Source organism: Camellia sinensis, chromosome 4 (genome assembly GCF_055761805.1).
Source record: "Camellia sinensis isolate YWXY chromosome 4, ASM5576180v1, whole genome shotgun sequence".
NCBI lineage: Eukaryota > Viridiplantae > Streptophyta > Magnoliopsida > Ericales > Theaceae > Camellia > Camellia sinensis.
In genome coordinates, this window is record NC_138964.1 from 137,505,193 (window position 1) to 137,649,371 (window position 144,179).

At 38.0% G+C, this 144,179-nt stretch overlaps 4 protein-coding genes across 9 annotated transcripts; 2 read left to right on the forward strand and 2 right to left on the reverse strand.

Annotated features, from left to right (window-relative positions):
- Nucleotides 1-37,044: 37,044 nt before the first annotated feature.
- On the forward strand, nt 37,045-51,999 carry LOC114261868 (uncharacterized). The gene is made up of 28 exons (XM_028202488.2): nt 37,045-37,296; nt 37,430-37,619; nt 37,727-37,851; nt 38,009-38,125; nt 38,286-38,432; nt 38,582-38,974; nt 39,070-39,227; nt 42,129-42,250; nt 42,386-42,477; nt 42,693-42,939; nt 43,110-43,173; nt 43,747-43,895; nt 43,980-44,050; nt 44,149-44,322; nt 45,126-45,197; nt 46,780-46,881; nt 46,961-47,050; nt 47,154-47,229; nt 47,335-47,428; nt 47,569-47,638; nt 48,007-48,186; nt 49,117-49,239; nt 49,344-49,427; nt 49,521-49,705; nt 49,810-49,948; nt 50,067-50,126; nt 51,237-51,341; nt 51,467-51,999. Exons 1-28 carry the CDS (start codon nt 37,201-37,203, stop codon nt 51,578-51,580), a joined length of 3,639 nt encoding a protein of 1,212 aa, XP_028058289.1. The 5' UTR covers nt 37,045-37,200; the 3' UTR covers nt 51,581-51,999.
- A 2,802-nt stretch (nt 52,000-54,801) lies between these two features.
- Nucleotides 54,802-65,897, forward strand: LOC114261070 (conserved oligomeric Golgi complex subunit 2). Its single transcript, XM_028201583.2, has 12 exons — nt 54,802-55,706; nt 57,456-57,662; nt 58,735-59,071; nt 59,714-59,875; nt 60,045-60,144; nt 60,310-60,525; nt 60,618-60,726; nt 63,037-63,237; nt 63,634-63,738; nt 64,945-65,070; nt 65,190-65,324; nt 65,479-65,897. Exons 1-12 carry the CDS (start codon nt 55,248-55,250, stop codon nt 65,590-65,592), a joined length of 2,271 nt encoding a protein of 756 aa, XP_028057384.2. The 5' UTR covers nt 54,802-55,247; the 3' UTR covers nt 65,593-65,897.
- Nucleotides 65,898-66,361: 464 nt separating this feature from the next.
- Nucleotides 66,362-93,348, reverse strand: LOC114258109 (ribonuclease J). 6 transcript variants are annotated; one of them, XM_028199479.2, is made up of 17 exons: nt 92,591-93,348; nt 90,154-90,382; nt 87,669-87,792; nt 82,190-82,246; nt 81,259-81,450; nt 81,095-81,172; nt 80,177-80,359; nt 79,977-80,057; nt 74,946-75,011; nt 74,768-74,860; nt 70,721-70,846; nt 70,173-70,286; nt 69,414-69,509; nt 69,213-69,310; nt 68,686-69,137; nt 67,933-68,390; nt 66,362-66,675 (listed from the first exon to the last, which is right to left on the reverse strand). In XM_028199479.2, exons 1-17 carry the CDS (start codon nt 92,694-92,696, stop codon nt 66,604-66,606), a joined length of 2,625 nt encoding a protein of 874 aa, XP_028055280.2. In that variant the 5' UTR covers nt 92,697-93,348; the 3' UTR covers nt 66,362-66,603. The 6 variants fall into 6 exon arrangements, with proteins under 6 accessions (XP_028055280.2, XP_028055850.2, XP_082778654.1 ...); XM_028200049.2 differs by having other exon boundaries at nt 87,683-87,792; nt 92,591-92,893; XM_082922526.1 differs by having other exon boundaries at nt 66,494-66,694; nt 92,591-92,998.
- A 491-nt stretch (nt 93,349-93,839) lies between these two features.
- CPI1 (cyclopropyl isomerase) lies at nt 93,840-103,611 on the reverse strand. The gene is made up of 8 exons (XM_082922529.1): nt 103,364-103,611; nt 103,124-103,266; nt 101,242-101,325; nt 100,886-100,927; nt 99,014-99,124; nt 98,721-98,912; nt 95,567-95,664; nt 93,840-94,332 (listed from the first exon to the last, which is right to left on the reverse strand). Exons 1-8 carry the CDS (start codon nt 103,371-103,373, stop codon nt 94,143-94,145), a joined length of 870 nt encoding a protein of 289 aa, XP_082778655.1. The 5' UTR covers nt 103,374-103,611; the 3' UTR covers nt 93,840-94,142.
- Nucleotides 103,612-144,179: the final 40,568 nt, after the last annotated feature.

The window sequence follows — 144,179 nt, forward strand, 5'->3', positions numbered from 1 at the left end:
CTTCTTTCAATATTACCTCGGCTTAACTTTAACTTGTAAATTTTTTTGAAAATTTTAACAAGTGTTATGCCAACTCTAGCTTGTAAATTTTTTTATAAAATTTCAACTCCCAAGTACTTTAAACTTTTAGTTATCATTCTCTAGCTCCTTGCCCCCTAATATGAACTTAAGTTTCACTTATGTCCATATTAAGTACGTATAGTTTTTGCCGAAGTCAGATTCAAACAAAGACTAGCCAAGGTTCTCAACCTTGGTTTCTATGTTAATCTAATTGAAATGCATTTAGTTTCATTCGAAGCTTAAATCTGCCGACATAGAAAGGCTATGTTAAACCAACTTAGTTCAACTCCATTATATGTAAGTCTAATTTCATCTCTGCCATATAATAAGTCTAAGTTATTCGTCATGTTTCAATCAGAAACATCACCAACTTAGTTCAACTCTATTATATGCAAATATAATTCAACTCTGCCATATAATAAGTCTAAGTTATTCATTATGTTTCAATCAGAAACATCGCCAACTTAGTTCAACTCTATTATATGCAAGTATAATTCAACTCTGTCATATAATAAGTCTAAGTTATTTGTCATGTTTCAATCAAAAATATCGCCAACTTAGTTCAACTCTATTATATACAAGTATAATTCAACTCTGCTATATAATAAGTCTAAGTTATTCATCATGTTTCAATCAAAAACATCGCTAACTTAGTTCAACTCTATTATATGCAAGTATAATTCAACTCTGCAATATAATAAGTCTAAGTTATTTATCATGTTTCAATCAGAAACATCTCCAAAGGACTGGTTAGTCCAATCACACAGATTTTCAAATTCTTAAAAAAAAAATTAGACTAAAAAATTTTATTACTACCTCGGCTAATAAAATTATGACATAAATTTTGAAAAATCTAATGATAGAAAAACTTCAAGTTGCAAGTGTTCCAGGATCTTAGCAACCCTTTGCCTTCACTGTCCTTAAACCAATATGATCCATTGCCGGCGACCGAGATGATTCTATAAGGCCCCTCCCAATTTGGGCCTAGTTTGCCCTCCCTAGGATCCTTCTTGTTGCCAACCACTTTCCTTAGCACTGGGTCCCCTACTTTAAACTTCCATGGGTTGACCTTCTTGTTGTAAGCCCTAGCAAGTTATTTATGGCATGCCCCCAACTGAATTGTTGCTCTCTCTCTTCTCTCCTCAAGTAGGTCTAGATCTCGGGCCAAGAATGCCTTGTTAGTCCCATACTCTACTCCTTGAGTTCTGATCCCTGGAATGCCGACTTCCAATGGGATGACTGCTTCTGTGCCATAAGCCATGGCAAATGGGGATTTCCCAGTTGATCTTCTCGGTGTAGTTCGATATGCCCAGAGTACATTGGGCAACTCTTCCACCTACTTTCCTTTTGCTACTTCCAGCCTCTTTTTGATCCCATCCAAGATAGTTTTGTTGGATGCTTCTGCCTGACCATTACTCTGAGGGAAACTTGGAGTGGAGTAATAATTCTTGATTTTGTACTTTGCACAGAAGCTTTTGATTAGCTTACTGTCAAATTGTGTACCATTGTCTGCTATTATTGCCCTCAGGATCCCAAACCTGGTGATGATGTTCTTCCATATGAAGTTCTTCACATCAATGTCCTGAATCTTCGCAAGGGGTTCAGCTTCTACCCACTTTGTGAAATAGGCAGTTGCTACTAGCAGGAACTTCCTTTGTCCAGTTGCTTGGGATAGTTGTCTAACAAGATGCATGCCCCACTGAGCAAATGGCCAAGGGCTAGATACTGGGTTCAAATCTGCTTCTGGTTGATGTATTAAAGGCGCGAAACTCTGACACTTCTCACACTTTCTAACATAGGCTTCAACATCTTTTTGCATGTAAGGCCACCAGCACCCCTGAGTAATGGCCCTATGAGCAAGTGATCTGCCCCTAGCGTGGCTTCCACATACTCCTTCATGTATTTCATACAAGAAGTCTTCAACTTGTGAAGGATGCACACATCTTAAAGGGGACCAGTAAAAGACCTTCTGTAAAGATGTCCTTTTGCTGTCAGACTAAACCTAGCTGACTTCAGTCTGGTCTTGTGTGCTTCTTTATGATCATCTGGCAGCTTCCCATCTCTAAGGAATATTACTATTGCATCTATCCAACTTGGTCCCATCTCCACACACATTGCTTCGTACATTGTGATCAGTGGTTCCATACTTGGGCCTGACAAATAATCAACCATTATTGTCCTTGCCTCTCCTGATTTCATTGCACTAGCCAGGTTAGCCAAGGCATCGGCATGGCTGTTGTCATTTCGGCTAACCTGCTGTAGTCGGCAGTCCTGAAACAAGGCTAATAGTCTAACAAGCTCTTTGACATAGGCTATCATTCTTTCATCTCGGGCTGCATACTCGCCTACTGCTTGGTTCACAATAAGCTGGGAATCACAGAAGACTACCACCTTGTTAGCTTTCATTGTTGCTGCCAACTTCAATCCCGCGATCAGTGCTTCATATTCTGCTTCATTGTTTGAGGCTTTAAACCCTAGTCGAATAGATTGTTCTAGCATTCTCCCATTTGGCTATACTAGCACTACTCCTGTCACGATCCAAACCCGCCCCTATGGGTTTAGCACCGTAACCGCCCAATAATCCATGATTACCGAAGGCCTGCTTAACAGTCAAACAATAATACAGAGTACAGGGGCATGGCGGAAGCCAAAACAGTAAATAGACGATGTTCAATGAGCTATGACAATCTATATCCAAAAAGACTTTTCATACATATATACCATCAGTGCAAAACAGTATGTACAACATTTACAATCATTCAGGATAGAGACTTAATTCCTATTGAAACAGTACAGTACAGTGCTATCAGTCTATACAATGTCACAAAACAGATACAGAGACAGACGGGGGAAATTAAAACACCCTTAAGCCATAGCTTGAACAGATCAGGAACCTCAAAGTGAGGCACATAGGTTGGCTTGACAAAACTGGAGTTTACTCCGACGCTTCTAGCAACGGTCCAGTGCCTGTACACCTACATATATAAATAAGCAGTGAGCTAAAGCCCAGTGAACAACATAATACGTAAAGAGGTTAAGAATGAATGTCCTTACAGTATTGAAAACAATCATTTCAATCAGTATGTCAGTTATTCAGTCATATGTGGTATATCTAGTAGCAAAACAGTACAATATGTCTTATCAGACCGAACAGTCAGTTGATGCCCATCATATCAGTAAACAGTAGTGGTTCCAACATGGGAACCAACAAAGATCTCAGTAACAGTAGCAGTAACAGTAACAGTAACGGTAGTTGCTAAGGATGTCACAATACTGTTCACAATTAGGACATTATTCATTTAGTAACAGTATCATTTCAGAAAACAGTACAGTTCAATTGTTCAGAAGATAATCATATTTGAACATATCTTTACACAGTTGTTACTCACAAAGTTTTGGGCTACAGTTAAGCTAGAGCGTGTCCTCAGATGCCAACCCTACACATTTACAAAGTGAACGCACACTAAGCTACACAGTTGGGAAAATAATAATTTAATCACTATCTTGATTCGGTGTGGTTCTACATCTATATCCTCATTAAGATGCCTTAAACTAGGCCTAAGAATGCTTAGGATGAAATGAGGATGCAAAGATGCACTTTAAAAGCATTTTCAGAATTTTCAGAAAACAGGGTTCACGCTCGAGCGTAGGTTACTCCGCTCGAGCGGACATGCAGACAAAGGTTTCCGCTCGAGCGTATACTTACACGCTCAAGCGTAATGCAAAACAGTCAAAAGTGCTGGATGTGTGAAAATTACGCTCGATTGGACGCTCGACATCCGCTCAAGCGTAAGACACAATGTCCCGCTCGAGCGTAAATTACCCCGCTCGAGCGGATTGCAAAACAGAACAAAATGCTGGGAGCACGATTTCCACGCACGAGCGCTAGTAACCCCGCTCAAGCGTGATTTCAAAATCTAGAATTCCTAGATTTGAACCTCAAGCTCAAATTCAACTACAAATGTAACAAATTCGATTCCTTTGGGCCCATTTCCTAGAAAACACTTGTAAATACATAGTATGACATGATTCAAAGCTCAATTTGTAAAATCAAGGCCCAAATGTGAGGGAATTAAACCCAATTTTCAACCAACATTTAAAGAACATGATGAATGTGTAACATGCATGAATTCAACAACTTCAAAGCTTCAAAATCTAGCTCAATTGATCCAATTCTTTCCAAAACATGATGAAACCATGGGCTATACCAATAATATGAATATGCATGTTCCAAATTCCATGTCTTCAACCTCAAAATGCTAGGATATAAGCATGCATGCATGATTCAAGCTTTAACTCACCAAATTAAGCTAATTCATGACCTTAATCTCTAGACTTCCATGAACCATGCAACATAAGACTTAATTTAGCAATCAAGAAGATGAGTTCTTACCTTAGGTCTAGGATGCAAGATATACAAGCTCAAATATGCACTCAATCCTTCAATTCCTTCAAATTTCCAAGCAAAATTCAAGATAAAGCTAAGTTCCTCTACCTCTCTCTCTCAGTCGGTTTTGTGTCTCTTAAATGGCTGATGAAATGTGTAAAGGCTCACATATGTGAATCAACTAAAGGCTTGAGACTTGGCCCACTAAGTGGTAGTTTGGTAATTAGAGCCAACTATGCAACTTAGCTTATTTTAATCTAATTTAATCATACTAAATCACATTTCAGATAAATATGCCATAAAATCTTATAAATTCTAATGATCATAAAATATCAATCGATTTCAGATTCGGCTGCCGATAAGGCCTTCAATTTGCAGTTTAAACATAAAACATGAACAAATAATTAAACAGTCAAACAAATAGACATGCATTTAAACTAGCACATTTAATCAGTCAGTTCAGTATTTCAGTCGATTCAATTACTTATCATAATCAGTCTCAATTTAGCAGTAATCAGTGGTTAATCAGTAAACAGTGGTGAAGGTTGTTACAACTCCTATCCCCGCTCCTTGACGGTTTGAACTCCCATCAACAAATAGGCGGAAGGAGTCACCGATATAAATGTCACAGGGCTTGAGTCTCTCTTCTTTCTTGTACTCTGCTGTGGGGTTTTTCATTCCCAGCTAGGTCTCTTCTTGTTCTCCTGGACATCCTAAGTCGCGGCTCACCGGAGCCCAACGTAGGATAGCACAAGGTGTGAACTCGGCCACGAAGTCGGCCAGAACCTAGCCTTTGATTGTTGTTCTGGGTCTAAACTCTCAATCGTATTGGCCCAATACCACTGCCCATCTGGCCACCCTGCCTATTAGATCTATTTGCTGTAGTAGGGACTTCAAAAGGTGCTCAGTCAATACCACAATCTTGTGGGCTTGGAAATAATGGTTCAACTATTTGGAGGCCATCATTAAGGCCAATATTAATTTCTCAAGGGGTGAATACCTGGTCTCTTGTGACAACCCTCACCACTGATTACTGCTAAACTGTGACTGAACATGATAAGTAACTGATTAGGATGAAATCCTAAACTGATTGCATGAATGTGTTATGTTAAATGCATTTCTATCTGTTCGCCATTGATTTATCTGTTCATGTTTTAAGTTTCGAACTGTAAATTGAAGGCCTTATCGGCGGCCGAATCCGGAACTGATTGGTGTTTTGTGTTAATTAGAATTAATGTGATTTTATGGTATGTTTAGTTGAAATTTGATTTGGTATGATTAAATTGGATTAAATAATGTTAAATTACATTAGTTGGCTTATTTACCAAAATGCCATTAGGTGGGCTTTGCTAGACCAAATGTTTAGTCTTGATTTACATGCGTTGGCATCACTTTTGTTCATCTCTGAGAGACCAAACCGACTAGAGAGAGAGAGTTAGGAGAGCTTTGGTTTCATCAAGAATTGCTTGGAAAAATAGAAGAATTGAAGACTAGATTGCATAATTGAGCTTCTAGACTTGAAATTGAAGACCTAAGGTAGGAGAATCATCTTCATGAACTTGTATTTAAGTTGTATCTTGCATGTTTCATGGAAGTTTGGTGATTAGAGTCTAGAATTGGTTCAAAATGTTGAATTGAAGCTTAAATCATGCATGCATGTATACATTGTTGAGTTTTGAGGTTGTTTTCATAGAATCCTCATATGCATGTCCATATTCTAGCTTTGGTCCATGAATTCAGCATGTTTTTGGAAGGATTGGCTCATTTGTTCTTGTACTAGAAGCTTTGAAGTTGATTAAATTCATGCATGTTGCATGTACATCATGTTCTTGAAGTTTTGTTTGTAAATGGGTTCAATTGAACTACCTTTGGGCTTTGATTTTGCAAATTGATCTTTGAAACATGTCATATTATGAGTTTTAAAGTGTTTTCCAGAAAATTAGCCCAAAAGGATCGAATTTGATGCTTTAAATGTTGAGTTTCATGCTTGGAGACAAATCTGGAAATTCCAGATTTTGGATCTACACTCGAGCGAGAAACTTCATGCTCGAGCGTACACTCTGAGTTCATGCAGTCTGCCCGAGCGGGAAAAGTAACGCTCGAGCTTGAAATGCGTGTATCCAGTACTTTGCATGTGTTTACAGTCCGCTTAAGCGAGGGGATGCACGCTCGAGCGAGGGCTTGTGTCTCACGCTCGAGCGGGGGTCGAACGCCCGTCGAGCGTGAATTTCGTGCATCCAGTACTTTTGCAGTCCGTTCGAGCAAGGAAAGTCACGCTCAAGCAGAGCTCCTTTGTCTGCATGTCTGCTCGAGCGTAGAAAGCCACGCTCAAGCGAGACCCCTGTTTTCTGAAAATTTTGAAAAGTGTTTTAAAGTACATCTTTGCATCCTCATTCCATCATAGGCATTCCAAGGCCTAGTTTAAGGCATCTTAATGAGGTTATTGATGTAGAACCACACCGAGTCAAGATAGGAACTAAGTTATTGTTTCCCAAACGTGCAACTTAGTGTGTGTTCATCTTGTAACTGTGTAGGGTTGGCATCCGAGGACGCTCACTAGCCTATCTATAGCCCAGAACTCTGTGAGTTACAATGTTGTAAAGATATATTCAATCATGAATATTTTCTAAATGATCAACTGTACTGCTTTCTGAAATGATATTTCTTATTGAATGAATGCTTGTCCTATTTGCGAACTGTACTCGTGGCATCCATAGCAATTTACTGTTACTGTACTGTACTGCTACTGTCACAGAGATCTTTGTCGGTTCCCATGTTTGGAACCACTACTGTTTACTGATATGATGGCCATCAACTGACTGTTCGGTCTGTTAAGACCTACTGTACTGTTTTGCTATGGGATGTACCAAATATGACTGCTATGACTGAATGACTGATATACTGTTATAACTGACTGTGTTAAATATTGAAAAGACATTCATTCTTAACCTCTTTACGCATATGTTATTCACTGGACTTTAGCTCACTGTTTATATATATATAGGTGTCCAGGCACCGGATCGGAGCTAGGAACGTTGGGTCTAACTCCCTTTTTGTCAAGCCAACCACTGTGCCTCACTGAGAGGTTCCAAGTCTTTCAAGCTAGGGCTGCTTCGGGGTGTTTTAGATTCCCCCTTTCTGTCTCTGTTTTGCATAGACTATATAGACTTGTACTATACTGTTATGGTAGGGATTTGGTCCCTAACCTGAATGCTTGTATATATATATGAATATACTGTTTTGGTTCTGAATGTGAATATGTATGAAAAGTCTTTTTGCATACAGACTGTCACAGTTCATTGGACGTTTTTTTATTACTGTTTTGGCTTCCGCCAGCCCCTGTACTCTATATTACTGTCTTTACTATTAAGCAGGCCTTCGGTAATCACGAATTACCGGCCGGTTATGGTGCTAAACCCATAGGGGCGGGTTTGGGTCATGACATCTCTGCACATAGTATACTACCCTTTGTTCTCCCTTCTCTTCTCTAATTATCACTGCACGCACTGCATGCTTTGAAACCGCCAAGTACAAGAATAACTCCTCTCCATGTACTGGATTTAAGAGAATTAGAGTTGTGGTCAGGTATCTTTTCAAGTCAGCCAAGGCGACTTCGCATTCCTTTGTCCACAAGAAGTCGGTGGCCTTTTTCAACAGACTGAAAAACGGTTTACACTTATCCGAACTTCTGCTTATGAATCTGTTCAGGGATGCGGTCCTTCCAGTCAACATCTGTACTTGTTTTGCTGACTCTGGGCTTTTCAAATCCAGGATGGCTTTGATTTGATCTGGGCTTGCCTCAATGTCCCTTCTAGTAATCAAGTACCCCAAGAACTAACCAGACCCAACTGTAAATGCACATTTTGAAGCATTGAGTCAGAGCCGATATGTTCTTAGGATGTCAAGTATTACTTTCAAGTCGCCTAAATGATCCTCAGGGTCCTTGGTCTTCACGACCACGTCGTCGATGTATACTTCTACTGTTTTGCCAATCTGATGTCTGAACATCTTGGTCACTAACCTCTAGTACGTTGCTCCTACATTTTTTAACCTGAAAGGCATCACTCTGTAGCAATACAACCCTTTTGGGGTGATAAATGTAGTCTTCTCTTCACCATGGGGGTACATTGCTATCTGGTGGTACCCCCTATAAGCGTCTAAGAAGTTTATCCTTCTATGTCCTGAAGTGGCATCCACTAATTGATTGTAACAACCTTGACTCATGATTAACATTAATCCATGATTAATTATGCCTAACAGTAATTAAGGAGAAATTCTGAATTAAATTGCATGTGTGTTGCATTATCTGTGTTTATATCTGTTTTGCATAAGAAGATTTGTTCGTGTTTTAGTTTCGATTTGCGAATTGAAGGCCTTATTAGCATCCGACACGAAAATTGATCTGAATTACGTGTTAATTAGAATTTATAGGATTTTATGATAGGTTTAATTGAATTTTGTTTCGGAACGATTAAATAAGATTAATTTAATCCCACTTAGTTGCCTATGACTTAAACTAATTAGGCACAATTTCTTTTATGAACCCACTTATCTCTTTTCATCTATTTTGATTACACCTTTGAGCCTACAATACACACACGTGAGAAAGGGAGAGAGAGAGAGAGGGGAAAGGGAAAGGAGAATTGAAATCAAAAGCAAGAGGAAAAGAGGATTGCTAGAATTGTTGGCAAATTAAAGAGAATTTGGGAGCTACAACTTTCATACTTGTAAATTTAAGCCTTTAGGTAAGAATTTTGTCTTATAGCCTTGAAGTCTAGACTCTAATGCATAAAAACAATAGATTTAAGTTGATTAATGCAAGAATTGAACTAAAGAGTGGAATTGAGAATAAATTTGTGTTTGCATGTGGATTTCATGAAGTTTTAAATGTGTTTTCAAAGAATTCCCTCATGCATGTCTTGTATTCACTTTAATTTTGGGAAAACAATGAGTTTTATGTTGTTTGGTAATACTTGATCATGTTTTGAGAAGCTTTGGTTCAAAGAATTGCATGCACGTCATGTTCTTAAGTTATTCTTGAGTTTCAAGTTGAATTTTGTACAATTGGCATGTCATTGGGCCATGATTTCTTGAAATGGTCCTTTAAACATATTGATTTATGAGTTTCTAAGTGTTTCCTTAAGTTTTGGCCCAGAAAAATGAAGTTTGATGCTTTAATGTTTGATTTTGAACTTGAAGATCAAATCTGGAAATTCCAGAAATTTGATCCACGCTCGAGCGGGGGACTTTACGCTCGAGCGAGCACTCTGAGTACGTACACTTCCGCTTGAGCGACGTAAGACGTGCTCAAGTGTGAAATGCATAAACCCAGAAGTTCATATGTTTTACAGTCCGCTCGAGCGAGGGACTTTACGCTCGAGCGAAGGTCTGAGTTTTACGCTCGAGCGGAGGTCGAGCATTCGTTGAGCGTGAAATTCATGCATCCAGTACTCTTGTTAAAATTTACAGTCCGCTTGAGCGAGGGAATTCACGCTGGAGTGAAACCTTCACTTCTTGCATGTCCGCTCGAGCGAGGAAAGCCACGCTCGAGCGTGGACCCTGTTTTCAGCAAGTTTTGAAAAATATTTTTGAGTGCATTTTTGCATCTCCATTCCATCATAGGCATTCCTATGCCATGATTAAGACTCCATAATGAGGTTAAAGGCTCAAAACACGCTAAGAGCAAAGAAAGAAAGTTATGTGTAATTCGAATCGGTGTTTCAAGCGTGTTTTTGTTATGTGTTCGTATAGGTCACGTGCCATAAACCATTTGGTCAGTCTGCTCTATCTGTCTGCACCCGAAGCCAACTGTGAGTAATAACATAGTAAAGCTATGTTTAACTTTATTTATTTTCTGTATGATGAAATAAGATTTGTTTTCTGAAATGCTATGGTTCTGTACAATGAATAATTGTCCAATTTCTAATATTCATTCATGGCATCCTTAGCATTATGTGATATATGTTAGCGGTTACTCGGTATCGGAGGTTCCATTATGGAACTTAATATGTCTGCACTCTGTTACCCGTACCGGAGGTTCCATCATAGGGCTCAGCATATTTATTCTCTGTTACCCGGATCCGAAGGTTCCTTTATGGAACTGGTTATTAATAACCACCACATGTTCTGCATCTGTTCTGTATCTGCTCTGTTAGCGCTAATGGATGTACCACGTATGATTAAGTATGAACTCTGATTGCCGTATTTATTTTGGATAAGAATATGAACATGAATCTGTTTATGAATCCGAATTATGATTTCTGAATCCGTATGGACTTCATTCATTAAAACCCTTTACTCCGTTATTATTCACTAGGCTTTCGCTCACTGTTTATATTATGTGTGTAAGTGAGCCGGCACGTGATCAGGGCCAGAGTTGACAGCCTACGTTTCAGTTTTGTCAGCCAACCTTTGCCCCCTCCGAGGAGGTTCCTGATGAAATTTGGTTTTGGGGTTGTTTTTGTAATTTGTATTAGACTATGTTTGTTTGTTAAGTTGTGGGCGAGATTTTTGTCATGTACGCCTATGTGTGTTGTGTAAATATTATGTCTGATAACTTCACTCGTATTTTATAAAAGTTTCAAGCTATTCTGTCCCATGTAAGTTATTACAGCTCATTGGACCTTGTCTATTTTGTATATTTGTTTCCGCAGCCCCTATCTAGATGTTAATATGTCATAAGGCCTTTGGTAATCCAAGGATTACTAGTTGGTTGCGATGCTAAATCTATAGGGGCGGGTTTGGGTCGTGACATTGATCGATCTTGGAGAGCGGAAAACTATCTTTGGGACAAGCCTTATTCAGGCTAGTAAAGTCCACGCAGATCCTCTATTTCCCATTTTTCTTTTTCACAACCACAATGTTGGACAGCCAGGTAGGATAGTTTACCTCTCGGATGGCTCTAGCCTCTAATAATTTGTCCATTTCCTCCTCGATTGCCTTCACATAAACCAACGTCGGCCTCCTCACTCGCTGAATGATGGGTTTTGCCGACCTGTCTATATTCAGTTTGTGACATGTAACCTCGGGGTCAATGCTAGGCATCTCGTATGGTGTCCAGGCGAACACCTCTATGTTTGCTCATAAGAACGCTTCTAACTTCATTTCCTCTTTCTCAGCCAAGCTTGAGTGGAGGAGGAAGAAGCGCTCTTCATCCCCTTATTGGACCAGAATTTTCTTTAAGACTTCCTTGCTTTTTTTGGCCGACTCTTTGCCGACGTCATCCAGGACCTCCATGTCTTCATCCTCAGTCTTTACTTTCTTTGCCTCTCGCACGTTGTAGGTGGATTTCATTGCTGCCATGGAACAATTCTTTGCTTGCACCTGAGCTCCTTTGATCTCCTTAATTCCATGCTCTGTTAGAAATCGCAACAGTTGGTGCAGCGTTGAGGGAATAGCCCTTATTGCGTGCAACCATGGCCTTCCCAAGATAACATTGTAAGGAAAGGGGGTGTCAATTATTGTAAACTCTGTGCTTACCTCCTTGGTGCCTACTTACACCTCCAAACTTATTGCTCCGAGGGGCTATGTCGGCGTTTCATTGAACCTGACCATTGGACTGTTGGACTGCTCCAGATCATTTTGGTGAAGGCCGAGCTCCTTGTAACATCTGATATACATGATGTCATAAGAGCTACCTTGGTCAACCTGAATACACCTTACCTGACACTCTCCAATCTTCAGGGATATCACCAAAGTATCGTTGTGTGGATGTTGCACCATGTCTAGGTCGGCTTCAGTAAAAGACACCATTGGTCTCTGGTACTCTTCTGCCCTAGGCCTCTTTTGATGGACCTGATACACATACTGTAAGTGTTTCACCCTCTGAGTCTCCCCACGTGCCTCATTCTCATTGACTTTCGAGTGAATCATATTGATCACTCGAGGTCCGTCTGCTTATGGCGCTGGTGGAGGTGGTGCAGCCGGTGCTTGGGGCAGCTTTACTTGCTCTTCCCTTGTTCTGGCCTCATCTACCAGGTCCCTTAAGTGATCTTGCCTTACCAGGTCTTCTAGATATGTCTTTAGGGCTCTGCATCCCTAAGCCAGGTGCTCTTCCTCATTATGGTAGGCACAGTGCTTCCCCATGCTTCTTCCCATAAATTCGCCAGGGATCTTCTCTAGTGCTCTCTAGTAAGGCTGATTCCTGATCCTTTTCAGGACTTTGTAAACCGAGATCCGGAACACTGTAGTGACTGTCTGTACAGCCCTTAATCATGTTTCTTGTCTATTAAAATTTGTATTACCTCGGCCTCGCTCAGACGAGCCGTTCCTCTTCTCTTGTTTTGATGCCTTTGTCTCTGGTGTGTCTTCCTCTACTCTCACATATTTCTCGATTCTGGCCATAAGTTCCTCCATACTTTTTGTCAGTGTCTTTGCCAGTGATTTTCGTAGCAGACAGTCATCGTTCAGGCCGTTCTTAAAAGATACGACTGTCACCTTTTAGTTGCACCCTGGTATTTTGTTAAACACCTCATAATACCTTTTACCATAAGTCCTAAGGCATTCGTCCTCGCCAATTGTCAAAGCCATCAAGGAGTCTACCCTCAATGGCTATTGTTTGTTTGTAACAAACCTAGCTACGAACGTCTCGGCCAGGCCTTTCCAACTTCTCACAGTTCCTTTCGGCAACTTGTGAAACCAATCTGATGCGATTTCCCCAAAGAATAAGAGGAACACCTTGCAGAGCAATGACTCGTTCCCGGTATATAGTGCCATTGAGTTCAAATATAAATCGACATGAAAGTTGGGATCGGACTTGCCGTCGTATATCTGAAATCTCGGCATGTGGAACCTTTTTGGGGCATCAAACATGTCCAATTCTATTGAGAACAGCGTTCTCGGCTTGACCAGAGATGTTACCTCGGCATCTAGTCATTTCCTCTGGAGATAATCCTTCAAATCCTCCTTAGTCCGTCTAGGAGCTCGGCTGTCACCAGATTTTAGCCTTTTTGGTGCATTGCTCCCGGTGTCGTTATGAGTCTTCTTGGACCTCCCTTCATTCATCGTGTCAAAACAAAACTTATTCCCTTGAACATGCCAATGTTCTTTTACATAGGTTTCTTTGGCATGATGTATCTTCCGAGACTTTCCTCTCATCGATTCTCCTCGCCCGACCTCTCGTGAAAGCTGATGAGAATGCTCCATTGTCTTGTCATGCTGAGGGACTATGGGCATTGCTTTCTGCCCTCTTTTCTGGGCATCATCCTTAGCCGCTGGAATCGGCATGTCCTTTAATGCGAATAGTGGTTGCATGACGTTGTTTTGTATCATGAAATTGACAACCGATTATAGGTCTGCCAATTTGTTTGCCATCCCCTTCATCTCGCTATCCCTCCTTAAGCATCTATCTTTCCATACTTGGAGGTCGCTTTCATTGTAATATCTGTCCTGACATGTTTTCTTCGGTACGTCTCCCTCTTGGCAGATGTATTTTTCTTTGGAATTCTTATCCCGAGGTTCTTCGTTGTAATTGTCCTTCTCTACGTTTGGATCGACGTTTTTACCACTCCCACTAGGGATGTCGCCCTCAATCTTTTTCTTTCTGCTCGTTGTTGGTTATCTATTCTCCTTACGTTTCCCACAGATGGCGCCAAATTATAGGTGTTGATTTTTGACCACATAACCAAACAAAGAAACTCAGCAGGAGAGCACCGGCAGAATAGATTAAGCCCGAACAACCTGGCACAAAAAGATAAGAATCTGGCGGTGGTTCGTCCACTCGGGGGCACTCCGACAATCAAGTCATTACTCAGTTATCTCTAAAAAATAACAAATAGTGCTTAACTCATAAGTCAGAATACAAAAAACGTACCTTAGACCCACGAGGGTGCCTTACTTTTATAGCCAGCACTAACCTGATCCTTGTAGAAGCCTAGCTTCAATGAATTTTGGCTCAATGCTCATCTTGGACTCCGAGTTAGATAGGGATAAACTCCCTAAGAGCTTTATCTTTATCCATACTAAGGTCCTCTCCAGTTCTAGGACCCTTGTCCCTTTTCCGCTCATCTCGGATTTCGGTATTTCCGCAGATAACCTCGGCCTAGCCGAGATCATCTTAACACACGACCAAGCCACGTGGCACTCTGGCTGACACGTCGGCATCACCTCGGCCACGTGCTATCATTCACAAAAGATGTCCCCACATTACGGTAACTCAAGTTCTATCTAAGATTTTTTTAACCAATAAGTCCTATTTAATAAAACTGAGAATTTTATCTGTTTCTGCTAATTTTTAAAGCTAATAACATTATCAATTTTGCATAATAATGTTCTAGATAATTATTTCACTAACTAATGAAAAAAACAGAGCATGAGATTAAACGTTGTTGTCTTTCTACTTATTAGTTTGATTTAACTATCCAATAAAATCGAAAATATTGTTTAGTTTTTTCTAACTTTAAAACTGAGAACATTATCAATTTTTTCATTTTTTAAGTTTTTTTTTTAAAAAAAATTGCACATCAATGTTTCATCATCATGCTCCTTTATAGATATAAAACTTTTAGTTTTGCACATTTTTTTTTTTAGTTTTTTAATTTTTTTTTCAATTTGAAGTTGACATTTTAAAGTTTTAAAAATCAAAATAAATATCAAATTATCATATTCCTTTATATATAATCATAAATGATAAACAATTATTGTTTGAAGGGTAATTCAGATTATTAAAAATTTAATAAGATTTGAAGGTTTAAAAAATCTTAATTAATATAAGTTTATAAATTAAAATTTATGCGTAAATATCCTTATTTTAATTGTGAACTTCATAGTACACATTCGCACAACGACGTCATATCTTTGTGCAAAAATAACAAATAAAGTTATTTGGCGCAATTTATGGTCTTTTAAATTTATTAAGTTTGTGTTAAGACTATTTGATATAATTTTTATTCATAGTTATAAGATAAAAAAATAATTTAAATAAGAGTGAGTTTGGCATATAACTAAAAAAGTTACTTTTTTTTTTTTTTTTGAACTTTTTGATTTTACTGATCTTTTTCTCAAAATTATTTTAATTATTATTATTTTTTGTTTACTTTCGGGTTTGCTTTGTGTTGATAAACCTAAAAAGTAAAAATAAATAAAGTTAGCTAAAAAAATCAGTTTGGATTTTTTTTGTCCATTCTGAAATTTTTTCCATTTTTTTTTTAAAAAAAAATTACTTTTCTAGTCCGTCTAGTAGAATAGAATAAAAAAATGAATAATTTTTTGAAATTAATAAAAAAGAAATACTAAAGAAGAAAAAAGAAAGAAACAATTGGTTTGGAGGAAGAAAAAATATGACCATTACTGAGATTTCACATTGCGGCGTACTATGATTGGAGAAAGGATGCTCACCGGAGGAGGAAGACCACTTGATCCGAAGCACAAAAAAAATCAAGGACACCTTGGATCCAAGCGTTGACACAATGGCTGAGCCACAATCGTAATCAAACAAATATGGTGCAAACTTATCTGTCCCAAACTATGACGAAGAAGTTATGGAGGATAGAAACCAGATCCAGAAGGAAGAGGTTAACCCAAAATGCATGGATCCTACTATTAGGAGCAAAGGAAACCAATCCTTCAAGCAAGCTCTGCTAAAATCTAGGTTTAATGAGACAGGTAATGAAAATAATTTTGATTGTGATGTGGAAGAACTTTCCTTTGATGAGAAAAATGACACTACAGACACAACTATGGCAGAAGGAATGCAAGATGGAAGTGAAAAAAATAGAGGAATCCTCATTATCAAACTCTCTTTGGCACTTTTGAAAAAGATAAGGGAACCATGGAAGAAGTGTTTGATTGTGAGATTACCTAGGAAAACATAGGGTACAAATTATTCATGGCAAAAATGACAAAAATCTAGAGCCTTCAAGCATTTGAAGCTCTGGATATTGGTAATGAGTTTGTCATAGTGAAATTCGACATGATCGACGATTACACCAAGGTTTACACTGGTGGACCTTGGATTGTAATGGACCATTATGTGACAGTGAGGAAGTGGCAACAAAACTTTAAATCTGATGATATTGAGGAGGACACGACTGTGATTTGGGTTAGATTCCCCAATCTACCCATAGAATACTACAATGAAAAGGTCTTATACCACATAGCCAAGTCATGGAGCAATCCACTAAAGGTCGACATCAACACAGCCATGGCAGCTTGAGGGAAATATGCTCGAGTGTGTGTTGAAATAGATCTCCGAAAATTACTGATTTGACAATTCACTATCAATAAGCATAACTATGGAGTTGAATATGAACACCTTCACTCATTCTGGTTTTCTTGTGGCAGGGTAGGTCATCGAAAAGAGGTTTGTCGTGATCGCCTATCGCTAACGATGCAGAAACAGATTCAGAAACACAATGAGGAAGACATAGGGAAAATAATGAGCCAAACAAGCAAAGCCCAAAGCCCATATCAAGTAATGAAAGATACTGAAGGAGGCCAGACCAAATATGGGCCCTGGATGAAAGTTACAAATCATAAAAGAAAACCTAAAGGCCAGGTGAATAATAGAGGAAACAAAGCCCAAATGGGCAATATATATGAAATACTAAGAAAGAATAGTGAGCCAAAAATTCAGGCACAAGGAATTAAAGAATAGGGCCAAACGAGTAAAAGTAAAGACGAGATGGTGTAGACGTCCCCGAACGCCCCAGGAGGATGAGTCCCCCCCCCCGTTCTGTTCATATTGGGTTCACTACAGTTCAGGACTCTCAGATAGTCACGGTTCTTAATCTTGAACCAAAGAGTCCAAATCGGGCAAATCGTTTTGAGAAAACAGATTTTCGAAAAGAAGTGCCAAACATGGACTGCTTTGCTAGATACAGAGTCGCCACCTAAATATTTTTTATAGGGGAATTTAGGAAACCCTGACTTGGTGCCAAAGGCCACGTGCCTGTCATCACCAAAGTTGCCTCGGCTCGGGAGCTTGGGTACGATTGGGAAAGGTCAGCTATGAGCACCCCCTCTCGCCCAATCCGAAAATCGGCCTCTACTAACCATGATATCCGTTTTTGAAAACGTTATGTGTTCTTATTCCGGTTATTAGCCTAGAATTACTATGTTATGCGCACAGCAAACAAGTATAGACCAAATTGCCTAAATTGGAACAAAACATTTCATGCTTGTTTTGAAAATGGTTTGCTACTCGTAAGTAGGCTGAAATGCAGGTTTTGCCACCCTCAAGTGGGCTTTAGAAAAGATGGTTTTGCCACTATCTAGTGGGCTTAAAACTCACAGTTTTAATGCATTATCCCAATTTAGTTAATTCAACCTCCATCCACAGGCATTCAAGGAGTTATATCACATAAGCAGCTAGCCTTATGGTAATCATGCTATTGTGGCAACACTCACACGCATGTGGTATGCTAAAGCGTAAATGCTTACCTAGTACTCCGAGCCAAAACAAAAGCTAGTTAGTAATCAATGCATGATCCTAACTCATGTTAAGATGGCTAATGCAACACATACAAGATGTAACTACAATAGGCTCGGCTATTCTAAGATGGCATATGATGATGCTACAACTAACATGTATTTAACTTTGGAATTGAAATACAAATGCAGTTAGTATGATGCGCCGAACCCGGTGCATGTAAGACGAATGTATGGATGCACGCATGCTATCATACTGTATGCTAATTGAAACATGCCCTAGGCTAACCATCAAAAGCTAGTAAATAAAAGGGAAGAAAGACGTGGGATTGGGAGACATACACACACTCACGCACACTTATTACACAATTGCCCTCACTCGGAGGGTCCGAATAAATATTACAAACCACCTAATTAATTAACTCTCAAGCTAAATAATTAATTACAAAAATTTCTAATTAATTAACAAATTAAATGCAGAAGAAAGGTGCCGCAGCCCCGCCTCGGGATGCATGAATGATGCATGCTTGACTCGTCTCGACCGGAAACTCACTGCCATAGCACTGTTGCCTCTGTTAACACTGCCTTGCTCCTCCGAGGACTGCCAAAGTCCAAGGGTATGCTCTTTGGATGCTGGGGGGTACCACCGACCAACTAGAAACGCCACCGGCCGGAGGGGATGATCACCGGCCACTGAATAAGCTATCGGCCAAACATGTTTTGCCGGTCGGCACCCAACTCTACTGGCCGGCCAATTCTTCCTGCTGAAACCTGCAGCTGGCAGCAGCAGCAGAGGGCAAGCAGTGTATGGCATAGAATTTTCAAACAAATGTGAGCATGGACACACTCCCTATCATGCAATGGACTCAAGGGAGCATGGCTCTCGACCCTCGGGCCATCAATCACGCATTTCAATGCATGATGGCCCAAAAGCCAAGTGTGCAACTTCGATATCAAATGAAATGCAAGTACAAAACACATCAAAGGGCCCCAACCCCTATCATGGTTGATCAAGAGGCAAGGGATGCATGCTCAATGAAATGCAACCTAGGCATGGAGGCTAAGTATGCAACATGAACATGCAAATGAGCAATGTATACTAGGCACGCAACCTAAACATGTAAGCAAACATGGCATGCAACAACATGCGATGATGGACTTAAACTAACATGGATAGCTCGCAAGCATGCCAAAATCAGTGCCCATGTGATGAAAATGAGGCAACCAAGATGCATGCAAACATGCACAATGCAATGGCCCCGAGTTTAAGGCACAAAACACAACTCCACAAAGGCATTGAAAGGATGAATTATGGCATACAATGGCATATGTTCCAGCACTGAAGTATGATGCTAAACAGCCCTGAAACATGGAAAAATGGCACCCGATGCATGAGATGAACCCCGAAACTCGAAACTAGGCACACGGAATGACTTAGAGCTATACAAAGCATGCATTATTTGATCATGAAGCATGAATACAGAACTAAGGCAGTCCCAAAATATGAACATTTCTAGTTCAAAGCATGGCCAAAAAGTGCTAGCAAGATGGACTAAAGTAGCATGCAACTTTGACTAGCAAACACGGTTTACATGGCAAGTGTGTGAATCATATGGAATCTCACCAAACCAGAAAAAATCAGTGAACAAAACATGTGAAAATAGGCCCAAATAACCACTAAAATGAAGCCAACACATGCAAAAATGATGAGCTCCTTTAGAGGGCTATGCAAGGGATTCTTAAGCACATACAAGATGGACACTTAGCATAGCTAAATCAACTCTAAACTCAAATATGATAGTCCCAAAACTCACCAAATTGACTCTGAAAAGTGACTTCGAAGCATGCAAGGTAGGGTCTCTTTGGAAGGCCCAAAAGGCTACCAAACAAGAGAAGGAGAGAGAGGGTCACCCCCCTCTGATTTGGAGGCTCAAAACAGTGTTCTAGTCACTGAAAATCCACTGGATTTCAGTTTCTAGAAGTCCAAACCAAGTATGCAACAAGAGCTTAGGTGTAAGGCTCAAAATAAGGGACAATCAAGCATACAAGGAAGCATATGACCTCAAACAAGAAAATTCCCTTAATCAAACATGAAGATGATACCAAAATGAGACTTTTTATAGTTTATAACAGATCTCAAAAGTGAACACAAATAGGGCTAATCTATCATGCAAAAATAGCCTTAAAAGAGAGAATAGAGACAAGGGACAGCAGCTGGCCCAAAACAGTGAAAATACCTTTAACAAAGTTGAATAGGGGCTCAAAATGAAGCATTTTACAGTTTATTCCGAAGCCCATAAATGCTTACAAACAGGGCTAACATATCATGCAAGAAATAGCCCTAAAAGAGAGATAAAGGGAAAGGGGTAGCAGGTGGCTTCAAACAGAGAAATACCCTTGATCAAACATGAAGATGAACTCAAAATATGACTATTTTTAGTTCGGGTCGGAGCCCAAAAATGTAAGCAAAAGGAGCTAAAATATAGAGAAAAATTGTGCAAAAAAGGGGAACATAGGAGCTTACCCTTGAAGGGCAATGAACCAGCAGCCTTTGGACCAAGAAGAGGAGCTCCTAGCCTCTGGAAATCAGCCTTAAGTTGCTGGAATGGGGTATGGAGGTTGTAGGCTATGAGTGGTAGTGTAAAAGGGGGGGCAAGAACCTTAGGGTTTGAAGGGTTTGGAAGAGAGAGATAGGGAAAGAGTTGAGAATTTTAGAGAGAGAGAAAAATGTTTTTTTTCTTTCCTATTGTATCTCTCTTTTTTTCTCCTCCTCTTGTCTCTTTTTCTTAGAGAGCTTGATTGATATAGATATATCAATCTGCAGCCCCCCTTAGAACTCCCACGTCCAGGCATGGGCTGGGGTATGGCCTGGAATGACAGCTGCCAGCTGTCTACAGAAATATCTGTTGAAAACCACACTTGGCTGGCCGGCCATCAAAGTGACTGACCGACAGTCAATTTGGCCGGCCGGCCATCACATTTGGCCGATTAAAAATCAAGGTGGCCGGTGGGCAGGAGACTGGGTCGACAGGCTCCCCCCTTTCCTCAGGAACACATCTATAAGCTCTTGGTGCAAAACCAGATACAAAGCAGTCGAGCCGAGAGATTCTGAGGCAAGGCACGCAGCTGAGGCTTCCGGGAACTCAAGACGAACACAAACAAGGAGGATCACCAGGTGTTCAAACGGTGACGTCCAAGTCTTGAGGGCGGTCAAAAATGGGGTGTCTACAATTGCCCCTCTTTGACAGAACTCGAAAGTCATAAGATGACGAGAGTGAATGTCAAAGCCCGGAGACGACCCATTTTTGACAAGGCCGAAGACTTGGACAAACAAACAAAATGCCGATAAATAAATGGTTGTGTCCGCAGGCTGCCTACGTATCCATTTGCAAGGAATCAAACCAGCGTAGTTCAGGGGTCGGATGCAAATGATATAAAAGAAGACTTTGATAATTAGACTTATACGCTACGCGAAACCGGTTTGTATTCAAAACAATGCAATGTACTAACAAGTACAGGTGAGGTGCGCAAGATAGCACGATAGAATGCATGCAAGATGCAAGTAAGGTGCACAAAACAGTGCGACGCAATGCACTGACAAATGCTACAAGCATTTTCTATACAAGATGAGAGAGAGCATGTAATGAAATGCACAAGATAGTGAGATGCGCAAGAGAGCGCGAGTGCAAACTGCACAAAATAGTGCGATGCGCAAGAGAGCACGAGTGATAAACTGCACAAAACAGTGTAATGCGCAAGAAAACGCGAGTGATAAACTGCACAAAATAGTGCGATGCGCAAGAAAGCGCGAGTGATTTGAAATGCACAAGACAGTGCAATACCCTAAACAGCGCGAGTGATTTGAAATGCACAAGAAAGTGCGATACGCTGAACAGCGCGATTGATTTTGAAATGCACAAGACAGTGCGATACGCTAAACAGCGCGATTGATTTGAAATGCACTAAAAAGTGCGATACGCTAAACAGCGCGATTGATTTTGAAATGCACAAGACAGTGCGATACGCTAAACAGCGCGATTGATTTGAAATGCACAAGACAGTGCGATACGCTAAACAGCGCGATTGATTTGAAATGCACAAGACAGTGCGATACGCTAAACAGCGCGATTGATTTGAAATGCACAAGACAATGCAATACGCTAAACAACGCGATTGATTTGAAATGCACAAGACAGTGCGATACGCTAAACAGCGCGATTGATTTGAAATGCACAAGACAGTGCGATACGCTAAACAGCGTGATTGATATGCAATGCACAAAATAGTGCGAGTGAGATACAACCACAAGATGCACAAGACAGTGCTAGCGAGATACAAAGTGTAAGTGCACAAGACAGTGCGAGTGAATGCATGTTCTACGCAAATGAGGTGCATTTTCTATGCAAGTATGGAAGAGTGCATTTTCTATGCAAAAGATACGAGCATTTTCTATGCAAGAAACAGGAGCATATTCTATGCAATATTGAAAGCATATTCTATGCAGAATCGAAAGCAAGCATATTCTATGCATGAATCATAACGATGCGCGGCACGCATGTAACAGAAGTGTATATGAAAGTGCACATTCTATGCAATGGAAGGGCATCAAACATGTACTCTGGTGCCTCCGATTTACCTTTCGGAGGACTTTGTAACACACTCAGCTAAAAAAGGGCGCACCCTGTTCATATTGGCGAGAGATAACATCTGCTGTTGCTGCTTTAATTGCCATTCTGACTTGAAGTAGGCTTACACTTGGGGTCGAGATACACTCATACTCCAGAGAAATGGCAAGGTCTGAGAAGGTGCACCTGGAGTGCAATCTCGGAATTTGCCGAAGCTGAAACACACTAAGATGCTCCAAAATTTTCTTTTTTTCTTTTGCTTTGTAGTCCGGAACCTATATAGCTTCAGATAGGTCCTTTACTGTTCTCACATGACCTGGGTTGAACCTTGCGGTTTATGAAAGAAAGAATCTTGTTTTGCATAAATGTGCAAAATGGCACAGCACTCTGAGCACAAAACGATTTTTTGGAAATTAAGAAATGAGTTCTTAACCGGGTATTGAGCCGACGACTGGCCACAGCCAAAACAACTCGACAAAGGAAAAACAAAAGTAAACAACCTAAACACATCGAGTAACACTCGAAGCAACTCAAAACAAGAATCGAGACAGACAAAATAAAACACAAGACTCAAATGTGCACATGGAGCCTGTTTCCCCGGGTATTGTTTCCCACCTTTTCTCACTTGTGATTCTCACATCACTTGGCACTCGATCTCTAGTTTTCTGAAAAAGCCTTTTTTCTCACTTTTTCTCTCAACGTACATCTCTCTATTCTTTATTCTCTCATTTTTTTTTCATCCCTCCCCTAGGTGGTTGATGGATAAGCAGGAAGTTGTGGGCTCTTGCCCTTGGTATTCTACCAGATTTTCTTTCTTCTACTCACAACCGTGAACTCCCCCCCACAGAGGGGCTGCGCCACAATTGGGTGTGTAGCAAATCTACAGCTAACATCGGTTGACGATGCTCTTCTGGGGCGTTTGGACGTGATCAGATCTGCCCAGATGAGGGAATGAGATATCTTGTCCCATTCCGGTTCATGCTTCGCACTTGGCTTGATACCTCGTTGCTTGGAGGATGAGAGAACTTTCAGCTCTTTTGCGGTCAGCTTCAGTGGTGCCTTTTTCCGGCAGGTATGGTGCCTTTCTTAGTAAGCATGTTAATAATAGGGAAAAGGCAGAACACCTGACTCAACTGTGCCCCTAGTTCATCATTTTGACCATTTTTTGTTTTGGTTTTCTACTAAAACAATTTTGACCAATATGAGAGTTAGATTAACATACTTGTTCAATTTTCTGATTTAAAATCATGCAAGTTCGGCTATGAGCACTGAAAATTTTTCCTTTTTGGTCTAGAGATGGTCTTAGTTGTAAAAAGATTAATTTGAACAAAGTCAACTTTTATCAAAACTTTTCAAAACTATTTTTGATATAGATCAGAACTGGACATGCCTGAAATCTGTCACTAAGATGCACAACCCCGGATCTCTGCAACTGGAAGGTTGTCCCTGGTCTGAATAGTACCGCAGCACTGCATGGCAACGGAAAGTTGCCCCTAGTCTGAAAAGTACTGCATCGGAGATCACCACCGAAGCTTTTGAATGCTGAATAGACAAAAATGACCGAGATGATCAAATGGACAAAGTTGATCGGGGAAAAGTTTATGGCTGAACTTCAGGATGAACTTGCCTACGTATCCCAAAGATGGGAATCAAGCCTTACGTAGTTCAGGGTTAAGGTACACTCGGGTATTTAACCTCTCATTTTGCGCTCTAACTTTTGCCAAGGCCACCCTTCTAGGTTTTCAACCTTGCGAGCTTTGTTCTTCTTTTCTTTTCAATTCTTTTTATTTTTTTCATCTTTTCTTTTCTTTTTTTATCTTTTCTTCATTTCTTTTTTGTTCTTTGCATTTTTCTTCTTCTTCTTTTTTGTTCTTTTTTTTTTTTTTCTTGCTCTAACTTTTGCCTGGGTCGCCCTTCCGAGTTTTCAACCCAGCGAGCCTCTCAAGGGTAAAAGTGTAGCTTTGTCCATGTCAAATAGTTTTAGGATCCTGAAGTCATCTGAATCCATGAGAATGGCTGCTGTTCGCTGACGATGCAGGAGTCCATCCAATCGGGGGCTAATTTTGCCCCTAGTGTTGCGGATATGAACTCAGTTGTTTTTCAGCAGAAACTGTCTTCTTTCCTCCGTTTTAGGATTTGACATTCTTGCCGACCTTCTTTGATTTGTGGAATGATCCATCTTCTGCTCTTCGAGCACATTTGAAATTCTTTTCCCCTAGTTCCAGGGGTGCTTCTGATCTAGCTTTGCAAGCTTCTTTTGATGGCATCTGATCTTCTTGATCTGGCTTTCTGGCCTCTTGTTCAAGGGCTACTTTGAATCTGACCACACAAGCCTCACGTTATAGTTGACCATTGAACATTCTGAATTTAAGTCCAAGGTTTGACAATGAGGGGTCGAGTCTTGAGGCTGAGAGCGATCCTAGGCTGCACAATCTCAAGAGTGATTCCACACAGGTCTTCGCAGGACAGCGCAAAACACTTTTTCTTTGAAATCTTTTAAGAAAGCGACTAGTCGCTCGCGCTGAAGACAGTGTGAGACCAATCTGGATCAAGCCAGGATCATTCTCAGTACTCACATTAACAAGCATGATCTCGATCATTAAAGGCTTAGCATGCCTCTCTTTCTATCAAATGATCAAATTTTTGCAAAAACCCGAGGAATTCCTTCCTCTTCGTTTTCATCACAATGTTCAAAAACAGCTTTGAAAAACTTAGGTCAACGTAATGACTTAAAAGCACAGAGAAGCAGGTGAAATGCACTATCGTTCCATTCGACTTTCTGGCACAACTGGCACAAGGCAGAAGTAAGCACAAAAGCATGAAAAACCACTGCTGTTTCATTCATAACTGTTGGTGTAACTGGCTCCATAGCAGAAACAGACTCAAAAGAAAGCGAAAAGACAAACATAAAACAAAATAGTGATGCCCGAGGTAACACCCCCGGAATCACCTGACTCTAACAAACAGGACTGACTCGATACAACAAGACAGACCCGAAACAAAAAAGGCTAACTCAAAACAAAGAGACAGACTCAAAACAACACAACAAAATTGACCTAAATACCCAAGTCAGAAACTAGCATTCGCAAATGCTCAACACAGTGCGTGCCATACGCCACATCTAGAGTAAATCGAGCGCCACCCGCAGCTGGTTCATCCCCCGATCACATATTCGCATTATCCCCTAAGTTTACTGATCAAATGACGATAGACTTTGCTGAGTTGGTGCGACAATGACCTTATTGTCAATCAGATCTTGTATTTCGTGGCGAAGATGGAAACAACTATCAGTGACATGGCCGACTTGCTGATGAAAGGCACAGTACTTGGTCAGATCATGGGAGGGAGGAAGTCTATCTGGCAGTGGTCGCAACTCCAGGGGTTTCAGATCCCCCTCTCTAATCAGGACCCTCAAGGCCGCTGATAAAGACATGTACAGTAGCACGAACACCCTCTGGCCTCGAGGTGGGTGTTTTGAGGTTTGTGGAGTTTTGCTGGATGCACCAACAAAGGGATTGGTAGGCGCTGACTGGGTTTGCTGACCTCTTCTGAGCAAGGGTTTAGAGCTGAAAGGAACATTCTTGGTACAACGGCCCTTCTCCCGGCTTGCCCCTTGATTCAGACTGCTCTCATTCTGAGTAGCGAAAATGTCGTCCACAGTTTTTGCAACAACTGTGAGTACTTGCTGTTTGTTCAGCCCTTCGGCTTTCAAAGCCACAATATCCCATTGAAGGTGTTCATGGGGACTAACGCTTGCCCCTGTCTTGTTTTTATCACTGGCCTCCACTTTGCTAAAAGATTGGCCTTCTCCCAATGCAGCCCGTCTTGAGGAGCCTTTTGACATGAACTCCCTGGTATGTGATGCGGTTGATGACGGAGCCAAAACTCCAAAGGCCAGATATGCCACTGTTCTCTGAAGATCTTCGATCATCCTCATCAGCTCAGAAGTAGTGGGTTCATGGGTTTGAGATGATTGGGGTTCAGATGCACCCATCATACATAAGTCTATGCTTTCCGGGATAAACACCTCAGGCTTGGGTAGATGGACTGGGTGATGTATGCGCTGGGGTCCTAAGGGACGGCCAGTGTGTGGATTAGGTTGAGATGTGGATGAGGTACTTGGTCACTGGGGGCTAAAGGTGGAGCTATCGTCTGGTTGTCGATGAGATTTTGGACCTCATGACGAAAGCGAGAGCAACGGTCGGTGCCATGACCGCACTGCTGATGGTACATACAGTACTTGGAGGGGTTATGTCTGGCTGGAAGTGGGTCAGGCAGAGGTTGAGGATCAAGGGGTTTGAGATGCCCTCTTTCCATCAAGACTTTTAGTGCGCTAGTCAGGCTCATATAGAGGGGAGTGAAAGTTCTGCCTTGAGCACGGGGTGGGCCGGCTGTTTGTAGGCTTGGTTTGGCAAAAGGGTTGGCTATGGCGACTACATTGATCTCGGTGGGTTTGGGAATGACGCTACTACCAGCATTGGTACTCCGTGCAAAAACCTTCCTCGTCGGTTCACTTGTTTTGGGAATGATCCCACTGTTGAACGCATTCTCGATTTGAACCCCCAGATCATGCAAACCTTTGAAAGTGAATAGCGGAGCGACTAACAACTTTTGCAACATATCATGCTCGAGGTTTCGCACCATCATCTGTACTTGATCCCTCTCAGAAGGGCGGCGATCTATCATCTGTGCTGCCTTTGCTCTCCACCTCGCAACAAATTCCACAAAAGGCTCTGTTGGGTTCTAGCGGGTTGCTTCAAGCTCTTGGATGGTCATTTCAACTTGGGTATTGTAAGAATATTGATCAACAAAGGCCTCAGCCAATTCTTCCCAGTTTTGCTTCACTTTATCTTCCAACTTAGCGTACCAAGTGGCTGCTACACCCGACAGGGTTCTTCCATACAGGGAGAGTTTCTGTGGCTTGGTCAGACCCATCGGCTTCAGGACATCCAAGAAAAGTCGGATATGTACCATTGGATCTCCAGACCTGTCGAAACGGTCAATATATGGCATTTTGAATCTGTCTGGGAGCCGTACGGCAACCTCAGTGTGCCTATCCTCAATGTCGGGAATGGAGTTAAGGCCCCGTGCCTTTTTGAATTGCCTCTCAAGGTTCGTAATTTTTACTGCAGTCGGATTGAGCTCATTAACATCAAGGGAATAAAGTCTTTCATTAGGCTGCACCAGGGGTCTGAGCACCTGAGCTTGAGTCAACCTTTCTCGAGGATTCGGACAATACAAATCTTCAACTGGCGGAAGTGGGTCAAAGTTCGGCTGGGGTCCCAAAGCTGGATGTGAGGCAAATGCCCCAAATGGGCATTGCATTTCAACATTGGTCTCATTCTGCATGGTAGTTCCCTGATTTAATGCTGTTATCACGGCCACAAATTCTTCTGAACCCTGTGCCATCACGGTCTGCTGAGTCTGATCAAAGGTGATGTGACTGGCGACTGACGGATCAGATGGACCGGTGAGCCCCGACTAGCCTTGCCTTACCTCAGCGAAAGAACACTGGTTGCCCTTGAATTGAATTTCTGACCTAACAAAGTCTATCAGCACTAGTCCAATGTACCTGGGGGATATCGGAGCCTTCTGAAGCTATGGTTCCCAGACTACCTAGCAAAAGAGAAAACAGACAGCATCTCAGCCTGATTTCACCAAAACAGATTTGACTCTTTACTGAATTCTGCCCTAAAGTTCTGCCTGTAAACTGATACCCTCAGGTAAAACTGATTGCCCCAAAATACTGATGCCCACAGGCCTGATACTCAGACTTGCAAACTAATATGTGTGTTCCCTGCATAGATATACTCTAAAACACGTAGCAAGTACAAGAGAGCCAAAACACCCCTAAATTGGGGTAGGGTTTCCCTGTCCTATTTTTGTCAGGAGTTAGGGTTTCACTATGCACGCAGCAGTTTTCAAACAACCTAACATCGGGTAATCAACCTGTCCTAGCTTGGAATAGTCACTATGGATTTCGATATGCACTAGGTCGAATGGTCGAAAAGGGTGCCCCGGTAAAACCGGGGTTTGTGTTCCCATACTGTCAGAGCCCACAACCGGTCAGCCTTATGGCATGCTTTGACAAAGTCAAGCCTCCAGCAAATCGTTCAAGAATGGCAGATGGCAAACACGGTGTCCTAGGCACACCAATGCACATGCAATGCAAAGAGACACATAAATGAAATCAAAACAGGATATCACGAGTTCGAGTCAAGCTCCCTAAATCCCCAGCAGAGTCGCCAGAAACTGTAGACGTCCCCGAACGCCTCGGGAGGATGAGTCCCCCCCCCGTTCTATTCATATTGGGTTCACTACAGTTCAGGACTCTCAGATAGTCACAGTTCTTAATCTTGAACCAAAGAGTCCAAATCGGGCAAATCGTTTTGAGAAAACAGATTTTTGAAAAGAAGTGCCAAACATGGACTGTTTTGCCAGATACAGAGTCGCCACCTAAATATTTTTTATGGGGAAATTTAGGAAACCCTGACTCGCTGCCAAAGGCCACGTGCCCGTCATTACCAAAGTTGCCTCGGCTCGGGAGCTTGGGTACGATTGGGGAAGGTCAGCTATGAGCACCCCCTCTCGCCCGATCCGAAAATCGGCCTATATTAACCGTGATATCCGTTTTTGAAAACGTTATGTGTTCTTATTCCGGTTATTAGCCTAGAATTACTATGTTATGCGCACATCAAACAAGTATAGACCAAATTGCCTAAATTGGAACAACACATTTCATGCTTGTTTTGAAAATGGTTTGCTACTCGCAAGTAGGTTGAAATGTAGGTTTTGCCACCCTCAAGTGGGCTTTAGAAAAGATGGTTTTGCCACTATCTAGTGGGCTTAAAACTCACAGTTTTAATGCATTATCCCAATTTAGTTAATTCAACCTCTATCCACAGGCATTCAAGGAGTTATATCACATAAGCAGCTAGCCTCATGGTAATCATGCTATTGTGGCAACACTCACACGTATGTGGTATGCTAAAGCGTAAATGCTTACCTAGTACTCCGAGCCAAAACAAAAGCTAGTTAGTAATTAATGCATGATCCTAGCTCATGTTAAGATGACTAATGCAACACATACAAGATGCAACTACAATAGACTCAGCTATTTTAAGATGGCATATGATGATGCTACAACTAACATGTATTCAACTTTAGAATTGAAATACAAAAGTAGTTAGTATGATGCGCCGAGCCCGGTGCATGTAAGACGAATGTGTGGATGTACGCATGCTATCATATTGTATGCTAATTGAAACATGCCCTAGGCTAACCATCAAAAGCTAGTAAATAAAAGGGAAGAAAGACGTGGGATTGGGAGACATACACACACTCACGCACACTTATTACACAATTACCCTCACTCGGAGGGTCCGAATAAATATTACAAACCACCTAATTAATTAACTCTCAAGCTAAATAATTAATTAAAAAAATTTCTAATTAATTAACAAATTAAATACAGAAGAAAGGTGGCCGCAGCCCCGCCTCGGGATGCGTGAATAATGCATACTTGACTCGTCTCGCCCGGAAATTCGCTGCCATAGCACTGTTGCCTCTGTTAACACTGCCTTGCTCCTCCGAGGACTGCCAAAGTCCAAGGGTATGCTCTTTGGATGCTGAGGGGTACCACCGACCAAGTAGAAATGCCACCGGCCGGAGGGGATGATCACCGGCCACTGAATAAGCTATCGGCCAAACATGTTTTGCCGGTCGGCACCCAACTCTGCCGGCCGACCAATTCTTCCTGCTGAAACCTGCAGCTGGGAGTAGCAGAGGGCAAGCAGTGTATGACATGGAATTTTCAAACAAATGTGAGCATGGACACACTCTCTATCATGCAATGGACTCAAGGGAGCATGGCTCTCGACCCTCGGGCCATCAATCACGCATTTCAATGCATGATGGCCCAAAAGCCAAGTGTGCAACTCCGATATCAAATGAAATGCAAGCACAAAACACATCAAAGGGCCCCAACCCCTATCATGGTTGATTAAGAGGCAAGAGATGCATGCTCAATGAAATGCAACCTAGGCATGGAGGCTAAGTATGCAACATGAACATGCAAATGAGCAATGTATACTAGGCACGCAACCTAAACATGTAAGCAAACATGGCATGCAACAACATGCGATGATGGACTTAAACTAACATGGATAGCTTGCAAGCATGCCAAAATCAGTGCCCATGTGATGAAAATGAGGCAACCAAGATGCATGCAAACATGCACAATGCAATGGCCCCGAGTTTAAGGCACAAAACACAACTCCACAAAGGCATTGAAAGGATGAATTATGGCATACAATGGCATATGTTCCAGCACTGAAGTATGATGCTAAACAGCCCTGAAACATGGAAAAATGGCACCCGATGCATGAGATGAACCCCGAAACTCGAAACTAGGCACACGGAATGACTTAGAGCTATACAAAGCATGCATTATTTGATCATGAAGCATGAATACAGAACTAAGGCAGTCCCAAAATATGAACATTTCTAGTTCAAAGCATGGCCAAAAAGTGCTAGCAAGATGGACTAAAGTAGCATGCAACTTTGACTAGCAAACACGGTTTACATGGCAAGTGTGTGAATCATATGGAATCTCACCAAACCAGAAAAAATCAGTGAACAAAACATGTGAAAATAGGCCCAAATAACCACTGAAATGAAGCCAACACATGCAAAAATGATGAGCTCCTTTAGAGGGCTATGCAAGGGATTCTTAAGCACATACAAGATGGATACTTAGCATAGCCAAATCAACTCTAAAAATAAATATGATAGTCCCAAAACTCACCAAATTGACTCTGAAAAGTGACTTCGAAGCATGCAAGGTAGGGTCTCTTTGGAAGGCCCAAAAGGCTACCAAACAAGAGAATGAGAGAGAGGGTCACCCCCCTCTGATTTGGAGGCTCAAAACAGTGTGCTAGTCACTGAAAATCCACTGGATTTCAGTGTCTAGAAGGCCAAACCAAGCATGCAACAAGAGCTTAGGTGTAAGGCTCAAAATAAGGGACAATCAAGTATACAATGAAGCATATGACCTCAAACAAGAAAATTCCCTTAATCAAACATGAAGATGATGTCAAAATGAGACTTTTTTTCAGTTTATAACAGATCTCAAAAGTGAACACAAATAGGGATAATCTATCATACAAAAATAGCCCTAAAAGAGAGAATAGAAACAAGGGACAGCAGCTGGCCCAAAACAGTGAAAATACCTTCAACAAAGTTGAAGAGGGGCTCAAAATGAAGCACTTTACAGTTTAGTCTGAAGCCCAAAAATGCTTACAAACAGGGCTAACATATCATGCAAGAAATAGCCCTAAAAGAGAGATAAAGGGAAAGGGGTAGCAGGTGGCTTCAAACAGAGAAATACCCTTGATCAAACATGAAGATGAGCTCAAAATATGACTATTTATAGTTTGGGTCGGAGCCCAAAAATGTAAGCAAATGGAGCTAAAATATAGAGCAAAATAGTGCAAAAAAGGGGAACATAGGAGCTTACCCTTTAAGGGCAATGAACCAGCAGCCTTTGGACCAAGAAGAGGAGCTCCAAGCCTCTGGAAATCAGCCTTAAGTTGTTGGAATGGGGTATGGAGGTTGTAGGCTATGAGTGGTAGTGTAAAGGGGGGGCAAGAACCTTAGGGTTTGAAGGGTTTGGAAGAGAGAGATAGGGAGAGAGTTGAGAATTTTAGAGAGAGAGGAAAATGTTTTTTTTCTTTCCCATTGTATCTCTCCTTTTTTCTCCTCCTCTTGTCTCTTTTTCTTAGAGAGCTTGATTGATATAGATATATCAATCTGCAGCCCCCCTCAGAACTCCCACGTCCAGGCATAGGCTAGGGTATGGCCTGGAATGACAGCTGCCAGCTGTCTACAGAAATATCTGTTGAAAATCACACTTGGCCGGCCGGCCATCAAAGTGGCTGACCGGCAGTCAAATTGGCCGGCCGGCCATCATATTTGGCCGATTAAAAATCAAGGTGGCCGGTGGGCAGGAGACTGGGTCGACAGGCTCCCTCCTTTCCTTAGGAACACATCCACAAGCTCTTGGTGCAAAACCAGATACAAAGCAGTCGAGCCGAGAAATTCTGAGGCAAGGCACACAGCCAAGGCTTCCGGGAACTCAAGACGAACACAAACAAGGAGGATCACCGGGTGTTCAAACGGTTACGTCCAAGTCTTGAGGACGGTCAAAAATGGGGTGTCTACAGATGGGCTTTGAGTACAAGACCCTTGCAAGCCCAAATGAGAAGAGGAATATCCTAGGTGGGTTAGCTGAAAAAACCAAGGATAAAAATAAAGAAGAAACCAGACTAGAAAAGGAGATTCAGAATCCCCAAACATGCCATCAGAACTCAGACAATACTGGTGTGGTTCATACACCAATGCCAACCTCATCCACAAACACAACTACCTCCACACTCATCACCACATAAAGTATATCTCTGCTACAAGCAAACCCTAATACCAACTAGAGAGCCTCTAGACAAAGATGGAAGACGAAGGCGAGAACTATCCAATGGAGTATCACGTAGTGAATCAGAATAGAGTCATAGTGTATCTCACTCCAGAGAAAGAAGTATTTCACCGCATCGCCTTAGAAGGGTGGATCGAGGAAGTAAAATTGAAGATTCAACCATGGAGACAGATCGAAGTGGAACAGGAAAAGCATATGATATTCGTAGTGGCAACACAATTGATGAAGGACAACCTAAAGACAGCAAAAGGGTATCTGGGGATTGCTAACCAGAACCCATTACCTAACTGCATCAATACTTACATGGATTGCTTATCCAGAATTATAGGGGTGCTAGAAACAAGAAATTTAAAAGAAATTTGCTTGAGTTAGTACAGATCCATAAACCAGATTTGATGGTTCTTATGAAAACTAAAGTGGAACTAGCTTGAATAGGTATGTTCTTCAACCAAATGAGATTCACGACCTCAGCCCATGTTGATCCTATTAGTTGAAGTAGAGGTATCTGGATGCTCTAGAACCCAAACTCTATAAATGTTAGAGTAACTGAAGCAAGCTCACAACTTATAACAACTAAGATTGCAAAACAAAAGTACCCTGAGTGGCTTTTTTTGACTGTATATGCTAGCCTTGTGCGCAGCAAGAGGGAGGAGCTGTGGGAAAGTTTGGAGAACATTGCTCAGAACATCTCCGATGATAGCTGGTGATTTTAATGACTTTGCTAGCCAAGAGGAAAAAAGAAGCTTCGCAAGTAACCCCTAAAGTAGCCAAGATTAGAGGGGACCAAAACTTTTGCTGATAGAATGAATCGATGCAACATTATGGATCTGGGATGTTCTGGACTGCGGTTGACCTAGGCAAACAACATAAAATGATAGGCCAATACAATGGTAAGACTAGACAAAGCTATGTGTAACAGCGAATGGAGAACTAGCTTTTCCGAGGAACCGGCTAGAAATCTTCCACGAACCTACTCTGATCATTCCCCAATGATGATCTTTACCCAAGGTAAGTCCCCTCATAATCCTTCTTGTAAGCTTTTCAAGTTTGAGGTTGCTTGGATCTCTCATGAAAAGTTCGAAACTGTGGTGTAGGATAATTGGTTGAATAACCAAGAGTCTTTATTGACTAAATTAGATAATCTAGCTCACACGGCTAGTCATTGGAATAAAGAGGTTTTTGGCAACATATTTCGGAGGAAAAGATGGTTGTTTGGGAGAATTGATGGCATTCAGAAATCCCAAGCAAACATCTATTCCTATGACCTCCATGTATTGGCGATGGATCTTATTGATCAATATAATAAAGTCCTCTACCAATAGGAACTTCTCTGGTTCCAGAAATCGAGATCTAAGTGGATTACCCAAGGTGATAGAAACGCCAAATTCTTCTACCTCCTCACCTTGACTAAAAGGAGAAAAATGAAGATTGATGTTTTAAAAGGGCAAGATGGTGTTTGGGTTGAAGGCTTGAAGATCTGAAGTTGATGGTGGCTAACTACTTTCCTAATTTGTTCACTCAGATTTCTAACACCACTTTGAATCACTGGAATAATATGGCCACGCACACCATTAGTAATGAAGAGAATAGTGATCTTATGATTGACGTCCCTGATGAGGAAGTTTGGAAGGCTGTGAAGACTATTAAGGCTTTCAAAGCCCCAGGTAGAGATGGCTTCCAGGCCATTTTCTACCACACTTATTGGTAGGTGATTGGTGCTGCTGTATATGCCTTTATTAATTGTTTTATTAACCACACCATACCCTCTGCCATCAATAGAACCCTGGTTGCTCTCATTTCTAAATTGGAAAACCCTGAGACTATTAAACAATTTAGACCCATCAGTTTGTGTAATGTAACTTACAAGATCATAGCCAAAAATTTGGTTAGTAGAATTAGACCCCTTCTTTGCAATCTTGTGAGACCTAACCAAAGCAGCTTTGTTTCTGGTAGATCCACTAATGATAATATGGATTATCTCTCAGGAAATTACTTATACCTTAAATTCTAAAAAAGGGAAAGTTGGAGGAATGATTCTTAAAATATATTTGGAAAATGCGTCTGACAACATTTTGTTGGGCCTTATTGGAACAAACTCTTGAGGAATTTGGTTTCGACAATAACCTAATTGAGATGATTATGTATTGTGTGACTACTGTGAGCATAACTATTTTGTGGAATGGGGAGCCTTTAGAGGAATTCAAACTTGAGAAGAGGTTGAGGCAGAGAGATCCCCTATCTCCCTATCTATTTGTTTTGTGCATGAAAAGGCTTTCTAACATGATTAGTGTTAAAGCTACAAAGAAAAAATGGAAAGGCATAAAAGCTTCTAGAGGGGGTCCATACTTAACCCATTTATTTTTTGCAGATGATTTAATGTTATTTGGAAAAGCTGATATGAGAAATTGTACTACAATTATGACCACTTTGGAGGAATTTTGTGAGATTTCTGGGCTTAAAATCAATGCCCAAAAATCTAAGGTGTTTGTGTCCTCCAATATTGATAGAAGGGTGGCTAGAGACTTGAGTGCTAAGTGTGGTATCCCCTTGGCTCCTGAGTTAGTGATGTATTTGGGGGTCCCTCTTATGCATGGGAGAGTCAATAGAGGACATTTCAATCATATCCTTGAGAAAATGCAAAAGAATCTGGTTGGGTGGAAAACTAAGGTGCTCTCCATGGCTGGTAGGACTACTCTTATTTAAGCATGAGTTTTGCCATTCCTGCATACACTATGAAACTAATGCTATCCCTAAGAAAGTGTATGATGAGATTGATAGACTCAATAGAAATTTATTGTGGGGTGATACCCCAGAAAGAAAGAAAGTTCACCTGGTTAAATGGAAGAAGGTTTGCAAGTCTAAAAATGCTGGTGGGCTTGGTATAAATAATGCCAGAGATCAAAATCTAGCGCTACTTGCTAAACTTGGTTAGAAACTCTTGAATAAAGAGAAAAGTGTGGTGTAATGTTCTTAGAAACAAGTACTTGAAGAACACTCACCTTTATAATTGGCCTAAAGGGAAGAATGCTTCATTTGTGTGGAGAAACATCTTTAAAACCAAGCATATCCTTAGAAAATGGGTGAAGTGTATACAATAGTTATCATCGAAGGATATAATTGTAAATTTTAGTGTGTGAATTGAGAAAATTAATCAATAAACAAATTAATAGGTGCGTGGATTGAGAAAAGATGTGCACTGTGGTAATCAAGTGTGTGAAAATAGAATTTCCCCGTTTAAGACCCATATTAACAAGGGGTATGTGTAATTTGTCAAACGTGAAGGAGGAATTTGTATTAAGTATAAATCTCAAGGGTGTAAATATAATTTACTCAAAGAATAAATCGTCTCGTGTGGTTCTGAAAATTATAAATATAATACGTTATTGTTAGAATCTTTTATTAGGCAAATTTCACATTAGCTCATATGGTTTGCGCTATGTACGGTTTACTCTCTTAATGTTTGGAAATGAGCATAAAACCTCTACGTGATCTGTGGACTGAAATGTACTGTTAAATATTCCGTCTAATTTAATAACAAATGTAAAATACGTGGCAGATATAATAAGGTTATATGTTTATTTTTAAATTTCAATGAGATAAATCGCACCTGCGATAAAGTACAAAAGGTTAAAGTACATTTTTTTCTTCCAAATAAATGACGAAAATATAGATGCATTTTAGTTTTTTTTCATTAAATTGTTAATGGGTTTAACGGTACACTTCAGTCTATACTTTAGTCCTTAAAGTTTATTTTTTTACTTTAAACCTTCATATTTTTTTCAGTTTACTTCTAAAATTAATTTATATTCAAAATTAGACAGAAAATACTAGATAATTATCACATAACATAAAAAATAAATTATTATATTAGAGTTTGAATTTGTGTTAGAGTGGTGGCATTTTTTATCTAATTTTTAACAAAAAATAATTTTAAAACTAAATTAAAAAAAAACTTGAAAATGTCAAAATAAAAAAATACAAATTTTAAAGGTGAAAACAAAAAAGTGAGGGATCAAGTGTAATTTATCAAAAATAAAAACACAAAAAAACAATTTACAAAAACAAAAATATAACCACAAACCACATAAGTATATATGTATACAAAACAAAAATATAACCACAAAAACAAACCACTTAAGTATATATATATACAGTATTTCACTTTTAACAAAATAATATCGTCTCCGCACTCTCTCCCCCCCTCCGTCTCTCTCTCTCTCTCTCTCTCTCTACTTCGAAGGAGAGACGAAGAAGCAGAAGAGGACGAAGCAGACATGGTTTCTACGAGACGAAGTGGATCTCTCTCCGGAAACACCAGCAAGAGATCATCTTCTTCCGAAGACAAGCCTCTCTCTCCCAAGCGCCAAAAGGTCTCTCCACCCCAAAAATCGAATCACGCCCTTCTCTTTTATTTTTTATTTTGGCGTTTTGCTAGGTCGTCAAAGTCTGGATTTTTCGATTGAATCGTCGCCTTTTTTGACCCTAGATTTGCTTCAATTTCAGGCTGAAAATGGCGGTTCATCGGAAAAATCGGCTCCCGCTGAGAATTCCAAGGAAATGTGCTCTCCGGCGGCCGTGGATCCACCGGAATGCGGGCCTGTTGATCCTCCGACTGCCGGCGTCGGCGAGGCTGTGAGTCTCGGTAAAGGAGATGCTGCACAAGCGGTTGCTGTAGCTACCCCGATCGCTGATGGTGAGTTGATTACTTGTTGTTTTGCATGTATGTGTATGTATATGTATATATTCAGTGTGATTTGAATTTATAAGACTCAGGTGTTTTGATTTTGGTTTGTTTTCGAGGTTCTTCGCCGGTTGTGGTGGATAAACCAAGGAGTTCTTTCTCTTCATGGAGTACTTATCAGAAGCAGAACCCCAGTTTTGAATCTTCAACCCCGTGGTGTAGGCTTTTGTCGCAGTATGGACAGGTTTAAAGCTTCTCCTTATGAGATTTATTAGTACAAATTTTTATTTATTTATTTATTTTTTGTGCGATTATAATTGGGTATTGTGTACAGTAGATGAAATCACATTTTTCAATTGTTGTTTTATGTACACATAAACTGACTGTATTATCTGCTGCAGAATTCCAATGTTCCGATTTGTGCATCAAATTTCACAATTGGTGCAAGTAGAAACACCAATCTTGTATTGAAAGACCAAACCATTAGCGCCGTTTTATGTGCAATCAAGCACACACAGGTAGAGGGTTGATTCAATATTCAGTTTGCACACGCACGGATGTTACTTTGGTCTACTTGATTGCCTTTTTTGTGTTGTCGTCGCCGTTGTTTATTTTTGGGTATGACTTTGATAGTGTGTACATGCAGTATATGTACTCATTGTTTGTGGCATTGATCAGCGTGAAGGCACTTCTGTTGCTTTGCTTGAAAGCAAGGGGAGCAAAGGAACTGTGCAAGTAAATGGGAAGACTATTAAGAAGGGTACCAGCTGTGTCCTCAATTCTGGCGACGAGGTGGTTTTTGGTCTGTTGGGGAACCATGCTTATGTATCCCTCTTTCAGTGTGCCCCGTCGTTCAATTTTTAAAATTTGCTTGTGGGATCTCAATAGTCTTTGTACTTTGTCTTATTGAATTGTGTGGTTGTGTGTGCTTGTGTTTGATAATGTGGGAATTTCCTTAATTTTTCTCCATATAGATTTTTCTGCAACTCTTGAATGAGGTTGTTCTCAAGACCCCTTCAACAGTTGGTGGTACAGAGGTTCAGAGTACTGTAGGTAAATTGCTACACGTTGAAAGGAGGGCAGGGGATCCTTCAGCTGTGGCTGGGGCTTCTATTTTGGCATCACTTTCAAGCCTGCGGCAAGATTTATCACGTTTGAAGCCTACTTCTCAAGCCAGTGGTAAAACACATCAGGGGGCTGAGCTACCGCCCCTTCCGGTTGTTCATGACAGTATGGATGTTGACCTTGATGGCCTGGAAGTCAATTCAGCAACAAATACAGGGAGTGATAAAGCTGCTGACATTGGAGCGACCAGCAAGATCCTTGCTCTTGATGGCAACCTGGACTCTAGCATAGAGGCAGGCAATGTAATTTTTTTGCACTGAATGGTTTGCTTAGGCCTTTAATTGTGGATGTTTGCTCTGTCAACTAGTTTTAACATGGAATTAAGCAAAGTAAACAGGTATTTGAAGAAAGAAATGAGTGGACGAGGGATTCACTGCTGGCATCAACATCGGGTATGTCTCTGAGGTGCGCAGCATTTAAAGAAGACATTCATGCGGGGATTCTTGATGGCAAAGACATAGATGTTTCATTTGACGATTTCCCGTATTATTTAAGGTATGAATGTTTCATTTTATGGTATGCTATTGTTATTTTCCATGTATGAATGTTTCATTTTAAGGTATGCTATTGTTCTTTTCTTTTCCTGTTGACTATCCAATATTTGCATTCCATCCACCCTTAGGCCTCGTTTGGGATGTAATCTTTTTAGCCTAAAAACCAAAAAGGTTACTAAAAAAAAAAAAAAGCTAACAAGTTATACCAAAAAGTCAAAGATTCCTTTTTCTCTATATTTTTTGCACATATTTTCGTAAAAAATTAAAAAGTCATCCCAAACATACTAATTTTTTTTACATAATATTTTAGCCAAAAAGTCAAAAAGTTACTTAAAAAACACATGTTTCTAAATGAGGCTTTAGTAGCAGGAATGGTACAAACAAGTGACGATTCTTTCTAAGAAATGCGATTCTGCGCTTCTTAGAAAGAAACATGTAAGAATCATGTTTCTATTGAGAGAGAATCATGAGGAAAAGAAAAAGCTGATCTGGACTTGCGATTAGGGCTACGAAAGTAGAGATTGTGTCGTCTTCTTCCATGTATTTGCTTCTCAAGCTTTGATCTTCTTCTTTTTCTTCTTCTTCTTCTCCTTCTCCATTTAATTCTAGTTGTGCCTTAATGCCATATTTATACAAAATAACTTCTTCTTCTTCTTCTCCATTTAATTCTAGTTGTGCCTTAATGCCATATTTATACAAAATGACTTTTGATTTAACCCTTATCTTTTCACAATTAATGAAATCTGCCTTGTTGGTTGTGCATTGCACAAATATATATAAATTCCACCTACCTAATTTATTATTTTGTGTTGGCCAGCTCAAAAAATGAATTTGCAAAATCAATATTTATTTATGTTTAAAACGAATGTTTATTTGTTATTAATTTTTAAATTTTTTTATGTTGTATTTAATTAATTAAATATTATATAGAAATAAAAAAACTTATTTATAATAGGTATATGTCAATTAAAAATTAAAAAAAATTACATAGATAAATTAAAAATAATATATAAATGCTCCCAACCTATGATGACGCTCCCATTTCCGTTTCATGCAACTAAGATCCCCCCCCCCCCCCCCCCAACCCCCAAAAAAAAACAGAAAAAAAGGTTTTAACTAAACACTCCTGGTCTAAATGAAGCTAACCATGTTTTAAGGCGTCTCTTAAACTGCCATACGAGAAGACTTGCTTCAAACAACTCAAAACAAGAACAATGTCAACTAGACCTTATCATGTAGTTGACTTGGTTCTAGCATTTCGAAGACAATCCCAAGGTGTAACCCCTACGATAATCATCCATGCAATGCCAAAGAACTTAGGAAAGACTCAACATACCCGCACCAAATGACATGTCAAAAGCAAAATATAGTTCTACATGTCACCTTTTTCCTTGTACAAAAAAATACTTCAGAACTTATCTCACATTTGTTTAACATCTTCTAAATCTTATTAAACATTTAAAATAAACGTATACATCATCCACACATTTGCAAGCTTCAATGAGAATGGCATCAAATCCAAAGCCAGTCCCATTATTGTCTTTTCAAACTTCTTTTAGTCCCTTGGCCAAGTCCCCAAAATATGAGAGTTATTAAAATATTCTTTAAGAAGCTTCTCTTTCCATTTTATTAACTTTTCCTAGACTTTATGAAATTGACTTTTAAGTAATTTATAACAGTAACTCTAATAGAGACTCTGAACAGTTAAAACAAAAGTTCCTAAAAAATAGTGCAAGTGATATAGTGATGTTTAATTTGGGGGTGGTCGAGGAGAAATTTTGGTGATCAATGAATGTTGTGAGGTGCATGAGATAATTATCTACAGTTTTGGTGGTAGGTTACAAGTTCACTAGACTCCCCGTAAGTGTTGTGTTTGTATGGAAGCACCAGAATCGGTGGATCATGGCCCCATTATTGCCATTGGAAGCTTTCTGGATTTACAGAGTGTGCTGGAATTCTCAAAGGAATGGTTATTTTGGGGATTCTGGCTTGGAATTAAGCCTAGAGGTAGGGGAAGGGGTTAACTTCGACCCCCCTACATCTTGGATGTTGTCTGGGCCAAGAGCCATAGTAAGTTCTATTTTCATTTTTTCCCCTCGTTGTTGATGAAGGCAAGACCCAGCCAGATGATGCCTGCTGGTTGGTAGTAGTGAGAGGGCTCTTAGTACCTGCATACCCAAAAGTGGGTGCTAGTCAAAAAACAATCATTTGATTTTGTTTCTTGCTCTCCATTAGCAGCAGGAAAGGAGTATTGTCTATCTGCCTAGCTTTGCTAGATTTCCCCCAACATAATCGACAAAAAATCCACAGATCCCGATCGATTTTGGCTATGTAGGGAAAGATTTTAAAGCTGAAATTATGTTTGTTCAGGTGATATGAACAGTAAACCTGAGAACAATGTTTTGCCCTGTGAAGAAGAAAAGAGAACAAGAAGAGCTTCCCTTACAAGGGCCAATAAAATTCGCACAAACTCGAACTCATACTCAATTCAACAATATTCAATTTCAACTCTCTCTAATACTATTAAATCACGCACACATGTATATATAATATATATATATATATAGGAAAAGTCAATATTGGTGGCCAAATATTTAACTTCGGACACTAAATCATTACAAATCTAACCTAAGCATGACCCGAGGACTTATATTACAATCCATAGATCAAACTGCAACCCATGGACCCAAATACCACATTTTAGAGCATGTTGCATACCACATTCTCATTCCCATTCCTCGTACTAGAATGATCGGAGTTCTAGGTAACATGGGTCTGTGGTTACTTTCTTATTGTGAACACCAATAGTTCTTGATTTCCTATGTCCATTCTTTGACTGCTGAATTGTACATCGATGGTATGTGAAGTGTGAACTCCTTTTTTTGTTCTCCTCTTCTTGCAGTGAAAACACAAAAAATGTGTTGATTGCAGCTTCGTATATACACTTGAAACACAAAGAACAAGTTAAATATACCTCTGAGCTTCCTACAGTGAGCCCGCGAATTTTGCTTTCTGGTCCTGCAGGTTTGCGGATATTTTTAGTTATCAATATTCATTTTGGGGATTGTCTTTGTCTACTTGAAGGAATGCTGCGCAAAGTTTAAGTTCCAGTTCCAGTTCTGATATTGTTTTTTTTTTTCCTTTTCTTTTTCTGCGCAGGGTCTGAGATATATCAGGAGATGTTGGCAAAGGCACTTGCTAGATACTTTGGGGCTAAATTGCTTATTTTTGATAGCCATTCTTTTTTGGGTGTAAGATAAAAATCTCTGGAACTGGCTCTGTTACAAGAATATTATCTTTTTATAAATCTTAACATCACTGGCATATGGAGCATCGTTTCTTGTTATAGACTGTTTTGATTGTTCTAATAATTAACTTGTTCGGATATTGATATTGTTATGATTATGCTTATCTGCCCAGAAAATTAAAAATTAATATGCAACGTAATCTATGGTTTTTTTTGTAGGGTTTATCATCGAAGGAAGCAGAGCTCCTGAAAGAGGGATATAATGCAGAAAAATCCTGCAACATCAACAAGCAAAGTGCTGTAGCTACTGATCTTGCTAAGGGCACAAGTCCTTCAGCCACCGAGGCAGCTACACCTAGCTCTTCAAATGTTCCTTCTTCTTGTGGCCCGGAGTCCCAACCAAAAACGGAGAATGACACTGCACCAGCTGCTTCTGGGGCATGTAAGAGTCCTTCATTTAAAGCAGGTATGTCACTTCTGGCTTCATGTCAGGGACACCTTCATAGTTTACTTTTTGATGACCTCTAGTATAATGTTGCTGTTATTTTTATTTTTGGTATCTACTGTTACTGTTATTATTTCTTTAACATTGGATCAGCAATTTTTAATTATCAATTGAACTGTGAAAACTTGTAGGTGACAGAGTGAGATTCATTGGTTCTGCTTCTGGCAGCTTGTATTCAACACCGTGTCCTTCAAGGTATAAATTTACCTGGACCCTGCACCACACACACACGTATATATATACACTAAGGTTTAAATAAGAGTTACTACCACGATAGATTACTGTATATTTGCCTCTCCCCCCTCTTTTGCCTTACAAGTTAAAGCACAAGCTTTTTTAGCTTACAAAGAATTCAATCACCGGCATGTCAATTTAAACCAGAAGCCCTACGCTGATCACTGTGTGGTTAGTCTGTGACTAAAGGTTGCAGTGTTAGTCTGTAAAATAAAAGAAAAGGCCGTTCACATCAATTCTACTCTTCTTCTAGATATAATGTGCTCTTAAACTCTTTTTACTTGTTAGAGCCTATGACCTCTATGAAGGTTGGCTACTTTCCTTTTCTTCTTGTTTATGGCCAGCTTGCTTAAAGAGAGCCTATGCAGTCTTTCTCTGCCCCAAATCCTTTATCTTTTGTTTCTTTTAATTTGTTATAATCCATGATGAGGGTTTAATTTGTTTCTTTTGTACGTCTCTCCTTTCCATTTCTAGTTTTATGTGAAAGTTACCATGGTCTTGCTGTTGTTTATGCCTTGTAACTGAAATTTTTAGGGGTCCTACTTTTGGAATTCGAGGGAAGGTTCTATTACCTTTTGAAGATAATCCTTCATCAAAAATTGGTGTAAGATTTGATAAACCCATACATGACGGGGTGGACCTTGGGGGTCTCTGTGATGTAGGTCACGGATTCTTCTGCAATGGTAATGACCTAATGTGCTATTAATTATCAGATGGTCAGGCCCTTGTAAATTTGTTTCGTTTTCTGAATTTCTATCTGTCTCTAGTTAATGATCTTCGTCTAGAAGCTACGGGTGTGGAAGATCTGGACAAGTTACTCATTAACACATTATTTGAGGTATGGTTTATGTGTGATTCAAATAATTGAGTTTGGTGCATGTCAGTTTTATGCTTATCAACCACTCTAGAGCTACTCATGAACTTGGTTTTCTTCAGGCTGTAAGTAGTGAGAGCAGAAATTCGCCTTTCATTTTGTTTATGAAAGATGCCGAGAAGTCTATTGTAGGAAATTCAGAATCATACTCAACATTTAAAAACAGGCTTGAGAAGCTCCCTGATAACACTGTCATTATTGGTTCACAAACTCAGACCGATAACCGTAAGGAAAAGGTAATTATAGTCTGATTTCCATAAGCTACCTGTTATGGGGACATTAGTATGTTCTTTATTTTCTTGACTGTTATGTTTGTTAACACCGAGTTTAGAAAAAAAATGTATATTCATGAGACTGAAGCTTATAAAATGCTGCAAATGACGTTTTGCATTTTTGGTGCTTTTGACTTGGCATAAGTTAATTGGCGTTAAGTCATGAGCTTGTTTTTCTGAATTGGTTTTAAAAGACTATCATAAAAATACATCTTCAAACAAAAGTACTTGTAAAAATAGATATTCAAACAAAAGAAGAAAAGTATAGTTAAAATAAAAAATTAACAACAATGAAGTTTATTTCAATGTGTAGCTGAAAGAAGTGCCCATTAGAATAGCTGCCCAATTTATTTCAATGTGTAGCTCTGAAAAGACACTCAAATATGTTCTTTTAATTCCAAAAAAATTACAGAATAGGACCTAAATGAAGTTTAAGTAAAAGAAACATGGACCTAGGCTTTCAATTTTTTTTTTTTTTGAATTATTGTTCTTTGTACTTACTTTTCTGTCATATAAGAGAGGTGTGTCTTGGAGTCATGCAGAGCCTTGGAAATCCAAGCCTGTAGGGTTTAAACCTGAATCATTTTTCTTTTAGTCTTTCCTAGGAGAGATTTGTGGCTTTATTTTCTTTTGATAAGTAAGAGAGATGCATGGCTTAATCCTCACCATTCATTTATTTATTGTTCTAGGCAACAAGATCTTAAAAACCATTTAGTAGCTTACTCATTGCATCCTTCTAAATTAAATTTCATTTTCTTTTCTTGCAGTCACACCCTGGTGGTTTACTTTTCACTAAATTTGGCAGCAATCAAACTGCTCTTCTTGACTTAGCTTTCCCGGTATTGTTTGCTCTTTATGACTTGACTTTCTGTGTATTGTTTGGGAATTGTAATATTTCATGCCTGGTTTTTTGATTTTGTTGGACATCTTCTCCCCCTTGTACTTTTTTTTTGTGTTTTTTCTCTTTATTAATAAATTCCTTGCAGTTGCCGATCCAAAAAGAGAAAGAAAAAGAAAAAAAACGCTTGGTTTATGATTTTGGCCCATTTTGTGTTTGGGCCGTCATTATCTTCTTTTCTCTTTTGTACCTTTTTCCCCCTTTCTTTTTTCATCCTTGTTCATATGGATTCTTATGGATGTTCTTCTAATTAGGAAGTATCATTATTTCTTTTATTCTATTTGTTGCTTGATTCCCATTAGTGATTACTTAATACAACATTGATTTGACTTTGAAAGAAGGTTCGATCTCAAAATATCCTGTATCCTGAAATCAATTTAAGCATTTTAATGATACATTCATCCCGTTTCTTCAATGGTCTTCCTCCTTTTGACGGTAGAAATAATGATGATAAATAACTTTTCCCAAGTCTGGCTGCTCCTAATGAAATGCCTTATTTGTTTTTTAATTCTCTTCCAATTTTTCTATGTTCCTTATGAGTAACATTTCATTAAAAGATGACATTAAGTGAATGGCACATGTATACGAAAGAGAAGATAACAAAAACACTATGTGGGTGTTTGGGAAGTGGATTTTTATGTAGGTTTTTTTAATTGTAGGATATTATTGGATAAATTTTTTTTTGGTGTTTGGGAAGATAGTTGGGTTTTTTTGTGGTTGGATGTGATGGTTGTGAGAGAAAAAGTGAAATGATTATGGGGTTGGATGCAATATTTTGTTTGGATGTGTTTTTTTTGATTTTGCAAAAAGTTTGTCTTTTAGTGGAAAAAATAAAAAAAAAAATCCCAAACCCAAGTTCCCAAACACCACCTATACACCTCGTGTTTCAAAATGATCTACAAAATCCAAGAATTTGTCGAGTTAACAACTATACAAAAGAACTCTTTTAACCTATACAAAGTAACCTATCATTTAAAAAAGGTGAATTTTCTTTTCTTTAATAGTCGACATGAGGCTTAAGGGAATCAAAAGCCAAGGCTTCTTTCGCCTCTGCTACACTCCAATAGAGATATGTGTCCAACATATATAAGACATTCACCTAGCGAGAAAATTTATTAATTCGAGTTTACCATAAAACAATGTATAAAACCCATTATTATGTATGAAATGATCCATGACACCTTGTGATCAACATTTCATTCTAGAAATAAAGAATTTCCATGTCCTTGGACATGGAAATTAGATGACTTGGACACAGAGACATGTAACATAGGGAAACATGAATTGGACAGAGAGACATGAATTCCTGACACCCATGCCTGAGTCCATGTAACATAGGGAAACATTCTTCTTTCAATCTTGCTTCAGAAGTGGGGAAGAAACTTTTATGAGACTTAGGAAATGTATTATACAATGTTACAAAATGTTATGAAAACCTTGGGGAACCTCTTAAAAGCCTTCTAAAAAGACTCATCTTAATTTCCATTTCAGAAACTTGATATTATTGTACTTGATTTTCTCAGGACAGTTTTGGTAGACTGCATGAAAGGGGGAAGGAGGTTCCCAAAGCAACAAAGCTTCTGACGAAACTTTTCCCCAATAAAGTTACCATTCACATGCCTCAGGTGTGTCCTTGCTGTTCTGGAGAAATCTCTTGGCCTTTGCTTTCTACAATATATAATGGTAGATTATAAACCATTGCAGGATGAGGCACTTCTTGTGAGCTGGAAGCATCAATTGGATAGAGATGCTGAGACCCTTAAAATGAAGGGAAATATGAATCATCTGCGCACTGTGAGCAATTGGCACCATTTTCATGCTGTTTTATTGAACAAAAGTAATAATTTGTTTAGAAATGTTGATTGTAGTAATAATTTGTTGCTTTCATCTTGTATAGGTCTTGAGTCGGACTGGGTTGGAATGTGATGGAGTTGAGGCATTGTGCATCAAGGATCAAACGCTTACAAATGAAAGTATGTATTCATTTTTGTTACATAATGACATCCATTGCCCTTTTAACTGAATTATTGCAGGATAAACAATAACTCAGTAAAATTATAATTTGCTATGTACTGCAGGTGCGGAGAAGGTTGTTGGTTGGGCTTTGAGCCACCATTTAATGCAGAACCCTGAAGCTGATTCTGATTCAAGGCTTGTTTTGTCAAGTGAGAGGTAATATAGATCTTGCCATGCACCTTGTTAAAAGCAGTGTAATCTGGAGTAATTGTTAATGGATGGAAAATATGCCTGCAAAACCCTTCTGTTTTGGCCTCTTAGCTGTGGTTAATAGTGATGTATTGCAATTCTAGCAGTATCCAGTATGGGATTGAAATTCTACATGCTCTCCAGAATGAATCCAAGAGCTTGAAGAAGTCACTAAAGGTATTATTGTTTTGTTAATGCCAGATTTATAACTCTAAAAATTTTAGAGCAATGATATTCACACTCTACTTAATGCCACTCACACTCTTCACACTCTTTCTTTTGTCTTTTAGAAAACATGGGAAGTGTGAGAGGCTAAAAGCAGAGTGAATATTATTGCATATGATATTCACACTCAACTTAATGCTACTCACACTCTGTTTTTTGTCTTTTAGCCAACATGGAGAGTATGAGGCTGAAATTAGAGTGAATATCATTGCCCAAATTTTGTCTATCCATGAATAAAAATAAATGAAATTGTTGTGTGAAGATTCCTCGATTTCTTTTCTTGGAGGTGCTGATCTGTTAATTTTTGTTTTTAATCTCAGGATGTTGTGACTGAAAATGAATTTGAGAAACGGCTGCTAGCTGATGTTATTCCACCTACTGACATTGGAGTCTCGTTTGATGATATTGGAGCTCTTGAAAATGTGAAGGATACATTGAAGGAGTTGGTGATGCTTCCTTTACAGAGGCCTGAGCTTTTCTGCAAGGGTCAATTAACAAAGGTTTTTGCATCTCTACCTTTTCACCCTTGATTGTGATGCATTTGCTGAAGGATAATTTAGGATAGGTTATGACAAATTATGGGGCTCACTTTGCAGATACTGTTGATGGCAATGTTTTTATTGTACTTGTGTTGGTTTATGTGGCTTCTGTTTTATTGAAGTACATATATTCTATTGAAATATCTTTTTTAAACCATTTTCTGGAATCTTTGTTTCATTATCTGAAACTGGTGGATGAGATTATAAATAAAAACAAATAAACTAAGAGTTTGGTGAAATCACCAGCTTTTGCCATCTCAGTCAAGGATTCGTTAATGAAACGTGCTTTGTTGCTTGATCTATTCAATTCTCCCTTTGCCCTTTTGTCTGGTGCAAATGCTTTTGCTGACCATGTTCCTGAAACCGTAAATTTGTGATTCCTCTCTGTATGGTGTGTTTGTGCTCAGGGGACATACTTGTCCTCTTATGTTTGGAGTTAAGACACGTTGCATTTTCTTGCATGAACACAATGCTCCAAAATTTCTCAAATTCATTGTCACAATATTAAGTTCTTGTTTGGGATGTGCTAAAATAGCACATGCTATTTTAGCATATTATCCTATTTAGGTCACAATCATCCCACATCACTTCAAATCCAACTCATATTTCACATTTTTTCGTAAAAAGTCAAAAAGTATACTAATCTATCACTTCCCAAACAACCCCTAAGTTAAATCTACTATAAAGTCCCTGAATTGATCTTGCACATAATATCCTGACATTTTAGGTATATTGAAACTTTTATTGTACACTTTGATGCTGTCAATAAAAGCATATGAAGTTATTCTGAAACTGCCCTATAGGAATATAGCCCATGTTTTTTATGCTCATTCTAGAGATGTTTTTATGAGTCACCAAAAGAGTATCTCATTACGATTATTTGATTTGCAGCCTTGCAAGGGTATTCTTTTGTTTGGCCCTCCTGGAACAGGAAAGACGATGCTTGCAAAGGCTGTGGCCACTGAAGCTGGTGCAAACTTCATCAACATTTCTATGTCAAGCATCACATCTAAGGTTAAATTTTGCAAGGAGCTTCTGTAACTATGGTTTTTATTTCTATAATGATTGCACTTCTGTAACTATGGTTTTTTTTATTATTTTATTTTAAATCTTTGCAGTGGTTTGGTGAGGGCGAAAAATATGTGAAAGCTGTCTTCTCACTAGCTAGTAAAATTGCCCCTAGTGTTGTATTTGTTGATGAAGTATGCTGCTTATCACTCTTCTTCTTGCTCTTCAATATTTTGAATTTTGAATTGTCTTATTGTTGAATACTTATATTATCCTCTTTTCTGAAGGTTGATAGCATGTTGGGTAGGAGGGAAAATCCAGGAGAGCACGAGGCAATGCGTAAAATGAAAAATGAATTCATGGTGAACTGGGATGGCTTGCGAACAAAAGATACAGAACGAGTTCTGGTACTTGCAGCCACTAATAGGCCATTTGACCTTGATGAGGCTGTTATCAGAAGGCTGCCGCGTAGGTAAAACAACGCTTCAAAATGGCTCATGCCAACTTATTTATGCCTGGATATGAGGAGTTTTCAATTATAGCTGATGACGGTGCTTGTGTGTTTTGTGCCCATAGATTGATGGTCAATCTGCCAGATGCACCAAATAGAGCGAAGATCTTGAAAGTGATCCTAGCAAAAGAGGACTTGTCCCCTGATATTGATTTTGATTCAATTGCAAGTATAACAGATGGATATTCTGGAAGTGACCTTAAGGTATCCTTTGCTCTTGCTATTTTCTGAAATAAAATTAAGCACTCTTATTATTGTCAGTGTGTCTTGTGTTTCTTCTTCATAAAAGTAAGTTTTTTTTTTTTTTTTTTAAACTTCGCAGAATTTATGTGTGACCGCTGCACATCGCCCAATTAGAGAGATTTTGGAAAAGGAAAAAAAGGTTTGTTTCTTTCGTCTGATGAATGAGCAGTTTGCTAAATTGGAAATAAATGATATTGTCGTTGTTTGTAGTGGCGATAGAAATTTTACTTCTGTAAAAATCATCGTTACTGCCCACTAGTATGGTTGATGATTGTCCTCAACAATGTGTTTTTCATGTTATTTGTCTGGAAACCTGAAGTTTGTCCTGCAGGGCAGTCTATCAAAACCATATTTGTGTCCAGACAAATTAAAGTCCTGGTTAATAATAACTGAGCAGTATCAACCAGGTTATCCGATGTCTAACCCCTACCGGTATAGGTTCTTTGTTGTTACAATCAAACGGTCATTCATTGGTTATGGATTTAGCAAACTGGCAATGTCCAATTTTTGTTGTCACAACATGCCCTTACAAGAACAAACTTTCACCAGCTCTGTAAAAAACATCTGATTTGCTAGCCATCTACACAGTCCTTTCTCCCTAGATTTGTTGGGTTTGTGGAGCCTGATTAGTATCGTAAACTTCACCACACGGTTGCAGTTCCAACTAAGGGTATTATAGTAATTTGTTGATGTAAACCCTGGCATGTATATTGGATAATTCTAGTTGCACACCACACTTTTGTCTTAGTTCAACACCATTTGTGCCGTTTGGATATCAACTTTCGAACAAAAATCAATTGTTTGGATGTTACTTCCGGAAAGAAAAAAAAAAAAATTGTTCAGATATGAACTACCAAATAGTGTATTTGTTTGGAAGTTGATGTTTGAACAATTGATTTTTGTTCAGAAGCTGATATCCGAATGACAAAATGGTGTGAATTGAGATGTAGTGTGGTGTGCAAATAGAACGATTCCATATATAATTGTTATCTTCACGGAAACAACATTGCCCTCTCTCTTCTTTCAGTGTAGTGGAATTGGTGTGAGCCGTGGATGTATGCAATCTTACTGAACTACATAAATCTATGTGCCGTATTTTCTTGTTTGTGATTGATTCTTTTTGCTATTGTTTTTGTGTGGCTTATTCCGCAACAAGATTATATTCCCTAAAAAATTTAAAATTCATACATGGATCTCTCTTTACTTTGTTTCATGCTGTGATCTAATATGCATACTAAACTAATGACAGGAGCGAACTGCAGCACTAGCAGAAGGTAAACCAGCTCCGGCCTTGAGCGTGAGTTCTGATATCCGGCCTTTAAACATGGATGACTTCAAAAATGCTCATGAACGGGTAAAGATGAAACACCAGAAAAGAATTATATATCATTCATAATTTATTCGATCATCTTATGCTCAAATGCTGTTTTTATTTTTTGTTCTTTTCTCGAACTCACTTTCGGCCCATATCGTAACTAGGTTTGTGCAAGTGTTTCATCCGAGTCTGTAAACATGACCGAGCTCCTACAATGGAATGAACTCTATGGTGAAGGGGGTTCTAGAAGGAAGAAAGCTCTCAGCTACTTCATGTGAAAGCTCGTCAACTGTACAAAATGGTTCTTCTTTCTCTTTCCTCAAGTTCTGTACTTTCTCTCTCCTTTGCTGCGCCCTCTCTCTGAGGGCTGCCGTGAGAAAACTGTGGTCTGTAAAATGAAGTGTAGGCTTTTTTTAAGTTATGGTTAGTAATCCTTCGGCTAGTTTTCGGGATGGTTGGTACGAAAAGTGGTGTGGCCTTGCTAGTTTTGGCATGGCTTTCGCCACTTTTGTTTTGTTCTCTCCCACCTCCTCCTTTGCTGTCATTGTGAAGAGGACTGCGTTATTTTATTTGATTTTTTAAGTTATAATCGGAAGAGGGAACCGAAAAAAAAAAATAAAAAAATAAAATTCAGACCCTGTGCATATTTATATATATATATATATATAAATATTTATAGTAAATTATTATTATTTTTTTAAATTTTTTTATGGTGATTTGTTAGGATCAAACGATATGCAATGCTGCACGGTTATAATTTGTGGTTTCTGTATTTTTGAATGTCTGATTTATGTGTATATGTATGTATGTGCTCTCAAATGTTTATCTGATATCTGTTCTTTTCATTTTTATTTTTATTTTTATACATAGATCAATCATGTAATTGGACAACCATATGAGTTTTTAATGATCATTGTGTGAACAAAACACAGAATTTGATTGATCTAAATTGCGAGTCACCACGAGTCTCACATACGAAATGTGTATTTGATCATGCCTAAAATTATAAATTTCATTATTTTAAACTAATTAAAATTTGTAGTTTCTTCACATGTTTTGATGGTGTGCGAATAAAATCAGCTTGCGTTTCATCCCTATTTGTGTCACATTCTTTGCGAGGGAATTAGTAATTTTTTGTGTCCTATTTATTTGATTTTAACATTATGGTAGAAGACGCCCAAAAATGATAAAACTTCCTTGGGACTGGTTACATCATGACCAAATGCAGCCAGTAGCTTTTAGATCTTCAAAGCTACAAGCAGAATTTTCCCCCCAATTTTATCAAATTCAAAATAAATGTCCGACAGCAAGTTGATTGGATTATAGATGTCACATGGTATATGCTTTGTCAAACTTTTATGGTTTGTCGTGGACAATCCCTATGAGAAGTCAGGTTAACATCAACTTGATTTTTTGGCCAATTTACTTTTTACCTAATTTCCATGGACTTTTTTGAAGTTTAGCCAAATTGTAAGAATTTGCTTGAGATTTATCAAAATCTCAGGGACTCACCTTGAAATTTTTGATAATCACCCTTTTGAAAACTGTGAGTCGTGTCATATTAAGGGGCTGTTTGGAAAGTGGGATTTTAGCTCAATTTAAGTTAAAATTTATAAAAAGATAAAATAGGTTAAAATAGTTAAAAAAATAAAATGTCATATCAAATTTATAATCATTCATTTTTTTTTTTCACAGACATCGCGTTTAATTACAAAAAAATTTAATTTTTTTAAATATAAAAATTTTAATTTATTAAAATATTTAAAAATTAAAATAACTTACTAAAATAATAATTTCTCAAATACCCACTAATCAAGTCACCTCACCACCTGAAAACCGTCACCTTCCCCACAAGCAACCCAAACTCTAAACCGTCGCCTAGTAAAGTGTCTGCTTTTACTTTGTTGTTTTTCTTCGCTTCTTGTTATTTGTCAGGATCTCCTTATTTATAGGGCAAAAAGCAGTGATGGAGACCTCCTCCAATTATTACTTTTACACACATGTGCGGATTGGTGAGATAAAAAAAAAAAAATTGGCCAATCACAGTCAAAGGGAAAACTTGATAAAAAGTTAATTTTTTTAGTCTGTTTTGTGTTTTATAAGTAAAAAATGTAAGAGATGATATATCTCAAAATAAGTAAAAAACTAAAAGTTGACTTTTATTTTGTTTCCAAAAGACATTTATTATCTATTAAGGCTATTTTTCAAAGCCCATCTTACAAATTAATGTGGTTATTCCCAATATAATAAATGTTTTTTTTATTATTATTTTATCAAATTAATTTTTTATTTAAAAAAATTCAAAAAAACTCAATCAAATCAAAAAAATTAAAAAAAGGAAATTGGAGCAGATTGTCTCCAATCACGACCCTACACAGTTCATACAATACAATTGTGATTAGAGCTCTACAAAATATCATTTAATCTAATAAACTTACTCTACATCCATCAAGTGTTTGAAATTAATGACCTGTTTTTAAAACCATCCTGCTATGTTATTAGTTAATACATGGATTTTTTTTTTCTTTTCAACTTCTAATAAGATAAAAAAGTAAAGATCAGTGAGGAAAATTTAACATTTACAATTTGTTGCAAATTAATATTATATATGAAAATTATTATGTAAAATTAATTAGTATTATATATACAAAATATTATGCAAATTATATATTAGTTAATATTATTTATCAAGTCGTTCTTCACAATTTAGTAGTTGTTTGAATCACAGAACTATTTTGGAAAGATGGTTAAAAATAATTTTTTTGGTTAAAAGTTGATTAAAAGTTACTTTTTGTGAGAGAGGGAAGTTAATTAGAATATGAGAAGCGAATTATAACTCACTTCTCAAAAAAAGCCACAATCATCTTATTTAGGTCGCATTATTTCTAATTTGAGTGATATCACCTCTCTACCACATCACTTCAAACCTAACCCATATTTCACATTTTTTTTATTAATAAAAAGTCAAAAAGTATGCTAATTTAGCACTTTCCAAACAATCTCATAATTTATGAATAATGTTATATTCATTAAATTTGGCTTTACTTGAATAGTTTAAATTTGAGCATGTCGGTCTTCTAACTGATCATTTGAGAGATCGTCTGATTGATCATCTGGGAGAACGTCGATCATTCGACAAATGTCGATTGACACGAGTAACAACTGTAATTGATAAGCATGGCGTCAATCATCCAAACAGTTATCCGAGTTACATAATTCAAGCAAAATTCAAACCAATGCAATTGATGTATCACTCAAATTTTTTTTTTGATAGTGTTTGGTAGAGTTTTATAATTATGATTTGAGAATAGAGTTGTATTTTTAATTTTGTAAGTTTTGAAATTATGATTTGAGTGTGGAAAAATTGTTTGGTTATAAGTTTTGAAAATAATTTTGAATTGAGTTTGAAATTTTTGATGTGATATTTGACTCAAAGACTTACAACTCATAACCAAACACATAACTCAAAATTTTATTCAAAATTCATAATTTTTCTTAAAAAAAATTCTAAAAATATTTTTTATTTAAAATATAAAAAAAACAGGTATTAAAAAAAAAAACATAAACAAACAAACATTATTCTAGCCTACTGATTGAACATTCTGGATATATCTAAAAAGATGACTGAATAGACATATTTTAAAAAATAGATGTGTAGCCAATTTTTTTAAATTTTAACCAACCACGACACTCAAATCAAAATATGAAATTACGTTTTTAAAACTCTACTAAACACAGTTTTTTTAATTTATAGTTAATAATTTATAATGTTAACTTTAATTCGCACCCAAGCACAGAAGGCACACCCTATCGTGACAAACCCCATCAAAGTCGTCTGCGTCTTCTTCTTCATCCTCACACTCACTCTCTTCCATCTCCAATGTACACTCCATTTCCAATTCCCTAACGAAACCTGAAACCCTCCTCATTACTTTCACAAAATCAATGGCGGATCTACAATCTCCACCCCCTCCTCGGTCCCCCACCGACCTCTTCGGCGACCCCATCGACTCCCACCCTCTCTGGTTCAACCAATCCTCCTTCCTCCTCCCCACCTTCGACTCCGAATCCTACATCTCCGATCTCCGTACCTTCGTCCCCTTCGAAACCCTCCGATTCGAGCTCCAATCCCACCTCTCCTCCCTCAAGCACGAGCTCCTCGACCTCATCAATCGCGATTATGCCGATTTCGTCAATCTCAGCACCAAGCTCGTCGATGTTGATGCTGCTGTCGTCAGAATGCGGGCTCCGTTGTCTGAGATCCGGGAGAAGATTGTCGTGTTTCGGGCTGCTGTTGAGGGATCGCTTTTGGCGCTGCAGAGTGGGTTGAGGCAGCGCGCGGAGGCGGCAGCGGCCAGGGAGGTTTTGGAGTTGTTGCTTGATACGTTTCATGTTGTGTCTAAGGTATCGATGTGGATTTGATTTGAATACTGTGTGTGTGTGTTTTTTTTTTTTTTTTTTTGGTTATGGTGTTTGTTTGATGAGAAAATGTGGGAAAATGGAATGTCTAGTGGAATTGTAAATTAGTGGCAAAAAGTTAAAAGTAATTGTGAAAATATAGGTGCAAAAAGGTTAGATTTTTAGATCTCGGATTATTTTGTAATTGGAATTTGAGAAAACGGGAATGTCTACTCAGATTCATTTCATGGATGCGGATTTGGTTTCTGTTTTGGTGTGTTTGGTTGGTGAGATAATGTGGGAAAATTGAAGGAGTTTAATAGGGGAACTGCAAATTAATGGAAAGAAGATAAAAGTAATTGCGAAAGTATGGAGTGCAAATTCAGTTGCACTAAGCACAGATCCACTTACCATCATGTGTTTGTAGTTATTTTTTTTTTTGCAATTCTCTATATTTTTAGATCTTGGATTGTTTCGCAATTGAGATTTGAGAAAACGGGAATGTCTACTCCGATTCATTCAATTCATGGACTGTTTTCTCACTGAAGCAAGAGCTTAGGTTGTTCTTGTAATTGTCGTTTTGAGAAATTTGGAATCTTTAGTTTTACTTTCACTTTGTTGTCTGTTTGGTTTTTGAGAAAATGTAAGAACGAAACTTCAGAAATTATGATGAATTAGACTTTTATTAATACATAATTGACTTAATTTTTGCATTTAAAACCAAGTTTGGCAACCCAAAAATATTCCATCTTTTTATTTTTTTATTTTTTTTTCCATCATATCACATCTCTACTTTTCTGCACATCTTTTCGTAAAAAGATAAAAAGTACACTTATTTAGGTCATCCCAAACAACCCCTAAGTTGAAGTTTTGGATACAACCTGAAACATTCTGGTGATTTTAGTGCTTTTGCTCGGAGAACTAACCAAAGTTGAATTTGGGTACATAGGATTTCTATAGTTATGGCCTCAAAAATGGGTAATGTTAGCTCAAGTTTGGAAATCCTTCCATTTTATTATTCTCCGCAGTTAAATAGTTGCCTTTATGATCTTGTATCATTTTAACAAGTAAAAGTAGAGTTCTATTTTGGAAACCTTTGTATGTTCATATTAAGAGATTTCTTGTTTTAGTTTTGGTTTTCATTGTGTTTGATTGTTCAAAGGTCCAAGAAGATAATTCTAAACTTACAATCAATTTAACAAATCCTTGTTCCCAATGTTTGTATATTAAGTTAAACCATATGCTGAAATTTCTTTCCTTGCTATCCTAACCACATTGATTCTGGTCCCTTGGCATTGCTTTCACTGTGGACAAATGAAATTCTTAATCTTACTATGGTTTTCGTTTATGATAGTTGAGAAACTCAATACAACAAAGCCAATTAATTGTGATAGGCTAAGTTGAGTTAAGGTTTTAGTTACTAGTTTCCTAATTACAAATGAGATATCTGATATTTGTAATTCAAGTTTTCTTCTTTTAATTTTTATTTCTTTTTGGTTCAACCTACAGTTTCTTAAAAATCAGAAGAGCCTTCTCTCTCTATTTTTTTTTTTCCTTCTAAAAGTTAAAAAAAAATTATTAGAAGGAGCCAAAGGGGGTGCAACCCTGTATAAATTGGATACTTTAAAAGAAAACATGCTTTCATTTGCATTTGCAACCTTTAGGCTTTGTTCCAGCAACTGTGGGATTCTGTTGGTTTATTGCAATGAGTTATGGTCACTTTTTAATATCTTCATTTGATTTTTTGAAATGCAGGTTGAGAAATTGATAAAGGAGCTGCCTAGTATGCTCGCTGATTTGTCCAATGGAGATCTAAATTCTGCAGAAAAGGATCATTTAAGCAATGGAATCTCTTTTCAACACACTGAAAATGGAACAAATCCCAGGGAGGCTCAAAGCATGCTTTTGGAGAGAATCGCCAGTGAAATGAATCGGCTAAAGTTCTACATCACTCATGCACAGGTCTATCTTGCTGTCATCCTCATGTTAACTCTATTAGCTTTCTCGTGGTTTTTACATTTGTCTTATAATTTTTTTGCAACAATTTTTCTCAGTTACATTTGTATCATTCATGTGCCAATAATGTTATTAAGCTGTCTTTACTGAATGCTGCTGATGATATGCTTTCTGAGTTTTTTAAATTTTATTTATTAATTTTTGACTTTATGTTTCTGTTATTCACGACATGAGTTGTGAAAGTCTTAGTGATTGATTCATCATTTCATCTTGGAACTGTTACTTTACCTAAGAGCAAGACTATTTCAATGTCCATTATCTAATGTTTTTCTGGAGCCTCACTAGGTTGCTCTGCAAGTGAAACTTGCAGTGTCTCTCTTGCATTTGGAAAACATATGCAAATCGCATTTCTTTCAAATAAATATTGACCACACTAGACTGCCTAAAAATTTGAGAGAAGATGACACTAGTTCGTTATTTTATGCTAATAAAAATATTTGTTCAGAAGATTTCAAGTTTATAGGAAAAGTTTACTCCAATTTGAGATTTAACAAATTGCTATAGTTTTGAGATTTAACGTTAAACCCCCTTTTTACTCTGTATACGAAGAAGGTTCTATTTGGAGGGAAAGAATATCTAGGAAGGTAGGAAGGGCAATAGAGGTAGTAAAATAAAAATAATACTGTTTACGATGACTGAGAAGTTGAGAAATGAGCTTATCAGCAATGGAGCTAGTCAGTCTTCTGAAAAGGATGTGGATCTAGCAAGGACAGAGATTCTAGGATAGTTTATAATCGAAATAGGAAAAGACGGAAGTGGCTGAATTTTGGTGTTAGGAGGGTTTTATAACAATTCAAAACTTCTATTCCCCATTGATTTGTTATATGCCGCAAACTCTTAATGAATGAACTAATACTTTTCCAAACAAACTATGGCTTGATTTTGTGGTTCATCAATTCCTTCAGTTCTATTTGGAAGGGATAATTATTTTCTGGTATCCATTGGTGTTCAAACTGGTTTTGTGAATGGTTGTGTAAATTAACTTGCACCTTTTCTTTTCTATATTACGGCAGTACAGAACCTGCCTTTCATTGAGAACATGGCGAAGAGGATACAGAATGCTAGCCTATTGTTGGATGCTAGCTTGGGGCATTGTTTCATAGATGGACTGCAAAACAGGGATGAGAATGCAATATACAATTGCTTACGTGCATATGCAGCCATTGATAACACCAGGAATGCTGAAGAAATTTTTCGCTCAACTGTTGTGGCTCCACTGATTCAGAAAACTATTCCACACAATTCACTGGGGATGGTTGGTGGGGCATCTGGAGATGAACTCGAAGAGGATTATAAACAAATAAAGCAATATATAGAGAAAGATTGTAAATTTTTACTGGAAATTTCCTCTACTGGTACGTAATTGACTTCTTTTGCTATTTTTTCAACAACTTTATAATATAGCCTTATCCCCAACCCTTTAAGGTTGCTATTAAAAGCCCTTCAACTATTGCATTACATTTGAACTTTTTGTTGAAAACATGGGACTACCTTGTCTTTCTCACTAAACCAATTGATGTTATTGTGCTTTTCCCTTCTGTAGTGTCTTTAGCTGAGATGTGACTACCCATTGGCCTAGTCACTGTACTTGTTTAGCCCAAGGCGTACATTCTCGTTCAATGCTGCTTTTAAGTAATGAACAATGCACAGTTTCTTGCTTTGCCAATTGTTCAGTTACATATCATTGTTTAAAATATGAGCGGTTTACTTACATCGCGACTGCCCTAGATCTTTTTCCAAGTTTTCCTTTGAGATGATCACCAAGCTGCAAAATCCTCTTGCTATCATAATTTTCTTATACTGTTTATTTCTTCATCCATCCTTTTCTCTCTTTCTTAATCTTCCCTTCATTTAAATGATATGTCCGATGTAAAGAAAATGGATTTCCTCGGTATATCTGAAATGACAAAATGGCATGTTCTTCTATATGATTACGTGTTAGTTATTAGTTTCTTTACTATTTTTTAAATTGTTGTGCTGTTTGGTATGGTGTGCAGAAAATTCAGGTTTGCATGTATTTAGCTTCTTGGCCAATTCAATCCTTAAAGAGGTTCTCTCAGCAATCCAAAAGGGAAAACCAGGGGCCTTTTCTCCTGGAAGACCTACAGCATTCTTGAAAAATTACAAATCAAGCCTAGATTTCTTGGGTCATTTAGAAGGTAGATTTTTTTTCCCTTTTCATTTTCTTTTTTTATTGGCTCTGGATTTTTAAGGTAGTTTAAAAGCAAACTTCTGGTGTTCCTGAATTTGCATTTGTGAGTCAACTGCAATCAAATTTGAATGTGCATATATGTTAATTTTGTTTATAACATTCAATTGTCATGCAAGGTTATTGTCCATCCAGATCTGCTGTTGCCAAATTTCGGGCTGAGGCTGTGTACATTGATTTCATCAGGCAGTGGAATGTTGGGGTCTATTTCTCGCTGAGGTACTCAATACTTCTCTTATATGGTTCTTGTTATTTAAAAATTGTGGAATTTACAATTTAGGCCTTGTAACCGTACAACACTCCATTCCCCAAAAAGAGGAACAAGAAAAAGATAGGAGGAAATAGGAAAGATGTGGGTGACTGATATAATTTAAATTACCTCAGATTCCAGGAAATTGCTGGGGCTTTAGATTCTGCACTGACAGTTACTAGTCTTGTCCCAATTCAAAACTCACATAAGGGCGGGGAACATTCTCAAGATTTAACATTGAAACCAAGTGTTACACTTTTGGACTGCTTGAGATCCTGCTGGAGAGAAGACGTTCTTGTCCTTTCTTGCTCTGACAAGTTCCTTCGCTTGTCATTGCAACTTATTTCTAGGTCAGTTTATATTTGAAATTTTGGTGTTGCATTTTCCATGCATTGGACTAATTTGCTGACATTCAAAATATATGACTGCATTACGCTTGTAGGTACTCCAATTGGTTGTCAGCTGGATTGGCTGCTCGCAAAGCTGGTAATGCAGGCTCCTACCCTGGATCTGAATGGGCTATATCTTCTGTCCCAGAAGATTTTGTTTATGTATGTATCATTTCTTATTTTGCTATATTATATTTTCTTCTGCTGGAATGAGCTTATTCATGGTCTTTTTTTGTTTTTTTTTTGTTTTTTTTTTTTGGGCTTCATTTGTGCTGATACCATTTTTAATGTTTGGTTTAGTTTTAAAAATATGATTTGGATCAAAAAATAAAAAAGTTTGTTTTGGTTAACAAACTTTTAAAATACATCTCAAAACTCAATTTTCTCTCTCCTCTCTCCTTCCCTTCTTTTTATTATTATTATTAATAAATCAATCAATTACTTTTTTCTCTCTCCTCTCTCATTCTCTTACATTCTACACATTAATCAATCAAATTTTCTCACACCCATCTATTCAACTAAAAAAATAAAATTTAAAAGAAAAAAAAACTACAAATCATCTCAAAACTATTTCAGAACTCATTACCAAACAGATTTGAAACTTTCAAAACTCTTTTCCACAACTTATCTTTCAAAATGCAACTCAAAACTCATTTCAAAAACTAAACCAAATGGAGCCTTGTTTTTCTTGGTCAATATTGTGGGAGGATATTGCTCCATTGCTTCTTGGCATGTCCTTTGAGGATTTAAGTTGTGGGACATCATCATGTCTTCCTTATGTGAAACTCATTTTATGGGAAAATATGCGTGAGATCGTTTCGTTTTAATATTAATCCGTTGCTTCTTGACATGTCCTTCTAGGATTTAAGTTGAGGGACATCATGTCTTCTTTCTATGAAACTCATTTTATGGGAAAATATGCATGAGATTGTTTTCTGTTTAATATTAAAAAATGTGAGATTGTTATTAGCATGCAGATGAAAACTCTAAAGTGGGTGCAACTCGGGCAGGTCCGGTCTGGTTGGCAGGTTGTCCAAGCTCAATCCAAGTTGTGCTGAGACCTGTCTAGGCCCAAATTATAACCGAGGTTGTCTGCTCAAGACTGACCTGAGTTAAACCTGAATTGCTTAAATTGTAAATGGATTTCAGTTTTTTTTTCCCATCTAAATTATTATTAAAATTAGACTCTATTTACATTTTTTTAAAGAAAATCATTAATAATATCAAAACAAATAATTTATATAATGTAAGAGATGCCTTTATGTAGTCTTTACAATTATGAGTGAGAATAAAAAAGGTAAGATTTTGTATTACTTGTATATATAATATATATTCAATATGATGTAATAGTCTAAATTACTTTAATATCATGTAATGACTAATAATTTATATGTATATTTAATATTTTTATATGTCTATATATGTATAATTCCGGCATTGGGTTGCTTGGATTGTTTGATGTCTTTATCCAAGCCCGTTCAAATTTAATTCGGGCTTCTAAATTTTTGCCCAAGCTGGTACTGAATTCAAAAATATATTTTCTAAGCCCTAAAAAAATTTGGGCTGGACTCAGGTTGAGACTGCCCAAGTTGCACTCCTACTCTAAAGCCATAGCAGAAAAACTTTACTGTTTTTTTTTGTCAGTACAAAATGAAATATATATTTAAATGACTTGACATCTAATATATTCTGATGAAGGAAGTAACATGAAAAACAAGGTCTTTCTTCCAGATTATGTTTCAACTGTCTTCAAGAAAAAGCATGCGGCAGAAATGACTGTTTGTTTGGTTTGAGTGTATGAATGTGATAAGCATATGTTGAAGCTGAACCTAGCAAATCGTATTTCTGCTTCAGTCTGATGATGCTATCTACAAATGGAAATATGTAAGGGGATGTGATGCATATGATTATATATTCTGCATTTTGTAACCTCTTTAGTCTTAGCTGGATATTAGGGTCTCTCTCTCTCTCTCTCTCTGTGTGTGTGTTTTAAGATAAGCACTAGTCACCTTACATTGTATCCCGTGTTTCAATAAGCCTTCACTTGTAGCTGCATAGGTATCCTTGTTTATGGTCATTGCCAGTTGGCAATCAATGATAATCACCTTGTATTGCATCCCATGCTTCAGTAAGCTTTTACATGAGACTTGTAGGTATTTCTTGTTGCTAATTAAGCACTACTGCCATTTTGCAAACTGTATGGTGACAGAACCCAGTTGGTGTCTTTTCAGATGCAAGTTAATGGCATTTTTGAGTACTTTATACCCAATTTTGGGCTAGTGTTAATATAGTATTGTCCTCATACTAGTGGATTGCGTTTCTATTAGAGCTCACAAGCCCGGACTATGTGCTACTGTATGGAAAGGTCTTACACACCCACATGACTTCAAATTTAGACCACTTAGTTGGTGCCATGTTCAGTAGATGATTAATTATGCTTAGCTGCATATTAAAGGACATTATATGTTGCAGATAATTTATGATTTAAATTGTCTGGTGGCGGAGGTTTCTGGTGACTTCCTGGGACATGTATCCGAGCTACTTAGCTCATGCTCCACCGAAGTCCTTGATCTTGTAAAGCAAAGCATTTTACAGGGTGGAAAATCTCTGAAGGATCTTATACCCCCGGTGATGAATTCAATAATAGGAACAGTAGTTGAGAAGTCTGTGGAGGTAAGCTGCATATTTTATCAAAGGTTTTATTTGATTTGGTTGTGCAATGATAAATGAATGGAGGGGCATATGTAAATTACCGAGTCTTTATCTTATACGTGGGAAGGCTTTTAGGTTGTGTTTGGATCATGGATTTGGGTAGAGATTTGGAAAGGGAAAGGAAAAAGTGTGTGAAAAGTAGCTATATTTCATTCACATTTTATCAACCTTTTCCTTTTCATTTTCAAATCCTTACCCCAATCCATAAACCAAACACAACCTTAGGAATTTGATAGATCTTGGCAATTTGACTTGTGCTCTTCCAAAATTTTCATTGGCCATTGATAGATTAGGTAGTCTCTTCAGTCTACACCTTTATTCGTCTTTAATTCATTTTTTTGTTCAAAAATATTTTAGGACTTGAGACAACTGAAGGGAATAACCGCGACTTACAGGATGACTAATAAGCCTCTTCCTGTTAGGCATTCACCATACGTGTCCGGCGTACTGCGTCCTTTGAAGGTAAGAAGTCTTCTTTTCTAATATATTGTGTATCATTTTTCTCTCTGAGTGTAACATTTAAATTGCTGAATTCCTTGGCTGAGCAACAGCATTTTTTATTTGAATGCCGTGTATTGCAAACTTTCTAACACAATTTTCCATTGAATCCATTTGTTTATTGCAGCATTTAGATGAGTTTTCTTTAACAAAACTTTGTTTTATTGTTGTTATTATTATTTAGGTAAACCTAGAAGTTGAATCCATTTTGTTTGTTTCATGGACAATGTAAACCTCTTGTTGCCATGTCAAAGGCTGATTAATGTCGAGTTGAAGTAGTTTTCCAAACTAAGCATGGTTTTTAGCAGAACTGTCTTCAAAAAGGGTTTTCCATTGTAGAATATTGTAGATGTGTGATGGCAACAAAATAATGACCATGGTGAAATACACTGGGAAGCATTGGTTTAATCATCTCCTTTTGAATGGGCCTTCAGTGTCGGAGTGTCCGTAAAAATTATTTGAACCTCTTGGGCATAATGACAAGATAAGAGTTTTTCCTTAATGCCAATATGTTATTTCTCCTTTTGAATGGGCCTTCAGTGTCCGAGTGTCCCCCCTAAACATTGCACCTTGTTTTTGAACTTTGACTATTGTAATGATAATGTGAAACCGTTTTTTGGAAAATTGAGTTTCTTTCAGCTATATAACTTACGAAAATTTGTTTCATAAGTCTTTGACCTCATAGATGCATACATCCTTATTTGAATGCTCTTGTTCCATCTTCTTATGAAGGAAAATATAGGTCTTGTTTGGTTTGTTTTTTAGAAAAAAGTTTCAGAATTTTTTTTGAAAAAATAGAAACTAATTTGATAAAAATAAATATAAAAAAAATATTTTAAAAATTTTAAAAATTATTTATGGCCTCCCAAAAGATAAAATTATGTAAAAATGATAACTTTTTGATTTTTTTATTTTATTTCTTTGAACAAATTAATTTTTAATTTTTTAGAAAAAATTTCTGAAACAAGTTTATGGAAACCAAACCAAACATGGCCATAGTTCTCATTTAATTTATTTATTTAACCTACTTACATGTTGAACCCATCCTTGAATATGAAAGGAATTTTTGTTGTGTTTTCGGGTATCTTAACCTTCTGTGTGATGTACGCACCATACTTGTCAACTTATTACATTGAGATGTCAATGTAATAAACCACTCCATGTTTTCAGGCGTTTTTGGAAGGAGAGCGAGCCACCACATATTTGACGAGGGAAAATAGGAATGAACTCTTACAAGGTGCTGCGTTTGAGATAACCGGTCGTTATCATGAATTAGCTGCCGACCTTGTTAGTGTGGTTAGTACAAAGATCACAACCTTTACTCTTCTGAAATTTGCCCCTTTTTTGTTAGGATTTTTTTTTCAGTATATATCTTGGAGGAATCTTATTTAAAAGCTTTCGAATATCATGACCAGACTAGGAAAACAGAATCTTCACTTCAGAGAATACGACAGACTGCACAAAGGCGAGCTGGAGCAAGCTCAGATGTCTCTGACAATAATGTGTCTGATACTGACAAGATCTGTATGCAACTATTTCTTGATATTCAGGTGAGCCTTGCTCCTGTAAATAATTGCTAATAATTTTCAAATTCGACTCATCTTCCTCATTCATTAAATCGTCAGCGTTTGCATCCACCGCCAGTGTGTATATATAGATGTACCTTTTTCTTGTGATTTAACTTCAGCTGTGTTTATTGATCAGGAATACGGGCGCAACCTATCTGACCTCGGGGTTGAAGCAGCCAAAATTCCAGCATATTGTTCCTTGTGGCAGTGTGTTGCTCCCCCCGGCCGGCAAAATACAATAAGTTTCTAGTTTTAATCATTGGGCCGCCATTTTATCGAGCCACTAGGAAAGATGCATTTGGCAGTGAGCAATGGAGCATTTGGTAGCGAAGTGGTACATAGATATACCATTTTCTTTTCCTATAAATTTATTTTTTATAGGCAGGCTTCTTGTGCAATACACTTTTTTTGGTTTGGTTTTATTTTCAGTAGTTTCGTCTTGATATTCGGCCTTTGTTTTTTTTGGTCCAATTATTCAGAGTTAAATACACAGTTGGTGTAGTTTGTTATAAATTCTTAGTGCTATGAGTAATAAAAAAGTATAATATTCTTTTATCTTTTTCAAGTTTGAGCTAGAAACAAATGTGGCATGACTTGAAAAACAAAGTAGAATTGAGGACCATTAAGCTGTGTTTGCAAACTGATTTCCAGATTGGTTATTTATTGTCAAGTGCCAAACGCAGACCGTCTCAATATATCGACTTAGGAAAAGTGTGAATTTTTTTTTTTTGGGCAAGTTGAGTGTTCATCAGGTAAGCAATGCACGAGGCTCTTGTTAGCCTCTATAGTTCATAACCCAAAAAAGACATAATAGAGCTCCTTATAACATGAATGTGCACTCATTTTGTCATACATTCAGGTTTTGCAAATCAAATTTTTTTCCCCCTTCTTTTTCCCGTTGGTAATATTTGAAACAGTAACTAAAGAATCTCATCAGAATCTTACCCTTTGCAAAGTTTACGCCTCGACTAGAACAGCAAAAAGAAATTATATGAAAGCAAAGCAAAGAAAGAAGACCATTTTCTACTCTGTAAATACCACAAGCACCATGCTCATTGATCAATTTGCCCGAAGGGCCTAAGGCTACAAGATCGTAATCAATTCCATGTCATCCCTTCTTCCTAATACAAATTTCCCAACTGGTATACAAATTCTGTTGCTAATGAAATCAACCATAATCATGATGGTTTGCCATTGTAACCATCCAAGCCAAACTATTCTGCCACAATTCTATTCATTTTTGTTGCTGTTGCCTCCAAAATCACATAAAAATCTTATTCATGTCCTCAAAGTAAGGCCAGCTTTCCCGGCTTTTCTCATCACACTTGCTTTCCTGTTGAGAAAGAACATCACTGTCAAGTCAAATAAATAAGCTGTTGTGACACTTGTACTTTGACAATGTGTGTTGTTTGGTAATGTGAATGTTAAAGCGGAGACAAAAATTACGTAACGGTTGTGGTGATTACTGCCACCCGTTACAGCCGCTTTTGCAGTGTGATTGAGATTCACAGATGTGTCGGCCGTAGCGGTCGCAACGGTGCCGTCACAACCGTAACGACCTGTTACGAACCGTTACGTAACGGTTCCGAACTGCTTCTTTCAAAAAAATACACAAAAAAAAAAAGTTGACAATGGGAGAAGAGAGATAGAGAGGAAGGAAGATAAAGAGAGAAGATGGAAGAGCAAGAGATAGAGAGAGAGAAGAGAGAAGATGAAGAACATGTTATTAATTTGTTGAAGCTGTAAGACCTATGCTATTCTATTTAGCTGCTATCACTCAACCATTTTATTTGTGTGTGTCTATCTATATATTGTTTGAAAATAATAATAATAATAATAATAATAAGTGTGATTATTATCTATTTGGCTTGGTTAAAATATGTATATATCTATATATTTAGGTTTTATTTATTCTCTTACCTTTGTCATTGTTTATCTTATATATAATAATTAGTGATTGATTTTTTGTATAATATAAAGTTATTAATTATTAAAATAAAATGTAAAAAACTCAATTTATAGTGATTTAAAAATATGAAATATATTGGATCATACTTAAAAATTTACAAAAATTGATCAATACTTATTTTAAACCTAATAAATATGATCATGGGAAAAAAAATATGCGTATCGATAAGTTAAGTTTTTTTCAAATTATGCAAAAAATAAAAAAATTCACGATTTCGGTTACCGCAACCGTTACGCTACGGCTTTTACACCTTGCAACCGCAACCGCGCCACCGCCATCGTTACGGCGACCGCAACTGCTTTTCAGAACCTTGATTGTCATGGTAATCACAATATGTAATGCATATACATATTACAGATATATATACACACATAAACACTCTCCTATGCACATACACAGTGCAACAAGTTGTACTAAATGCCAGAAAATGCTTTTCACCAAAACAAACGGAGAGCTAGAAAAGGTTGAGATTTTGAAATGCAGAAAAATAGTTATTGGCTCAATACACAAAGTAAACTCAATAGTTGATATTTCAATTAAGCTCAAAACGTTTTCTACCCACATACGTGCATTAATGAACTGAGATCTAAAATGCTTTGAAGGTCATCATCAAGAACAAACCTCATATTTCTGAACCAGAGATGTCCATTGAGCTTTGCACTGCCCGGGACTTCGATCAATTCCATCAGCCAGCAGGTTCGCAGATATCTCTTCCCAGAGGACCATTCGCCGCTTCACAACTTGGAATCTGTGATGGAGCAGGCCACGCAACTTAATTAGCTTTGTAACCTCATCAGGCTTCCATTTGTTCTGTTTCACAGGCTTAGAAGATTTTAATTGGGTTATAGGAATTTCATCCGAGTCATCGACCTTTCTTTCTTTTTCAAGCTTCTGCTTATGTTCCTCCTGCGGAACAAAACCATTGCTATCTTTTACCAATTGATCTATTGCTGCTGTTACTATGTATTTCTTCCAGAAATCATCTGAGTCCTCGGGGTTGAGAGACAACCTCTCTTCTGACTCGAAACCTGAAGTAGTGGCTTCCTCAGATAGAAGTCGTTCATCTTCAATGCCATGACCTGGATTAAAGAAATAATGAGAAACAATGTCAATACATAGCTGAAAGAACAAAAAAATCACTTCAACAAATTATGAACATGTGGTCACAAGCATAGTTAGAATGTTGATATAAAATCTGACCACTTAATTAATCCCTAATACTATTGTATCGTCCACAAAGAATAACATGGCAACCCATGCAATTAGCGTATATTGGTTTAAGTCAACCACAAAATCTTCCTGATGATTTTATTTTATTTTTTTAGTGTAAAAAGGAAATTTAATAGGACAATCCCACGAGAACATAAACAGAACCTTCTAATTTTTGTTGTGTGTTGTTCACTGAATGCATCCTGCTGCTGCCTTCTTCCTCTTCTATTTCAGTCGATTGTCTCTTTTCTGTATGACCAACCACCACTTTTCTTAAATCTGATATCCCAGAACCTACATGTGACTTGCCAGATAGCCTTGCATTGAGCTCATCAGAGAGAACTGCACTTGGATTTTCTATGGCAATTGCAATGACTTCAGGCCTTTTACTACTGTACTTCCTTACCATTTTTCTCAAAACCTCGGACACAGTTCTTTCCATGTGAGCTAGAGGGCAATTTACCGGACAGCTTGAGAGTGCAGCGTGGGCAGCTTTGTGGAGAGCATCCAAAAGCTTTCCTTTGTCAAGCCATAAGCAACGGGTAGTGATTCTTATTTTCCCTTTTAACGTTTTCTGAGTCAAATCATCAGCATCTTGAGGGCGTAAAATTTCCATGCTGCAACAGAGAGGTAAGGTTATTGTTATGCAGATGAAGCATAAGAAATTGAATACCATCCACTATAAGATTTACCTGATCACTATAATACCATCCAATGCTATTCTTAGTCTTTCTTCAATGTTGAGTTCAGTGGATGTACCAAATGCTTTATCACCGTCACTGTACATCAACTGTAGTTTCATACTAGAATTATTTGAATTTTTTCCCAATTCAAGAATTACCATATTGAAGGAACAGAAGAAGAAAAGAAAAAAAAAGCAAGGGGGGAACCACCTGCAAATTCTCCTTCCCTAGTGACAAAAAACCATTAGACAGCACTCTTCTGTTCCTCAAATGTGAAACCCCAAGCATTTCTCCATTCTTTATAACCTGATACATTATATATCCAGCACTTAATTTATTATCATATGGTTATATAAATACATTGTGTCACCAAAACATGGGATCCTCATCAGTTCCTTATACACAAAGGTAATTAGACAAAACTGCTTTTCCAACAGTGACATCTTCTGATAATCTACAAGTGGGGCAATCCCTTGTCAGCAAGAATGGCGCTTATTCATATGGAACATGAAATCTTGTTTCGCCTCACTTTAATATAGGGCTCAGATTCTATAAGTGGGCCCAATATAGAAATCTTAAAACCAATAAAATAAATATGTATTATAACATAGTTTCTCACTAGGCACAAGTAACGAAGAGGCCAGAATTACATTAAATACAATCAATTCTTAGTAAGTCCAGCTAACACGGAAAGAGCAACAAGGAATGGAAGAATAGGTTTTATGGCACTTAATAATACTAATCATATCATTTGTAAACTGATTTAAAATGCAAATTTAATACACTTACAAAGAGAATTTATGCAGTATTACATTATGAAAATGATACATTGGAATAAATAATAAATATCTCTCACAGATAATGATCCCATCACTGAACAACCAGACAGTACAAGCTCAATTGCTACTAAGCCAATGATGTTTCATGTAAAAATTAATAACAATCATGCCAAGAAAACTACTAACTCACAGTAGTGTGCCGAATCCCAGTTGATTTTCCAAGTAATTCATGCTCTTTCAGGAATAAGAGTTCTCCATGGATGGGTAGAAAATGTTGTGGCTTCACAATCTTCAGTACTTCATCCTTCAAAAGTACACTTTATATTTAGATTGATTCTTCTAAAACAAATTAGCAGTTTTGATAATAATAAACACAAAAAAAGCAAAAGATGCAATGGGACACATCAAGTTTGAGCATGTCATAAGAACTGATAATCCAAAACAAAGAAAATGCTTTAAGAGAAATAGATTTCACAATTAGAGACTCGTACTAATTCTCATCCACTAATCTGTTTTAACCAGAAACCAATAATTAATATTCACTTTCATTGTAGTGCTCATAAGAAAAATAATTCAATATACAGAAAAGGAAGAAATAATGATCATATAAAAATGTCTCATTGTGTTTATTTTTCTTATTAGCTCTAACTTGGTTGAGGATCAAAATAAATACTGCAGGAAGAGCAAAGCAAACCAGGGAAAGAAACCAAAGGATCCTGAATAGTAACAAAATCTTACCAATTCCTCCCGATACCCGTGACCAGATGAATGCAGCTGCTCATTCTTTCCCATGACTATTGTCGATCCAATCTCGGATATACGGTTTAGCATTTTCATTACACGAGTCTCATTACCAGGGATCACCTGAAAGATATGACAAGTAAGCATCATAATATGTAGGAACTTTATTGCGACTGCCCATAAATGTGAACTATCAAGAATCACCAAAGATCTGGCGTGAGAAGTTGAGGAGAACAAGTAGAACACTCCAAAAGTTACTCAGTAAACCAATTAGTCATCACCAAAGTAAAATAACTAAACTATAACTTGAAACTAAAATCTAAATGCATGTGTCATCTCAGTTACTGAATTTTGGAATAAGATAAGGTAGTCTCCTGTTAAAATCCACCTACTCTCCACCTACTTCACCCACTTAAACCTACTCCACTAAACCTAACCCACTACACCACTACCACCTCCACTTCACCTACTCCTTACCTACTACACACTCACCCTCTTCTATATATAGGAATCATGAATCATTGTAATAGAAATCAATATATCATCATCAATAACATTAGATCAATCAATAATACAATCATTTCTCTTTATACATTAAATTTCTACATGGTATCAGAGCAAGGTTAAGAGTTTAGTATTTTTGTTCGCGTCACCGGCGGGCGGCAACCTCGCCTTGGCCGCCCGCCGGACCTCAACCTAATCCGCCGGTCCTCAACCTATTCCGCTGTCATCTCTATCAATACATATAGCTTCCAGTTCGCCGCCACCAGAGGCGACTTCTCTACATACAAAGATCAACACAGTCATAACACCACCAGCGGTTTCCAAACCAAGGGAAAGTGGGGTAACATCCAACAACAAGAGGTCCTGAACCTTCTCATTACCCTCGCCACTCAAGATAGCAGCTTGGACAGAAGCACCATAAGCAACAGTCCTTCCCATTGAAGAAGTCCTGCAATAGCTGCTGGACCTTGGGAATCCTGGTAGATCCACCAACAAGAACAACATCGTGAACAGTCCTTCCCATTGAAGAAGTCCTGCAATAGCTGCTGGACCTTGGGAATCCTGGTAGATCCACCAACAAGAACAACATCGTGAACAGTGCTCTTGTCCATCTTAGCATCTCTCAAACACTTCTCAACTGGTTCCATACACTTTCTGAAGAGATCCATGTTGAGCTCCTCAAATCTGGCACGGGTAATGGGGGAGTAAAAGCCAACACCCTCATAAAGGGAATCGATTTCAATGGTGGTCAGGGCGGTGGATGAGAGAGTCCTCTTCGGGTGCATGGATTTAATTATGCTAATGCATATGTTCCACCCACTGATTTTATATTTTATTTTATCACATACCCATCATGTACCCCACTCTCTCTCTCTCATCTTTCCACTTTCAAACCCACAATCTTGTTTTTAATCAACCCACTACCTCACTTTCTTTAAACCCCACTTTCACTCACACTCACATGGGCTTGTCCCATTCTCCTCTCATCTTTTCAACTTTTCTTTCAACTTTTTTTTCCAAAGTATTTGATCTGCCCAAGACGTGGCACAATACTTTCTTTTTTATATTATTATTATTCTTATTATTTCAAAAAAAAAAAAAAAAAAAAGGCAGAATTGCACACCAAACCTTCCCTTATTTTATTCATCTTAGGGATCAACCCCGATCACAATTTTACACCAAAAAAAGAAAAAAAAAAAAAAAAAAAAAAAAAAAAGAAACCACACAAGATCACCATCACAACAACAACAGATTTGTTTTCTTTTCTGCAGACGGCCACCCACCGACCTACTCTGCAGCCGGTCTCTTCTTTTTGCCTCCGTCATGGGCGGTCCTTGACGGTGCTGCCTCTGTGCTTCCTAATCCACCAAGCACATTTACTCCTCCCTGCTCCTCCACTACAGCATATGGTGGCCCTCCAAATCGGAACATCACGGTGGCCTTCCGCTTCAGCTCCTTGTTTTCTGACTTTAGCACACTTATCTCTACTCGCGCATCCTTATACATGCGTTGGAGCAGAGCCAGCTGGGAGTTTAACTGTTGCACCTCATTTGTCCTGCTCTGCAGCCGGTGCGACAAATTTGTGACCGCAGTCATGGTTTCCACGCATGACTTCAAAGTATACTGATTGGCCTCAATATCAGTTTGCACCGCCATTTTTTGCTCCACCGACCGCATCGGAAAGTTCAACGGAGCAAAACCAGAGGTGTTTGGATGAGGTTCACTGGCCACCACACCAGTTATTTCTCTTGTGGACTCATTCAGTTCTGGAAAGAGCGTAAGCAGCCCACGGGAAGAGGAGGCCATGTTCTGGTTAGCTGGACGGGAAGAAGAGGCCATGTTATGGGTTGCTGAGTTTTTCAGAGCAGGGTTGGTTACAGAGTGTCTCTCTCAGAAATTTCTCTCAGAATACAGCGTATTACAGAGTTTCTCTCTCAGCAGAGGAAGAATTTTTCAGAGGTTTCTCTCAGTTTTTCTGTCTCAGCTTCTGCCTCAGCCTCAGCCTCAGCCTCCGTCTTGGTTAAATAGCCGAGGCAGCCACGCGTATCGCACGCCACTTGACGCCAGACGACAAACGGGCGCGCCAGCCAAGGCACTCACGTGCCTCGCCATCATGTCCGGCACATCTTTTGATGAATTGGGCACGCCTTTTGATGGCACGCCTTTTTATGTATTGGGCACGCCTTTTGATGGCACGCTTTTTGAAAGATTGGGCACACCTTTTGAGGGTGCGACTTTTTAGGGGTCCGACAAGACTCTGTAAACTGTCCCGACATTGATTCCGGTTAGCTCCTTTATGGGTCCGACAAGACTCTGTAAACTGTCCCGACATTAATTCCGGTTAGCTCCTTCATGGGTCCGACAAGACTCTGTAAACTGTCCCGACATTGATTCCGGTTAGTTCCTTCATGGGTCCGACAAGACTCAGTAAACTGTCCCGACATTGATTCCGGTTAGCTCCTTCATGGGTCCGACAAGACTCTGTAAACTGTCCCGACATTGATTCCGGTTAGTTTCTACAAGGGTCCAGCAAGACTCCGTAAACTGTCACAACAACTGTCGCAGCATTGTCTGCTACAACGGTCCGACATGACCCCATAAACTGTCTTCTACATCGGTCTGACACCACCATACAGTGTCCTCTACAACGTTATGACACCACCATACAGTGTCCTCTACAACGTTATGACACCACCATCCAGTGTCTTCACCAATGGTCTGACACGACCATACAGTGTCACCTATCCTCTTTTATTTTTATGTATTTTCTTGTTTTGTTACTCTCTCCAAACTCAAGTTGGTTAGTTCCTATCCCCCTTGAGTTTGCGGGGGGCTGTTAAAATCCACCTACTCTCCACCTACTTCACCCACTTAAACCTACTCCACTAAACCTAACCCACTACACCACTACCACCTCCACTTCACCTACTCCTTACCTACTACACACTCACCCTCTTCTATATATAGGAATCATGAATCATTGTAATAGAAATCAATATATCATCATCAATAACATTAGATCAATCAATAATACAATCATTTCTCTTTATACATTAAATTTCTACATCTCCAAACATAAGGTAGTCTCATGTGTCCTTCAAGGCTGAATTGATGATGCATTATCTAACATAAGGTAGTCTCCAAAGATCTGATTTTCTTAAATAACAAGTCATTACATCGAGATTTACACATCAAGTAGCTGAATAGTACACAAACCAACCAACCAACCAAGAATACAGATAGCGAGTAAAAAACCACAAATGGCCTTCAGCTCTCAATTTTCCCATCTTTCCAAGAATAGGAAAAAGGTTTGCATAAAGAAGTCAGAAAAGAAATTCAGATTTATAGACACTTCTGAAGAACACAATGAAGCACTGATAACACAAAAATACAAGTACAATGAAGCAAAAAGTTAAACAAATATGTTATGGTTTGATTTACATATTTTATATTAGATGATTAACACAACTCTGATTAAAAGAAAAGAGGTTGGTTAAAAAGAAAAAGATCCATTGCATGCAGCACTTTGATTTTCATTACCTTTGCAGAGTACAGAATCAAATCTTCTTTGCTCAATTTGAGTGAATGACTACTTCCATATGATGCAAGATTCAGTGCAGCACGTGGTTCTGCCTGACACAATAACACACAGAGTCATGCCACAACATTTAAATAAAATAAATGAGGTTAGCATTGCAAAGCACCTAAATTGACTTACTTGAGAGCCAGTTGTAACAATTAGCAAATCCTTCGGAGCATAAGCATCTATATCTTCCACTTTCACCTATACAATCAGCATAAGCAATCTCAGGAAGAGTGGAGAAAAAGGAAACCATAATGAAATTACAAATTTTTTTTAAAAAAAATCACGTAGTGTTACCAGAAAAACATATTCTGTTTTACTATAATTCTGCCTACATGTCCTACAAGTCATGTATACCAAAATAAAAAGAAACAAAATGTGTACAGTCATGTTCCACGGACATTTGAACATGAAAGTTGTACAAGACATGTGACACTCATGCTGCATACATAATAGTGCAACTTATACCAGTCAACTTAAAATTCTGACCAAACTCACATGAATGGATTGGTTTTCTCAAGATCTTAACTCTTAAGCAATATCAGTACAGACCTGTTCAAACATTTGAACAACTTGAAAAAGACAAACTATTCTAGAATAGGTGGTCAGTTCAGTCAAACTAACCTGATAGGATATTGGTAATGTTGGCAATTTTTGTTTTGTAACCTTGGGATGTGTTGTAATTTGTCAGTAGACTAGATTGAGTGTTGGTGTTAGGACTGAAGAATTGGCACCCGGAGATGAATCGCTCTGTTATGTTTCATTCAATTAGAATGTTTGGTTTTTGAAAATTGCACTAAAATTGGTCTACTTGCCTAATTGGAGTCATGATTCGTTTAGATTTTATTCTAGCTTCCAAAACAAGACTTTAGCATGTCTCTTGAAATAATTGCAATTAACTCCACTAAATGATTACAATTGCACTCTAGAGCTCAATAAATAAATAAATTAATAATAACTTACATACATGCAAACCACTCAACCAATATCCATAAGTAGCAATTGAAGTAAAATAAATTTACTATCCAATTGATGTATTGGCACTTGTTACACTCTAATGAACGCTCCATAAGAATGACTAGCACTAGTGATGTAGGACGAGTAAGGATTACTCTCTTACAAGTAGTGAGCCCAGTTTAAGTATACTGGCAGCAGCAACAATAGACTTATAGGGCTAGATTTGGTGGGATTTTGTGACTGCAAAAGTATTTAAAAATAACAGTTTAAGGGTTTGTAAAAAGGTAGGGTTTTGGGAATGAAACACAAGTGTTTAGGGACAGTTAGGTGGTTGCTCTAACCACTGTGAACAGTGACGTGAACAGTAACCTTGCTGGATAGAAGAAGAAGAAGAAGAAAAAGAAGAAGAAGAAGAGGAGAGAGAGAGAGAGAGAGAGAAGTGTGTCACCCTTGCAAGGGATAGGCCAATCACACAAACACAATCTCAAATTTTCATAATATTCTTTGCTATTGAATCATTGAGATTACACATATATTTATAGGCTAAAGACTCTCCTAATTCTATAAGGACTATTTCTCAAATTTAGAAACTAAAAATGTTTAGCTACTATTAATATTCTAGACCAACTATGACTTCCAATTCTACTTCAATCATAATAGGAAATTTTAATGACTTCTAATTCTACTTCAATATCAAAATAGGAAATTTAGACTTTTGACCACTAAGATTATTTTAGACATAATAAAACCTATATATAATAACCCATTTAATAACTTGACCCAAAATAAAACCCATGGGTGACCCCTACAACCCATGTCCAACAATTATTGGAATTAATATTATATCCTTAATTACTAAAACTTATTATAATGACATGAAGATTCAAAATTATTCCAAATCTTTAATTCTTGATGCCCTAAATGTGCTTCATGTGAAATTCTAGATTTGCTCTTTTTCTTCTTTCCATGATCTTCATCATTCTCCCCTCCATTCAAAAAAACTCGACCTCGTGTTTTATAATATTGAAGTATAAGGATTATGGAATCTTGCACTTGCAACTATTTAACTTGATTGTTTGGAACGAACCATGAGAAAATCAAAAAGTTCAACGCTATCATCACTCCATTGACCACATCGAATTTGTCAGGAATAATAAACTCAAGGTGAACTTCATTTTTCTTGTGAAGAGCAAAAAGTTCGGTTGCATTCTCATTATTCTCTTTGGCTTCCTTGGCTTTAGAACATTGATCATGATGATCTTTTATGCTTTCTTTAGTAAGCAAATTAATTTTCGTCTTCCTTTTTTCAATATTCTCAATATTAGCAGCATGTTCATCTTGTTCTTTCATAGTTTCTTCAAAATCTTCAACACTATCATCCTTTTGCTCCTGAATATTAGTCTTCTCTAAAACAGCAGCCAACAATCTTTCCATGGAAGCTTTCAGTCCATTCAAAATTGTTTTGATAATATGCACATCACTCTTTATTGTTGCAACATCCTCCTTGGTAGCCTCATAATCTTTTGAGAAGACTTCGAACTTGGAATTCAATTCAACATTTGTCACCATGGTATTCAATAAAACAACTTTGTCATCAAAAATAAATAAATAAATAACGGTGGAGAATAAAAATAGGATCTTGAAACTCTGATACCAAACTGATGTAGAACGAGTAGGGATTACTTTCTTACAAGTAGTGAGCCCAGTTTACGTATACTGGTAGCAACAACAATAGACTTGTAGGGCTGGATTTTGTGGGATTTTCTGGCTGCAAAAGTATTTAAAAATAGGAGTTTAAGGGTTTGTAAAAAGGTAGGGTTTTGGAAATGAAAACACAAGTGTTTAGGGACAGTTGGGTGGTTGTTCTAAGCATTGTGAATAGTGACGTGAACAGTAACCTTGCTAGATAGAAGAAGAAGAGAGAGAGAGAGAGAGAAGAGAGAAGTGCTTCACCCTCGCAAGGGATAGGCCAATCATACAAACACAATGTCAAATTTTCATAATATTAACTTTGCTATTAAATCATTAAGATTACACATATATTTATAGGCTAAAGACTCTCCTAATTCTATAAGGACTATTTCTCAAATTTAGAAACTAAAAATATTTAGCAGCTATTAATATTCTAGGCTAACTATGACTTCCAATTCTATTTCAATCATAATAGAAAACTTTAATGACTTCTAATTCTACTTCAATATCAAAATAGAAAACTTGAACTTTTGACCATTAAGATTATTTTAGACATAATAAAATCCATACATAATAATCCATTTAATAACTTGACCCAAAATAAAACCCATGGGTGACCCCTACAATCCATGTCCAACATTTATTGGAATTACCATTATATTCTTAATTACTAAAACCTACTATAATGACATGAAGATTCAAAATTATTCCAAATCTTTAATTCTTGATGCCCTAAATGTGCTTCATGTGAAATTCCAGATTTGCTCTTTTTCTTCTTTCCATGATCTTCATCAACTAGATTCCAGTGAACTAACTCAAGGGAACACACTTACCCAAAAAAAAACTAGAGGGAACATTTTATTTTGCAATTACACAAAGGGTGGATTCTATCTTGAAAATAATGCTCCCATAACCCTACAATAGACCACCTAAGATATTGAAAACTCAAAAAAAAATAGACCACCTAAGATACTGAGATGTTGGCTAAGGCAGGCCTCACTTATTGATAAGTCAAAGTGAACTAGGTTAAAAACTTCAGTCCATTTTTTCTCTCGAGATTATGAATCCACTGCATTGAGCACTATAAGATTCATACCGAAGTAGACATGAAATTTTGCATTGTGTGATTCTCATGACGGTCCTTCAGTGCGTTGTATATTATACATCAGCATATTAATCTGAAATATTTTATTTCAATGGATGCGATAAACCATTCGATTGCATAGAGGTTAATCATGTTGCAATTGGCTTGATAGATAGCTGGTAGCCCAATTCTATTAGTAATTGTGAACACTTTAAAGTTACGAGTTTTATGGTTTATATTACTTGTAACTTAAAGTAGATATATACCACAAAACTTGAGGTTGAGTTCAAACCTAGGACAACCACTTTGTGCAAATTATGCCAAATGTTAGGTCTATACCAAATCTACCCTTCCCAGACCCCATCTAATGGAAGCTAAACTGGGCATTCTCTCTCTCTCTCTCTCTCGTAAATGAAACTCCTTCTCCTACATAAACCATATTCAATGGGGATTCCATTCATCTCATGAAACCATTTCAGAAATTTTGTTTCTATTGATTAATAATAATTACAAATCCAATTGGTTTCTCTTTGCACAAATCATCTTTACACTTTTGAGAGATATCCTAGGTTTACTTGTCTATTCTTGGTTTCTCTTGAATTCCAATGTTTTTCTCAATCAATGCACTAGAATTGTGCAAGAGAAGTCATTGAGAGCATGATTGTTTTATTGCTTTAAAACCCACACAGTTCTATTACATACCTATCCATCGGTAGTTCTGTAATGGAGCAGCCAGGAGCAGAGATCAGAGCAAGGAGTTTCATGAATTAAAAGTGTTTATGGAGTCAAAGCGATAAGGAGTGGAAAGCAAAGCGAGGAGCTTGTGTTGAAGAATGCTAATGCGAGGTAAACCAAAGTTTGGGTTGTAAGTCCTCTCTTCTCAAGTCTTTTAAACCCTTGATTCGGAGTGAATTTTGACTGATTGGGTGTGACCATGCTTTTTTCCCTTGACGAGTATTTTCAAGGTTTTCCACATAAAAGTTGTTGTGCCCTGATTATGACTTATCCAATTTTTGTGTGGATGCTTAATTGAATTTTAATTGGTAATCTTCCTTGAGGAGTTTGGCCTTAATGTAACCAAAAGAACAGACCCCCTTTAAACCCCATCATTTATATTCTATACATTCACTGGTATAAAAAAAATCCAATATTTCATACCATGATTTTTTCTCCTCACATTTTTTTGTTATACAATTTTGAGTCAAAATGGTTCTACGTAGAGGGGAGGACAAAAGACCATACCAAGTAGTTTTTTATGGAACTTAAAATAGTAAGCCTCTAACTGTCATAATTGAATTCATCTCAGTGCAATGCCAAAAATCACCATGCCAACTTAGAGCGTGCATGTTCCGCATCAATATCACAAGAAAGAAAAACTAAAGCCATGAAAAAGGGAAAACAGAAAGGAAAGAAGAAATGGCTGAGGTCATTACCAGAGTTGATGGATCAATTGGCGCCTTTCCATCTTTCCATGCAGCATCTAGGTATGTCCTTAAGGACATGCCAACAAATACCTAAAAATGATGATAACATCATCTGTTTCTCCATACTTCTTTCTTACATATAAAGTGCTCTACTCAAACAAGAGCAATAAAAGGTTGCACAAAGGTCAGATAAACATGAGTAAACATACCAACTTTCTACCAGTGATATCAGCTGCAGCTTTCACGCTTCCGAGACGATGTATGTTTGATGCGAACTGAGTAGTAAGAACCCGTCCTTTAGCAGCTAAAATACGCCTCATCAGTGCTTCAGCAACAACAGCTTCACTAAGTGACCTTCCAGGTGAAAGAACATTTGTCGAGTCACTCATCATCTAAAAAAGAAATTAAGTGATGCATGTCATGTTGCTTCTATTCTTTGCAAACACATATATATATATATATATTCTTATAAGAATAAAAAATCACCAGAGAGCTCCATAACGGGTGTAACCAAAGTGCACAAAATAAAAAAAACTAATCCAACTGATAGCTCATGCAATCTAAAAAGTTTAACAAAATAATCGCGGAAGAGCAAAACCAACTGGGGAACCATGAAATTATAAAATGCAAGGCTTGAAACTAAAATAACTAATAAAGAGAACACCACTTTATTACGCTACAAGAATGGACTATAACAATGTTTGGTACTGCACAATAGAAGATCTGATAACCAATTCTTGTAAGCCAAGGTGTACGAGTTTGGAGCACAACAATGATTTTCAAACAAATCCTATAATCTCCGAAAACAAAGCAATACAATTTCATTATTTTTTTCTGTTGGAACTGCTACCATGTGATTTACCAACTTAAACAATGTAATAGCTTATAATTTAGCATACATCAATCATACAACACCACCAGAACTCTGACACAAATGTGTACTTTCAGCTGACCCAATTAAATAAAAATGAGAAACTCTACATTGCATTTTGCTGATTAAGTTGAAACAACATCCAAAAAAACCACCTACCTAATCTATCCCTCAAATTGAAAGCCAACCCATGGTTGAATTTTGCAAATTGTAGTCTAACTAAAAAGCTAATGATAAACAGATCCAGAAGACTTACTAATGTTACTCCCTCTTTTGAGAGTTCCTCTAGAGCTTCACGATCAAAAACTTTACCGTCCACTGGTGACTCATCAATCTGTCGAATACAGATTCCACATTTAGCTCAAAAAGTTGATGTAAAGAAGTTAAGACAACATATAGTAAAGGAATAAAATAGAATACCTTCCAGTCCCCAGTATGAAGTATAGTCCCATCAGCACATCGGAGAACCAAACCACAACAATCAGGAATAGAATGGGTGACCCTGATAGGCTCTATTTCAAATGGCCCAGCATTGAATCTCCTTCTAGTTTTAAATACCTTAAGCCTAGATGGAACAAAGATCCCAAACTCCTTCAAACGCTTCTTAATGAGCTATTCAGAAACAACATTCCAAATTGATGAACAGATGTAAAAGAACTAAACACAATATCAACAGATGACAAATATAATCTACAATTTTTTTAAATAAGTAAATTTAGTGTATGTATAAATATAGAGACATCATAAATAGTCTCAAGAACCCCTAACGATGACAGATAATGTGTGCCACTGGCACAGGGAATGGGGGTTGGAATCAGTCTGTGTTTCTTCTCAGCCAGCATTAAGAAAATCGTCAGAATTGGATGAAGTTCTGGTGATTTTAAGGGCAAAATTATAAATTAAAGGCCATTACCAATGCAAATATACATAAATGTATATATTTGAGGAGACTTTATTAGTACTTGCAGGGAACATCATTAATGACCTATGTCACAGAGACTCCCCTAAATGAGCGAAATGGCTGTGTCAAACACATGAGACTTGACAAGGGTATGGGATATGTGTGCGACCAGTCTACTTGGACATGCACTAGTAAGAATTTCTTACAATTTAAGTTCTCTATAGGAATATCTAACCATGTCCCCATGTTCTTCTACTGGGGAATTAGATGAATCTGATGCTTAGAAACATTCCACACACATGCATGTATCTGTAAAATCGGTTATTGACATGGATGTGTCTCTATATTTTGGTCTATTAACATGCATGTTATTCCTTCGTATCAACACTGCCAGCTTTCTAGAATTATATACAAGAACGTAATAAAATTTGTTAAACCTTTGAAGCATACCTCCATTGTGAAGGATGAGGCAAATATTGGTGTATGAGAATCCAATGCTGGGATTACCTGCTCAGAAAGCAAAGAACAAGATAAAAATTATAAGAACTAAAAAAATGTATAAGATACTAAAACCAAACGGGAAAAGGCAATAAACCCAGAATAAGGATACTAGCCTCATAGAAGAAAAGTACAGCAGGAAGAGGAGCCACATCAATGAAACGAGACAACTTTAGGATAAAATTACACCAAAAATTCCTATGAAGTTTAAGGCTCCCACTTTTGGCTTAAAAAATCCAGTTCTTATTAGCCAATCTAAGAACCTAAGATAAACTTGGACCAGATTTTACAAATTTCCAAATTTTGTGTATGAGATCCCCAAGGACCCTAAGAGGAATGATTTTAATTTTAGGCTCCTTTGAACGAGGACAACAATACAAGGCGCAAAAAAAATACATAAAAAGCAATTAATGGATTATGGAAGTGATTACGACTAGAAGTAATTTCCAACAAATGTAACATGTAAAGACAAGTGCATGAATGCTTATACTAAATTAAACTCACATAAAATTACAGGTATAACCACCAAGCAAATTCATATAATTTATTAGAAGCCTTCTCGAGCATTCCACTGACTTGTACCAAAATAAGGCCTGCATGATCTGCTCTGTGTTGGTTTTCCAAAGTTTTTACATGTGTACAGGCAAGCAATGCCATTCCTTGATGTGTAAAACAAAGAGCAAAGACAACTCGAAAATGGCAGTCAAGTAAAAACATTAGTAATACATGACAGACAGCTGATGAAGTGTAGAAATGACAGAGAATCTCAACAATTAAGATAACATATTTCTGTTTAGAACAAAAATATAAATGCAAACAGAAGTAAATCAAAAAATTCAGTAGTGATATGCATATGGACCTAGAGTATGACAAATTTGTTTAGGAAACAAGTTTCATACGTGCAAAATATTAGAAAGGAGAAAGGGAAGAACTTTTTCAAGTGTGTTTAATAGGTTTAGATTTATTAGAACTAATGAAAAAATCCTTTTTATAGTCATGCCTTTTAGCGTATCGGGATATTCATATAAAAAAATAAATTGAAAAATTATTCTTGTCCACGGCATATGCAGACATAAATGATAATACCACATAAACACACATCTATACAAATGGGAAATGCTAATCTGTCCCAAACTAGGGTGAAGGTAGCCTTCTCCACAAAATTCAGTGGATCAAGTTACCAACTTACCACCAATGAACTTCAATTTCAAAGATTTTTGGATGCTTGTTATGTCTTTTTGATTGATAAATGAATATATTATTTGATCACAAAAACTTCTTTGAAAACTTGAATCATTAAGGACAAATAATACCCCTGCAAATCTTGTGGAAGAAAACCCTTTCAATGAGTAAATGAGGTATTACATCATCCTTAAGAACCAGTAAATAAGGATCACTACTTTATGCCTCTTTCAATGAGTTGGCCACAAACTCTTTCACCACGTGTGCCTGGAAGAAACTCAAACTCTTTCACCACATGCCACATCTAATACGGTCAAATATAGGCCACCGTAGTTTATCGCAAGGACCCTCACCACAACAAGCACCAGCAATCAACACCATAAACCTTGATTGTCACAATTGTCTAACAACCACGAATTAATAAAAACTGGTAAAAAAACTCCATCTATCTATAACTGTTTCTAGAGGCAATCAAATTCAGGCCACGTAACCAAATAACGTGAACCCCAACTACTGCCTTGGTTGAACACAACGCCAGCCAACAAAGACGACCGACCCTACCAACATCACCATTCACCACCACCAATTCTTCAAGGACTGAATTAATTTTTCACATTAACAAGTCAAATTGAAACCTCAGTTTTTCCTAAACATAGAGAGAAAGAGTTTACTGCTTGAAATCATAACAAAGAACACAAAACAATCAACAACAAATTAGAAAATACTAATAAGCGGAAAAAGAAAAATGGTCCTTCACAAGTCTTCAGTATCTAATCCAGGTAACACATATGTAAGAAATAATGTATAGAGAAAGAGAGAGAATAAATTGTATGTATTATTATTGATTGATATGTTGATATGTTGTATTACAATGATTCATGATTCCTATATATAGAAGAGGGTGAGTGTGTAGTAGGTAAGGAGTAGGTGAAGTGGAGGTGGTAGTGGTGTAGTGGGTTAGGTTTAGTGGAGTAGGTGAGGTGGTAGTGGTGTAGTGGGTTAGGTTTAGTGGAGTAGGTTTAAGTGGGTGAAGTAGGTGGAGAGTAGGTGGATTTTAACAGCCCCCCGCAAACTCAAGGGGGATAGGAACTAACCAACTTGAGTTTGGAGAGAGTAACAAAACAAGAAAATACATAAAAATAAAAGAGGATAAGAGACACTGTATGGTCGTGTCAGACCATTGGTGAAGACACTGGATGGTGGTGTCATAACGTTGTAGAGGACACGGTATGGGGGTGTCATAACCATGTAGAGGACACTGTATGGTGGTGTCATAACGGTGTAGAGGACACTGAATGGCGGTGTCAGACCGATGTAGAAGACAGTTTATGGGGTCATGTCGGACCGTTGTAGCAGACACTGTGTGGTCGTGTCAGACCGATGTAGAAGACAGTTTATGGGGTCATGTCGGACCGATGTAGAAGACAGTTTACGGGGTCATGTCGGACCGTTGTAACAGACACTGTTGTGACAGTTGTTGTGACAGTTTACAGAGTCTTGCTGGACCCTTGTAGAAACTAACCGGAATCAATGTTGGGACAGTTTACAGAGTCTTGTCGGACCCTTGAAGAAGCTAACCGGAATCAATGTCGGGACAGTTTACAGAGTCTTGTCGGACCCTTAAAGGAGCTAACCGGAATCAATGTCGGGACAGTTTACAGAGTCTTGTCGGACCCTTAAAAAGTCGCACCCTCAAAAGGTGTGCCCAATCTTTCAAAAGGCGTGCCATCAAAAGGCGTGCCCAATCCATAAAAAGACGTGCCATCAAAATGCGTGCCCAATCCATAAAAAGGCGTGCCATCAAAAGTTGTGCCCTCAAAAGGCGCGCCCACTTCATCAAAAGTCGTGCCCGACAGAAAGCGTCGAGCCATCAAAAGGTGAGCCGCAGACGCGGCGAGGCACGTGAGCGACAGAGCGGCGTGTCGGCCGCGTCGTCTGTGTCAATATAAACCAATGCGGAGGCGGAGGAAACCAAACTAGACTGAAACCTCTGAACTTGTTATTCTGAAACAATCTGTAAACACTCTGTATCCAACCCTTCTCGGAAACACTCAGCAACCCAAAAAGCATGGCCTCTTCTTCCCGTTCAGCTACCCAGAATATGGCCTCTTCATCCCGTGGTCTACTCACTCTCTTTCCCGACCTCAATGAGTCAACAAGAGAGAGAACTAGTGCGGTGGCCAGTGAACCTCAACCAAACACCTCTGTGTTTGCTCCGTTGAACTTTCCGATGCGGTCGGTGGAGCAAAAAATGGCGGTGCAAACTGATATTGAGGCCAATCAGTATACTCTGAAGTCATGTGTGGAAACCATGACTGCGGTCACAAACTTGTCGCACCGGCTGCAGAGCAGGACAAATGAGGTGCAACAGTTAAACGCCCAACTGGCTCTGCTCCAACGCATGTATAAGGATGCGCGAGCAGAGATAAGTGTGCTAAAGGCGGAAAACAAGGAGCTGAAGCGGAAGGCCAGTTTTATGTTCCGATTTGGAGGGCCGCCATATGCTGCAGTGGAGGAGCAGGGAGTAGTGATCATGCCCAGTGGAGTGGAAAACATGGAGGCAACACCGGCAAGGGCCGCCCAAGACGGTGGCAAGAAGAAAAGACCGGCGGAATAGGCGAGAAGAAAAATCCCATTGTTCCGATTTGTGTTGGTTGTGTTTTGTTTTGTTTTGTGTTTTTTTATTTTTATTTTTTTTATTTTTTATGGTGTAAAATGCTGATCGGGGTTGATCCCCGGCATGAAGAAATGACAAGTTTGTAAAATGTTTTTTTTTTTTTTTTTTTTTTTTTTTTTTGGGAGTGTTTTGTTGAAAAAATAAAAATAAAATGAAAGAAAACAAGGGAGAAAGAAAATAGATAAAAAATATTTATAGATGGATTATATGAAAAACATCAGTGCGATTGTTTCAAAATAAAGTGGGGTATTTAAAAAAGAGGAAAAGTGACTTGGAAAAAATAAATAAAAATAAGTGATTTTTGAAATCAAATGGAGGAGAGAGAGGGACAAACCCATGTGATAAAGTGGAGAGAGAGTCGGTGGGTGGGGTGCAAAAGGTGAAGGAGAAATGATGGATTGAAAATGGTTTGGGTCAAAAGTGGACACTGTTAGTGGGGAACATGAGTGCATTGATTATTTGATATAATAATAATAATAATAAAAATAAAAAGTTAGAACAGTTGGAGAGAATGAGTGGAGTATGATAAGGGTTTCATCCAAAGCCAAAATTCCTGCAGCGAATCACTTCGCAAATCCTAGCATGAGCTTTTTCTCTTTCCAGGCTTATTCATGAATTTCCTGGTGATTTCAAGAGCCTCTGGTGGCATTGTGGCAGAGAACACCCCAACCTGGATTTTGGGTGGCAGCAACTGAGAACATCCCAACCTGGATTTTGGGTGGCAGCAACTGGAAAATATCATAGATCTGATTTTTAAAAACCTCGTGACAGCATTTCATCAGCTTCATCCAAGACAAACATTTTGATGTAAACAGGGCGAAGTGATTGTCTCCGCAACATGTCAAACACACGACCAGGAGTACCAACAACAACATGAACCCCACTGGAGAGAATGCGCTGATCTTCGCGCACACTAGTCCCTCCAACACAAGCATGAACCTTCACACTTTGCTGGGCAAGTTCAAGAGTGGGTGGAAGAACCAAAGCTTGGCACACAACCAAGCTATAATCTAGCTGCTGCAGAATTCCAGAGCAGAATGTTGCAGTGTTTCCAGTTCCAGACTGTCTCGTCATATGAGGTGAAGAATTCTTCTCCATCAGCCTCACACATGACTACAGTTGCACAAATCTTTGTTGATTTTATCAGCGGAATAGGTTGAGGTCCGGCGGGCGGCTAAGGTGAGGTTGCCGCCCGCCGGGGAAGCGAAAATACTAGGTTTTAAACCAGCTCTGATACCATGTAAGAAATAATGTATAGAGAAAGAGAGAGAATAAATTGTATGTATTATTATTGATTGATATGTTGATATGTTGTATTACAATGATTCATGATTCCTATATATAGAAGAGGGTGAGTGTGTAGTAGGTAAGGAGTAGGTGAAGTGGAGGTGGTAGTGGTGTAGTGGGTTAGGTTTAGTGGAGTAGGTGAGGTGGTAGTGGTGTAGTGGGTTAGGTTTAGTGGAGTAGGTTTAAGTGGGTGAAGTAGGTGGAGAGTAGGTGGATTTTAACAACATAGAACACATGTATTTTAATACATTGCTGTCAAAATAAAGTGACAGAAAGAAACTTTACCCATGGCAACGCACCAATGTGATCTTCGTGACCATGCGTTATGACAACTGCTTCAATTTTGTGACTCCATTTTTTGATAAATCTAGTATCAGGTATAATTTTCTGGACACCAAGGTCGTCATAGCTGAAATCCATGTCCACACATGATCCAAGGTCAGTTCATAAAAAAAAGAAGGGGATGAAGCTAAATTAGCAAGAATTATATCAGCACTATGGAATAGTACGACTAGGGATGGCAAGAAAACCAGGAAGCTCAGGTCCCCACTCTGCCCCTAGTAGAAAGGTATGTAGTGCACTTAGAAATAGAGCACTGTTGAGTAGTACGAGACTACCAATGAAAATGCAAAATATCATATAAAAAAGTTAATGCCTGCCAAAATTTCCGTGCTGGAAATAATTTTTTGAAAGGAATTTGACTAACAAGATTAGATCCTGAGTTTATAGCAGAGATCTACGGCAGAAAAAAAGAAAAAAAAGATGTAGCATAGATAAAATTAAGCGAGTGTTTTCTTCAGTAAGCCACCTTTTTTTCTTGATCAGCAACAAACAAAGATATATTAAGGCTCAAGGCCAAGAAAATAGAGGATAAGGCATCCTTTTACAAGAGAGATGGAAAAAACCAAAAAGAGAAAAAAAAGAATACAAAAATACCAAACTCAAAACTACTACACAGAATAAACTGACACCCAATCGGAAGCAAGCAAAAAAAGCAGAATCCCTCGGAATACTGAGCTCTCGAGGCCCAAAAAGATGCTAAGTATCTCATCCTATCCCATAAATAGTCTATATGCCGGGCAACTCCTTCGAAAACACGGGCATTTCTTTCCAACCAAACAACCCAGAAAATTACCGAAGCACTTTAGCCCTCTTCGGCCTTCCAAAAACTTGAAAATCAAATAATAGTATTTGAGCACATCCTTTTGGGGCCACCCACATCACACTACCCAATCCAAACACCCTATTCCATAACCACCTAGCCACCGAGCAATGCAAAAAGAGATGATCCAAAGATTCTCCGCTTTTACAATACATGATGCACCATTGAGGATTAAGATACCGCAAAGGTCTCCTCTTTTGCAATGAATCATTTGTCAGAGTGCCCCCATGAACCAAGATCCACATGAACACTTTCACCTTAAGAGGAGCACACGCCTTCCAAATCTTGTTATGAAATAGAAACTGAGGTACATGAGAAGTATCAATGATTTTATCAAGAAAGGATTTACAAGTAAAAAAATCCAACGAATAAATATTCCAAACCAACCTATCCTCCAAAATTGGAGACAAAGAAACATTTTCGAGCCTTGACAAAAGAGAAACCAATTCCGGAACTTCCCTGTCATGAAGGTTCCAGTAGAAATTAAAATTCCAAGATAAAGGAACCACCAAAGAACCCGCCACAGACGTAACAAAACAATTATGAGACTGAGAAACGCCATACAGAAGTGGGTAGGACTCAGCCAAGGACGTCGAGCCCACCCAGACATCCTCCCAAAATTTGACCTTTTTCCCATTACCCACCCTCACAGAAATGAATCAGGACCAAACTGGATAAATCTGAGGAATGGGCTTCCAAGGAGCACGCTCGTTACCCCTTGAGACCACCTGAGTGTCCCTAACATTAACTTGAATCCCATATTTACTTTTAATAATCGCATGCCATAATGAACCACACTCATTGGGAATCGCCTTAACCACTTGCCCAACAGAGCCATGTTTCTAGCCACTCTATTACCAATGGCCAAATCTCTCTTCTCCTTAGATAAGGACACCGTTTCCCAGTTCACCAAATGATCATTCCTTCCCTCATCTTTTCCCTTCCCATAGAAAATCCCTCATTAGCTTTTCAATAGATTTTGCTACCTTGACTAGAATCTTAAATATAGACATGAAATAAATTAAAATTCCACTTAGCACAGGCTTAACCAGAGTGTACCTACCCTCACGAAATAGTAAAGCCCTACTCCATTCGTCTAATCTCTTTCCTATCTTTTCCACAACTGGATTCGAAAACACTTCACCCCGTGGGTTACCTCCCAGTGAGAGCCCCAAATACTTCATCGCCACACCCAAGTAACTCAGCCACTCTCTGAATCAAACTTGAATTAGCATTAATACTCGCTACCCTACTCTTCTCTAAATTTACCCTGAGACCAGAGAGCACCGCAAAAAGCCTAACCACCAAAAAGATATTCACCATTTGGTTCTCGTCCCCCTCAGAGAAGAAAATAGTGTCATCCGCAAATTGCAAATGTGTCACACTAATCTTATCTCTACCGACCTGTAAGCCATCAAACAGACCTACCTCTTTAGCCCTATCCACCATCTTCAGTAAACCACTAAAACTGCAAACTTACAAAAAATATTATAAAAGAAGGGGAATCGATAAAAAATCAATTCTTTATAAAGCAGGAATGGCGCAAAATGATCACCAAGCTATAACTTGTTAAAAAGATGTAAATCAGACAAGTTTGTTAAGACTTACTCTGGAAACATTATACCGGCATCAATGAGAATATAACGATCATAATTCCCAACAAGCATGCAATTCATCCCAATTTCACCCAGGCCACCAATTGGCAGAACACGGAGAGGTGGGCCATCAGAACCTTCATAAAATTGTTCCATCTTGCGCTGAACAGAGTCTTCCATACTTTTTCCAGCCCCTTCCAGTCTTCTTGATTTTTTACGGGGTACTTTACGTCCATTTGCACCTAAAATGGATGAGTAAGACCAACAAGAATAACATCAGTCTATGTTTAAAAAAAAAGAAAAGAAAAGAACTATGGAAAACACTTTCTTTTTTTTTTCTTGGATAGCGAATATGGAAAACACTTAGTAGCGTTTGGTAACATGTACGTTTTTGTTTATGTTTATGAAAATTTTGTAAACTGGTTTTTGTTTATTTTTGAAAAAACAAAAACTACAAACATGTTTGGTTTGAACAAAATGTTTAAAAAATAAAAATAAAAATAAAAAATTGCTTCCCAGAAGGTTCGAACCTGGCCAAAACCTCTGCATATGAATATTACTGTTGAAGTTAGTAAGAGTATGGTATAAAAAATCAATTGAAAATTGCTTCCCAGCAGATTTGAACCCTGGCCAAAACCTTTGCATAAGGGAGTCATGCGTTGCTCCGCATTTCTTCTTCCATTTTATGTTTGTAAACTAACGTAAAGAAAATTTTTGAGTTTACATTTTTTAGCTCAATTTAAAAACTGAGAACACTAATTTACAAACACAAAAATTTACCAAACAAATTTTTATGATAGATTTTTCAATTTTTGTAAATATAATGGTTACCAAACAGACCCTTAGAAAGTGGCTTTTTAACAAAATAAACAAGAGGCTTTGCAATAGGCACTTTGCAAAGTGGTTAACATTCAACCCAATAACCTTGAGGTTGTAGTGGGTTCAAATATGAGGGCAGCCACTTTGAACATAATGGTCAAAGTGGATTAAAATGGGTGTACGTTTTTTTATTATTCTACAAACAAAACAAAACCTAAAGATAAATTTATCCTGTAGCTTTAAAATACAATTAAGGAAAAAATATTAAAATTTAGATTCCTTATCACTTGTGACCTAGAAAACCCATAACCTCCAGTCAAGTGAACCTATTCCGAGATAAACTCTTAACTAGTTTAAGTTTTTGTTACCATATTGTTATGGTGACCAAATTTGGATTCTAAATTTACTATTTTGTTACTTGGAAGATGGGAACCAAAATCGGCGTGAGATCAAAGATTTGTTTCCATTATATTCCTCACTTTTTGCCAGCAACAATCCAGAGGATCGACTTATTCTTAATGCTGGCCCTAGCGTTAAGTGTATATGAAACGAGACACAAGAAAAAAGAGTGATAAAGTGATAAATGAATCCCACGAAAGTTACATTGGCAATGAACCTGGACCCTACAATCAGAAAATTACAATTTCAATAAGGCTCCACAAATCAGTTGTATTTCTTGTATGAATAGAAGATAAACGGTAATCACTCAAAATGAACAATCGGATTATAGCAAACGTGTCATCAAAATCACTCATTCACAAAGATTCCAATACAGCCAAAAACATCATTACATCCAATTAACTAGCTTCCGGAATTCAGATAAACGATGTGAATAGCAAAACAACATAATTAGATAAAAGCGTCATTAACCTTGAGGTTATGGGTTCAAGTCTTGGGAATCATCACTTTGTGCATTATGTCAAAGATTAGGTATGTACTCAATATTTCCCCTCCCAAACACATTAATGTGTACTAATTGTGCGTTATTTTTTATATGCACAGTTTGGTTAATAAGAAAATGAGCAGGAAAGAAAATAAACTAATTGCATACTAACAGGAAAATATCTATCTATCTATCTATCTATCTATATATTCTATCTATCTATCTTCTTCTATATCTTCTATATATAATATTATAAAGTGAATGCTTCTTATGGTGTCTTTCCCAAAATACCCGTATCTATATTTTAAAAACAAAATCATATAGAGGGGAGGATAAGACTTGAAACCAAGATCTTTGATTTGATAAAGAAGACGTTTACACACAATATAGGTGCTAGGTGCCTTTACCATTATTTATTTATTTATTATTTTTACTTGGATTGCATAAGCATCGACATCAGCGGCTACATATTGTGATATTAATACATTTATCAATTTTTTTTTTTTTTTAACCTACTTGAATTGCATGCGTGTGCTCACCGCTAGTATATAATAGATGTATCCGGCCTAAAAGGCAACCATTTCAATTGATGTAAGATGCCCATTTCTGAAAACAGGATACACTGAATAAATTACTTTTATCTAATTATTTTCTTGTTTTTCTCAGCAACCAAACAGAGTGTGAAATAGTCCAAGCAACCAAACAAACAGCAACAATTACTCGTGTATAAACTCGAGGATTGCAATACCTGTTGTAGAAGGATAGGCCAGAGAGCACGAAATGCGGTACCCGTTAGGGTTTGGTCGAAACGAAAACCTGTACGGACAAGGGGAGAGAGCACTGAAAGCGGCCATTTTTATGGTGTTATTGTCAGTTTCAGACGAAACAGAGTAAAACGGTGCAGATAGAGAGTAAGGAGTTTCATATGCGTTGAGAAGTTTTAGCCATGGATTTGAAACCCTAACACACTGGATATTTGGAGTGTTGTCTTGTTGAATTGAAGCGGGAAATGGAGAGAGAGAGAGAGAGAGAGAGAGAGAAATTTGCAGTTGGGGAGGAGAAGTAGCTAAATATCTTTCTTATCATTTTCGCTCGAGCTTGAGGACGCAAGCTCGCACGTGGGCTCTTGTACGTGTGACTTTTTTTAAAATATAATTTATTTATTTTTAGAATTATTTTAGGGAGAATTATCAAAAATTTAAAAAAAAAAATCTGTAAACAGCAAAACTAATTACAATTTGATATAAATAAAATTAAAAATAATTACTTTAACTTGCAAAATTGTTATAAACATGTGAGAATGTTTTACAAAATATTAACTCGAAACAATCTATTACTGGTCAACTCCAACAAATCTCCCAACTATCCATTATTATCACCAATCTCTCTCCCACCCTCGTGTGGACTCTCCAGCCCCTTCCCTCCCTTTCCTTGACCTACCAAGACACTCCCATCCCATCCCTTTGCAACCTGGATCCCTTCCCTCCCCACAACTCGCCCTACCTTACCTCACCGCCCTTGACTGCCAAAATGTTCGTAACATAGCATAAGAGACTGCAAGTGGCTATTTTTTTTAATAAAAGATCAAGTTTGTTCTTACGATGGTTTTGAATATAGCTCAATTCCCCTCAAGATTTCATTTTTTAGGTTTTTTTTTCCTGAGCACAGCATTCCTATTGGGCATTTATCATTTTTTGACCTAAGGTAAAAGGCATTTGCATTCAACAAAAAGGTGAAATTGCATTTTTTTTTTTGAAGTATGAGCAAAAGTAAATGCATTCATTCCTATTCAACACAACAGTGAAATACCGAACAGGGATCTCACAATCTGTCAGAGATACGCTTTCCCTTTCATATCTACGATGCAATAGGTGAATGTCTAAATTATTTTCAACCACTGACCTGCTGTTAAAAAAAGAAAAAAAAAAAACATTTTAAACATATTTGGACAGATGAGAAAAAAGCATCAAGGGCTTACAATATCATCTAAAAAAAGATTGGAAAATCATGACCCCTCTTACTAATCCAAATGAATTGACAAAACAAGTTGATCTGGAATTGTCAATCACAAAAATCATACTCGCACAAGTGAAAACATTTGCTCAATCACAAACTCACAATGCTCAATCACAAACTCACAATGGTAAATATATCCGTTTGTCGCCTTTGTTCAGGAGATGCTGAATTTGGTAGTGTACAACAACAATCTAATTAGGGTTACATCACGAACAACACGAGACCCAAACTACAGTTACACTGAGGGAATTTTACATGTCCTTGAGTTCTCTGCACATGTAGACTCATTCTTTGGCATGTCCCGGAAACCATGGCAGACCTGGTTGGAGGCATTGCTTTGTATCTGGAACAGGAACGATGGGACCCAGAAAGATGCGCCACAAGTCAAGTATAATCGTGACAAGCATTGCAGCACCCAACGAATCAACGGCCACTCTGGGTAGGTCCCATGGATCGCCAGGTTTCTCATCGATCCTGCACATGTGGGTAAATCCACATTTAGGAAAATATTAGGATTAAGCCTTCTAAATCCAGTGTATTAAGCTATGTTTGGATCTAAGACTAGAGGGATTTGTGGAGAGAAAGGAAAACGAAAAAGAAATGTGACAAAATGTTTGGTTTTCAAACTCAAAAAACATGTTTTTTGTTTTCTGTGTTTTTTTTTTTTTTTTTCATCTTTTGCTAAATTTAAAAAAAAAATTAATCAATTTTTAAAACTTTTTAGATGCACCTAATGTGGATGCACCAAAAAGTATTTTAAAAAAAATGACTACAATATGGAAAAGTTCTCTAAAGACAAAAAAAAGTCTCAAAAACGGTATTCAAAAACTAATTAGCTTCTATTTCAATCACTTTCCTTTTCTATTTCCTTTCCCTCCGGAAATCTCTCCTTAAATCCTTATCCAAACACAACCTTTAGAATTACCTATGTATCGGATGTTATTTACTTCTCACTTTGTTTATCTTTTATTGTCTACTTGCTTGTGCTTTTTTCTTCTTAAGATGGAAAGAACTCGAGTACAAACTTACGTAAATCAAAGCACGAGAGCTACAATTCGGGCATTGCACTACGAGGGGGGGGGGGGGGGGGGGGAGGGGAAATTATGTGCATTAATCTGATGAAGAAAAGTGAAAATGACAACTTTGATGACGACTGTACCCGAAACCCAGTGCAAGTCTCCCGAAGAATGTTGTATATTTCTTATGCTGTGTGTTCATCTACATACTGCATGTTCATGTATTCCATTTATCCTACTATATCTCCACGATTGTTGGTGTTACTTCAACTCTAGTCTTAGCAACCAAAAACTATGTAAAGTAAACAACATAGGTCCGGACATATTCTTGAATAAGCCTATAACAAAATCACAACTTCATGTGTGTCAAAGACATCACTCTCCAAATTCAATAGTGAAATTCTGTTAGTATCACAACTAGAGTCGCACAGTGACCTGTTTGACACAAACACGTGTTCCATAAATAAGGTGCATTGACTGGAACTGGCTGGTCAATAAAACTAGTACATTTGGTGATCGTAGGGACATAAACTTACATATGATATGACCCACAAACATTCTAGAAAGATGTAAAGTTAGCATTGATCCATTGGGTCAAGTTATCAAGTCCTAACACACGCATATATACACACACAAAAGAAGAGGAGGAAGAAGAAGAAGAATAAAAGAAGAAAGCTGGGTCAAGTTATTACCTCAAAAACATTGGGAAGCTTACAATGAAATAAATTGCATAGAACAAGGAGCCGACTGTATACATGGATGATCGATCCACAAATTCATAATATGGGAACTGCACATGTTGAAAACAAAACATTATTGCAATGTAATAGCTTTCTTTCAAGCCTATTGCATAGTTGCATGCTAAGTAGATAATTTAGCTTAGCATCAATTCTGGAACATTTGCGAGAAGTAACAAAGTGCATGTTAGAAAGTAATAACATTCATAATTTTTACACAAAATTCAAACTTCATAATTCAGTTAAAGAAGGCAAAATATTGGAATACAAGAGTATGATGTGTGTATATTGAGTACAGTAATTGCATAGAAAAACATCAAAGTGGATGTTCACATGCACAAAGTGTTAAAACATGACAACTTCAAAGCTCAAAAAAAAGAGGCCACACTTGGGCAGACCTATACCAAAAAGCCAAAAAGGCCTAGAATTATTACAAATAAAGAACATCAACAAAATCCACAATCTGGTCAAGATTTGGGAACACTCTCCTAGGAAGCCCCAACTATACAAAATAGACAAAAATAACCTCTCTTTTTTTTATCAGCGAAAGTTAATAGTTAGTTGTTAGATTCGCACTTTGGAGGAGTTGAGCTCCCACCCTCTCCTTGAAAGCACTTAAGTCTTGCCCCCTATTCCACTCCTAAGAGTAGAACCTAAGACCACCTCTTCGGAGAGACTTGGTGGACAAAAAGAGACCTTGAGCCTATAGAATTGTTTCTCCACACCTAGGAAAGATCTTGGGCATGTTTGGTTTGTCTCTCAAAACATGTTTTTGGAGAGAAAATTCCAAAAACATGTTTGGTTGAAAAAAAATTTAAAAAAAAAATCTAAAATCACTTCTCTCTACTACACATCAATTAATCACTTTTTCTCTCTCATTCTCAATCACTTTTTATCTTACACCCATCTATTCAACTACAAAAAATATCAAATCATCTCAAACTATTTTCAAAATATACAACCAAACAAATTTTCTAAAGCTCTAAACTCCCCCCACAAAATTATTTTTGAAATAACATCTCAAAACACAAACCAAACAAGGCCCTTATGTTCTGCTCCCTCCATAACAACCATGTCAAACATAGAGGTGTCAGACGCCATGTCTTCTGTCTATTCCTCCCAACCCAATCCCCTCACTAATCAAGCATAACCCCCATCACATCTCTCTAAAACACCCACTCCATCCCAAAGAAAGGTCTCTCAAACTGCTATGCAACTTAGGAAGACATACTATTGAACTCCATCCAATCCATCCTCGTCCTCCATCCTCCATATTCCTAGAAGAGCTCCTCACAAAAAAATTGTGATATTGTCCCTAACATCTAGTTCCTCAATAAGTGTCCATCAATATGTACCCACCCTTCCTATATGATAGTTTTTATCCCCTTCCTTCCGCAGACAGATCTATTGAGTGAGAAAAAGTGAGAAAACTATAACCAGAATGATCTAGCTTTTGTCTTTAGCTAATTTATTCCATACTTCGCAATTCCATCAAGTCCATCTTTCTTTCTTCTCTTCTCATCTTCTAGAAGTCCACCACATACTTCTTTCTCATCCAACATCTGAATCTCTTATAAGACCCTTTCCTTTAACACCTCAATTCTGTGAACTTCTCATGATTTCGTTTCTTCATATCCTCTTTTAAAAGTTTAAATTTCTTTCTCATCCAACACCTTTGCCTTTAGCACATCAATTCTGCTAAACTCCTCATTATTCCATCCTACAACAATTTCAATTTATTGCTTAGTTTCGACTTCAGAAACAACTGGACGTAAAAAGATTTCTATTTCTCACCTCAATCAATGCCACAACTTAACCATTTTTGTTATTGATGATACTGACCTTCTAGTCGCAGTTTATAATGGGGTCCACTTCTTGCACTCAATGTTCTACCCCCCCACCCAACCACCCAAAAAAAAAATCTCTTTACCTTTTTTTTTATATTTATCTATCATGGTCAACTTTAGTACTTCAGGGTTGAAAAAACAAAAAGAAGAAGAAGAAGAAGAAGAAAACAAGTATAAAGCAGCAAAGAAACGGAAGCTGAGGGCTTCATGAAAAAATAATTCATGCATGAGTCTCCGGAAGACAAAAATGACAATTGGATAGGAACTGAGGCTAGCGCTAGTGGATAACAACTACATACAGAAATCGGGTACTGATCAATAATTCATAAAGCAAATTTTTCCCTGGTAATAAACATGAACTTCACCTAACTATACTCACTTCGAAAGAAAATATTGGATTGATTTTTTAACAGCTTGCTGCTATTTCTCTGTGAATAATTAGATGAATAATGTCAATCTGTCCGTGTCTCAGTCATCTCAGTAGAATAAGCTTTAAGAATGAGCGAAGTTGTCTAGAAGAGGTCTTGTGCTTGCTGGACATGACCCAAGGATAGAACCATACTTTTTTTTTTATAAGTGATAGAATCATACAGACATGAAGTGTTTAACTTGCAGTAAATTACAAGAGACATACAACAAGATACCTTACAATTTGTTTGAGGTAACCTAATGACTACCCTAAAAAACAATGTGCTATTCAGATAATGCGGAAGCCAGATTCATAGCAACAGAATATGGCAGGCAACAATTTCAATTTGATGAAGCAAAATATTCAATATTTAACTCAAACAATAATACACCAAGGACTATATTATAACAATGCAACTAACAATTATCACAATCCAAAACAGCATAAAGTCAAGAAGTGCATTTAAGCAAATGGACACTTTATAAAACAAAAATGAGTTTGGAACTTAGTTGCCACCGGGTGTGTAAACAGCCTACCATTACTACTGTTACCGCCATAGTCAGCAAAAGGCAATCTGTACTTAGACACTTATTAGAATAGTTATTATGATTTTTATTTTTTTAAAATTGGTTGCTGATAATCATTATGAAGAGTTGGAGCATTAGTACTTTTTATGGTAAGAATTATACTTATTTTGGGATAAGTGTCTCTATAATAATGCCTATAAAGACCATTAACCAGACCAGATTAAGATATTTTGATACTTTCTTTTTCATTTTGTCTTTAAACCTAATCAATCTGATAGATCATGCACTTAAAACAGCCAAACAATAATGTCTGCATTACTACATACATTGGAAATAGCTACCGTCTCCAGGTAAGCTATGAAATAAGAAAGAGCTAGAATCCATGCTGCCTTGATAACCCACTGAATTTTCTCTGGAAAGTCAGCAATAAAATGTTGCAGTCTGCGCAGTGTTATGTTTGACGTAACATGGTAAAATAGGAAGCAAACATGCGTAAGAAGAAAAGTTGTGTGCGGTACCTACAGAGAATAGCAAATGTTCAGATTGCATCCTGGTAAAACAATAAATGGTTAGGTTAACTAAATGGAAATTATATAAACATTTTAGAGTTACAACTTACATTATTCATCTTCCATGATGGGAAGGTATATGAAGCTCCTAAAACTGTGAAGAAATAATGGGTCCAGAAGTAATTTCCAACATAGCTGAAAATTATTATCCAGACACTGGCCTGCAACAGTAACAAATTTACAGTTAAAACCAAGAAAAAAAATTAGCGTAACATTCACCTTGCTTGTTTCCACTTTTCAAAAAACATTTTTCAGAAAATTCTACTTTTTTATTTTCCGTGTTTTTTTGTTTTTACTGAATTTTTTGAATATTTTAAGCAATTTTTTTACTTTTTAGACACACCTAACATAAATACACCTAAAAAGTAAAAAAATTGTAAAAAAAAATTTAAAAAATTCACTAAATACCAAAAATACAAAAAAATACAAGAATTCAATACATTTTTTGTATTTTTATGTATTTATTAATTTTTTAAAATATTTTTTCACAAATTTTTTACTTTTTAGATACATCTAAGTAAGGTGCATCTAAAAAAGTAAAAAAAATGTTTAAAATTTAAAAAATATTCACTAAAAACAAAAAAACACGAAAACCAAAAAAGTCAATTTTCAAAAAACTTAATCCAGAAAACTCAAACCAAACACACTGATTGGTATCCAATTCAAACAATTGTTATCGTGCAGATTAACTAATCAAATGGCAATAAGGGCTCGGTTTCACTCGTCACGACAACCAATAAAGAAGCTAAAACAACAGCCAACAGAATAATCAAATGATTGGGACAAAAGCTAGCCAATGAAATAGCTGAAAAATAATGCAATTGGGTGGCTGAATAACAGCCTAATGGACGGGCTATATGGTGCCTGCCATGCTCGAATAGCAGGTCCATGAAGTCCCATAACTCCAATTTGACATGGCCAGCAGCTCATGTGGTTTGGCTACCATATCATCTTAAAAGATACCCAAGTAAAGTGCAAAATCAAACACTGGTGCCTAGGGATGAGAACCTCACGGGGTCCAATAGTGAACAGAATTTCCATTATCAAATCCTATTTGTATCAAAAGAAAGAAAACAAGCTCCTTTGTATATTATTCAGGATATGTGCCTCTTTCTAAAAGAAGAATATTCCCATTTCAGAAGCAAGTCTCTGGTCGATAAAAGTAATCCTTACAAAATAAAACTGCAAGGTGATGCAAAAGGGGGAATTTTTTTTTTAAAACCTCTTAACAGTTCCAATCATCTGTTAGAGACCTTTTCAAAGAAAGATAAGAATATAGCAGGAGAAGAAGCCAAAGCCCACAATTGACTGGGCCAGAAATTTGGTCACCAAATGAAAGGCCCTACAACAAAAATAATATGATCGCTCGATAATATTTAGCATACAATTGATACGAAACTTGGATCATCAAACAGTGGGAAAAACAAAACATAGAACATCTGAGAGTGGAGATAGCTACATCAACTATTAAAAGGTTATAGATTTATAGTAGAATCCACATAAATTATGGTCTGCACATAAATGAAGATTGGATTTAATCAACACAAGCTTTATTTCAAGAGAAGAAGAAGAAGAAGAAGAAGAAGAAGAGATTACATGAAAGCATTGCCACTAAAGACAAGGCAAGACAACCCTAATTTAGTGATTGATTTGTAACCAACATTGTTTTAAATTTTTACCTTCTAGGCAATCCATAAGACTTGATTCACTTTTGAGCACTGTATACGGTATATACCGGTAAAATGCATGACAACGTAACTACTATTTTTCTTTCTAGATCTTTACAAAATCATAGGTACATCAAATATTAAGTCGTAGTAGACCATGGAGCCAAAAAAAATACCGCTAATCACATTGCTATGGTTAAAATATCCATACAAGCTTACAACAACAGATTTTTTATTCTACAAAAAAATACTTGCCTTCACCCAATAACGATCCTTCCAACATAAACTTCTATCAACCTGAAAAAATACACCAAAATTTCAAAGCCATGTGCACATCAATAGTTTAAAGAGGTAAGATACGAAAGTTTTCTATCCTCTTAGGCAATCCAGTTGCTAAAAAAAAGCTATATCGAAATGTAATTTTAGCTAACTGGGAAGTTATACTCCAGAAGCTACAGATGAGTTTACCAATTTCTAACTTTCCCAAGGAACAAAATGTTTAGGTAGTAGAAGGCACTTAGACTCATTCTTGTTAAGATTTTCCACCATGCATCAGAAATGAAAACCCAAAAGTGGAAAAAGTAAGATAACCTACGTACCTAACAACTTACCTTCCCAACAAATAGCATCGGTATCAAGAAAGAAGGTACTGCTGAAATCAATCCCAAAACCAAGTACTCCAATTCTGTAAAGTTCTGTCCATTACAAGAAGTGGCAGTTTAAATAGCGTCTAAATCATATGTGACTGCATGTGTGTGTGTGCGAGAGAGAAAGAGAAAAAGAAAGAGATTGTTCTCAAACAATATATACGGAGTTATGAGAATTTGCTCACGTATGTATGCATGTGTGTTTGTGTCTATGTGAAACATAGATAAGTTTGCTGTCCAGCACATATATATTTATATATTCTACACACAAGAGTGAGCATATATGCATAAAATAACACTAAACATAACCAAGCATATGAAGAGATATCAAGAAAAGAAAAAAAAAAAAAAAAGTAACGTAAATTTAAATGGCCTCCCTTTTGTTGTGATCTCAACGCCCCACAGTAAAACACCAACATTGCTTGAATTAGGAAACCCATATCACTGATCATGCTAGCATAACTCAAAACCACCTCAAATGCAAAAAAACAAAATTTTGTAATGCCAAATTTCCACTACCCCTCATAGTAAAATACCAGTGGTGCTTTGAATGAAGAAACATATATCACTGATCATAATAACTCAAAACAACCTTAATGCATAGCATTCAGACTTCAAAAAGTCAAATTGCCACAACTTACTGGCTTTATGACTTCTTGTAAATCAAAACAACTAAAACATTAGATTTAATATATTTCTGATTTTCTCTCCTTCCTTAAATTTTTTATCAACCAACCAGAGGGGAGAAGAAAGTAAGTTCATTGTTTCCAGTATTAAAAAAAAAAAGGCACAAAATTATTTTATTTCCTCAAATCCCATTCAAGAACTCTACAACAATTCTTTCAGAACAGTTGCAAACAATATTCTAATGCAAAAAATATAGTCCACATCACTTAGAGCATCTCCCGTTCTTCATCATTTTTTTTTTATTAAATTTAAATTTGATGAAAAAATGACTAAGAGAATCTCCAATCATTCATCAAAATTTTCATCAAATTTGAGTAAAAATTTGATGAAAAGTTTGATCTAATATGATACACTCCAATGGTAAAGTGTACATTTTCATCAAATTGGCCAGTCATTTGGCCGATCATCCTGCCAATCATATGGCGTAGAGTAAATTTCTATCAAATATTTTTACAAAATTCCTAATATATCCCAAAACCCGGTTGACCAGCCGGTCGTCCACCAACGGCCACATGCAAAATTTGATGAAAGAATAAAAGCTCCCTTGATTTGATGAAAAATATAGCTCTTCCTTCATTTGATATCAGTGTGATAAAACAGTTGGAGTATCATTTTATCTGGGATTTCATCAAATTTAAATTTGATGAAACATTTGATGAAGGATTGGAGATGGCCAAATAGTGTGCTCCAATCATTTCATTAAATCTGTATGAAATCAAGGGAGAGGCAATTTTTTCACCAAATCAAGGATGAACCAAATGTTTCACCAAATTTTCAACAAACATATTTTTACTCAACTTTGATGAAATTTTGAAACAGTAAGGATTGGAGATGGTTTTCCAACTTTTCTTTCATAAAAAATAGTTAAATCATATTTTTAGGATAAACATTGGATTGTTCCACATTGGATCAAAATTTTAACCAAATTTGCACTCAAATTTCATTAAGAAAAAGAAAAAGGGAAAAAAAAGAGTAAGGATTGAAAATGTTCTTACAACTACAAAGTCAAATCATCAGAGACTAACATAAAGATAACAAAATCACAAGAATCAATTCACTCATCTGAATCACATCAAATAGTTTCAAATTTTACTAGTCCAACTTGTTTCATCGCACACACATAAACGTTCATATCATATGCACAAATACGTAAACAAACCTCGTATAGCTTGTACGGGACGACAATGCCGAGGCAGAGAGTGAGCCAAAAGGGAGTGTAGAGAAGGAAGAACAATTCGCCCCATCTCTTGCTTGGATTGGGTGCGAGCCACAGACTCGAACTAGAACAATCCACTTCCTTACCTGTGAATTACGTATATATATATAAATTCGATTTGTGAAGCAAAATTGGAGTCGAGCATAAACCCTAAAAAAACCCTAGTTGAGATTGTGGACTTACCAGCTCCCATTTTCGTAAATTCGGATCTGGATCTCTCCGGCTTGACGGTGTTCAACACTGAAATCGTCGAGTCGAGTGTGTGTCAGTTACAGGTACACTATGTTTGGATGGAGTTGTCTGGTGAGGAAAGAAAAGAGTTTAATGAAATTTTTTTAAAATAACAAAATTATCTTATGATGGAAGAAGATAGAAAAATAATTTATTAAATTATCTTATGATGGAAGAAGATAGAAAAATAATTTATTAATGATGGAAGAAGATAGAAAAATAATTTATTAATATAAAATATTATTTTGATAAAATAAATAAAATATATATATATATATATATATTTTTTTTCTTATTTATTTTATTTTAATAATACTAATGATTGGGCATGTGCTTTGCATGCACGTGATTTTGCATCAATTGTTAATACTGTAATTATGTGTGTCTCTTAAATTGATTTATAATATGTATACAAAATATGAAGATTTGTATAGATAAATTGATTTGTATTTAAAATATAACTTAGTAATAAATGAATACATATTCGGTTAAAAATTTTAAATGATAAAAGAAAATTTTTATAAATATAAATATTAATTTACAATTAGATTGTTGAGATCACAAAACCCGGTCCTTTAAATATATAGTATTACACAAATTTTTTTCTATCCATTTTTTACTTTAATTTTTCATAATCTATATTTGTAATACAATTTAAGATATGAAATTAATTGCACAATTACACAATTTCGTTTAATAGTTCATTTCATAATACAAATTCATTGAACCCACTATTGCATATTATTTGCATACTATTTGTGTGCATTAATATCAATATGTAATATATTTTTATATATTAGAAGTTGTTGAGTCTCGTTTCTTGTGCTACGAAAATCTTGTGTAATGAAAAATATAATATTAGTCATTAGTATATTTTCATTTATATAGAAAATCTGGAATAGTTTTTTTATTTTTTCTAGAATGATATTATAACTTAATCTTTCGATCGACATAGGATTTTCATAATTATTTTCACGCGCGATATTTATAAATCCATATTTATAAGTGTTTGCAAAGACACTTTTATGAAACTGTCAAATTATATAATTTATTATGGCATCTGTAAGTAATCAGATATAAAAAAAATTGGTCAAAATTTTATTTGATGTACTTATTTTCTCTATCATTGAATTGTCGCGATAATGTTTGGGTAATATTTGATTTTTTTCCTTATAGTCTGACTCAAATGTGTGCATGAGGTACATTGTTTTTCTTGAACTTTACAACAAATACGATAATTCCTACTTCAGCTTGTTCAATTTTATTTGGAGAGTATGTTGCAATAGATCTTCTATAGCTTTTGTTTCACCGTCTTTTTATTTTTCTTCTTCATCGCCATTATGGTTCATTGAAATAAAAATATTTTGATGAATAAGAGTTTGAGGCGATATCATATTGTTATAAATTTCAAAATCCATTTTCTCTCAATAATGTGATTTTTTCTGTGAGAGAAAAAAAAGTACAATTATTGTCACGATTGAGGTATTTTGCAAAGTTTTGATTTGTTATTGAAAGTATTTGCTATGGACACTTATTTATGTGTCATGTATGTATATATGTATTGAACATAAGTTAATAGAAGAATAATACATAATTCTGCAATTTTTTCCTAACAAATATAATTATATTAATAAAGTGATACAAATTAGAAAATTAAAGTACCTTATCGTAATATAGTATTACAGATTGACAATGTATTAATACAGTAGCATATATAAATTTACATTTATATATATTTTTTGATGTATTTATATATGTAGACATTGACATATACGATATCACAAAAGTAATATGTGAAATTTTTTTGTAATAATATAATACATATAACAATGAGAAGTTAATTATTCATAATTAAATAGTTGGTCATAATATAAATGTTAGTGTTACATTTTTGTATATATGCATCATTTTTTAATTAGATTATTAAATTCACATAAAAATTGAAAGGAATTTGTGAATAATTTGTGTAAAATTAGAGATTAGTCAAGAAAGATAGAAGGGCGAATTACATTAATAGTCCATATAGTTTGGTACTTGTGTCATTTTGCTCTCTAACTTTTCAATTGTGATACATTTGACCATGAATTTTGAATCTTGTTGCAAATAAGGACAATTGAAGATACCATTGCTTAATTTCAAGGGCAAAATCATCAATTTGATAAAATAAAAATTAATTTGATAAAATAAAAATTAATTTGATGAAAATAAATTTCAAAAAAATATTTGTGAATTTTAAAAAATTATTTTTACCCACTAAAGATAAAATTATGTAAAATTAATGAATCTCTTACATAATTATTTATTTATTTTACCAAATTAATTTTTATTATGCGTTTGGATGATGATCATGTAATGGGTGGTTATTTTGATTTTCATTAAATTAGTTTATATTTTTGCAAAATTCAAATATGATGACAACTTTGAAATCATTATTACACCAATTCATTAAATTAAAAAATCTTAAACTGAAAATATTCCATATATTAAATATGTCGATTATACATTAAAATTGTAACAACCATCCATTACATGATCATCATCCAAACACATAATAAAAATTAATTTGGTAAAATAAATAAATAAATAAATGTCTGAAAGATTTATTAATGTTACATAATTTTATCTTGGTTGGTAGAAATAATTTTTAAAAATTTAAAAATATTTTTTTGACATTTATTTTTGTCAAATTAGTTTATATTTTATCAAATTGACAATTTTATCCTCAAAATTAAGTAATGGTCTCTTCAATTGTCCTTATTCGGAATAAGATTCAAAATTCAGGATCAAATGTGTCACAATTGAAAAGTCAGATACCAAAGTAACACGAGTCCCAAACTATAGGGATTAGTAGTGTAATTCGCCCAAGATATAAAAAAGAGAAGTTTATAGTATTTAGTTTGGTTTGTTTTCTCAAACTTTTGTTTTGAATTTTTTGATTTTCATTTTTTTTTTGTCTTTGACACTATTTTTTTTAATAACCCTTTTATTTTCTTTTTATATTCACTTAATTTAATACTTTTTATTTTTTAGTTTTACTTTTAGATTTAGATTCACTTAATCTAATTACACTTAGAAAATAATTTGTGCATTCTCTTTGGAAATTTCTTTTATTAATATTAAATAAAAATAATAACAAAATATATATAATAATAATAAAAAAAATCAGTATATGTTTGAATTTATAAATATTTTCACCAATATTTTAATTTTTAATTCTATTTAGATTATTAGATATTATATATTAGATTTTCACGTAAAAGTATAATTTAAATATAAAATATGAAGAAATTTCTGTATCTTTAATCACAAAAATTGAGAAAATATGAAAAACCATAAATTGAAAATTAGATTTAAAAAATAAAACCAACGAAATTGGTTCTTGTTTAGAATTTTGATATCATACCTTAGTTATTAAAGTATTATGTAAAATATCACAATTCATAAAATAAAATTTAAACAAAAAGAAAGTGTATGAACATAACCTATGAAATTTTGAGATGCAGCACAAATATCTATTTCAAAAAAGCATGTACTTTCCTCTGTCTAAATTCGAATGAATGCATATAATTTTAAGATTCAACCAAAATTATTCATGGTGATTTAATCTATGATGGACAATTGTAAATAAATATTATGTATATCAGTATAGAAGTAGATAAAGGAAACAAGAAACAGTAATTATTTTTTGTTCTTCAATCATCATCAATGTAAAAAAATAGTGAGATAGTTTTTTTTTTTAAATAAAAAAATAGACAGGTTGTTTATATTTATATAGGACTCTTGGAAACAAATATATCGTTTTTAAATATTCAACTCCAAAAATTAAAAAAAAAAAATGATTGGTTTATATAGGACTTTTCATGACTTTTAGAAATATAGTAGGTTTGAGAGGGTAAAATTATGATTTAAAAAAAAAAAAAGAGTAGAAAACACGGTAGACTCTTCACACTTTTATAATAGTAAAAATAATAATAGATAGTCGATTGGTGCGAAATCACATCATTTTTTTCTTTTATTCATCCAAACACAATTGTGAGAAATCATAGTTATTTTATTTTAGTTTTCACATTGAGTTTGTTTGGCATCTTCTAAATAAGTACACTTATTTAGATAAGTATACAATTTGAGTCAAATCATTTTTTTTTATTTTTTTATGCATCTTTTTATAAAAAATTAAAAATATACATCTCAAACAATTCCTGAATTAAAAAAGTACAATATTTTTTTTTTTTATTTTCTCACCTTATGATTCAAACCAAGTGTTATAGTGGCAATCCACTGATTTAGATTGGTGGGTTTTTTTTTTCTAGCAGTTCGGTTATAATAGCCGAGTTTCCAATCACAGCTAGGGACAATCTTATCTCGTGTTACAGCTTTTTAATTACACTCACACTTGTTAAAACTTATAATATAATATTGTGTTTTTTTTAATTGTAATTTACATAATTGTTGGTACTAAAATTTAGAAATCTTCTGTTGACGGGATGCTGACAAGGCATAAGGATGACGTCGCAAGGATGACATAGCAAGATTGATTAACATGGATGACATGGCAAGATTGGCTAATATGGCTGACATGGCATAAAGATGGGTTGAAGATAGAAGGATAAGGAAGATGATGGCAAAAAATCAAGGGAGAAATCAAAAACCCCAAGAAACAATTTCCAGAATGTGGGGATAGACATGAAGAAAAGCAAAGAACAAGAGAAGAACAGAACCAAGAGCCAGGCCAGAAGTCGGGTATAAAAGAGAACTGGATGCAGAGAATCAATCATCAACAACCATTTACAATTTGTGAAGAATTATTTAGGAGTAGTTTAAGTCAGTCATTTTTAGGAGTAGATTAAGTGATGGTTTTTCCAACCCTCCATTTCTCTTCTTTCTGTCGATTGTTGTATTTATTTTAATTCTTTGTTCTTGTTTAAGTTCTTATAACTAGTGACAAGTGATAATTTATATGAATCAATACATATTCTGTTATGTTCCATTTATTCTTTATTTAATTACTTGCAGGGAAGTCCTTAATTTGTTTTAAGGCATAGAACCCAACCATAAAATCTGATATTTTCGTGTTTATTTAAAATTTGTTTAAATCTGTCGATTAATCACTATCGATTGGGCTTAAACTAAATTTTTGCTAACATAAATTGGCACGCCTCGTGGGATCATTCTAACTTGGAGTAATGGTGAAGAAGAAAACTGAAAAAACTAAGACTACTGACGCCAACAAGAAAATTGCTGATGAGTTAGGCCTTCTTGGGGATCCAAGTAAGAGGCCTGTTGAAGATATAGGTGTCTCTGCTGGTTTTCCTGAGTTTGAGGAAGACATGGACGTCATTGTTGACAGCCAATTAGTGGCAAGGCAGGCTTGGAAAAGGACTGAAAGATGGTTAGGACATGCCCAATGGAGGCTAGCACCACGGCCTGGCGGTTGAACAAATAAAGGAAATGATTGCCCAGCTTGGTTACACCTTCGAAATGAGGCCAAAATACCTCACAGAAAGTATGAGGGCCAAGCTCAGAATGCTTAGGAGATTTAGCCTTGCTCCTAGTTCTCTACCATCAGCCAAACTGGAAGCACAAGTAACTAAAGTACAGTTTTAGACTTCTAAGGCAAGTAAAATCTAGCAAGGTAGTGCCTTTTTTTATAGGCCTCCAACTCCCCAAGAGGAGGAGCAAGAAAGGTTTCAAATGAACCCTAACCAGACATACTAAGAAGCCAAAATTAATATAAATTATGGAGGGCAATCTGTTCCTTCTAGGCCTTCTACTCAAAGGGAGACCCTGGAAGGAAGTTACATTATAATCCAACCTTTGAAATGAATAATAGACCAATGTAAAGGAGGCAAAACTGGCTCCTAGAATAGGAAGAACCAATAAATGACATGGTCAGGCCTATATGAGGAACCTGCCGTCGACATACCAAGATTAGGGCAGTGTAACTTTGCTGACCAAAGGTTTAGACAACCAAATTACAACAACCCAAGGCCAAGAGGCAACCAAAGACCTAGGCAACAAGTATACCAAGAACAAGGCTTTAGGAATCATGAGCCACAACAAGGGCTTGGACTACCCCTTCACCATTTTAAGGAAGGAGGTGTTGGTCTGCACTCACCTCGACAACAACACTTCTAACTGTATGAGGGGTTTGTTATACCAAACTTTTAGCCACAAATGAATGAAGAGATGAGATATGGTGCCTATCCTAAGGAGCCAAACTTTGAGCCAGGCTAGGCTAACAGACATCAAATCATGGAAATAATTCAAGAAATGTATGGCCTAGGCCTAAAGAGGCCTAGGCCTAAAGAGGCCTAACAGGCCAATGTTTATGAAGTTATAGCCTTATTAGGTGGAAGTATTTTGTGAATGACTGCACATGGCACGATGACGCCGAAGTGTTAGCTGAGGTGCCACGTGTCCTTAGCATGTCATCGAGATGATCTCGGCTAGGCCGAGGATATCTACGAAGATGCCGAAATTCGAGATAAGTGGATAAGGAACAGAAGTCTTGGAATTAGGAAGGATCTCATTTTTGGATGAAGATAAGGCTAAAGAAGAGCTTATCTTTATCTAGATGAGGATCCATGATGAGCATTGAGTCTGAGTCCACTGAAACTAAGCTTCTAAAAGGGTCAGGTCAGTGCTGGCTATAAAAGCAGGACACCACCGTGGGTCTCAGGTATGTGTAATATATTGTAAGCAGTAATTTGTAAGTTAAATACTTGAATTGATATCTTTGAGAGATTGTAGACTTGATTATCGAAGTGCCCCCGGGTGGATAAACCACCGCCGGATTCTCATTTTCTTATGCAAGTTGTTGGGCTTAATCTATTTTGTCGGTGCTCTCCAGTTGAGTTCCCTGTTTGGTTGTGTGGTCAAAAATCAACACCCACAATTTAGCGCTGTCTGTGGGAACTTAAGGAGAATAGATGGCCAATAATGGGCAGGGAGAAAAGATCGGGGATGATGTTCTAAGCGGGAGTGGTAAACATGCCGATCCTCACATCGAGGAAGAAAACCATAATAAAGGAGCACGAGAGCAGAATCTCGAGGATAAGGACGTCGACAAAGAGGGAGACGCCCTGAAAAAAGCAGGCCGAGATGAGTATTACAACAAAAGCGACCTCCAGGTATGGAAAGACAGATGCCTGAGGAGGGACGGCAAGATTAAGGGGATGACAAACAAGTTGGTAGACCTACAATCAGTTGTCAACTTCATGATGCAAAACAACATAATGCAACCACTATACCTATTGTAGGATGCGCCGATACTAGCAGCCAAGAATGACGCCCAAAAATGAGGGCAAAAAACAATCCTAGTAGTCCCTCAGCATGACAAGGAGAAGGAACGTTCACATCGGCTTTCACGGGATGTCGGGTGACCAGAGTTAGTGAGAGGTGAGTCTGAAAGGACGCCTCATACCAAAGAAACTTATGTCAAAGAATATCGGCACGTCCAAGGGAAGGGACTTTGTTTTGATACGGTAAATGAAGAAAAATCCAAGAGAACACACCACGACGCTGGGAGTAGCGCGCTAAAAAAGCTAAAATCTGTTAATTGCCTAGCTCCCGGATGAACAAAGGAGGATTTGAGAGACTACCTCCAGAGGAAGCGACAAAACGCCGAGGTTACATCCCCCCTCAAGCCGAGAACACAGTTCTCAGTGGAGTTAGATAGGTTTAAGGCCCCAAAGAGATTCCATATGCTGAGGTTCCAGATTTATGACGGTAAGTTCGATTCAAACTTTCACGCCGACTTATATCTAAATTCAATGGCTTTGTATACCGGGAACGAGCAGTTGCTGTGCGAGGTGTTCCCCTTATTCTTTACGGAAATCACATCAGATTGGTTCCACAAGTAGCCGAAAGGAACTGTGAAGAGTTAAGAAGGCCTGTCCGAGATGTTTGTGGCCAGGTTTGTTACGAACAAGTTACAACCATTAAGGGTAGACTCTCTGATGGCTCTGAAAATTAGTAGGTCAAAGCCTCAGGGCATATGCCAAAAGGTATTATGAGGTGTTCAACCGAATACCAGGATACAACCAAGAGCTGGCGGTCGTGTCTTTTAAGAATGGCCTGGAGGATGAATGCCCTCTTCGGAAGTCATTGGTGAAAACTCTACCAAAAAGTATGGAAGAGCTTATGGCTCAGATTGAAAAATACGCCGGAGTAGAAGAGGACACGTCGGGAACAACGGCGCCAAAGCAAGAGAAGAGAAACAGCTCGTCGAAGTGAGGCTGATGTAACACTAGTTTTAACAAGTAGGAGGACTGCACAAGCAGTCACCACTATGTTCTGGATCTCAGTTTACAAAGTTCTAGAAAGAATTAGGAACCAGCCATATTATACAGTGCCGGAGAAGGTCCTTGGCGAGTTTATGGGAAGGAGTCTTGGGAAGCACTGTGCCTACCATAATGAGGATGGACACTTGACTCAAGGGTGTGCAAGGCTCTGAAGATGCACTTAGAGGATCTGGTCAGACAGGGTCATCTGCGAGACCTACTAGATGAAGCCAGAACAAAGGAATAGTAGGCAAGGCTGCCCCAAGCACAAGCAGCACCACTTCTGCCACCGCCACCATAGCAAGTAGATGGACCTCGAGTGATCAATGTTATTCACTAAAAGGTTAATGAGAGTAAGGTTCATGGGGAGACTTAGAGGGTAAGGCACCTAAAACATGCGTATCAAGTCCAGTAAAAGAAGCCTAAGACTAACGAGTACCACGGGCCAATGGTCTATTTTACCGAGGCAGACCTGGATATGGTGCAACATCCACACAATGATGCCTTGGTGATAACGCTGAAGATTGGGAACTGCCAGGTAAGGCGCATACTGGTTGATCAAGGCAGTTCTTGTGACATCATGTATGTTAGATGTTACAAGGAGCTTGGCCTTCACCCAGATGATCTGGAACAATCCAACAGCCCGATGGTTGGATTCAACGGAATGCCAACGTGGCCTCTAGGAGCCACGAATTTGGAAGTACAAGCAGGCATGAAGAAGGTAAGCACAAAGTTTACAGTAATTGACACTCCTTCCCCTTACAATGTTATATTGGGAAGACCATGGTTGCACGTAATGAGGGTTATTCCCTTAACATTGCACCAGCTGTTACGATTTCCAACAAAGCATGGAATTAAGGAGGTCAGAGGGGATCAGGTGCAGGCAAAAAATTGCTCCATAGCAGCAATGAAATCCACATGCAACGTCCGAGAGGCAGAAACAGTAAGAATTAAAGATGAGGACATGGAGGTCCTAGATGACGTCGGTAAAGAGCTGGTCGACAAGAGTGAGGAAGTCTTGAAAAAAATTCTGGTAAAAGAAGATGATGTAGAGCGCTTCTTCCTTCTTGGCTCAGGCTTAGCCGAGGAGGAGGAAAAGGAGTTGGAGGCTTTCTTGCTCGCAAACATAGAAGTGTTTGCCTGGACGCCATATCAGATGTCTGGTATTGATCCCGAGGTCACTTGCCACATGCTCAATGTAGACAGGTCGGAAAAGCCTATCATTCAGCGGGCAAGGAGGCCGACGTTGATTCACGTGGAGACAGCAAAAGAGGAAGTGGACAAGCTGTTGGAAGCCAAGGCTATTTGGGAGGTGAACTACCCAACCTGGCTGTCCAACACAGTAGTTGTGAAAAAAAAGAATGGAAATGGGAGGATCTGCGTGGACTTCATTAGCCTGAATAAGGCTTGTCCTAAAGACAGCTTCCCTTTGCCCAAGATTGATCAGCTGGTGGATGCCACTTCAAGGCATGGAAGGATGAGCTTCTTGGATGTTTACTGACGAGGAGAAGACTGCATTCATCACCTAAAAAGGGTTGTACTGCTACAGAGTGATGCCTTTCGAGCTGAAAAATACAAGAGCAACCTACCAGAGGTTAGTAACTAAGATGTTCAGACATCTGATTGGCAAGACAGTAGAAGTGTACATTGATGACATAGTCGTGAAGACTGAAGAACCTCGAAATCATCTGGCTGACTTAAAGGCAGTTTTTGATATCCTAAGAACATATCGGCTTCGACTCAATGATTCGAAATATGCATTTGGAGTCGGGTCTGGTAAGTTCCTAGGATACCTGGTCACCAGAAAGGGCATTGAGGCAAGCCCAGATCAAATCAAGGCCATTCTTGACTTAAAGAGCTCGACGTCAGCCAAACATGTCCAGATTTTGATCAGCAAGGTAGCAGCCCTAAACAAGTTCATTAGCTGAAGTTTAGATAAGTGTAAACTATTTTGTTAGTTTGTTAAAGAAAACTACAGATTTTTTATAGACAGAAGAGTGCAAAGTCCCGTTGGCCTACTTGAAAAAGTACCTGACAACAGCTCTAATTCTGTCAAATCCAATACTTGGAGAAGAATTGTTCCTATACTTGGCAGTTTAAGAACATGCAGTAAGCGTAATAGTAATCTGAGAAGATAAGGGAGAACAAAAGGTCGTATACTATGTAAATAATACCCTAGCAGGTGCAAAAACTAGGTACCTGCTCTTGGAGAAATTGACACTAGCCCTGGTGATAGCTTCAAATAAACTGAATCACTACTTCTAAGCCCACAAGATTGTGGTGCTTACTGAGCATCCTTTGAAATCCCTGTTACAACAAGGAGATCTGACAGACAGGGCAGCCAAATGGGCAGTAGTGTTAGGCCAATATGACTTCGAGTTTAGGCCCTGAACAACAATTAAGGACTAGGTTCTGGCTGATTTTGTAGCCGAGTTCACCCCTAGTGCCATCTCGCGTTGGACTCCGGTGAGCCGTAGCTTGGGATGCCCAAGGGAGTAGGAAAAAACCCAACCGGGGCCCAAGAACCCCACTCCAGCAAAACAGAAGAAAAAATAGAAACCAAAACCCTGGGACATCTACATCGGTGACTCCCTTCGCCTGTTTGTTGATAGAAGTTCAAACCATTAAGGAGCAGGGCAAGATTAGTGTTAGTGTCCCCAGATGGGCGAATGTTAGAGCAGTCTATTCGTTTGGGGTTCAAGGCCTCAAACAATGAAGCAGAGTATGAAGCACTGATTGCAGGGTTGAAGTTAGCAGCAGCAATAGAAGCGGATGTGGTTGTAGTCTTCTGTGACTCCCAACTTATTGTGAATCAGGCAACAGGCGAGTATGCAGCCCGAGATGAAAGAATGATAACCTATGTCAAAGAAGTTGTTAGATTGCTAGCATTGTTCCAGGATTGCCGGCTACAGCAGGTTAGCCAAGATGATAACAGTCATGTCGATGCCTTGGCTAACCTGGCTAGTGCTATGAAATCAAGAGAGGCAAGGACAATAATGGTTGATTATTTGTCAGGCCCGAGTGTAGAATCACTGATCACAGAGTACGAAGCAATGTGTGTGGAGATAGGTTCAAGTTGGGTGGATGTAATAGTAATGTTCCTAAGGGATGACAAGTTGCCGGATGACCGAAAAGTGGCGTATAAGACTAGATTGAAGTCGGCCAGGTTCTACTTGTCAGCAGATGGCCATCTCTACAGAAGATTCTTCACTGGGCCCTTCTAAGATGTGTGCATCCATTCCAGGTTGAAGATCTCTTATATGAAATACATGAAGGAGTATGTGGAAGCCATGCTGGGGGCAGGTCACTTGCCCATAGAGCCATATCCCAGGGATACTGGTGGCTATACATGCAAAAGGATGTTGAAGCCTACGTCAGAAAGTATAAGAAGTGTTAAAGGTTCGCACCTTTGATACATCAACCAGCAATAGATCTAAACCCAGTGTCCAGCCCTTGGTCGTTTGCCCAGTGGGGCATGGACCTAGTGGGACCACTGTCACAGGCAACCGGACAAAGAAAGTTCTTGCTAGTAGCCATAGACTAATTTACAAAATGGGCAGAGGCCGAACCCCTTGTAAAGATTCAAGATATCGATGTAAAGAACTTAATCTGGAAGAACATAATAACTAGATTCAAGATCCCGAGAGCCATTATAGCAGACAATGGCACTTAGTTTGACAGTACGCTGATCAAGAGCTTCTGTGCTAAGTATAAGATTAAGAATTACTATTTTACTCCTAGTTTTCCCCAGAGTAATGGGCAAGCAGAAGCATCTAACAAGACCATTTTGGATGGGATCAAAAAGAGGCTGGAAGCAGCCAAGGGCAAGTGGGTGGAAGAATTGCCCAATGTTTTGTGGGCATATCGGACTATGCCGAGAAGATCAACTGGGGAGTCTCCATTTGCTATGGCTTATGGAACTGAAGTAGTCATCCCACTAGAAATTGGCATCCCTAGAATCAGAACCCAAGGAGTGGAGAATGGAACTAACGAGGCATTCTTAGCCCGAGATCTGGACCTGGTGGAATAAAGAAGGGAGAGAGCAGTAATTCAACTGGGGGCATGCCAACAGCAGCTCGCTAGAGCTTATAATAAGAAGGTCAACTCAAGAGAATTCAAGGTTGGGGACCTCGTCTTGAGGAAAGTTGTTGGCAACAAGAAGGATCCTAGGGAGGGCAAACTTGGCCCAAATTGGGAGGGGCCTTATAGAATCATCTCAGTTGCTGGCAATGAGGCTTGAAGACACTGATGGCAAAGAGTTGCCACGACCCTGGACCACTTGCAATCTAAAGTTTTTTTTATCATTAGTTTTTATTTTTTGAGAATTATGCAATATTAGCCGAAGTTTTAATAAAACACTAGCTTGATTTGGTTTTTATTGTTGGTGATATTTATGCGATAGGACTGAAGTAGCCTTATGACGATGTTTCCGGTTGAAACATGACGAATAACTTAGACTTATCATACGGTAGAGGTGAATTATACTTGCCATACGATAGAGTTAAACTAAGTTTGCGATGCTTCTGATTGAAACATAACGAGTAACTTAGACTTATCATATGGTAAAGTTGAATTATACTTGCCATATGATAGAGTTGAACTAAGTTGGCGATATTTCCGGATGAAACATGTCAAATAACTTGGACTTGCCACGATGGCAGAGTTAAACTAAGTTTACTCTAGATAGATTAACAGAGAAACAGAGGTAGAAACCTTGGCTAATTTTCGTTTGAATCAGACCTCGGCAAGAATTGGAGTTGCGTGCTTAATGTGAACATAAGTTGTACTTAGGTTCACATTAAGGGCAGCAAGTGCGAATGGAATACAAGCATAGCACTTGTGAATTTTTTTGAAATTTCAAGTTGAAGTTATGAATAACACTTGAGAAATTTTTGAGTGTTGTTTGGCCGAGATCACAATGAAAGGTGAACTCTGAGGTAAGTTAGTCTGAGGTGACCAACTAAGGTTGCACCCGAGATGAAGTATATTCAAGATATAATACATGTTAGATATGTTTAAACTCGAAGTCATTACATAGTTAAGGTGTACTTAGAAGGATTACAATAATGATTTTAAGTGTGGAAACATGCAAGGCACAAAAGAAAAGCAATAAAGCATAAAAAAACAAGCATACATTCAACACTTAGAAGAAAAGAAGGCATACATTCAAAGAAAACTTGTTCATAGGGCTGACAAAAAGGCACTTCAGCCTGGCATAAGAGTTTACTTGTTCAGATACATAAGAACGCATATCTGCCAAACAAAAGCAAGTATTGTTCACAGTTAAAACAGATTACAAGTATTGAAAAGAAAAATTCAAAAGAAAAGATTATAGCTAAAAGAAAATATCCTAAGCATTAGGGATGATCTCGGATTGCTCAACCTCGGTTGTTGGGTTTGAGTCGGCTTCGGTTGGAAGAGTGGCTTCTTTCTCTGCCGTGATCTCGGCGTCTATTTTAAGTAGAGTTTGGTCCAGGCTCTTTTCGGTAGCCTGGATCTTGGCCTCTAAATTGGCACTTTTAAGAACCTCATCCTCCTCCTTATCTTAAGTCAAGTCTAGGATTTGCTCATTCAGAGTCGGGGACTTGGCCCCAACAATGCCAGCTTCTATAACCTTGTTGGTTTCAGCTTCTTCTTTCTTCTTGGCTTCATCCTCGAATTGGCTTGAAGTCGAAGGGAATGGTAGAGCAAGTTGGTTAGTGTCGTGAAGAGGCGAGTCGTCGGGGATGGCCAATGCCTTCAAAGCAGCCATCCAGCTAAGGGTGTAACCCTTGTTGCATGCCTGATTAACTTACTTCTTGTAGGCATCACGGACGTCGGCTGCCCCTTCGGTGTAGGCTTTCTTGTCGGCAGCCTTGAGATTGGCCTCTTTGGCGGCCAGAGCAGCTTGGAGCTCAGTTTGGGTTTGGGCCTCTTTGTCTTTCACTTCTTTTCTTTAGCTTGAGCTACCTCGGTGACATTCTCTGCAGCCTCGGCACGGTTCTCGGCTTTATTTTGGACCAATTGGGCAGCTTTGGCCTGGTCCAGCAAACCTCAGATGCAAGCCTCAGCCTGATTTAACAAAGAAAGGAATGCAACTGCCTTTTCTTAGTCTTCTTTGTTAAATTTTTCTTAAATTTCTCGACTTTGACTGCGAAGGAATGACCCTGCTGAATGGCCTGCAAGAAGAGAATGAAAATAGAAAATTCGTTGAAGTACAAAATTCAGAATGAAATTAAACTAAAAAGACAAGTAGAAAGACTTACCAAAATGCAGTGTTGTATCATCAACGCATAGTTTTCATATTCAGTAAGCTTGGTCATGCGATTGATATCGGCCGACAAGAGAACAGCGGTGGACAGAGCAACTCCGACCTCTACACTCTTTAGCGCATTGTTGCCTACCACTAAAGGTCGGTCTTCGACCATGATTGTGGAAGCCCAGGGCTCGCTGGCGCGGAAGACTCCGGGCGCAACCCTCTAACCTTGGCCTTTTAAAAGATGGCGCGCTCAATGACTCAGCCTCGGCAGGCCTCTTCTCGGCTTCGGATGAGCGTTTCTCAATTTTAGCCAACTTAGAAATTGGCACCGTGTCCTCAGATTCGACCTCTGTGGCAGTGGCTTTAGCCTTGGCCCTTTTTACCCTTTTGGCTTTGGGCTTAGGTTGGGTTTGAGAGGGAGAAGAAGAATGGACCAACACTACGCTAGGGATTTCGGCGAGAAGGTCATCGAGGATAGTTTTTGTTCGACCCATTTTGTCGAAAGTAACGATAATAGTGATTTTGGGGCCGAAATGGATGGCTGGTAAGGCAATAGGAGGGTTAGATAGGTCGACCATCAAAATATCAGAACCTAGGCGTTTTCGACTTCTAGTTCTCTCGGTAGAAGCATTGGTAAGAGCTCAGCGTCAGTGTTGGCATTGGGCTGGAGGAACCAGTTGGGGGGCTGAAGTGGACGGCTGCTCTGTTGGATCAAAAGTTGAGGCTTAATTAGGCCTTGGTGATGAAGCAGCTGGCAGAGTTGCAGTAGAGGGTGGAGACTTGCTTTTCCAAGGGATGTCGGACAGAGGGCTTCAATATGTCAAAACGTAGTTGAGAAAAATTAGAGCCTTGCGAAGTTCAATTGGTAGGCCAGAGGTGAACCAAGTCTTTGCTCAGCGCGTAGGACTGACGAAAATTCTTTTCTGGCTGGGGAAGAGCTGCAAAGACAAAGAAGGAAGATTAACACAGATGAACAAAAAGATTGCTAGATAAAGTAGTAAACAAAAGGACTTTAGGGGGAGAACTAGGTCTTTACCCTTGTCATCCCGAAATACTTCGCAGCGCAGTGGGAAAAGTTGGAGCTCATCATTTGTCACGAATTCCTAATTGCCAGAGACACTCATATAGTCATCTGCCGTGCCTTTATTTGAGTTTGGAATGTCGGCTATCAACTTGTATTTGATAGATCTCGGCTTAAGGTAATATGTGTAGCCAGAGTTGGTCTTAAGGCCACACATCGTGTAGCAATCCTGGATATCAGATAAGGTAATTCTGACATTTTGTCAATCTGCCAACTCGGTAATACCATTAATAATCCAAAAGGAGTTAACAGCCAGTTGCATAGGGTTCATTTTGTAGTAATGAAGAACCTCCCTAAAAAGGATGTTGAGGGGATACCTAACTCCACCTTCAATAATCAAAACCACCAGAAAAGGCATGTAGTCTTTCCCAAGCATACTAGAGTCATCATCTCCAGTCAACCAAAGTTAAACGTCAGCTGGAATGGAAAACTCTTACCTAAAGTATTCTAGTTTGGAAGGGGTGTCTACCCTTTACCTAAACATACCCATAATGTCGGTTTAGTGTAATTGTTACTATAGCGATCCCGGGTTTACCCTTGTTGTATAGTGATCCGGACATGTGTCCGTGGATGTTGGTAGTTGTTTACTATCTTGTTTACATCCTTTCTTACTTTGTATTTGAGTTATAGGATGTGTTGAGCAGGTTTGTTGCAGGTTGGTTGAGTTTAGAAACCAAAACTAGTTGCCCAGATTTTTGGCCTGTACGCTCGAGCGGAGGTGTTGGCGCTCGAGCGTAGATTACGTCCATCCAGTATCTTGATGTGCAGTGTTGTGAGCTCGAGCGTAGGGTTGGGAGCTCGAGCGGAGGCCTGGTTCTGCAAAAGTGCTGGGCGAGTGCATTCTGCGCTCGAGCGGGAGGTTGGCCGCTCGAGCGGAAGTCTGTGAGTGGCCGCTCGAGCGGGGTGTTTTAAGCTCGAGCGGAAGACTGGGTTTAAGTCCCGAAATTGTGACTTTTCAAATCACTTTTTGCTTTCTCTTCTCTCTCTTACTTTTCCAAAAACACCATTGTTGAGCCTCTCACTCTAGATACTACCTTCTCTCTAGGTTTTGATCTAGTAGGAGTGATTTACTCACCTTTGGCCTTTACAAAAAGGTTGTTGATCGTCGAGGGCTTCATTTTAATCTGAAAATCACGGGTTTTGGAGCACGTTGGGTTTTGTCGTCTTCTCCTTTGGGACTCCGAATTTGAGGTAGGGATATCCTACTCCTCTCTATGGGTTTTGTCTTTAAATTTTGGTATTTTGAGATGTTGGGCTTGGTTTGGTAATTTTGTGAAAGTTTGGGGCTTTTGTGTAATTTTACAAAAGTTGGGGTTTTATTCATAATAAACCTAGATGCATGTTTGGCATAGAAAAATGGAATGATTGTTGAATCATTGATGAAAATGGGACCTAAGGGTTGAAATGGTAATTATGGAAAATGGCCTAATTACATTGTTTAATTAATTGGGATAATTAATTGATGAGAAATGAGGAAATGAAATGTTGATTGAATATCCATTTGTGCATTTATTTTCTGTTTTAGAAATAACTGCTTTGGGCTATCGGTGGAGGATAGTCGTGATTGTTGTAGACAATGTATGTTGATTAGGCAAACTGAAACTAATCAATGGAACGTGTTATGGAACTTGACAGTTGCTAGAATACATTAATTGTTTGTATTGTGTGATTGTATATAGAACCAATGTGTTTATATACGTTATGTGTAGAGGAGGAGATAGGGGATGTACTCCGCGGTTTAGGGGAAGATAGGGGATGTACCTCTAAACCGGATAGGTATTTGGAGGAGATAGGGGATGTACTCCGTGGACAGAGCTCATATGCTTGTCTGAGAAGTGAAGATAGAGCTCATATGCTTATCTTTGTGATGTGAAGTGTGGATACAGCTTGTATGCTTATCTGTGGATATTGTTGATATACATATCTGTTGTAGAGTGTGGATACAGCTTGTATGCTTATCTGTGGATATTGTTGATATACATATCTGTTGTAGAGTGTGGATACAGCTTGTATGCTTATCTGTGGATATTGTTGATATACATATCTGTTGAGATTGTGGATATAGCTTTTATGCTTATCTGAATGTGAGATATAGTTTTTATACATATCTGTGGAAATGATGATAGAGCTAGCATGCTTATCTGTTGAAAAAGGGAAAATGAAAAGTAATTGGGACTTGTAAGTCGTTGACATAAATATGTAATTTATGTGATTGTATCAGTGTTGACCAACTATCAATTGCTAATGTTTTAGTCATTGTCCATGGTTGGTTTAGTGTATTTCTACTGGGCTGTGGCTCACCCTATATGGGAACATCATTTTCAGGTACAGGAAGCATGCCACCTCCAAGGACATAGCTGGGAGGCTTGTGGCGGGCATAGTTTTGTCGTTTTACTTTGATGTATTACATGTAATTTCAAGCCAAGGGCTTAATGTGTAAACGAGTTAGAACTCTTTGTTGTAACCAAGTGTTAACTTGGAAAGCTGTAAGCCCGTAGGGCATTTTGTTATGAGATTAACATGTAATACTTATGTAATGGAATTCTAATGAATGATAGAAGGTGGTTAGTTTATCTATCAACGCTCGTCTTATTTGTTGGGTTTAATGTTATTATTTTGAGGGCGTTACAACTTGGTATCAGAGCGTACCGGGTTCGAATACTTTGGGTACGTGGGAAGTGATTAGGATCACAATGGGTTTGTCTCGCTTGATAGAGACTTAGATGTAGTATCATATGCTATGTGCTCAATTGATAACATGCTTATGTGACTATGTGGGTATGGGATTTAATTTCTAGGATGTTGATTGGATCCTTGAGTTTCTGGGAGTCTTGTTGGAAAAGCACTTGATCAATGCTGTTTCTAACCGGAACTCTAGTAACGTCTCGGGACTATCATTATCCGGAAATGAAGTTCGTAAGTGCTTATGTGTTTATGTGCCTATGTGGAGTGAATTACAGTTGTCCATGCATTAGGACGTGAGTGATTAGTTTCGGCACACCTATGAATGTGCTAACGTTCTGTGTTGCCTTTATTAGGATGTCAGGACGAGGAAGAGGTGCTAGGCGTGGTAGACCTGCGAGGCAGGAAGTACCGTTACCGGGTGAGATTCCGGCAGTGCATGAGGGAGTTGGGCAGGCCAATGTGGTCGAGCCAGTAGGTCAGCAGGCTATGGGTGCCTTGGCCAGAGAGTTAGCAGGAGCTTTGGGTATTCTTAGGGCTGAGAATCAGGCAGCTGAGGCAGGGCCTTCCTTCTTGAAGAGGGAGTTCTTTCGGTGTAATCCGGACGAGTTTATCGGGGATCCTAAAGAGCCGCTTAAGGCAGATGAATGGCTCGAACAGACAACGAAGACGTTTGAGATGCTTGGCATCGAGGACGGAGCACTGAAAGTGACCTTGGCATCCTTCCAACTGAAGGGAGATGCGGGTCAATGGTGGAAGTACGAGAAGGCTCGTGTTGGTGGTACTTGGGAGGCGTTTGTGAATGCTTTTCAGGAGAGGTTTTTGTCTGCAGTAGCAAGAGAGAAGCTGAGGGATCAGTTTAGCCGGCTTAATCAGCAGGGCTTGTCAGTGGCCGAGTTTGAGGCTACTTTTACCAGTCTGTCCAGGTTTGCACCTGAACTGGTGGCGTCTGAGGAACGCCGTTGTTATGAGTTTGAGCGGAAGTTGAGGCGGGGCCTCAAGTTGAGAATTGGTGGGTCTTACATTCGAGAATATAGACACCTAGTGGATGCTGCAGCTCATATGGAGCTTATGATGCAGGAGGAGGATGAAGGTCAGAGAGGCTCCAAGAGGAGCCAGGATAGTCAGAGTGATGGCAGGAGGCAGAGGGGTTCTAACCCTCAGCAGTCTCAGGGTGCAGTCTCTAGATCGACCTTTCCAGTGCCTAGTGTAGGCTCGGGGAGAGGCAGTCAGGGAGGATTCACTTGTTACAAGTGTGGCCAGCTGGGTCACAAGGTTTCGGTTTGCCCGCAGAAGGGTGGGAGTCAGAAAGCTGCTTCTTCTTCAGCTAGACCGCCGAGTCAGAGTTTGGGCAGGGGGCAGCTCTTGATTTGTTATCAGTGTGGACAACCTGGGCACATGAAGAGGTTTTGCCCACAGTTGAGTGCCACTTCGGGAGCGTCTGGTTCTAGGCAGACGCAGGGTTTTCAGCCAGCTCAGTCTGTGCAGGCCTCGAGGGCCAATCCGGGAGCTTCGTCATCCCAGTCTGTGCAGCAGTCTTTTGCTCCGAGAGGTGAGCAGGTAGACCAGAGGCCTACGGGGCGCGTGTATGCTGTTACCGCGCAGGATTTAGTACCAGCTCCATCAGTAGTGAGAGGTACTTTTCTGTTTTGCAACTCGGTTGCTAATGTGTTGATAGACACGGGTGCATCTCATTCTTTTGTATCTGCTGCATTTGCATCTGTTTTGGAATTGGAGTTAGTACAGTTAGCATCTCCTATTTGTGTGGTATCGCCTTTGGGCGGTGAGTTGATTCTGAAACAGGGTGTTAGAGGATGTGATATAGAGGTCGCCGATTATAGGCTTCCTTTTCCGTTTGTTGTCATGCCCATGAGGGGTTTTGATGTTATTTTGGGTATGGACTGGTTATCGTCATACCGGGCTGTTATTGATTGCTACCGCCAGAGGGTTACATTATGTACCTTGAGCGGGGAGTGGTTCCATTTCTTGGGAGACCGGGTTGGTAGTGTTTTGCCACCGGGGTATGATTCGCGAGGGCGAAGTGAGCTTAGTAGTCTACTTGCTAGCTTTGAGAGTGGTGAGAGTGGTGAGACCCAGCATGTATTGCCGAGGGTGGTTTGTGAGTATTCGGATGTCTTTCCCGAAGATCTTGTTAGTTTGCCACCTCACCGAGAGATAGAGTTTTCTATTGATTTAGTGCCTGGTACGGCGCCGATTTCTATGGCACCTTACCGTTTTGCTCCAGCAGAGTTGGTTGAGTTGAAAGTTCAGCTCCAGGAATTGCTCGATAAGGGCTTTGTTCGCCCTAGTGTTTCACCGTGGGGAGCACCGGCCCTCTTTGTTAAAAAGAAAGATGGTGCCTTGAGATTGTGTATAGACTACCGGAAGTTGAATCGGGCTACGGTTAAGAATAAGTACCCTATGCCCCGTATAGATGATTTGTTTGACCAGTTGAAGGGTTCCCGTTGTTTCTCTAAGATAGACTTGAGATCGGGTTACCATCAGTTGAGGGTCAGGGAGGAAGATATTCCGAAGACGGCATTCTGTACGCGGTATGGCCATTATGAGTTTTTGGTGATGCCATTCGGGCTTACCAATGCACCGGCAGTCTTTATGGACTTGATGAACCGGATTTTCCGGGAGTTCTTAGACCGATTTGTGGTTGTCTTCGTGGACGATATCCTTATCTATTCGTCTTCTGAGGAGGAGCACGAGGCACACTTGAGAGTGGTGCTTGAGTTACTTAGAGCCCATAGACTGTATGCCAAGTTTGGGAAGTGTGAGTTCTGGCTGGGGGAAGTCAAATTCTTAGGCCACGTGGTATCCGGGGAAGGGGTGTCTGTTGATACATCCAAGGTTGAGGCAGTGCAAGATTGGGCACAGCCTAAGAGTGTGTTTGAGATCCGCAGTTTTCTGGGATTAGCTGGGTATTACCGTCGGTTTGTGAAAGATTTCTCCAGGTTGGCGTCACCGTTGACTAGACTGACTCGGAAGGGAGTCAAGTTTGTGTGGAGTGAGACTTGTGAAAAGTCGTTCCAAGAGTTGAAAGTTAGATTGACCACCGCTCCGGTATTGATTATTCCGGAGAGAGGGTTGGGTTATGCGGTTTATTGTGATGCCTCACGAGAGGGTTTGGGTTGTGTGTTGATGCAAGAGGGAAAAGTGGTAGCTTATGGCTCACGTCAGTTGAAAATACACGAGAAAAATTACCCCACACACGACCTAGAGTTAGCAGCTGTGATCTTTGCCTTGAAAATCTGGAGGCACTACCTTTATGGTGAGAGGTTCGAGGTATTCTCGGATCACAAGAGTTTGAAGTATCTGTTTACACAGAGAGACTTGAATCTGAGGCAGAGGAGGTGGATGGAGTTCATCGAGGATTATGATTTTGAGTTACATTATCATCCGGGAAAGGCCAATGTTGTGGCCGATGCCCTTAGTAGGAAAACCATTAGTGATGTAGCTTGTATAGCCATCCGGGAATGGGAGATGTTGGGAGCACTTGGCGAGTTTGATTTGCTACTGGGCGAATCTGTCGAGGCTGCGGCCTTGTTTTCTGTTGTTGCGCAGCCTACACTTATGATTAGAGTGTTAGAGGCACAGAGAGGTGACCTTGAGGTAGAATCCCTCCGAGAGAAGATCTCCAGTGGGAAAGTTGAGAAGGGTTTGACGGTGTATCCCGACCTGAGTGTGAGATACCGAGACCGTTTGTTTGTACCGGAGTCTTGCCGAGAGGAAGTACTCCGAGAGTTTCACCATTCGCGCCTTGCGGTGCATCCGGGAGGTACTAAGATGTATCAGGATTTGGGTCGCCAGTTTTGGTGGCGGGGTATGAAAAGAGATGTGGCTGTTTTCGTATCGAAGTGCCTTACTTGCCAGCAAGTGAAGGCCGAGCATCAGAGGCCAGCGGGTTTGTTGCAACCCTTGCCTATTGCCGAGTGGAAGTGGGAGCATGTCACTATGGACTTCGTTGTAGGTCTTCCGAGGACTCAGCGGGGTAGTGATGCTATTTGGGTGGTTGTAGACCGGTTGACTAAGTCGGCGCACTTTATTCCTATGCGCGTGAGAGATTCGGTAGATCATCTTGCCGATTTGTATATTCGGGACGTAGTGAGATTGCACGGGGTCCCAGTGACGATTGTCTCAGATAGAGATCCTCGTTTTACTGCCAGGTTGTGGCAGAGTTTGCAGAGTGCCTTGGGCACTAAGTTGACCTTTAGTACGGCTTATCATCCTCAGACTGACGGGCAGTCCGAGCGTACTATTCAGATCCTCGAGGATATGCTTCGGGGTTGTGTCCTGGACTTCAGTGGGACGTGGGAGAGGCACTTGCCATTGGTAGAGTTTGCCTACAACAACAGTTTTCAGTCTAGCATCGGTATGGCACCGTTTGAGGCCTTGTATGGCCGACCGTGTAGGTCTCCAGTTTGTTGGGCCGAGGTGGGTGATGCACCTTTGTTGGGTCCGGAGTTGGTTAGGGAGACGACGGAGAAAGTCGAGCTTGTCCGTAGGAGGCTCGTTACAGCCCAGAGTCGACAAAAGAGTTATGCCGACCGTAGGAGGAGACCTTTGGCGTTTGAAGTAGGTGATCATGTCTTTCTGAAGATATCACCTAGGCGAGGTCTGTTGAGGTTTGGAAAGAGTGGGAAGTTGTCCCCTCGGTTTATTGGTCCTTTTGAGATCCTTGAGAGGATAGGTGAGGTTGCTTATCGGTTAGCCTTACCGCCGCAGTTATCCGGAGTGCATGACGTGTTTCATGTGAGTATGCTTCGGAAGTATGAGCCAGATCCATCACATGTGCTGGATTGGAGCGATTTAGAGGTAGATGAGGATGCCTCGTATGAGGAGAGACCGGTTCGGGTCTTGGATAGACGGGATCAGGTCCTGCGTGGCAAGACCATTCCTTTGGTGAAAGTCTTGTGGAAACATCACGGAGTGGAGGAAGCCACTTGGGAACGTGAGTTGGAAGTCCGAGAGAAATATCCGGACTTGTTTGTTGATATGTAATCTTATATTTAAATTTTACATCTTGTTGAACTTAAGAGCTTTGATACATGTCTTAAGTTGTGAAACATTGAAAATGTTTTGGTTATTGGAAGTATGTTTTGGAACTTGCCTCATATGGAAGTTGAAAGTGACATTATATGTGTTAAATATATTGTTGAAACTGGAAGAATAGTGCATAATGATGATGCATGTTGAAAATACATATGTTGTTTACATATTGTGATATGTCTCTTGTTAAAGGGATGGGATGACCGGTAATGGGTCGAATTGTTGAATGTTAAAATGTAACATTGTTTAAAATGGAGGAAAACTTGTTTTTGAAAACTTGTGTTTAATTTCGGGGACGAAATTCTTTAAGGGGGGGAGGTTATAGCGATCCCGGGTTTACCCTTGTTGTATAGTGATCCGGACATGTGTCCGTGGATGTTGGTAGTTGTTTACTATCTTGTTTACATCCTTTCTTACTTTGTATTTGAGTTATAGGATGTGTTGAGCAGGTTTGTTGCAGGTTGGTTGAGTTTAGAAACCAAAACTAGTTGCCCAGATTTTTGGCCTGTACGCTCGAGCGGAGGTGTTGGCGCTCGAGCGTAGATTACGTCCATCCAGTATCTTGATGTGCAGTGTTGTGAGCTCGAGCGTAGGGTTGGGAGCTCGAGCGGAGGCCTGGTTCTGCAAAAGTGCTGGGCGAGTGCATTCTGCGCTCGAGCGGGAGGTTGGCCGCTCGAGCGGAAGTCTGTGAGTGGCCGCTCGAGCGGGGTGTTTTAAGCTCGAGCGGAAGACTGGGTTTAAGTCCCGAAATTGTGACTTTTCAAATCACTTTTTGCTTTCTCTTCTCTCTCTTACTTTTCCAAAAACACCATTGTTGAGCCTCTCACTCTAGATACTACCTTCTCTCTAGGTTTTGATCTAGTAGGAGTGATTTACTCACCTTTGGCCTTTACAAAAAGGTTGTTGATCGTCGAGGGCTTCATTTTAATCTGAAAATCACGGGTTTTGGAGCACGTTGGGTTTTGTCGTCTTCTCCTTTGGGACTCCGAATTTGAGGTAGGGATATCCTACTCCTCTCTATGGGTTTTGTCTTTAAATTTTGGTATTTTGAGATGTTGGGCTTGGTTTGGTAATTTTGTGAAAGTTTGGGGCTTTTGTGTAATTTTACAAAAGTTGGGGTTTTATTCATAATAAACCTAGATGCATGTTTGGCATAGAAAAATGGAATGATTGTTGAATCATTGATGAAAATGGGACCTAAGGGTTGAAATGGTAATTATGGAAAATGGCCTAATTACATTGTTTAATTAATTGGGATAATTAATTGATGAGAAATGAGGAAATGAAATGTTGATTGAATATCCATTTGTGCATTTATTTTCTGTTTTAGAAATAACTGCTTTGGGCTATCGGTGGAGGATAGTCGTGATTGTTGTAGACAATGTATGTTGATTAGGCAAACTGAAACTAATCAATGGAACGTGTTATGGAACTTGACAGTTGCTAGAATACATTAATTGTTTGTATTGTGTGATTGTATATAGAACCAATGTGTTTATATACGTTATGTGTAGAGGAGGAGATAGGGGATGTACTCCGCGGTTTAGGGGAAGATAGGGGATGTACCTCTAAACCGGATAGGTATTTGGAGGAGATAGGGGATGTACTCCGTGGACAGAGCTCATATGCTTGTCTGAGAAGTGAAGATAGAGCTCATATGCTTATCTTTGTGATGTGAAGTGTGGATACAGCTTGTATGCTTATCTGTGGATATTGTTGATATACATATCTGTTGTAGAGTGTGGATACAGCTTGTATGCTTATCTGTGGATATTGTTGATATACATATCTGTTGTAGAGTGTGGATACAGCTTGTATGCTTATCTGTGGATATTGTTGATATACATATCTGTTGAGATTGTGGATATAGCTTTTATGCTTATCTGAATGTGAGATATAGTTTTTATACATATCTGTGGAAATGATGATAGAGCTAGCATGCTTATCTGTTGAAAAAGGGAAAATGAAAAGTAATTGGGACTTGTAAGTCGTTGACATAAATATGTAATTTATGTGATTGTATCAGTGTTGACCAACTATCAATTGCTAATGTTTTAGTCATTGTCCATGGTTGGTTTAGTGTATTTCTACTGGGCTGTGGCTCACCCTATATGGGAACATCATTTTCAGGTACAGGAAGCATGCCACCTCCAAGGACATAGCTGGGAGGCTTGTGGCGGGCATAGTTTTGTCGTTTTACTTTGATGTATTACATGTAATTTCAAGCCAAGGGCTTAATGTGTAAACGAGTTAGAACTCTTTGTTGTAACCAAGTGTTAACTTGGAAAGCTGTAAGCCCGTAGGGCATTTTGTTATGAGATTAACATGTAATACTTATGTAATGGAATTCTAATGAATGATAGAAGGTGGTTAGTTTATCTATCAACGCTCGTCTTATTTGTTGGGTTTAATGTTATTATTTTGAGGGCGTTACAGTTACTGGATTTTAGAGAAAAATGGTCGAAATAGGTTTGGAGACCTCGGCCAAACCTAAAAAGAGCTAGGGTAAGGGTTTTTGAAGATTAAGGAGAGGATTTCGTTTCAATTTTGAAGTCCCAAACCTAGAATCTACAAGGATGAACAAGAATCGAATGTAGGAATCTAGAAACCAAACAAGAAAACCAGAAACAAAACACATGATTCAAGGATCAATAAATGAAGCAAAGAAACAGAAAGTAGATATGCATACACAGAGCGACCAAAATTTGTGATAGGTGTGTGCAAATTGAACAGCACAAAATAGATTCAGGAACAATAAATTGATTCATAATAGAAGAAAGACAAAGTATAGCCATAGATGCAACATAAAGAACATATGACAAAGTAGAGGCATATTCAGAACAGTGGAAGACTAGAAGTTAAAAAGGAAAAAACTAAGAACTCACCGGTTGTAGCTGAGGAAATGATGCCAGAACAATGATCACCGGAATCAAACGACGACAGTCACTGAAACAGACCAACGAATGCTTCACGGGGAGTAGTGGACGGAGTCGTTGCAGGAGCTTGAAAATACAAAAATGGAGGTTTGGAGAAGTGTTAGAGAGAGAAAGTCTGAGAGACGAGGGAACTTATGGATTGCAAAAGTGAAAATACGGAGAAAGAAGAAAGAATTTTGTTAAATATATGAAAAGGCGGCAAAACATAATAAGGCACCTTGGACAACGTGCTTGTCAAGAAGTGTGCGCATAAGCGACATAACCTAATAGTGCGTGTCAGGTACGAACCAATGAGGAAGGGACGCGTGGAGGAAACGGTTGGGAAGACTGTGCGTGATAGCTCATACGCGATAAAAACTCTTGGAATTCTCGATTAATGAAGCAAAAACCTCGGCTATAGGAACGATCTCGGTTGAGATGCTTAAAGAACTTGTTCTTGATCCTTGGTAAAGTGGACAATTGAGTCCTGGTTATATGAAGTCGACGAATCATGATCTAGGTCGGAGAGATAAATGAATTCTCAGCTGACATAAGATATGGACACACGGTGTAGGTTCCATCACCTCAGGTGGTCGAGGTAATAGAACCTAGGAGGCAGTTGTGAGGAAGTATTTTGTGAATGACTGCACATCGCAAAGTGACGTCGAAGTGTTAGCTGAGGTGCCACGTGTCCTTGGCATGTTACCGAGATGATCTCGGCCAGGCCAAGGATATCTACGAAGATGCTGGAATTCGAGATAAGTGGATAAGGAACAAGAGTTCTGGAATTGGGAAGGATCTCATTTTTGGATAAAGATAAGGCTAAAGAAAAGTTTATCTCTATCTAGATAAGGATCTAGGATGAGCATTTAGTTTGAGTCCACTGAAGCTAGGCTTCTAAAGGGGTCAGGTCAGTGCTGGCTATAAAAATAAGGCACCCTCGTGGAGATGGTCTGAATAAATCAATATGAAAAAGTTGAAGCGGTCTAGTAGTTGAAACAATATTTTTGGATTTAAAAGAAATTCTTGTTTGTTTTCCAAGTTGGCATGCATCACAAAGTTTGTCTTTTTCAAAGCTAATTTTAGACAAACCAATGACTAACTCATTTTTGAAAGTTTTGAAATTAAATCTAAATGAGCATGTCCTAATCTTTTATGCTATAACCAACCAGTTTCATTTGTTACAAATAAACATTTAACATCAAAATGACAAGACAAGTTATGGAAATTAAACACATATACATTCTCATATCTATGTCCTACAAACAATGTTTTATTATCTTTGGTGTTCTCAATTATGCAGTGAGTTTTTTCAAAAATTACTCTATTACCTTTATCACATAATTGACTAATGCTAAGCAAGTTATGTTTTAAACCTTCAACAAGTAAAGCATTTTCTATAATAGGAGAAGAATTTTTACTAATACTACTTACACCAATGATTTTTCCCTTGCTATTGTCGCCGAAAGTCACATATCTGCCGTCTTTTGGTTGGAGTGTGGCGAACATAGTTTTATTTCCAATCATGTGCCTCGAACATGCACTGTCGAGATACCATTTTGTCATGAAACATACCTACAAAAATTTGATTTTTTTATTGGTACCCATATTTTCTTGGGTCCATAAAAGTTAGAATTTGACACTCTTGAAATGTCCTTAGGGACCCATATCTTTTTTATTTTAGCAAAAAGATTTCTTTTAATAGGACATGAAGGTGAAATATGACCTTTTGTACTACAAAAATGACATGTGAGATGAGAGTGACTAGAAAATGTATGCACAAAACCATTTTTGGCAGTTTCTACTTTTGAAAAAGGTTTATATCCAATTCCGGCTCTACCAAAAGTATGATTTTGATTTTTAAGAATTTTATCTAAAGTCTCTCTACCTTAAGTGAATTTTGAAAGAGTATTTTTCAAGTCTGCGATATTTTTTTTCAAAACAATTTGCTCCTTTTTTAAAGACTTATTTTCTTCTTGCAATACAACTAATTTTTTCTCAGAAATAGGCACTTTTCGAGTTAAAATATCATTTTTCTTTTTCAATTTCATGGCTTCATTTTCTAAAGCATTTATCTTGGAAGTTAAGGATTCATTTTCTTTTGATAAACTTGAAATCACTTTCTTTTGACAGTTACTTTTCAAACTAAGTTTCATAAATTCAACATGTAATTCATCAAAAGTTGATTGTAATTTATCAAACGTAAAAGATTCTTCATTTACCTCATCTTTGTTTCCAAGTGCCATTAAGCATAGTTAGCAATCTTATTTTTGCAAACTTCGGTTTCTGAGTCGCTTTTATCGCTATCTTCTCCCCATGTTGCAATCATAGCTTTTTTCTTATCCTTCTTGAATTGTTTCTTAAGTTCCGGACATTTTGATTTGTAGTGTCTAGGTTTGTTGCATTCGTAGTAGGTAATTTCAGATTTTTTGTAATTTTCTCCCCTTTGAAAATCCTCGTCGTTGAAATCGTTTCTGAAAAATTTCCGCACCTTGTTTCTTTTTCACAAACCTTTTAAACTTCTTAGTGATAAATGTCATTTCCTCATCATCATCCTCATCATCTTCCTCATCCTCTTGATGTTTCGAGGTGGATTGGAAGGCTATTCCTTTCTTCTTCTTGTTGTCCTCCTCTTCCTTTCCTTCTTGCATTATGAGCTCATGAGTTAAGAGAGATCCCATTAACTCATCTAGACTTAGCTTTTATAAATCCTTGGCTTCTATAATGACAATGACTTTTGTCTCCCAACTTTTTGGTAATGATCTAAGCACTTTTCTTACAATTTCAACATTAGTATATATTTTTCCAAGAGAAGTTAAAACCATTAATAATATTAGTAAAGCAAGTAAACATTTGAGGAATAGTTTCATCAGGCTTCATTTTAAAGAGTTCATAAATATGGACTAGCAAACTGACTCTAGATTCTTTAACTTGTTCAGTTTCCTCATGAGTCACTATAAGCTTATCCCAAATTTCTTTTGCGGTTTTACATGTGGAAATTTTGTTGAACTCGTTGGCATCTAAGGCGCAGTACAATATGTTTGTAGCTTTGACATTAATTTGAACCATTTTAGTATCTGATTCATTCCACTCATCTTCAGGTTTTGGTACCTTAAGGCCATCTATGGTTTTGGTAGGAATGGTTAGACCATTGCAAATAATTTTCCAGCATTCATAATCATTAGATTAAACATGTATGGTCATCCTAGTTTTCCAATAGCTAAAATTTGTGCCGCTAAACAATGGTGACATATTGGATGCCTGTCCTTCAAGTAAGGAATAACTAGGAGTTGTCATGATTTACTCTAAGACGATTAAGTCACACAAACTAAATCTAGACTCTGATACCAATTGTTATCCCAATTAGGCAACTCAAGAGGGGGGAGAATTGGGTTATTAAAAAATAATTTACAACATTAAAAAAAATAATAAGTACAATATTCAGAATAAAAAACAAAACACTGAGAGATAGGGAGAGAAAATCAAACACTGAAATTTATAGTGGTTCGGCACCCAAGAAACCTCCTTGAGAATTTATTCACTATCAAAATAAATCAATACACCACCAAGGCTTCACCAAGCTTGTGGATGTTATACAAGTCTTACTTTTATCTATTGAGCCTCACTCAATGATAAATGTCTTACCTTTACAAAAATCTCTCACAAATTAATGAATAAAAATAAGAGGTACTTTAACCCTCTTTTACAATAATTTTCTCACAAAGAGTAAATATGAAAATATAAGAACAAAGACTACACTCTGAAAGTGAAAGAGCAGAATACAATACACTCAAAATTTTGGAGCACACAGATTTTTTCTCTTCAAGTTCTTGATTTTTCTCCACACACAACATTTCTATTTATACCCAAAAATCTATCCGTTGGAAGAGGAGATGCTCCTCGATAGAACAACTTGTGGAAAAGCAACTTAGCACATCTTTTCTTTGTCAGACTTTATTTTTTCTTTGTCCACTTTTTCTTTATCAAACTTTACATTTTTTCTTTGTCCATTTTTGCTTTGTCAAACTTTTGTGGGCAAGTCATCAAGATTTTGAATGTAAAATTCAATCAACACTTTTGAATATAATATAACATCATATATATTTATATACACACACATATAAGATGCAATCCCCCAGCTTTGCTAATTTTATATTATATTATAAATTTATATAATATATTTAAAGGTCGTAAAATAATTGCACATGATACTCAAATATCCTACAAATAAAAAGATGCAAAATAATTTTTGAATTCGGTACAATATGTATCAAAAAGATATAATACAATTTTACTCAAAAGAGACAATCGTGTTAAATTTGTCAAAAGGTGAATAGTGATCAACTGAATTATTCAAAACATGAATAGCAAACTTTTCAAAATATTTTTATTTAAATAATATGTATAACAAATGTATTATACAATATATATTTTAAACAGATAATATTTTGTGTCAAATAGTATAAATTATGTATATTATTTATAATTTTTCAATTAATATATATTTTAGACATCATCAAAATTAAACAACATGATTAACATATATAACACTAATTTGTATAATATTTTTTAAATATATAACACAAAGTAATTTTAAATAATATGTTTCATATATATAACCACTAATTTATAATAAATTTCATATCTTAAATCTCTCTCACACTCATTTTTACGTTGATATTTCATTGGAAGTTAAAAATTATATATGTATTAACTATAGCGGAGCGGAGCGGTTCGGTTGACGGATTATAAATTTTAAAGTTTAAACCACAGTTAGCGGTTAGAACGGTGCGAATTGATGTGGATTGATGCGATTTTAGCGGCACAACCTTAGCTATGACTGCTATACTATTTTTTTGATGAAAAATTCGATGGCTTGGTTAATGTAGTGGCTGTGTGTATTTGCTTTGGGGGCTTCAATTTGTTGTTTCTTCTGCACAAGATTTGAAGCACTCTTTGGGGTCCTTTTTGTTGACAACTTTGGCTCAGAAGGTGTTGGTTTTGGTTCATTATTTTGGGTCTTCTTCAACTCGGTTTTGAAAACTTTTGTTCATCTATTGGGTGAGGTCTTTCCTTTTGTTTATTTTGTAATTATTTAGAATTCACCTAAGAGTGGTTTGTGAGACCATTCATGTCTCGTTTGTAATCGTTTGAAAACTCTTGGTTGATAGTGGAATCGAATTTCGATCCCGTGGATGTACCTCACATTGAGAGAACCACTTAAAATTCTCGTGTCGTTGGTTTAATTTTTCCGCATTAGTTTTTTATTTCCATCGATTGGTTTACTTGTGGGAAATTATTTATTTTCCCTAACAACTGGTATCAGAGCTTACGGTTTATTTGGGTTCGTTTATTTGTGTAAATCAATAGAGGGGAATGCGGGTCATATGTCTAGCTTCAATGAAAGCAATTTGGTAACTTGAAAACTAAAATGGAGGACCTATTATTTTGTAAAGATTTATATGGACCTATTGAGGGTAATAGTGGCACACCCGAGGGTATGAAAGATGGTGAATAGAAAAGGCTTAATCGAAAAGTCGTTGGTTTTATTCGTCAATGAATTGATGACAGTGTGTTTCATCATGTTGCTATTGAAACTTCAGCACATGATTTAATGAAAAAATTAAAAAGTCTTTATGATAGGAAATCAGCCGCAAATAAAGCTTTTCTGTTTGAAAGTTAGTTAATTTAAAATATAACTATGACAACCCTATTTCAGAACATTTGAATAAAATAAAGAGTATTGTTAACCAATTTGCTTCTGTGAAAATTGTTTTTGATGATAAATTGCAGGCTTTGATGCTATTTAGTTCTTTGCCCGAAGTTGGGAGACTTTGGTTGTGACGGTTAGTAATTTGGCACCTGATGGAGTTGTCACAATGAGCTAAGTCACTAGTAGCTTGTTGAATGAAGAAACTGAAGAAAATCTATGGGTTTTTCTTATTCGAACGCATTTCTTGTGAGAGGTCGAAGTAAAACAAAGGGGAGAAGTAAGACTCCTCATGGTCGTGATCAAGGCCGTGACAAATCAAGAGATGGTTCTTTTTCAAAGAAAGACATTGAGTGCCATTATTGCCATGAGAAAGGGCACATGAAGCGGTAATGTCGAAAGCTCAAGAATAAAGAGAAAATGAGTGACAAAAGCGTGGGTAAGAAGCAAAAAGACACAACGGCGGTTACTACCGATGGTGATCTCATGGTCGTTTGTGAAGATGATTGTGTCAATTTTGTGGGCCAAGAGAGTAATTGGGTGATTGATTCCAGTGCTTATTTTCATGTGACTTCTCGAGTTGATTTATTTACTACTTACACCAAAGGAGATTATGGGTGTGTTCAATGGGTAATGAAGGTTTGTCCAAGATTGTTGGCATGGGTGGTGTTTGCTTAAAAACAAATTTGGACTGCAAGTTGTTGCTTAAATATGTGAGGCATGTTCCAGACATTTTCCTCAATTTAATCTCTATTGGGAAGCTAGATGATGAAGACTACAATAACAAATTTGGTGATGGAAAATGGAAGCTCACAAGGGGTTCTTTGGTCGTGGCTAAGTGTAAGAAGACTCACACACTTTATTTGATGCAAGAAAAAATTTGTAAAGGTCTTATAATGCACTTGAGGATAATATTTCTACCGAATTATGGCACAAGAAGCTTGGGTACATGAGTGAAAAGGGGCTGCAAGTTTTGTTCAAGAAAGAGCTTCTACCTGGTTTGAAAGGTACGCATTTGAAAACTTGTGTTGATTGCTTGGCGTGTAAACAAGATAGAGTTTCTTTTCATAAAAATGTTGCTTCTAGAAAATAAAATATTTTGGAGTTAATTCATTTGGATGTTTGTGGTCCCTTGAAAGTTAGAACACTTAGTGGTGCACTTTATTTTGTTACTTTTATTGATGATTATTCAAGAAAAGCTTGGGCTTTTGCACGAAAAACTAAAGATCAAGTTCTAGATGTGTTTAAGCATTTTCAATCCATGGTTGAAAGAGAAACATGGCGGAAATTGAAGTGCATCCGAATAGACAATGGTGGTGAATACATTGGGCCATTTGATGAGTATTGTTGCAGCCAAGGCGTTGCCAAGAGGATGAACCACACCATTGTGAAAGAACAAGGTGTTTTCTTTCACATGCTAAATTGCCAAAATCCTTTTGGGGTGAGGTAGTGAGGACAACGATTGACATGATTAATTTGTTTCATTTATATCCTTTTAATGGTGATGTTCCCAAAAGAGTTTAAACTGACAAAGATGTGTCTTATGAGCACTTAAGAGTGATTGGTTGCCGCGCCTTTGTTCACATTCTAAAGGATGAGAGATCCAAACTTGATAACAAGTCAAGACAATGCATTTTTCTTGGCTATGGGCTTGATGAATTTGGTTATAAACTATGGGATCCAGTCAACAAGAAAGTTATTCAAATCCGTGATGTTGTGTTTCTTGAAGACCAAATAATTGAAGACTTTGGAAAAAGTGATCAATCAGAGCCAAAAATTAGTGATCTTATTGACATGGATCTATCTCCTTCATCTTCGATCAATGATGAAAATGGGGGAGATGTTCAGCCACCTCTTGAAAATGTAGATGACAATGTTACTCCAAATGAAGTTGAGCCCGAAATTGAGGAAGAGCATCTAACTCAAGAACCGCCACCACAACTTGAGTTGAGAAAATCTACAAGGGACTGGCAACCTTTGAAAAAGTATCCTTCCAATGAATTTGTGTTGATTTTCGATCAACAGAAGCCTGAGAGCTACCAAGAACTAATTGAGCATGCAAAGAAAGATGATTGGAAAAAAGCCATGGAAGAAGAATGAATTCCTTACTTGAAAATCACACTTATGATTTGGTGAAGTCGTCTAAGGGGAGGAAAATTCTAAAAAATAAGTGGGTCTTCAAATTGACTAATGGTAGCAAGAATCTAAGGTGCAAGGCATGTCTTGTTGTGAAAGGTTTTGCGCAAAAGAAAGATGTTGACTTTGATGAAATTTTCTCACCAGTTGTAAAAATGTCTTCTATTTGGGTTGTGCTTGGCATGGCTGCAAGTATGAACCTTGAAGTTGAACAACTTGATGTGAAGACCACATTTCTTTATGGTAATCTTGAAGAAGAAATTTACATGGAGCAACTGGAGGGTTTTGTTGAAAAAGGAAAAGATAAATTTGTTTGTAAATTGAAGAAAAGTTTGTATGGTCTCAAGCAAGCGTTGCGACAATGGTACAAAAAATTGACTCTTTTATGATAAATAATGATTTTTTTAAAACTACTTCAGACCATTGTGTGTTTGTGAAAAATTTTCGGGATGACAAATTTATTATTCTTTTGTTTTATGTTGATAAGATGTTAATTATGGCTCAAGATTCTACCATGATTAACAAGTTGAAGTTAGAGTTGAGTAAGTCTTTTGTTACAAAAGATTTGGGGCCGACAAAGCAAATACTTGGTATGAAAATTGTTCGTGATCGCAAAAAGGGGCTGATTTGGTTGTCTCAAGAAAGCTACATTGAGAAGGTGTTGGTGTGAGTCAAGGTCCCTACATAGCATAATATTGTTACCTTCTCTATGTATTCCATATTTAGAATATATGGTGTATCATTCCTTAGTTAACTGATTTGATGTATCCCTTCCTGATTGAGCACACCTCCTCCTATATAAAGGTGTGCTATGCACTCATAATGAATATACAAGAATTCAATTCTTCTACTTGGTATTAGAGCTACCCTTGCCCCCGCTGTAATCCTTCTTGTGGTTGGCCAATTCACAAATACACAGTGCTGTCTTCTGTTCCCGTAGGTAGTCCCTCCAAACCCTAACAAATATACAAATCCTATTTTCTCCGTAACCATGATTGATGGATCTTCCTTCGTCTTGATGAATCCCTCCTCTGCCACCACTCAAGTGGTCACTGTCCATAGCGATTTTGCTGCCGCACCATTCACCATCAAATTAACTGACACCAATTACAAGTCATGGTCTCGCATGATGATGCTACATGTTACCGGCACTATAGTGACAGTACCTGAGGGTGATTCTGGGAATGCAAAATGGAGCAAGGAGGACTTTACCGCACGGGGCTAGATGGTGAAGACCACGGATCCTCAATACCTAGAACTCTTGCTCGATATGCTTATTGCCAAAGACATATGGGAGGCTGTCTGTGGATGCGCCCGCGGAGGGGCCCCTCGCTACAGCTCGGACTCGATTTGTTGTCACGGTTCTTAATCTTGAACCAAAGAGTCCAAATCTGGCAAATCGTTTTGAGAAACAGATTTTTTGAAAAGAAGTGCCAAACATGGACTGCTTTGCCAGATACAGAGTCGCCACCTAAATATTTTTTAATGGGGAAATTTAGGAAACCCTGACTCAGTGCCAAAGGCCACATGTCCATCATCACCGGAGTTGTCTCGGCTCGGGAGCTTGGGTACGATCAGGGAAGGTCAGCTATGAGCACCCCCTTTCGCCCGGTCCGAAGACCGGCCTCTACTAACCATGATATCCGATTTTGAAAACGTTATGTGTTCTTATCCCGGTTATTAGCCTAGAATTACTATGTTATGTGCGCAGCAAACAAGTATAGACTAGATTGCCTAATTTGGAAATAAGCATTGCATATCCGTTTGTTTTAGAAAACACTTTGGAATTTGCTACTCGCAAGTAGGCTAAAATACGGATTTCAATGAGTTTCTCCAACTCAAACAATCTAACCTTCACCCACAGGCAATCAAATAGTTTATCACATAAGCATCTAGCCACATGGTAAACATACTGTCATGGTAGCATTCACACGCATGCGATATGCTAAAGCATTAAAATACTTACATAGTACTCCGTGCCAAAACAAAGAACTTGTTAGCAAACATGCATGATCCAAGTCTATGTTAAGTGCCTAATGTATCGCATACAAAATGTTGCTAGAATAGGCTCGGCTAACCTAAACATGGCATGTGAAATGCGATCAATTGATGCACGTATTCAATTTGGAATTGAAGTACAAATGCAATTAGCATGATGTACCGAGCCCGGTGCATGCAGGACAAATAAATGAATGCACGCATGCATAGCATAAGGTATGCTAATTTGAACATGTCCTATTACTAACCATCAAAGCGGGTAAGTAAAAGGGAAGAAAGAAGTGGGGATTGGAAGACATACACACCACCCACACACGCTTATTACAGATTTGCCCTCAGTCAGAGGGACCGAATAAATATTACAAATTAATTAACTACGCAAGCTAATTAAATATTACAAATTGCCTAATCAACTAAGCAAATTAATTAATCTAGGAAAAGCAGTAAACCGCCTCGGGAAGAGAGCTCGATGCAATGCATGCTCGGTCCTGCTCGGAAACGTACCGCCATGCATAGGCTGTCTCTGTTTTCCTTCCTTTACTCCTCTGGAGGCTACCAAAATCTCAGAACTGGTTCCTTGAGGAGTGCCACCGGCTGAATGGAACTGTCACCGGCAGTGTGTTATGGCCATCGGCACAAAATGAAGCTGTCGGCAGAGAAGGGATTACCGGTCGGCACTTGACACTGCCGGTCGGCAAAGTGTTCCTGCAGAATCTGCAATTGACAGTAACAGAGGGCAAGGCAAAGCATGGCAGCACAATTCAAAGCATATATGCACCATTCATGTCCCTTATCATGTTTGTGACTCAAAGGGGCATGTGTCTCGATTCTCGGACCACCAATCACGCATTTCCATGCATGATGGCCCAAGTGATCAAGTATGCAACTTTCATGTCAAATGAAATGCGAACCAAAACAAACAATCCAAGGCCCAATTCCTATCACCAACTCAAGGAACAAGGCATGCATGCAAGATGCAATGCAACCTAGGCATACAAGCTAAGGATGCAACATGGCATGGCAAGGCACTTATGCAAGCATACAAGCAAACATGAGGCAATACCAACCGATGAAAAGGTGGTCTAAAACATGATTTGGGCAGCTCTAGTTAGGCCTAAAATAAGGGCCAAAGTGACCAAAACAAGGGACCAAAACACATACACACATGCACATGTTAAAGGGCCAACACTTAGGCACAAATGAGGCAACTCTCAAACACAATTGAAAGAGGCAATCATGGACATGTAGCATGCAAGGTAAGCATTGTAAATCATGTTAAAACATGGTGCCAAACCAAGCAACAAATCAAGCTAAGCATGCAACAAATGACTCAAGTGCTCAAAGTAAACCAATGGAGTATTGAACTACACTTAGCAAGACCAAACATGGCATGAACTAAATGACTAAAAATAGAATTTTAGCACATAAAATAAAGCCCAAAAGACCACTTAGATGGCATCTAAATGGCTCAAATTCAAAGGCATGCACAAGTGCCAAAACATGGAGCATACTACACAAGCTTCCAAAGCATTAAAGATGCGTCCAAGGTAAACATATAGGCATGCAAATGGGACTGAAATGACATGGTAGACGGTTCCAAATCATCAAATCAATACAAAAATGTCATGCTATACATTCACATGCTTAAGGCCAACATGCCAAAAATGCAAAGGGGCTATACAATGCATGCCATGGCCGACCCAAACAACTATGGACAGACCTTAAACATGGCAAAATAAGCATAAAAGATTCACAAGACTAAGCCTAAAACATGCTCTAACAAGGGCTAACAACCTAAGGCACATTGAGGCAATATCATGGCATTACATGGTAGGTATGCTAAGCATGCATGGTGTACCAAGACCAACAAAAAACAGAGGCATAATATGACATATTAAGCACAAAAAACAACTAAGGCATGGTCAACATGAAGCCTAGCTAGGTGCTCTCTCAAGAGGCCAAAAATGGTCCATTTTAAGGACAACAAGGAGAGGGGGTGGCCCTCTCCTTTTGGAGACTTCAAGGCACCATCTCCACCACTGAAATCCCTCAAGATTTCAGTGGTGAAGAGGCCCAAACACCAAAGTCTCGAAACTTGCACAAAATAGCACAAAATGAGGCCTTTCAAGGCCTAAGAGGGGTCAAACACCCTCAAACCATAAAACACTCTTAATAAACAATCAAGAGGGCTAAAAAACAGAACTTTTTTGTATTATACACTAAGCACAAAAACAGTTCAAAGATAGGTAAAAACAAGATGCAAAAATGGGGTAAAAAGGGGTAAGATTCTTACCCTTGAAGACCTCTTCAACAATGATGCTCCAATGGCCCTCCTTGGCTTGAATCCAACACCAAAACACCAAAATCAGCCCCTTAGAACCTCAGGAGCCAAAGGAAGGTGAAACACTAGGTGTTTGTGTGCAATAGTAAGACACAAAACACCTAGAACACAAAGAGAGAAAAAGAGAGATAGGATATGTATGGATCCTAACCCTAAAAACCAGAACTTCTCTATGTGTTTTTTGTCTCTAAAATGTCTAAAGTCTCTAACCTAGAAGCTAAGAGACAAGGCTCTCTCTTATAGAGCTTTTGTCTTGTAAAGCTTACAAGACAAGCTTCTAAAGAGGGAGATCCCTCCATACACGTGTATGGAGGGGAGCCAAAAGCAAGACAGCTGTCTTAAAATATCTGCAAAAGCAGATGCACAGTAGTCGGCCGGCCAAAAATGCCATTTTGGCAAAAAAGAGTGTCGGCCGGCAACAAATAGTGCCGACCTGCAACAAAGAGTGCCGACCGGCAACAAAATGTGCCGATGGCAACAAGAACCAGCCGGTGACCTCTAGCCACTGCCGGTGGTGTGTGGGGATGCCTCACAAGGCATTCCCTGCCCCTCCAAGGCAAAACACAAGTGTTTGGTGTGAAACCAGACACTAAACGGTCGAGTTCGGAGATCCTGAGGTAAGACGCGCGAGCTGAGGCCTCCGGGAACTCCAAACGAACACAAACATGGATAATCACCGAGTGTTCAAACGGTGACGTCCAAGTCTTGAGGACGGTCAAAAATGGGGTGTCTACACTGTCGCTCATATGTTCTATAATGAATCAGTTGAGTCCCAGTTATACGAACTTCGCTGTAAATCCACATGCATCAAGCAAGATGGGCGTGAGTTAGCATTGTATTTTGTCGAGATAAATGCATCTAGCAAGAACTTGATCAACGTCGTCACATTGCTATGAAGTGTGCCGCTGACATCAAACTTCACCAGGATGAAATTACAAAGGATCGTTTGTACGATTTTTTGGCAGGCTTAGATGATGTCTATGATCAAGCTCGAAGTGACCTGCTACAACTACGTCCCATACTTGCTTTGAATGAATCTTTCAATTACCTTAGTCGTGAGGCTCAGAGGCATGAGACCATGTTGAAGAAAACTAGTGATACCATCAGTGCTTCAGGCGCCTTACTTGTGAAGCCCATGCCTGGGCGTCTTCCTTTTTCTCGGTCTCCATATGAAAACAAGGATGACCTACAATGCACTTATTATAATGGCAAATGGCACACTGAAGATACCTGCTTCCATAGGCATGGCTACCCCGACTAGTTTCTTGAACGACGCAAACAACTCAAAACAGCCCACAGGCCAGGTCTACCCAAAGCAGCAGGCTCTGGCGCTAGCTTGGTTGTTGTCGCCTCCTCATATGAGTCGACATCTCCGACTATCGGTTTGGCTGCTGGCTTGGCTGCATCGGTTCTCTCTCTACTCTCTCAGGTGGACCAATCTAACGCTTTCGAGGACGCAGGTCAGTCGGGCCAAGCACTTGTTGCCTTTGACAATTCACATATAGGTTGGATTATCGATTTGGGTGCAATCGATCATATGACATATGATAAAACCTTATTCCACTTTATGACTACCCCTAAGAAAACAAATGTTGTCACTGCAAATGGTTACTCCAATCCCATACTTGGAGCTAGTTTTATTGCTATCTCTCTTACTTTGTCTTTATATAACACCTTATTTGTTCCTACCTTGTCTAACCATTTGCTCTCTGTTAGTCAAGTTATGGAATAACTCGGTTACGTTGTACTAATGTTTCCTTCGTTTTGTTTACTACAAGACATTCAGACGAAGGCGATCATTGGGTGTGGTACTAAAAGAGGGGGATTATATTATGTTGATGATATGGCCATGGGACACGTTCATCAAGTTCGCGACACTCAGAGTGAAAAAAGAAAAAAGATTTGGTTATGGCATAAACGACTCAGGCATACGTCATTTGATTATCTAAAATATTTACTTCCTTCATTGTTTGATGGAGTCAAGCTCTTCGACTTTACTTGTGAAAGCTGTATTCTTGCAAAAAGTCATCGTGTTTTCTTATTTTCCTAGTTTAAATAAACTAGACACTCTTTTTGCATTGATTCATTCCAATGTCTGGGGTCCACCCCCTATTGTTACACCTTCTGGCATTCGGTGGTTTGTTCTTTTTGTGAATGATTGCACTCAAATGATCTAGCTATATTTGCTAAAAAATAAGAGCCAAGTAAATGCCACATTTCAGACCTTTTTTCAGATAATTCAAACACAATTTTCTTCTCCCATCAAGATGTTCCGATCCGATGGTGGTGGCGAATTTTTCAACCACCCACTTTCACAATTTTTTCAGGAT

Excerpts from the sequence above, each read along its gene's own strand:
- LOC114258109 (XM_028199479.2), bottom strand. The coding sequence starts at position 92,696 with ATGGCCGCTTTCAGTGCTCTCTCCCCTTGTCCGTACAGGTTTTCGTTT. Across the intron at positions 80,360-81,094 it reads CAAAAGAGGGAGTAACATTA|ATGATGAGTGACTCGACAAA; the intron begins GTAAGTCTTCTG and ends TTTCTTTTTTAG. Across the intron at positions 69,311-69,413 it reads TAGGGAAGGAGAATTTGCAG|TTGATGTACAGTGACGGTGA; the intron begins GTGGTTCCCCCC and ends ATGAAACTACAG.
- LOC114261868 (XM_028202488.2), top strand. The coding sequence starts at position 37,201 with ATGGTTTCTACGAGACGAAGTGGATCTCTCTCCGGAAACACCAGCAAG. Across the intron at positions 49,706-49,809 it reads ATCAGAAGGCTGCCGCGTAG|ATTGATGGTCAATCTGCCAG; the intron begins GTAAAACAACGC and ends TTGTGCCCATAG. Across the intron at positions 50,127-51,236 it reads TTTTGGAAAAGGAAAAAAAG|GAGCGAACTGCAGCACTAGC; the intron begins GTTTGTTTCTTT and ends AACTAATGACAG.
- LOC114261070 (XM_028201583.2), top strand. The coding sequence starts at position 55,248 with ATGGCGGATCTACAATCTCCACCCCCTCCTCGGTCCCCCACCGACCTC. Across the intron at positions 55,707-57,455 it reads CGTTTCATGTTGTGTCTAAG|GTTGAGAAATTGATAAAGGA; the intron begins GTATCGATGTGG and ends TTTGAAATGCAG. Across the intron at positions 57,663-58,734 it reads TCTACATCACTCATGCACAG|AACCTGCCTTTCATTGAGAA; the intron begins GTCTATCTTGCT and ends ACGGCAGTACAG.
- CPI1 (XM_082922529.1), bottom strand. Across the intron at positions 99,125-100,885 it reads AGGATCGTTATTGGGTGAAG|GCCAGTGTCTGGATAATAAT; the intron begins GCAAGTATTTTT and ends TTACTGTTGCAG. Across the intron at positions 95,665-98,720 it reads AGACGGTAGCTATTTCCAAT|TTCCCATATTATGAATTTGT; the intron begins GTATGTAGTAAT and ends CAACATGTGCAG.